This window comes from Syngnathus scovelli, chromosome 8 (genome assembly GCF_024217435.2).
Source record: "Syngnathus scovelli strain Florida chromosome 8, RoL_Ssco_1.2, whole genome shotgun sequence".
Taxonomy (NCBI): Eukaryota; Metazoa; Chordata; class Actinopteri; order Syngnathiformes; family Syngnathidae; genus Syngnathus; species Syngnathus scovelli.
The window spans coordinates 10155870-10267952 of record NC_090854.1 but is presented as its reverse complement, the minus strand read 5'-3'; the positions used below and the strand labels follow the sequence as shown (position 1 = coordinate 10267952).

The 112083-nt window shown below is 39.7% G+C and overlaps 5 protein-coding genes across 7 annotated transcripts; 1 reads left to right on the top strand and 4 right to left on the bottom strand.

Moving 5' to 3' along the window:
• Positions 1 to 9914: 9914 nt before the first annotated feature.
• LOC125973663 (high-affinity choline transporter 1) lies at positions 9915 to 16120 on the bottom strand. Its single transcript, XM_049728100.2, has 9 exons — positions 15345 to 16120; positions 14308 to 14533; positions 14117 to 14230; positions 13841 to 13996; positions 13526 to 13674; positions 13285 to 13428; positions 12986 to 13139; positions 12592 to 12809; positions 9915 to 12352 (listed from the first exon to the last, which is right to left on the bottom strand). Exons 2-9 carry the CDS (start codon positions 14489 to 14491, stop codon positions 11702 to 11704), a joined length of 1770 nt encoding a protein of 589 aa, XP_049584057.1. The 5' UTR covers positions 14492 to 14533; positions 15345 to 16120; the 3' UTR covers positions 9915 to 11701.
• Positions 16121 to 16581: 461 nt separating this feature from the next.
• LOC125973688 (claudin-14-like) lies at positions 16582 to 19192 on the bottom strand. Of its 2 annotated transcripts, none has more exons than XM_049728147.2 (4): positions 19013 to 19192; positions 17959 to 18149; positions 17577 to 17838; positions 16582 to 17481 (listed from the first exon to the last, which is right to left on the bottom strand). In XM_049728147.2, the coding sequence occupies exons 3-4, from the start codon at positions 17808 to 17810 to the stop codon at positions 16972 to 16974; spliced, it is 744 nt and encodes a 247-aa protein (XP_049584104.1). In that variant the 5' UTR covers positions 17811 to 17838; positions 17959 to 18149; positions 19013 to 19192; the 3' UTR covers positions 16582 to 16971. The 2 variants fall into 2 exon arrangements, with proteins under 2 accessions (XP_049584104.1, XP_049584105.1); XM_049728148.2 differs by lacking the exon at positions 19013 to 19192 and adding an exon at positions 18398 to 18600.
• Positions 19193 to 19636: 444 nt separating this feature from the next.
• On the top strand, positions 19637 to 22948 carry LOC125973673 (F-box only protein 47-like). Its single transcript, XM_049728115.2, has 11 exons — positions 19637 to 19774; positions 19989 to 20145; positions 20345 to 20506; positions 20732 to 20808; positions 20871 to 20945; positions 21015 to 21126; positions 21462 to 21635; positions 21699 to 21848; positions 21931 to 22073; positions 22165 to 22324; positions 22400 to 22948. Exons 2-11 carry the CDS (start codon positions 19995 to 19997, stop codon positions 22498 to 22500), a joined length of 1305 nt encoding a protein of 434 aa, XP_049584072.1. The 5' UTR covers positions 19637 to 19774; positions 19989 to 19994; the 3' UTR covers positions 22501 to 22948.
• On the bottom strand, positions 22844 to 25475 carry LOC125973693 (ADP-ribosylation factor-like protein 6). Its single transcript, XM_049728155.2, has 9 exons — positions 24752 to 25475; positions 24591 to 24641; positions 24448 to 24509; positions 24262 to 24330; positions 24092 to 24186; positions 23898 to 24027; positions 23568 to 23623; positions 23464 to 23476; positions 22844 to 23255 (listed from the first exon to the last, which is right to left on the bottom strand). Exons 1-9 carry the CDS (start codon positions 24872 to 24874, stop codon positions 23222 to 23224), a joined length of 633 nt encoding a protein of 210 aa, XP_049584112.1. The 5' UTR covers positions 24875 to 25475; the 3' UTR covers positions 22844 to 23221.
• Positions 25476 to 25698: 223 nt separating this feature from the next.
• On the bottom strand, positions 25699 to 94234 carry epha6 (eph receptor A6). Of its 2 annotated transcripts, XM_049728080.2 has the most exons (17): positions 90268 to 90441; positions 87208 to 87272; positions 78391 to 79054; positions 58452 to 58607; positions 55959 to 56294; positions 38530 to 38654; positions 37930 to 38092; positions 35255 to 35363; positions 33147 to 33217; positions 32186 to 32311; positions 31455 to 31640; positions 30512 to 30573; positions 29802 to 30011; positions 29578 to 29727; positions 28344 to 28537; positions 27691 to 27840; positions 25699 to 27577 (listed from the first exon to the last, which is right to left on the bottom strand). In XM_049728080.2, the coding sequence occupies exons 1-17, from the start codon at positions 90281 to 90283 to the stop codon at positions 27463 to 27465; spliced, it is 2898 nt and encodes a 965-aa protein (XP_049584037.1). In that variant the 5' UTR covers positions 90284 to 90441; the 3' UTR covers positions 25699 to 27462. The 2 variants fall into 2 exon arrangements, with proteins under 2 accessions (XP_049584037.1, XP_049584038.1); XM_049728081.2 differs by lacking the exons at positions 25699 to 27577; positions 27691 to 27840; positions 28344 to 28537; ... (3 more) ...; positions 31455 to 31640; positions 90268 to 90441 and adding an exon at positions 93666 to 94234 and having other exon boundaries at positions 32187 to 32311; positions 35255 to 35454.
• Positions 94235 to 112083: the final 17849 nt, after the last annotated feature.

The following is a 112083-nucleotide window of genomic DNA, read 5'->3' as shown; positions in this document are numbered from 1 at the left end:
TACTTGAACACATCATTCAAACAGTGGGTCTTAATGAATTAAAAGGGCACACTATTAGGAACTGTAGCAAAACACCTCACTAAAATGTCACTTTTTGTGTATGCAATTACACTCAAGAACAAGAAAGATGTTGTTAGAGTCATTAACAGGACTGAAAGGAAGGAGTGTTTACATGCCCTAATGCTACAAACCTGGTGGATGCTGTGTAGCTGCGCCTCAATATTCCTATCACGTAAGAGCCAATTTCATCTACTGAATATGGAGACTGTTTTGACATGAATGATAGAACTGACAGGGGGAGCTTAGCAAGATGCCTCTCATCCTGACAACTATTGGATGCATTGGGCAGAGGGGCAGGCGCTCTGCTGACTCCCTGTCTCTTCAGGAAGCGACCGTTTCTGTATCTACCCGGGTCAGACCCATCAATCACAAGCCCGCTGTGCTTCCTCCCTGGGCATCGAGCAGTATTTTGCTGTCGCGTCTTCCCCTCTACTCCATCCAAAGTTGTCAGTCAGCGATGGCTTTGTGGTAATATCCAGCGCTGGCAATGAATGGCCTGGTCAAGTTTATGTGGAGAAGGAGCAGTTATTTTATTATTTTCTGTTTTGCTCGAAACAGTGAAATGGTGTAAAACTTGCATTGCGTCATACTAATTTGTTGATGAAAAAAAATCAAGAAGATAAAAACTCATGTTACCCTTAGATGCTCACTCAATAAGGCTGTTGAGCAGAATAGTTTGTGTCCCTCAAGATAAATCCCAGTTTGGAGGAACCTCCCCAAATTCCACTCTATTTGTAAAAAAAAAAAAACAGCTCGTTATCAACCCACTCAAAGGTGAATTTGTCATCCCCTCTTGACCTCCTTTTGCCCTGACACTCTAGTGCCCTCCACTTCTTTCTAATCAGTGAAAGGTGACTTTGGGGTGGGGGTGTTTGTTTATGTCACTGACCCCATCGAGTGTGATTGAAGCCCCTTCCGAAAGACTCTTTAGCCCAACTACGATGGATGTAAACAGCAAAGCTACACAATGTACAAAGCCATCCAAGTTTAAAGAAATGACTGCTCGCAAGTTGAAAGTGAAGGATCACGAGACTATTGTGCTCAGTATTTGCATGTTTCAATGACTTCACATTTTCCTTCACTGCAGCCTGCTTTCGTTTTCTCTCTGACATTTTTCTCTCGTAGACTGGCAGCACCATTAATGGAGCTGACATTTTAACATATAGCTTTGACATTTCACTGTGTTATTGTCGGAATGGAACCCTTGATTGTTCTTTTCAGTTTAGACCTCGAGAGAGTGTGTTTCCTAAAGAGCGACGCTTAAACTCCCCAAAGATGAATGACTCCTGGGCTGTTTGTTAATTATATGTTGGCTTGTTACGTAATAGGCTAATGGGTAATAAAGCCTCTACAGTATCAATAAGTACAAAAGAAAATACGTATTATTACCGAGCTTATTTTTTATCCTATAAGCATGCAATATGAATAGCAGACCGTGATATAATGCAGTCAACTCGACACAACACATGTGAAAAAAAAAAGACAGACTTTCTCAGTCCGGCTCCTCACATTGAAAAAAAATTAACGTTGAATTGATTTTAATATGTGAAAAAAAAAACGAAATTTAACATTCTTATGTTACAAAATGGCCAACAATAAAGTGGGCGTGGGAATATTTGTGTAACCATATCTCTGAATACCAAAAATTTAACTAAAATCTGTAATCATCCAACAATCGGTGAAATACTGGGATGTCTAATCGCAAGAATTTCCCAGTGCAGGCCTGAAGTCTGTCTATTATTGATGATGCATGCCAGCATGTGAGCTGTGCATCTGATCCAGCAACTCCAAAGAGTGGAGCTGACATTTATGTCCATGGTCACTCACTACAGACAAGGTGATGTTTTAAAACTTCACGTCACACTAATAAAATCATTTTTCGTTTCACCCTGCCGAACAGACGCGAGGAATAAGTGGAAAAGAAAAGGAAGAGCACGGGCAGCAGTTTTCTCTTCCTTGCCTGTAGCTTGCCAGTGTGTTGATTATAAATAGTTTGGTGGCTCAGCAGGAGAGTAACAATTCATCAAGACCAACCAGCGCAACCGGCATCCGTCTTTAAACAAACGGCTCAGTCTTGATTACCGGTGCTCTCACCCAGTCAGCGCCCTTGTGTCTACCTGTTTGCACAACACTTTACACATCCTGCACAAATGATTGATGAACTGTTTTATGTTTCCCGTACAATAGCCACATATTTACACATAAGGCTTATTCCTGGAAGTTTGCAAAAATATTGAGTAAGGCCATGATGTTGAACTGCTACAAATTCTTATGATGTAATAGTACTTAAGCATAGTTTTTAACATGAAGTGTGATCTCATTTTTAGTCAACAGCAAGTTGCAAAATGGCCGCCCCCTGAGATGGATAAGTTTGCTGCTCAACACGCAATATTCATGAAAATACTGTGTTTAGACCATTTTCTGTAGTTAAACATTACAGTCTTTCATTCCATATACAAACATATTTCCAGTGTTTAGGTGACTTATTAATAAAACATCAGGATCAGGAGTGTCTGTCATTCATCAGTGTCATTGTGTCACCATTAAAGCTAATGGGAATGTATTATTCACTCAGCTTACCAGGGGCATCCTTGAAGTGACAACCTGGTTGAATACATGGACCTCTTACAACGCATACACACATTTAAACACCAACACAAACACTCCAGTAACCCCGTGCTGGGGTTATTAACAATTATAGATGCTATACAGTGATTGGATTTACTGAACAAATCCTTCACTATGTCACTATTTCTTTCTGTCCATTTTCTATCTCTCCATCTGTCAGCCTAGTTGACAATCTAAACATTGGTCTGAGGCGGTGTGTATGTGCGTGAGCAGTTTGTGCCCATCGTGTCTGCATCGTAACGAGAATGAATTTCACGTGCGCTGTCTCACTTTCAATCTGAGCTAATGGAAGTGTTGGCTTAAAAAGCCCATCACTCAGCACGAATACCGTATCGCAACAAACACTGGGCCAACCACTACATATTAAATACAACTACATTGTGACTACACTGAATTTCAAAATACGTTTGGCTCGTTTTTATTTTACAATACAGGTTCACAAAGGTCAGAAGGTCACACGGAAGATTTTGTTAATCATAGAATGGAAAAACTGTATCCCCTGTGCATCTATCGTCTTTTTAATTTCTGCCTCCTTTGGACCAGCAGAAATTAAAAAGACCCGATTCAGCACAAATGTGCAAAACCTATCGTTATGACTCCCTCATGACACCGAACAGGATGTGCTTAAACATACCATGGGTGATTATTATTATGATCTTCAGTAGCAAGAGCTCCAATTATGCTGTATAAGGCAATAGATGGGGAACCACCGTTGTTTCAGCAATTAAGCCACATTAGTCATTGTCAGAATATCCGGGCTTAACGGGATATAGGCACTCCATTAGTGGAATTACAGCAGCCTCATAGTACTCTAAGGAGAGACTGGAAATCTAGGGAAGTTAATGATCCCCCAAATGCTAATTTAGCACTTATGTCAGCCAAGAAATGCACAAATGGTGCAGTGAGGTATGTGAATGCTGAGAGACAAGCCTTCCCACTAATTATACGTAAGTATAAATGTAGATATAATTTGCTTTGTTACAGCTGCAGCTGTTTTGAAAGTACTATATAAATAAAAATGAGTTGCGTTATTTATTGTCTTTTGTGAGCGAGTTATTTTTCTACCTTGACTCTTCAAAGAATCTCTTTGTGACATCAAGGCTGCACTTCTGAATCATGAGTTACAATTTCATTTCTCTTTCATCCAACATCACAAGCTGGGAATTGGTTAAATATGCACAAAGTCTGTGAACTTGTAACAGTTTTAAGTCCAAATAATAAGGATGACATTTCAGGATTTGGCATTTTCCACACATGCGCCTGACCTGACATGGACAATGTCAGCACAACAAGCGAGGTAAGATTTTATTTACTTTCAATTAGTTTAGTTGGGGTTCAAGGGCAGTTGTTCCAAAAGAAAATGGAAATTTGATTTTTGTGTTTCATTTCTTTCACCAATGAGGCTCAAAAAAGGTATTTAGAAGTGAACAGCCAGTCAGTCTCAAGTTTTCTCAGACGTGTTAGTATGTAGCAAAATCTACAGTCTATGATCAAGGTGCTGCTGAAACATTAAGGTCATTTCGATGAAGTAAAAAAAGTGCAAGTTCCCGTGTTAATGATGTCAAAGGTCAAGTGGCTGCTTAGTGATAAACGACAGTTCACCATAAGTCTGCGTATAATCATTCAAACTGAACTCCATAGTCTACAGCTCAGCTCTCTGGTGCAGTCAGCGTCTATAACTGTAATCATTACTCAACTTGAATGTTCCTCATACTTTTAATACCTTTTTGTTTTCTCTGCTGCATTGTACCAATTGTTTGTATCATTTTTTTTTTCCATCTACGTGACCGCACGCTCATCAAGATGAGCAACTATGTGCTGGCCAAATTCAATCTCCTGAGACCCAGACATCGATAATATATTAGTGGTGCAGTTAGAAGCCTAAAGATATCAGTATTGATCTCCTAGTTAGGTTGGGCTTGTTTGAGGTTGGAGACAAATAGCCTCTTTGTCTCTCTCAAGGAACCCAATTCATTTGAACGAATCACTTCTTCAACATCTGCTGATGCTGCTGTAATTCCTAAGATTCCTTAAATGACAATATGAGGCTAATATAGAAAAAAAAATAAGACCCCCCCCCCCCCCACACCTGTATTCATGCCATTATTCTGTATGAATGCTAAAGGACTTGACAGGCCAAAGGGATTCATACCTCTGATTTGGGTATGTGTCAAAATCCCACAAGTGGTGTATCCATCACACTGATGAAAAACTATTTTTCCCAATATGTGGGAATGGCTTCCTTCCCATTTCGAGAGCAGGGCGATCAATTCTATTTTATCTTTTTGTAATACTTGCTCTGTCATTTTGTTTCCAGCACAGGATCATTTGAGTGCCACGATTAGATGCTGAGCTCGGAAGGTTGCATGCTAATTGTGGCATTTAGTACATATTCTCTCTGAATCGTGCATCTTGGTTTGACAGAGCAATTTTTGGAATCTTCAGTTTTCATATGTTGGATATGACAAAAAGTCTAAATACTTTTTTTGGGGTTGGAAAAAAATCTATGCCTTTTACTTATGAGAACAGTTTGCTAAATGCTTTTTTTTTGTTGATGCATTTCAAAACTAAAAAGCTTATTATGCAAACTTGGATGTATCCATCTTGGCATCGCTGTACTCTTCCCAAAATGATTTTAATAACCACTGTATGTCCCATAAAAGTCTCAAAACAGGTACATCAGTATGACACCCAGCCCTATTGTTGCTAATATGGGTCAGCTTTTGTATTTAAAGCAGACTATCCTTAAAAAACCAGCCTGTCTCAGTGAGCTTGGTGTTTTTCTTGTGTGTTTGTGGTTTTTCAAGCTCCAAAGCTTTCAGTCTTCAGGGCTTTATGCTAATGAGCAAAATGCACTCTATACTGTTATTGCCCCTAACCAAAAAGCCATTTTAAATGGTGACATAGATTATGCACTTTGTTGAAAGTTCAACATGAGCTGTGGCTTATCTGGCGTAAAAAATATGGGATAGTAAAAAAAATAATATTTGTCTCCAGTAAATAAAGCTCAAACAATTAAAAAAAAACAGATATGCATGCAAACACCTGCAGTTATCTTTCCTGACAGAAAGGAACACAAATAGTCTATAGACGTATTGATCAGCCTTTCTCCTCGAGTCTTTTTCAATGTGTTATTCATTGAATGCCAACAAAGGACATAAAGAATAACACAACTGCGTTTAAATAATGACACTATAAGAATATAAATAATGAGAGTGATCCTAATGTAACGACCATTCCTCTGCATTTAAATGGGGTGTTCCAACCCACAGGACCAATCAATTGGTAAGTGGATTAGCTCATTTTTAAATTCAATTAGCAGTCCCCATTCAGAACAGGTAATGCGATTAGCGTTTGCTGTTTCCTGTGCAGAAGGAGAACTGGAATTGCAAATAGCAATCTGTAGCTTTTTATATTTTACGGCATTGTGAAAATACACGCTGATGTGTATTCATTTTAATGGGGAAACATGAATGACCTCATAAATTCTGTGCTTTTGATGGCTGCTTGTCTAAAAATTATTTGATTACGAACAGGATTCTATTTTTTTTTTAAAATACAGGTAATTTTATTGAAACAATTCAACAGCAACTTTCATCCCAGTCACTGTGCGGTGTTACACTAATGAATTGATACTCACATAAATACCTTTGATTGCAAATAGACAAAAAATAAAGGCAGTAATTAGCTCACTCTGGTCTCACGTTCCCTCGTTAATGAATCAATTATTAACCTCAATTGTCAATAAGTAATGTGTACGTCCAATTAGTGAGACGTTATTAGGCCACGACATTCACCAGACATTACTACACTGTCTGTTCTTTCTTCTTGCGTTTGAGTAATCACACTGCAGAGCTACACACAAATACACAAAGTCATAACTGATAGGTGAGCTCGCAGCGTCATACATTTAAAAAAATAAAAGAGCATCGATGAAGAAGCGTCTGGACTTGGTCAATGTTATTTTCACAATTTTTGTCAGGCTGCCTCGTACAGCCTTGCTATGTGTGTGTGTGTCAGTTTGATTAAGGAGCATATTGGCAAGCGAACTCTTCTCCTGTAATAAGTCATCCTTAAATGACAGCATTGTAAAGCATTAGGAGAGCCGAGTGGAGGAGCCCTGCCAGGGCTGTTTGCCAGATAAATGTTTCTGCCCTGTTAACCTGCCGCTGGTGTCACTTCTAATCAACAACAGTGGCTGCTTGCTGTAACAGGTGCTGCCACACCTCGGCAGAATAATAAACGAATAAAACCAAAACCAGTGGAAGACAGAGTGAGTAAGGAAAAAAAAATCAATTATATAAAACCTTTTTTTTTTTTAAAGTTCATTACAGCATTTATAGTGTAACCCCTTCCTTTGGGCTTAACAAGTCTTAAATAGAGCCAAATAATTTACTACTACTGACAGGATCAATATGGAAAACCAAAGGCAGAAAAAACATTTTCATTACTTACCACAGTTCACTCGAGGAAGCTTTTGCATTGATCAGTTATTTTAAGGTAAGCTAAGAACGGCTTTTTCCAATCATTTGTCAAAGTAGATTGGTGATTATAATTTGAAATAAGTGAGCCAATGGGTCAATAATGATTATCAATAATGCTTTCACTGATATTGCACCATTAAAAGCATTAATTCAAGAGCACATGTAAGTTTATAATGCATGTACGTAAGACAAGTGATTTGGATCTTTGCAATATTGCATTCATCCATCAGTCTATTTTCTGTTAAAGTTTGTGGAGAGTTGGAAGCTCTCCTCCATGAAGAAATAATAAAAAAAATAAATGAGAAATAATGAATTCCCAATTAATCTGTGGATTAAACAGAAATATTCCATCGTCAAATTATTCATAGACATGTTGTGGAATATATGTGGGATAATCAGTTTGACTCATGTATTTGTAGAATACACACACACACACACACACACAAACATCATTATTATGTTTACACACTGAAACGTGTGTTTTTCCAGGCAGTGTCTGTTACCGAGCTTCTCTCCAGAACCCTTTCGGCTATAAATCCTTGCAAAATTTACGTGCCTGTTGACAGAAAATTAATACAATGTGCTATGGTAACTCTTTGGTGTGTGTGTGTGCGTGAGTGTGTTTATACGCCATCTGCTGTAAAGTATATTTGCATATTCTCAGCAGCCAACCAATCACTGCCACTGCAATGAGCTTGATTTACAGATGTAGACTATTAGACTCTGTTGGCATCTTTCTATTAAAGCTATACTCACAGGAAGGTTGTCTTTTTAACTTTTATGAAAGCTCTCCAAGATTTAAGGATTTGTCTGTGGGAATTTCTTTCCAGCAGGCCAGTAAAATATTCCCACCCCAAAATCAAACATCCGTGCCTTTATGGACCTTCCTGAAGTCAAACCTTTGTAATGTTAACATTTGGTATCTACACATGGTGTCCTAAAATCCTCCTTTGCAGTCAATTTGCTATTAAATTAAGTGAGAGTGAATTGATGACTGCCACTTTTATTGCTAAGAAACATTATTGATATTCCAGAAGAAATGTGTTTTGCTCCCATTTCAGTTATTTGCGCTTGGTTGGTGAAGGACTGAAGCAAGGACGTGAACTAGCTGCTTTGAGGACACTCGGTTTTGATTGCTACTATCTCTTTGGGCTTAATAAAAAACCTGGAAAAATCTGTTATGTTCTTTAGCAATGGAAGCTAAAGTAGTTTTGTTGTTATACTAAAACAAATTTGGCATACGACTTTTTGTTATTAATTCATTATCAGGCCACCGGCTTCCTCTCACATGCCAAATAAATCCACGTTATCATCATGGCAGGCTAAAAAGTCGCTATAAACGCGAGTGTGAATAGTTACACAGATTGGCCAGGGTTTCAATTGCTTCTCATCCAAAGTCAACCAGACAAGGCCACAGCATCTTCTCCCTTGACCCTGAACTGGACATGTGGCATAAAATTGATTGTTGGATAGAATGGTCAGACAAGTTTAATCATGAAATCCCACCCAGCAACCTTCACTACCAGTGTTAGCATACATTCAAGAAGTGAGATTGATAGATTGATAGAAAGATGGACAGATTGATACATAGACAGATGGACAGATCACTAGATATAGATAGATAAGTTATATATTAAAGGTTGAGGACAGGGAAATCAATTAAAAATGAAAGCATTGCATAATGCAGGCTCACAGTGAATGTAATTAAAAGATAAAAGATCTGATTATACATAATATAGAGTATTCTCTGCCTTTAAATGAGAATAAGTCATGAGCAGTGCTGCGGGGATGAATGCACGCATGTTTGTGCACACGACTAATGATGTTCAGGGAATGAACTGTCATTAAAAACACACAGAAAGCAGCAAGAAGGACAGTTACAGTGGTAGAGCCCGGGGCTTCGCTTTGAGTGTGAAGAATGGATATATTTTTGACACACTAAGAGTTCAGATAAAGGATTGTGGTGATAAACCTATGGAATATGTAAGCACACACAATTTATGTACATATTACTTTGCAACAGAGTCTCTTCATAAAAAGAGAGAAAGTGGTTGGCAAAATAATATTCAATTGAATTCCTGCCGTGGGAGCTATTACGAAGAAGAATTTTCCCGTGCCCTCATTTACCAGTTGCACCCCGATCCATTTTGTCTGTGCTAGCTGCAACATTTAACATGCTTTTTTCACATTATTACAGTAATTTCATGTCCGTCACCTGCAGGCAAAAATCAATTGGTGCTGTGTCAGGTTTTGTTGACAGTTACACTAATGGCTATTCTCTACCTCTGCCTTTCTCTGCCGCTCGCTGTGTGGATGTGTGTGCATGCACTTCCAATTGAACCACTTATAGTAGAAAAATTGGATATTGCTTGAATTGCAAGATGAAACTGTACATAGGATCAATGAAATCTGTAAAACGTACATACAGTATAGACATTTTCAGTCTGCAAAATAATTTATTAAACCTACAACATATGATCACAGCTTTACATTTATACACAGAGTACGGATAAATATTCATCTGTAATCCCTAATTTTTGAATGCAGTGCTTAAAAATGGTCATTTTTCTGTTAACAGTACATTTATCACACAAAAATACAACATCATTTACACAGTTGTAACTTTTTCTTTGAGTTTGACATTCTCAGGCTTATTAAATGAATAATAGTTATTTTAGGGTGCCACATCGTTTTCAGAAATGTGCATGGCTCTAGCATTTATCCATTTTTAACCCCCAATTTTTGGTGGTGTTTTGCTTTAGTCCCATAAATTTTAGCGACATTGTGAGAACGTGCCAACACTAAGTACGATTTCATATAGCTGCACTGGACCAGCAATTGAAGTGACAACAACTTTTGACTAACAGACTTTTTTTTATAAATCAATTTCCCAACAACTGGCAGCATTTCTAACCCAGTCATTCCCATCGCCTGATTATAGTGGGTCCACTGAAGACACCAGCAAAGTACAACATAAGAGACAAAAAGCGATGTACTCCAACAACAGGAACAATTGCAAAGAAATAACAATAATACAGCGATAACAACTTCTCGATTCTTCAAACAGGACAAGGAATGATGTTTAACTAAAAATACACATGTACAGAAATAGAGGCGCTCAATAATGGAAAAATAAATACAGCATGTTTTTGTAACTCATCCTTTTTTCCACATCATTAAACAAGTGTCCGGATGACTAATTGATTGCCTGTTTGGATCAATAATGACCAGTGCTGACAAACAATCCTGCAGGGGAAACAATCTTTTCCTGTCTCAGCTAACCTGCAGTGGCAGACTTGTCGAAGGAAAGCAAAGTGTCAGTGGCAAACAGTAATAAAAAGTGTCCGTCTGGTCCAAAATAGCCATGATGATAGATTTGAAAATGCTATCAATAATATTACTAGCGAAGAGGTTCCCTGTGTCATCCCACCAAATTTCGACGGCACTAGTCTTTGATCCCATTAATTTGCTTGATATAATTTTCAGCCTAACCTTTGATGCTGCTTCCGTCCTTTTCAAAAACTACTTTGTCAGTCCCTGTAATTAGAAACAAAATGTCCGCCTGTCTGCTTCATCCACCAATGCTGGTGGGCAGAGACTGCAGTGGTGCATTACTGCTGTACAGTATTTTACTGAGCAGTAGTAGTCTCATTTGTTTTATATGGATTCATTAGGTTACACTTACAAAATACTGCAATGTTTAAAAAAAATAAAAAATATTGGAATACATCTCAGACATATTTCTTTCACAAAATAATTTAACACCAGACATTTATTTGGTGACGAAATGTAATCTCATATCTAACCGTCTACTTTGGTTACGAGTTTGTTTATGAGGTCTGGATGAGGCTTTGCTGCAAATGTGATGTGTTTTAAGACACAAGTAAAATCCGCCAGCTATAACTAATTGTACGTTCCGCATTACATTTATCTGTACAACATGGATACCGGTACTAAAAATATTATTGCTCTATTCATAAACTTACTCTATGCAAATAGAACTTCAGACAAGCTGATATACATTGTAGCGAGAATATTCCTTTAACACATAACACTATGCTTGACTCAACTGGTCAACAGTCGAATCTCAGCTTCTAAACAAGGAATATCCAAAACAAAGGAGGCGTCAGATATTCCGAAGTCAAGTAAGGATCCGTCATGATTGATGGCCACCACACGAGAAGCTTGAGCTCATGAAGAGAAAACCAACCATTCGGTTTGGAAAATACGTTTTGGTTCATGGAATATTCTCGACTACACACAAAAGATTACACTGAAATTGGCCATTTGAACATTGGAATTGTAGACCCAGAAGATTGCACCAATCTCCAATTCCTAAAGCTCAAGCTTTGAAGCATCCAACCTGGCATGACCAGTCTTGGAAACATTCTTGACTTTGGGAACCTCCTTCAACATTATTAGCATCAAATAAAACATGTAGGATCACATGGAAGCCAGTGCAGATCTCCACTGCTTTGACTCCTTGTGTGGCAGTAGTGAGTTTTCTTTCCCGCTGTGCCTTTAAACATTTAATTTTCATCTTGAAACTCCTCAGGACTTGACACTTCGTCATTGCTCAGGACCTCTCTGTTGGTGAAGGTGGCTGCGAGGGAGGCACCCAGTGCTCCTTTGACGGGCGTCATCTCCGATAGGATGATATTATCATGGCTCACCAGTGTGGCTTTGTCCATGATCTCCTTGCTGTGTTTGGAGACCACAGCATCGAAGAAGTCGTACTTATGTGACAGCGTACCACTTTCGAAGATGTACTTTGTCAGGTAGGAAAATGCCACGTTTGCTAAAAAGGATGCCAACATGGATACTGTCTTGAAGGGGAATCTCTGCTGGACAAAATACTCGACATCACCGGTGAGGTGGTGTATCTTCTCCTGGATCACCCATCCAGGGTAATAGATGAAGGGAGGAAGTTTTAAATATGGTTCGCCTCCGCCGATTCGTAGCAAAAGACCAAAGACATAGGCGGCCACTGAGCCGTACGTATTCGTTCCTTTGACAAAAAGGACACTAAGAAGTTGAGGAAAGACGATGACATAGACCAAGTCCGAGCTCAGGTACCACAAGCCGTATACTGTTCCGGTTAACAAAGCCATGGCTGTGGCGAGGGCTCCGAAAACGAAGATAGTCAGACGCATCACCCAGACAATCTCACGATCCGAAGCCTAGAGGATCATTAAAAAAGCATCATTGGAATTTGCATCCATCAAGTACCGGATGAGAGATTTGTTTGCCTTGGTTGATTGTTTTGATTGATGACACCATTAAACATTATGACTGCATTGTCTTAATAATTTAAAGACAAAACATTTCAGCTAGAACTGCTTTAGGAATGCTGACATATGCAAACGACTTACTTGGTTCAAAATGCCTCCATTTTATAATCAACAGGTTGCAATCTTACCGACTGTCGAAAAGCAAGTTGATAGATGTTCCTAGCAAACATGGAGCTGGCAGATAGAATGGAGGAATCGGCGGATGACATGACGGCAGCCGACACCGCTCCCAGGCCAAAGAAGGAGATGTAAGGCGGGCAGAGGTGCTGAAGCACAATCGGAAGGATCATGTCGGATTCGTCTCTGTCTTTTGGAGGTAGGGCCCCATAGGAAGTCTGATTCCAGTCTAGAGATGATAATGGAACTTTAAAACGCATTTCTGACCATATATTCAGGATTCATCAAATTAGTGACCTTATGGAGTCATTTAGCCCAACGACCATTCCATCCTTTGAGAATCATGATTTTTAGTGTGCATGAAAGCAAACCAAAGCCCCAGCACATCTGGCAATGAGTATTTACCAGTGGATGCCCCGATAGCTCCTATGAGGATCGAGGGAACTGCCATGATCAAACAGCCGAAGGCAGCGAGGAAGGAAAGGACCTGGGCGTAGGTAGCTGAAGAAGCAGAAAGAACCCGTTGAAAATAGACTTGCCAGGGGATCCCACCCAACATCTGGAAACAGAAAAATAATCATATTTACATCTTATGGAGCTTCATCACACAATTGCCCTCGCCCCAAAATAAACATCAACCCTATAAAAACTGACGGATTTACTGGTTTGCATGATGGATCTTCCTGAAGACGGGTATAACTTACCAGCAAACAGAAATTATCTGCCCAGAGCCATTTGTCTGCTGGGTCAATTTTCCCCAGCCAGGGTGACTGGTGGATGGCCTCCTTGGCTGTCACACTGATGTCTGACACAGCAGGATTGGACAACGCAAAAGGCACACTGATCCACTGATGGTCAGATGACATAGAATGACAACATTGCAAGTATTTATTGATAATCAATATCTGATATGTTTCTGGCACTTGGTTTGATTGTGAGACTCACCAAACCCACAAAGATGCAGAAGAGTTGCACTACATCTGTGTAAGCAACAGAGTAGAGTCCTCCCACAAGAGTGTAGAAGATAGCAATCAGGGCTGAGATCACCACGGACATGTTGATGTTTATGTCCACGATCACACTCAGAGTGGCACCTGTGGGACAATAGTAGGAAGAGAACTTCCACAAATGCCAAACAAAAAAGCCACACAAAGTATGAAAAGAAAATACAGATCTGGTAAGTCCCTTTAATTTGTGTGTACAGTGCACAGCGGTTGGGACTGGTCAAATCTGGACTGATAGTATTTCAGAATCACCTACCCAAGGCAGATAAAATGGCTGCAGACCAGAAGATTTCACCCATGACAGCGGGGATGAAAAGCAGACCCCCCATCCTTTTCCCGTAGAGCTGTTGGAAAGGATCCAACATTGTGACATAGCCACGGGATCGCATCGGTTTGGCAAAAAAAAGGCCACCTGGAAGACATTAGAAATGATGTCACTAGAAATCCACTCAGATGTGTAGTATTTTATAGGAGTTGACACAACAAAGGTAATGAGTGAGCCAAACTCCACACAACAAGTAATTCTTCTAACCTAGTACCAGGCTGAGAGCATAGCCAAATGGTGCTTGGGCCCAAGCCAAGCCATAGTCGGGTAAGTAGACATATTCAGCTGTCCCGTTGATGTAGCCTCCCCCTACCCAAGTCGCTGAAGAAAAAAAAAAAAGAGACGGTCCATATCAGCCAATTACTTTGTTGCTATGGTAACTAAACGAGACTACTCACCGGTCATAGTGAACACACCCACAAATAAGCCAATGTCCCGGCCACCGACCATGATGGTCTCGCTCCGGTCCCTGCCATCACCCACGCCGGAATTCTTGTTCTTCCACGCCGCCCAAATGCCCACGAAGAGAATCACCAGATAAAAAAGTACAATAGCCACGATACCCTCGACGTGGATGGTCATCTTGTTCAGTGTCTTCAATTGCTCATTGAGAAAACGGCAACACTAGAGAGAAACATGGCTTGGCAGTTTAATAAAAAAAAATCAATCAATAAATAAATAATTTGTATTGATTTATTTACATAAACAAATGTACAAAATGTAATCGGTCCAACAGACTATGTAATATATATAATCACTAAATACAAATTGCAAAAAAAATACTCAACAGACTAAAAGGCATTCTTTAAATAGTTTGTTTTATTTCACTATAACAAGAAAATTCAAATATCTAATAGATGAGATTACAAAATATGATAAACATCATTTTTAACCTCTTGTAGTGCAAATTTCCCTTCTCTCTAACATATTTATTTACTCTTACAACCTTTAAAGTTCAAATTAAACATGTTTTTCTCAACGAAATAAACACACACACACACACATTAAATAACCCCCATATGCTGCACATGAGGCTAAAAAAAAATAATAATACATATTTTGCCTTTGAATTCTGCTCATGCCTGTTTTTTTCACCCATTAAGTTTATGACCGAAATCTAAACCGGACGTTGTAGGTTTCAGAATTGATTAAATATTCACCTTTTAAAGGAAAGTCCCACATAGTTATCTTTCACTGTGTACAGGTTAGTTTAGTAATATCTAACAGAGAAGTTAATCTGGAGTTATTATTTGAACTCCGATGTGCCGCATCCTAAGAGCCAGACCTTGAGTCTCAGCACCTTGTTGACCTCATCATTTCTCAGTGGCGACTAAACATTATTGATCCGTATTTAAATGATCAATATCCACTATGGCCGCAGGTAGGCCAAAACATAACAGCTCAGTAAGTGGAAAATATGACAAAATCATCTCACCTTTTTCTTTGGAGGAATATGAATGAGTTGACAACTACAGCCAAAAGCAGGAATAAGAAGGTTCCAAAATTGAATCAAAGAAGATGCCTGTTGGGTAGCAGTTATGTTTCACCATGTAGTGATGTTCAAAGTCCAAACACGATTATATTACGGTGTTTTTAAGTCTTCAAATCCCTGGCACATCTGCGGGACGTACGTGTGTGTGTGTGCGTGAGAGAAAGAGAGAGAAAGATGGGGAGGGAGCGAGAGAGTGGAAAAAGGTGGGTGGGGGTGGTTTGTCGTGGGTGTGGAGATGAATGGGAGTGGTGGGTTTATTGGATGCTGTCAGGGTGGATAGATGCTGGATGAATGTCTTCCAGGGCAGGACCAAAATAGCATCTAATAGAGAGTGGCAAGTGACGCACAGCCTCAGTTGCAAACCTTTCCAATATGTGAATATCATATTTGAAATGTTAACTTGGTTACTTTTTGGACTGCCTTTGCTTGCTTAACTATTTTAAAACAGTCGCGATCTTTTGGTTATAAGATGGTTAAGTTGAATGATTTATGTGTCAGTGTTCCCAAGTTTATGGGCCACTTTAGATCTGCAACTGCGAATCAATCGGGAGAGCTCCGCATCACTAAATCTCTGGTTCAACACTCGAGTTCGGAGTACCAAATGTCACGTCAAAGTGAATTTATGAGGTGGTAGAGATGGGAAAAAACAATGGCTTGACTCTTATTTAGTGTGTCGTTTTTGCTACAGGTGGTGTTGACATATTGCATTATGTTGTTGTTCCTTTAAGTTACCACTTGCAAATAATGAAGTCGTTTTTTTACTATTAAGTGTGAAGGTTAAAAATAGGCACCCAATGTGCTAAAGACTGATCATTAATTAAAAGAAAAATTACAAGGAGTCGTGAAATACTTTTTTTGCCATACTGTTAATGAATACCTACTCCTTAATGTAAATATTCTTCTAAGTGTGACAGCTGTTAGCGACAGTGTTACCGTTGACAGTCTGCAATGCACACAGTGAGGCTAATTGGAAGCGTTACACACACACACACACACACACACACACACACACACACACACACACACACACACGCACACGCACACACATACGTATATGTATATATATATATATATATATATATATATATATATATATATATATATATATATATATATATATATATATATATATATATATATATATATAAATAAATAGATATCATTATGCAAATGATACAAATGATATGCAGTCACTTTATTGTCCATTGACGTGGTGCCACCCAAACAAATCATACTTGATTGATTTTCTTGATTTTACCGAGGTACAAAGTATTTCTAAAACTAACACTATTATCAAGTATGTAGTTGCATTGTCATTCGGATAGTATTCCAATATAAATATGACAAAAAATGATCTGTTCTAACAGTACTGTACTGTGAAAGCGGCCTTAGCTGTTGCCACTGTTTCCATCTACTAATAAATGTCGCCCTCTTGTGGTACTTTACCCACATTGCAGTGTGACGATTCCTTTGCTGTGTGAGGTCAGAAAAGTTCACTTAACTGTCTTGGCATATGGTATTTCAGTTCCACGCACCGCTCAGGTGTTAAGAGAACATTTCCGCACAGACTTTACACATAATTATTCAGTCTGTAGCCACTGCTGGAGGCCGAGCAAAGTGAGGATGCGCGATTGCCCTTCAAGGCCTCTGGAGGATTATACGGAGGAGCCGGCGGGTAGCTGTTGTTGATGTACGGAGGAGGAGGAGCTGAAGACCGACTCCTGTGCATTTGGGGACGTCTCTGCGACCGCTCACCTCTGCTGCTCCAACACAGTACCAGTCCTCCGCACAAACTGAGGCAGCTCGACGCGTAACCAAGGTACACCGCCAGGCCGATCTCGTACTTCATGCCGTTGTGAGGGAAGGGCTCATAGAAATCGATGATGATGTCATTGGTGGTCCAGGACACTGTGGTCAAGCAGAGTAAACCGGCACAGAGAAAACATATCCCTCCGCTCATGACCAGGGGGGACTTGATTAATGAGCCGTGGGCAAAGTAGGTGCACTTCATCCCCATCACAGAAACCACAATTGCCAGGATGGAGGTGACACAGGAGAGCACCATGAGTGCACGGGCAGCCTAATGATGAGGAGGAAAGACATTTTACGCACCATGATTCTTTTCACCTCGCTTCTAATGAAGAAATATACAAGTTTGCGTATGCACCACAGTACCTGCATGTCCTGCGGCAGCGCCAATAAAGATCTGTACAGCTCACACTGATAAATGCCCGTGCTGTGCCAGACACATTCCATCCACAGGCCTTTCATGTAAGCGGTGGCCGTAATGATGTTCGAACCGACGTAGGCTGAGCTGCGCCAGTGTGGGAGCACAGTGGCGGCTACAGTTCCCACGAACCCCAGCAGGCTCAAGAAGAAACCGAGGAGCTGAACTGCAGTGCTGGCCATGTTCGACTCACTTGGCAAGATTCCCAAGCTGCAAAAGTTCCACACGTAGTTTCAAATCCAAAGTACATAGTAAATATTCAATCTTAAATTGTTACATTCATCAGATCTAAAATACATAAGCACAAAAGCTGTACGGACTTTGAGGTACCTTCAATAACAAACGCATTCTTGAGTCCCATAGGCAGCAGATGTGGTTGACTCTTCCAGTTAAGGGCACTGCGAATTCCAGCGAGCTTACATTTTGTCACGGACTCTGAGCAATTCCTCAAGTGCGAAGCGAAGAAGCCGAAACTATTCCGACATCAGTCTCTGCTGAGTGGCAGGTGTCTGCATCTGTAACTAATGAGAGCAGCGTTCAGTTTAAAGTTTCTCCCAGGAGGGCACGCCGTGCTGGTCTATTTGCCGACATCCTCGCCGCCCCTCAGGAGGGAAGAAATTAAACATTGACAGAAACCAGCCAAGCTTGGAGTACTGTACTGATATAAACCACTAACTTTGAAAATGCTCACACTATAAAATCTCTCTTATGACCTCTGCAATAAACTGACCAAGAGCAGAATTTCTGATGTGCTGTGACATGAGCTCACCTTGCACGCACTTGCTTTGGGTATTTAACAGCAGCTCAACTCTTTTGATTTAGTTAAGCATTTCTTTTGATTTAGTTAAGCATTTACTTTGTCTCTTTTGTGCTGCGTGTTTTGAATAAAAGGCCAAGGGAAATAAAGGCCTTGAAAAATGACTCGGCTGTTTCACAACAATGGCGATCTCTGTTTAGCCCTTGCCAGCTTTTTGTTAGCGATTTTATTACCCAAATACCAAATGTGTTGCTTTGGTTGCAATTTTTTATCTGTCGTAATTAAATCATAACTTGGATAGAAATGGCACCAGCTTGAAGAGTTCAACTGAACAGCTATAGGAAAGGTTTTTGGGGAATCTGAACAAATTAGATGTCGACCAACATTCTCGAACAGGCTAAGTTCAACCGTGAACGTTGATTTACTATCATGAGTGAAATTACACAAGATGGTACAAAGGGCTGTGAATGAATGACTGCTGGAAAAACACACCTGAATATTCACCACATGGCAAAAACTGCATGAGAGGTCTACCCATGGTCACAGGGGCACAGATTTAGCTGAGAAGCCAAATATGTGACTATTAAAAACACAGGTGAGCTTGACACATGTCAATCTGGTACATACGTAGAGCTTGGCCTCCATCAGAAGCTGTTCTCTCATCTCCTGTTAAGAACATCGCTGCCCTTTGTGGTCCACCTGCAACCAAAGGACACAACAACAACGAGGCATGATTTTCCCAGCTTTTCCCACTGCAAATGCTCAATTCTGATGTGATGATCCTCTGCAAAGCGTGCCTGTGGCATGGGAGACGCCATTTAAATGTGGAACACCTAATAGTCTTAGTTGGACGGAATAATCCCGTGATTAGCAGCTGAGTGTGGCTGTGCAATGTGCTCCACGATAACAATACATTTGGGTGTCCATTTATACTTTGTCTTGCGTGACACAAATCTTTGCAGACTTGCTGTGTAACAAACTCAAGGACATCTCTTCTTACAGAAATTGTGTTGGGTTGACTCTTAATTCACATTTTTGGTTCCAGTAACTGTACAGTAACATTTGTCCAACCAAAATGTATCACACTTAAAACATGTAATATGGAATATAGTAATAAACATTATTATTATTAATTATTTATTATTATTATTATTATTATTATTATTATTATTATTATTATATTATATAATATATAACATTTAGTGGAACTTAGAGAGTAAAGTGTTTACTTGTTTTTATTTTTATTTATTTATACCAAAGTAATTTAATAGGCGTCATTTCTACAGGCAAATCAACTTTGTGTAATGTGTACAACAATAAATTAGGACATTGAACGTCTCGCGCTACTGCCGACTACACTAAAAGCTCTCGTTCAAGTTCAATAAATTGGTGAGTTTACTTTTTTTATGTATAAAAATTACTTTGGCGTATTTGTATTACAGGTGTGTAATGTATGTACTGTATTTATTTACAGTGTATACAAAAGAGTGGACATATAGCGCATTTACTTATAGCTAGCCAACTAGCTAGCAAGCTACTATTTCCAGTGTATTTACAGACCAGAAAATAATGGCAGATTGTGTACATGTTTGACATTTTACAGGCAATAATGCCGAGAGGAAAAGCAAGAAAGTACAGTAGGCCGAGTTGGAATTACCGTCAGGTCGCCGTCAAGACTCGCAGTCAGATGATGGACAGCAGAAACTTCTTCCAAAAACTTCCAATAGAAGTTTTTCATCTGATTCTGGACAAGCTCTCTGGTAAGGTATAGCAGTGAGCTCCGAGTCAAACTCAGAATATCTCCCATTTAAATGTATTGCTTGATTAAAATACACTACTTGTAATGTATGACAAAATATAACACATTGTATTGCTCGTGTATTGAATGCAAACAATAAATCGTTTGGATTTGTTATTGCTTTTCACTCACTAACAAACTTTTTGACAAACATTTTCCAGTGCTGGAGTTGAGTGTGTTCAGCTTAGCTTCCAAAAACATGAATGGATATGTGATGGACTACATAAGCACCATGACATTGAGGGGCAAAACCATGCACCAAAACCTTCATAAGACCGATTGCCCTGAGCAGGAATGTTTCGGTAAACATTTCAGAGACCTAGGTAAGCAGTTGTATGGACTTCAATTCATGTGATGTTTGTTTTAACATTAGCTTCATGATAGAGAACGGCTAACAGTACTGAAACAGTTGGACAAATTTAAAAAGGGAACGTTCACTTGTGTAGGTAATATTGTACTTAAAGGTCGTACTGAAATAAATTTTTATTTGAAACCCGATATCCCCAACTATTTGTAACTATATTAGTATTGTTATCTTGTTTTCTTAGGTATATTGTTCAAACGATGCACCATGTTACTACCTACAAAGGAGAGGCTGAAATGTATCCTGCAAAAATTTTCACAGGTAAAAAATTAGGTAAAAAAACTTGATAATGTATAATGTGCACAGATTTACATGGTTTTCAGGTTCCTTGTTTCTTGTGGGAGACTTGCTCAGCACCGAATTGCATTGGTTTATCCAGATATGGAACCTTTCTGCAGGTGAATTGTCAAATGATGAATGCAAATGGAAAAAAAATGCTACACATTTTCTATTGATTTCTTTCACAGACCATAATTGCAGGGTGGGATGAGATTGAGTGCCAAAGAGTGTTCCACTTCCTGTGTGAAGTCACCAATTTGCTGAATAAAATCGAGACAGTCACTACTATCAGGAAACCTGGTAAGGGTCTCTAAGAGAAGTCTTGTAGAAAATCTTCCAGTAAAATGCTTGGAGGCTTTTACAGCTTCAATGGGGTGAGTCACTCTATAATTTCTTCTAAGAGTCGAGTAATTGCGATCTGGGATCTAATTCGCTGAGAAGATATTGTAAGTTTCGTGTAGAGTTCATCTTGAACTCCAAATAGCACTTGTACAAACAAATATACTCTTTCAATTTAACCTTAGTGGGAATCAATTTGAGTTAAGGCCTTTATTTGTTCAAAAGCGTTCCAATATTGTTGAATTGCTTCTTTGTTCCACCAACTTCGCCCATTCCCATTTTCTCTGTGTATGCAGGCCTGAAATGCTATGAAGAGCTGGAGCTCCGCTACTTCTGTCGCAAGGTTTTGTTAGACTTGTCGATGAACCAGTCAGACTGTCAATTTTGGCTCCTGCAACTCCTGAAGCCCTGGCCCATGGTCAGCCAGGCACACTTACTCTTAATCCTCTATGGGCCACAGCTGTCTGAAGGTGAGTTAACTCTCATTTTGCTGGTAAGACAGTCGGTGGGCAGCGTTTCACTGTTCCTTGCAGGCCCCATCATTTGGCAGGATCTGGTGGAACGGGAGCTGCCTCAGGATGCTCTGTGGGAGCTGGCCAGCAGCCTTCTTTTGCTCTTCAACAAACCCAAACTGAAAGACTGGACTATGCAAACAACTCTATCAATCTTTGAGGAGATTGTTGGTAACAACATCCGAGTGCCATGAATGACGTGTCCACGTACACTGAATAAATAGAATGAGTTGATTTAGTTCTCCATTTGCAGCCATTCCTCAGCCATGGCACGTGGAGAACGTTGCCCGTCTCTTGGTTGTGTGTGGCAATAACTTCTGCTACACCGTCTTGGCAAGCAGGGTCCAATCTGGATTTATCAGAGACATTGCCAAACTGATTGTCTACATTATTCTGGTAGGTACTGCTGTAACTTCTGACATCTAGTGGGAAAATCTCACAGCTCTTAACATGCAATATATATATTTTTTGCATTTGTAATATGTAGGTGTGTGAAAAGGATGGCTATGAAATAGGCTGGGTGGTACATTTGGTACAGCAGCTTCACAAAAGCCTCGGCTCAGAAGTCCAAAGGTTCGCCTTCGTCCACCATCTCGAGAACACGTTCTCAGAGATTATCGTTGATTTACTTTACATGTATGATGAGGGTAAGTTAAGACAGCGTGAACTTTCTTTAAATGACACCCCATCAAAAATCCATTCACGCTTTCTTGTGTTTCCAGGAAACCGTCTGGACAACGGCAACTTTTTCACAGCTACGTTTCTCCTTCTGGAAGCCAGTGCTCGATTCCATGCAAAATTCCTCCATTTGTTGCTTAAATAGGAATGATGCAAACTGAGTATTACACAAAGCCAGAGATTTTGTGTAGGTTACATTCCAAGGGTGAATTTGTTTCTTGGCTTAAAGGTTATATTTAAAAAGTATTTAATATTTAATATTAAAAAAACTATTTATTGACACTGTTATTTATTTGCATTGACTCGCTATTTAATTGAGGTCGTTATGCAGTTTGTTCATGTGTTGAACAATATATGAGGTTCATATTGGACTATTGTTCCCAGAGTCCTTGTTTGCCACACAGATGTGGTCTGAAAGTTTGAAATTCAAAGCTGTTTTGTTAAACTACCTAGTACATGGGGAAAAAAAATGAATGTAATCTTAAAAATACATTAGCAAGCTTTTATTTTTTTTTCCTTCATCAACAATACTGTGCGTGAGGAAAAATATGTAAAAATGCATGAATTAAAAAGGTTATTTTTGTAAATACTAAGATGGTACTGATATTGTTGTATTATTATAAGAGTCTTTGGTGTCATTTTTTTATTTGACACACACTATAACATGTTTACGTTTGACAAGCAGTACAGAAAATTGATGGATGGATTTAAAAAAAGGCTGACGTCAGCCTAAGCAAAATTGTTTTATACAAATTATACTGTTCACTGAAAATTGTCATGGCATGAATTAAAAACGTTGCAAGAGCTGCATCAATATAATTCCAAATTAAAGGTCGAGTATCCAACTGTCCGTCTCCATAGGTATTTCATTCATTCACTTGGTCATGGTTTTGATATGACCTAGTTAAAGATAAAAAAAAAAAAAAAAAAGCCACGTTAAGCTTTTTGAAGACCTTCATTCTAATTAAAATGTACAAATTGAATGGGAATGTTAAACAAATAATATCCCACTATGGTATATATAGTTATTTTTGTCTTTACTGTCAAAGCACACAACACAAAACTATCAAAACAATCACATAACATCCAAAATTGTGATTATACTTACTGTGCAATTTGTTCTACGAGTATGGAAAAAAAAATACAAGTCTAAGTAAGAATAGTTGCCAGGACACACTGTAATGAACAAACATAATTGTGCACACGCGTTACCTTGGAGCCAGTCCATCCCCTCCTGCAGGCCATCTCCTTCGATAGCATTGCTAGCACTGAGGGGAAAAAAAGAACAGGTTGAGGATTTAATCACCTCATAGTGCACGTTAACATTCACAACTTGACCATTTAAACCAAGCTCTTCATCCATCTGCCTTCCATCTGTCTAATGAGTAAACAAGGTGACAAACTAACATGTAGAAAAGAGTCACCCGGGTTCAAGTCTATGCTGCTGCCGCTGCCACTTAAATTTAACCAGATTGCTCAATTACGTTTCCTTTAAAAACATGAATTTAATAATCACCAGCGGTGTTAAAAGTGAAGTATTACCAGATGTGCCAAGGTTTGTCTTTGATATTCTCCAAACACAACATCTGGGAAACCTTGACGGACGACATGGCGTCACGGAGATCCATCTTGTTTGCGAAGAACAACACGGGTACTTTTTTGCTGCAAATATCTGCGTGGTAAGATGGTGAAAATTAGTTAAAGTAAAGCACACAGGTGGGACTTTTTAACCATACCTCCGTGGTTGAGAAGGGTATCGAGCTCCTCTTTGGCAACAACCATTCTCAATTTGTCACTGCTATCTATAACAAAAATGATGGCGTGGCTTTCTCTGAAAAAGAAATGAGTACAGACTTTATCAATACTTTGTCATGATTCTAAGAAATTAACAAGGCTGTGTGCGTACTTGTAATAGTGCTCCCACAGATTTCTGTATTTGCTTTGGCCAGACATGTCGAATACTGTGAAGGAAAGGCTGCTCGTGCAAAGAAAGACAGCACAAGAGAGAGAAAAGATACAATCGAAATCATACAGAAATTATAGTTATAAAATAGTTAAAAAAAAAGGAATTCTTATGCATTCAAAACTGTACCTTGAACTTTTGAACTTTTCAATGTTGAAGCCAATTGTTGGAACTATGTCTTGTCCCGGTGTCTGTATTCACACGCAAAGCAGAAAAGTAATGACAAGTATGTCAACATGGAAATATAATTTTCCAAGTATGAAGGGCTTTACCTGACTAACATGTTTCCACTCCTCTGAAAATGGGCCTAAGCAATTCGAACGCTGAAAACAAGCAATCAATGAACAACTGCAAAAAAATTGCACTATAGAGCTAACTTTTGCCCCTGCCCTTTTAGTTCCCCCAAAAATTCCAATCAGTAACGAGTACTTACGTTAGCTGGTTTCAATTGGTTGATGATGGTAGTTTTGCCGCTGTTGTCCAGTCCCAAACATAAAACATTGACTTCCTTCTTCTTCAGGCCCAGCCAGCCTGACAGTTTATCCAGCAGCCCCATTTAACCCAATTGAAGCTACACTTTTGAAATACTACGCATCACCCCATTAATGATCTGATTATTCTGGAAAAAATAATAATCGCAACCTGAGGCGAACAAACACGTTTTGGAGTGAATACTACAACATGCTGAGATGCTGCCTGTGCATCCCAGCTTGCAAGAGCTAATCCTATTAGAACGAATTAAGATCTGCAAACCACTCGGTGACCTGATCATGGTGGTGCGCATCCTCACAGGCCTTTCTTCCTGATGAATTTGATTCATTAGTGTAATGCGATGGCCTGCTTGACAACAGCCACAACAACAACAGCTGCCGCTGTTGATCTTTAGCCTGGTTCGCTCTGAATCAAGACCTCTTTGTGTTCTTGACCGTCCTGTTTAATTTATATATAAATAGTATTGCCAACCCAAGGCTAGGATTTGTTATGAAGGATTTTAACTTTTCAAGGGATCAACTTTGGAGATGATTGGTGGTGTAACAGCTCCATCTCTTGGCTGACTGGCACTTGGGTATTCTTTTTAATCACCGAAGTAAATAAACAGTAGTGATGGACAAATAAGTCTGATTGAATCACTTGAGAGATTTTCTGACTCCTCTAGAAGGCACTTGTGGTTTTAAGATGGAGTGGGAATGAAATAAATGGAATAAATTTCCATTGCACTGGCCAAGACTACCACAAATGCTTCATGAAGCTTCATTTGTCCATCACTAATTTACAGTACCGACAACAATATATACGTATATATAATTAAAAAAAATACTTTTCTTCAAACTGTTTTCATCTGCCATAAAAAACAAAACAACAACAAAAAAACAGCCAAACTGCAGAGCTTTTCAGATTTATTCTGCAAATAAATATCCGCAGTTAACTGCCTCTTACAGTGTGCAAGATCTACAACATCTCTTTGGAAATTATAAAAAAATAAAATACAAGAATTGTAATCATTAGTATACTTGTACTTTGTACAAAAGAACGTTCTAACATTGCTCAGCAGTAGAACATGCTTAACAAACAGCATCTGATATTTTCCGTTTGACTGTCGAAGGGTTTGTCCCAGTGAGAGTGCGTGTCATGTACTGTGTAACTGAAGCTCACTCTTATCTATAATCTATAACTTCATTGAAGGGATAAGTCCTTGGATGCCACTGAAACATATTTGCTAAAATGTGAAGAGACTGTAAGGCATACATGTGTGCGCATGGGACCGTTGCTAGTCAGACAAGATAAATGAAGATGCTGCTGTTAACGTTCGTGCGCTCTCGGCTAACTTAATTTTGAAAAGCTGCCAGTCTCTCTGACTTTCGTGATCCCCACCAAAAAGGCTTCTTTATATTCATATTTAATAGTTATATTCTATACCACCGCCTGTTTACCGGAATGAAGATAAATAATTTCAATGGTAAACATCTGACGACATGACATCAACTACTGCGGATCCAAAAGTTTTCATTTCAGACCACTTTTATGTACACTTGGTTACCCTACTGCCACAAATTCCACAACCTTTACATGATCACAAAATAAGCACACAGTGGCTGCCATTAATCCCGTGTGTGCAAATAAATATCTTTAACTAAAAGTATTTCTCATAATTCTGAAGAACCATAAAAGTCTATGTTGTGTATATATATATATATATATATATATATATATTTGTTAATAGGAAATAATATACTTTATTTATGAGTTATGTGAACATTCTTTTGTTAAGACAGCGGTGAGCCACATTGCAAATAATTTTGACTTTTTTCATGCGAAGGCAACCGGTCCAGTTTAGCGAGCCGGATACGTGGCACTAAAATCGGTCTGGAGGCTCTGTGTTTGTTCGTCTCCCATTGCACAATTTATCATCTCTTTTGCGAGACACTGAGGTGATTATTGCTAATCTAATATAAATAAATACCATTTGAAATAAGATTCAGATTCGCTTTGACATATAGATCTGCACACATATATAATATAAGGTCATGATAATAATTACTGATTAGCTTTCTATACATTTTAACATTCAAGAAATCTCCTTGACTTGCTTCTCACCACTTCAAGTATTAGTGTACTCGACTCTCTGGAGAGAAAGTCAAGTAATGCACATTACTTTGTGATAACTGATCATATTACAAAATGAAAAGTGGTGAGGGTATTTTTTTTTTCTTATGCTGAGGGTAGAAACATATTTTGCACACCGAGGAGCAGCTACATGACCAAGAAAAGAAAAATCCAAAGATTCAGTAGATTATGTTCATAAATCTACATATCTAAGATTATTTACCTCCACACAGAAAATACCGCAGCTGTAACAAGGCATTACATTCCCCGAAGTGACGGCTCGGGCCAAACTACTGGGCGGTCAACAAATAGTCTGGCCAGACCAGGTATACCGGGTAAGGGGTGTGTAGTAGAAAAAGAGTCCGGTCCATAACTACCAGCCTGGGAGGGCGGTCTGACAAGTCCAATGACGTCCTTCCTACAGAGCGTCTAAGGGAATAAGACTCAGGCACAGGCTGTGAAGTGTCTCTCTGACAGTCTAGACTTCCCTGCCATCTGCTCCGTCCATGTGTCCGTCCCAGGCCGTGTGAAAGGACGACCTCATACGTGGAAGCCTTTCTCCTGTTCGTGTAGTAGCTGCAAATGGAGGGTCTGTACGCTGCTGATGATCCGCCGCTGGTGGCCGATCAGATCCACCCCGATGCGCCTCACATCTCTAGGGGTAGAAGTAACGAGGCACCGTCATAGGCCCATTTTTGAGAAACCTTTTTATAATTAACTACAGTTGAAGCACAGCTAACAATTCCCGTCTTTGTCTTGGTTACTCACTCGATATTCATCCTGGCTACAGAATCCAACGTGTTGTAGCCCGCTGCCATGAAGTTGCTTTTGTACTGACTCATTTTGATGGAGTCCAGCCAGTCACCAATAGAGATGAACAGTGGGTAGTCCATTTCCTCCACGGGAGACTCCGGTAGACTGACATAATCAGAAACATACTGCGATCAGATACAGACAGCCTTTTTATCAGTATCTTGGATTTGGAACATAATTAATTTCCCAGCGTGACAGATTTCATCGCTCAGAAACGTGCTCTGGGAGTCTCACTGTTAGGATTCTTGGAATCATATTATCATCATAGTCCATCCACAAGGTAAAATCTCAACTAATGTATCAAACTAATTATTGGACTCTTTGGTAACCGTTTGCCCCTTTCCCAGTACTCAATGTAAACAAAATGCTCTAAGTCAGTTGCCAAGGTTACACAATAATAATAATAATAATAATAATAATAATAATAATAATAATAATAATAATAATAATAATAATAATATATAATAATAATAATAACACATTTTATTTATGACGCCTTTCAAGGCACTCAAGGTCATCGTACAGACATAAAATAGCATAAAAAATGACCGGAGAGCAACAATTCACACAGGTACTTCCCTACTCTCAAGTCATTTTAGAGTGCCTACCTCTGAAAGTCTTCCACCAGCGGCAATAAACTACTGGGATTGCGGATGAGTTTATCCAAGAAGGAGACGACGTCTGCAAATCTGGGCCGATGACTTCTTTCTGTTTGCCAGCAGTGCAGCATCAGTTGGTGGAGTGCCACAGGGCAGCCCATTGGTGCAGGAAGCCGATAGCCCTCCTCGATAGACAGAATCACCTGGGCAGAGGCAAAGGATTACATATATTGTAATAAAATTAAACTTAAACAGTTACAATATAAAGACTATGTGCCAGTGAGGATTTTCAAACTGTCTGTCTACATGTGTTGCTGCACAGTGTGCGTTCAAATATCCGTTGCTTAAAGTGCGTAACTCTTGCTACGTAGTGAATTTTGCAATTCAGCTTGGTTTTAGAGAAAAGCTAGTAGTGTATGTACATAATGTATATGTACCCAAAAAATTGATTTTCAGACTATATTTGCAGTGTATAAGAGGAGATTTGATAAGAGCATGACCTGGAGAAGATGGACAAGTTGATTCTGCAGGTTGCACTTTGAAGCAATTCTCAAACAACACAAATCCTCCCTGAACCCTACGGCCAGTAAGACGTGTGTGTGTGTATACTGTAAGTGAATGTATGTGTGTGTGTGTGAGAGAGAGGGACTACGGGGATTATGTGTGGAGCTTTCACATTCATCTGCGTGAGTGATGGATATGCTTCCAAGGCCTTTCCGATCCCTCACCACAGCTCCCGCATCAGCGGGTCACTCAGGCACACTGAAGCCACAGCTTTAAACTTCCCCTCAACTGGATCAAAGTCTGACATATCTTTGACCTTTACACTTTCTCTTCAGCTGACAGTTCACGACAGACGCTTGGTGAATATCTCATGGTCCATTTTTTGCCGCCCACCTTCCTCAAGCTGTGCCAGCAATATTTAATGAGAGAGAACTAATGGAAAATTTGTGGAAAATTGCTCTCTGAAGACACACACACATACAATCTTAAACGGTCATCAAGTGAAGTGTCAGCATATTTTTAACTTCTATCCATCCATTTTCTAGACCATTCGTCCTCTTTAGGGTCGAATGAGAGGCACGGTACACCTTAGACTGATCCTGCCAATTGCACTCGACACAAAAAGGCCACAATATGAACCCAGAACTAAATTTGACGTCAACCTGAGTCCCGGAATGGGCCTTTCATACAATAATTATCTCGTGTTTTTAGTAAGAACCACAAACGAGAGGCTACTTACGTCCTGATTAGACATCTCCCAATATGGCCGCTCCCCATAGGACATCACTTCCCACATGACAATGCCATAACTCCACGCATCACTGGCTGAGGAGAACTTTCGGTATGAGATAGCTTCGGGAGCGGTCCATCGGATTGGGATCTTTCCACCCTGCTTCCAAAAACAAATATAAATGAAGGAACACTCAAACCAATTCACTTGTGCATACGACAGTTTTGGTGTACCGTGGTCGTGTACGCAGCCTCGGGATCGTCCTCCAGGATTCGGGACAGACCAAAATCTGACACTTTACACACCAGGTTGCTGTTGACCAAGATGTTTCGAGCTGCCAGGTCTCGATGAACGTAGCCCATGTCTGACAGGTACATCATTCCTGAGGCGATGCCACGCAACATGCCAACCAACTGGATGACAGTGAAGTGACCATCGTGTTGCTGACAGGGAAAGGAGAGAACACACAGAAATGAACAAATGGCAAATGAGAAAAAAATACATTACTTAATGTAGAGTAATATTAGACTATTTGCCACATTGTGCTTCATTTTAGCTACGTTGGCTTAATACAGAGATGAACAAGAGTGGCACTCAACAGACATCTGCCAGGATAGAAATCTACATAACATTAGCATAGTAGCATAATGGGCATGTCACTTTTGGACATTTTTGCAAAACAAAAAAACAACAACCTGGTTCTCTCATTGGGACAGGATTGGCAATATTTACTTATTAAAAAAAAAAAAAAGGCACATTTTGGAGTGGGGGGAACATATCCATTGTGAACAAACAAATAAAATAATTTTACTTGCAAATAAACCAGTCTGCTAACTGTTAAAAGCAATAAATATGAAATATTAAATCTTTTGATTGACAAAATGCATTAGTGTGACATTAGGAGTACACACACAGCTTGTGTTGTTCTCAATAAAACACTTACCCTCAAAAATGAGTCCAATGATCCATTTTCCATATACTCCACCACAATCATCACAGGCCTGCCTGCAAACGCACAAGCGCAAAATACTCTTCATCTTTGATTTTGCAAAGTTCCAAAAATAAGTTAAGAGTCCACCTGTGAAGGAATAGCAAACATTGAATCTGTGTTGTCAACTTTGGCTCAGCAGGACTAATTAGCAGGATCTGGACCATAGAAGTTCTGCAATATAGTTCATGAGCGCAAAAAAAAAAAAAAAAAGACAACAAATGCACCTGTTTACTGCCGTGTAGTGTGTCACCCGTTATTTCAGTGCAGGTATGTCTGTCAGTCACAGCACAATACTCGCCATAATTAGTCTCCAAAGAACAACACCAGATGGAGGGACTGAACGATGGAGGGAGGACGTGAGACAGACAGATGGAAAAAGGGATACTTTCATAAAAGGCTTTGGCAGATGAATCATACAGCCAAGCACAAATTGCGCCTGAGTGTAAGACATTTTTAATGGTGAGGGTCAAAAGGTCTCCAAGGCAGGAACATATTTATATTCAGAAAGTGGTCTCAGTTTATACAGCCTGTGTAAAAACAACCATATGTTGTGCTGGGTGAGCCCCGTAAAACAGAGGTCCTTAACAAGTCAACGCTTCTTGCATACACACACTCACTTTGCATGCATAAAACTTGCCCCTCTGTAAAAATGACACTTGGCCGAACACACTCGCGCGCGCATCAGGGGATCATCAAGGTATAATGTTCACATTACATTAACAGACTTGCAGACAACACATGGATATAAATGTCAGGACCAGAACAAAACAACATACAGATGATTTAACTGTCGTGTAAAAATAGTCTGCACAGAATTCAGTGATTCATTGTCTTCACAACTGATGATTTTGAGCTGGTAACAGAAGATGAAATGATGATATCATAAATGTCTTACTTTTTGTGACGACACCCTCCAGCCTGATGATGTTGGGGTGATCAAACTGCCCCATGATGGAAGCCTCGCGTAGGAAATCCCGCCTCTGACGCTCCACATAACCACCTTTCAGTGTCTTTATTGCCACAGCAATCTCCTTCTTGCCTGGTGTTCTCAGACGGCCGCTGCACACTTCTCCAAACTCACCTGGAGTAATAGAATTGAACTTAATTCTTATGAAAATTATCCTTCATTAATACAGCTGTAGATTGGTTTATCTATTGACATATAGGCAGAACAATATAAATTCTCTTTCATTAAATGAAAGAGGGGAACTTAATTTAGCTTTGTATTCACTTGTGGTGTTTCATGTGTTTTTTTCCTCCAATATAAAAATGTGTGACTTGTCTCGGTAAAGGTGGGGAAAAAAATGCAGGCGTTAATCACGTTCCAGTACCAAAAGATACATTTTAGCTCCACCTGGGGGCAGTGTTGCAGTTTCCACTCAGTTAAATGATTGCCTCACAGTAGCTCAAGTTATGTCTCTTTCCCCAAAAATAAAGACATACTTTATTTTTCTCTGTAAATCTTGAATGCCACATTTACTTGTGTGCACAAAAAAAGATAGTATTGCAAATCTTATGGGCCATGTGGGGATTCTTAATAATTATGTGTACTATAAGATCATCACTGACAGACCAAATGTGATTCAAGAATTAGATACGAGTGCAAGAGTGTGCATGTTTGCATACCGGCTCCGATCACTCTCTCGATACGGATCCGACATGGGTCGATCTCCTTGGTAAACTCATGGACGGCTTGCGCGGGGTCTTCGTAAGTGTCGGGATCCACATAGGTCTTAATCCCAGGGTAAGGAACTGCAGAGTTTGAATGACAAAAAGTAGTATGAAACTCTTTAATATGTTGATCAAGTTGAAGGGTGAAATTAATTAAACAGAGATGATCATCATTCAAAAAATTGTAATTAAACTCCTGAGTGCCTTTAATTAAAAATAGAAACTACTACTCCATAGTGGGGGGGAAAAAAAATTAATCATATTGAAAATCTCTCCAGGAAAGCAGACAGATGATCCTTGCTAAATTATCATCTGATAAAATCTAGAAACATCTTGAGTGCATTACTGAACTTTAATAACCCGTTAAGCCTTGTTTAATACAAGCCTCCATGCTGTATGAGTGTCCTTGAGCAAGTCACTAAATCTTTAGCAGAGCCTGACTGCCTGCAGGAGGGAAGCCAGACACAAGCTGCGCTGCGCCTCAGGTGATCGATACAGTATCACAAAAAACAATAGCTATCAGTTGTCTCTGATGCATGAAGCAACAACCGTAAACCCCTTGGGACGTCATCCTCCTCTCACAAAGCTACACTCCATTTCGAGTACTGATAATAGACAAAGGTTCATGACTATACCTTCACTGGTCGCTTTATTAGGTACAACTTCAGCACCATTTAGTTTGAATGAAAGACATGCACTAGGATATCTCATTTTTGCTGCAAAAGCGTTGTGGTGTCAGGGACTCTCAACGCTTCACTTTTTTTGTTCAAAGCATTTGTCATTGACCTTCACTTCATCACTTTTGTGATGCGATTCACTAGTGATTAAAAAAAAAGCTCACAATAACATTGCCAAGACATAGTTCTATATACATTATGAAGACTGTCCAACTAAATGAGTTTGTTGATTTATCTACCGTGTCCAGTCTGATAATCAGTCCTCCTCTTATCCTCGGAGGTCATCTTGGCCTTGATGTACCACTGACACCTGCGAAACACAAACATGAAATGAAGTTCAAGAGTTCCAATTTAGCTTTTTGCTCACAGTGTAAGATTAAAGATAAAAACTAGCAAGCTAAAGTCACAGTGACAGAACAACTCCATTGAGAAATGGATGAATATGTCCCAAAAAGTAGAAATCCATTTGTGATTGGTTACTTTTATCACGTGAAGGAGTGACGACGCAGTGTGAAGGGTGTAAGATGACCGCTTTAAGCATTCTTGGTGAAGAGCTACAGCGTCACAGCTGCGATCAAGTGTGTCCGTGCATTTTTTACATAATCCGGGTGACCAGATTAGAAGCGGTGTCAGGAGTGCTCGGAGCCACAGGTTGCCAGCGTGTGCTTTGACTGAGTTAAGTCTGTGGGGTCCCGGACACTGATGGACAGCGGCGATAACATGGCAGGTGACACAGACAAGAAGAATAAGAAGGCGATTTGGAAAGTCGTCGTTGACCTCTGTTGATGGGGTCAAGCTGTTCATTAAAGAAATGGCGGCATACACCGTTATCAGTGCTTTCCAGTCCTTTCCTCTGATCCCCTTTATCCGCCTGCTCCGCTCTCTCCCTGACTGGCTTTCATGTCCGGGCCGCACACGCCGCCACGGACATGAATACTTGTTATGAGAAGAGATTTTTTTTTGTGGGACACACTCACATTTGCATAAGCACTTGAAAACAGGAACTTCAATTAAAGCACTTTGCCCAGAGCGCTAATCAAAGCATAACAGCGAATCAAACCACTCCTCTCTTGCCTCAACATCCCAAACAGTCACGTCATCAGAGCAGAGGTCACCCAAGAATTTAAGACGGAAATGACGTCCTGGTATCAATTCAAGGACAGTGTACAGAAAAAGCTTCCGCCCGCTCGTTGTATCACGCACAGCAGCAAATTCAAATTTCAGGAAGCTTTTAGAACAGTAAGGTCCACCTCCTCTCATGTCAGTTCCTCTTATGTCCTCCCTTGCAAAGCCTGCCTTCCACAAGAGCCTCATGAAAGCTCTAATGGTTCGCAAGCTGCTCAAGTACATTAAAAAAACACCCAAAGTCCGTCCTAGTCAGGGCGAGAGGACTACATATTGTGATCAAGTGGTTTGTTGCTCAGTATGTGTTTGTGTAATGAGGAGGAAAAAGACAAGCCGGCAAAGCATGAAAAAAACGGCTTCCAGAAAATCCCTCATCAAGCCTAAAACATCTCTTTTGTGAAGTGATGGACTGATTTCACCCTTTGCAGTTGCCAAGTAGAGAATATTAAGAATCTAGAAAGAAATTGTTTTAGGTCATAGTGACAGTGGGCTATGAAGTAAATCTCCTTGCATATGACACTAGTAAAGACTGTGCAGTCAACCATGGTTATGCAATCTGTTCATGTCAATAAAGAAATCATCTGCCACACATTAAAGAGTCAGAGTTCACCCTTGCAATAAAAAAGTGCACCTCAGACAGGATACACGGCTAGGTGGGAATTTTTGACACATAAATTTGTATGTGTGGTGAGTCACTGCGCACAGCTAGAATAAACAGTTATTGTCATTGAAGATGATGTCATCATTTTCATAAAAGTGCCACAAAAATATTTATAGTTGTTAAAGCAGAAAGGTCAAGGGCTATCAAAAAATGGAAATTTGACAGAAAAAAAGTCATGGTTTTATTTTCAACCATTAAAATTTGCATAAATTCAAAAGTTATTTGTATGTTAGCCTCTGCCAACAACCAAGGCATATATACATATTTTAAATTTTCTTAGGTTAGCATTACCATGACCCTATTCAAGTGGATAACAATGTGTATGTATGATTTGTGCAAAAAGACACTCTTATGAAACTCATTTTAGATTCTCATGTGGAGCAAAGACATTCTAATGTTGACATAAAATTAGTATGCATCAGTTTTTACCAGAGCTCATGTTTTGGGACGTTAGCATTTTGATGCAAAAGAAAGGATTTATCACAATTGCCTAGTCTTAAAAAAAAAAGCACTGCCGATATGGTGCACAAATAGAAGTCAGGGGCAGTAAAGTCATCTTACCTTCCCGTAATGAGGAGGAAGAGGGTGAGGATGACGAGAAGGGTAAAGCCACCCACCGCCGCCGTAACGATGACCAAAACCTGACCTTGGTCGGAGGCCAGATCTGATGCTAGAGATGACATATTTTAGGTTAGGAAGGAAAGTAGGAAATATATACGACAGGTAAAATAAAGATGCAGGTGAATAGAGGAAATGGAATGCTGGGCAGGATGACAGGGAGGGAGAGAGAGAAAAAAAATACATCATCAAAACTACGGCAATGAAAATGAATCATAGATCTTTTCCCTGAAGGTGCCATAAATAGATCACGGCGTTTCTCCATATAGAGACGTTTGAACAGTTCTTTGTGATGCAAAAAGCTTTCCATCAGCCTTGTTACAGCAATGATTCGTAGGCCTGCCTGATTCTGGTTAATTAATATTATTCATTCATTAAATTGTGATTTAGTCCATAATCATTTGGTTAAATTGGAGCCATTTGATATTCATGATTTTCCCCAATTTCTGTGTCTTGTCACGCGGCTGACATAGGCCAGATAATTGAAAGATGATTGGTATTACCCAACTTATTTCGATCATATTTCATGCTTAATGAATATGAATTGCAGATCGGGGTGCTTGGTCACACACCACTTGAGAGAAGTCCATGTGAATTTTTTTTAAACAGTATCTGTGTGAGTGCATGTTAAGCAAAGATATTTAGCACTTCAAGATTGATGTTGATGACAACTATTTAAGTTTTAAATCGCGTATTAGTCTCACAGTGGGGAAAATAAATTTCCGTAATTTTTTGTGCGTGTGCATAATACAATGCTCTGATTTGCTGGTATCTTATTTTTAGAATGAATACACCAGAGACAGACTTTTTTTTTTTTTAATATACATCATATACATTTTAAACATTAGATATTAAATATCATGTTGGGATGAAAGTTTGCTTTTTTTTTTACAACGTGAACATTTTTCTATATTTATGTATTTTCTATATTTTCTATATTTCACTGCATCAATGTTCCCTCTATATTTTTCTTTTTAAATATGCATAATTTGTTAATCATAGCACAACAGTATCATGATTTTTCTATCTTTCACTGCATCAATGTTCCCTCTATATATATATATATTTTTTTTAAATCTGCATAATTTCTGAAATCATAGTACAACAGTATCATGAGTAAGTGTAACAGGTGTGTCAGGTAAACCTGGAGTCAAAACGGCAATCTTTTCATTACCTGACAGCCACTCTCCCTCCCCTACTCAGCCAGGCTGCCCTATTACAGCCATTACTGACCACTCCGAGGGAGACTAAGTGCCCACGCCACGCTACTGTCACCGCTTCACATATTCTTCACACCAGAAATGACGTGCCGGACGGATGCAGCTATAATGAGGTGTGCGTGAGAAGACAATGACATTGAGGTGAGGACACAATGAAGGATGCGGTGTGAGGGATGAGGAAACAGGATGACAGCGGCGCGATAAAGACAAATACGGCTGAAAGGGAGAGGTAGATGTGACAAAGACTGATGGAAAAACAAAAGTATGAGTCGCTGACTGACAGACGGGCTGACAGAGACAGAGAGAGCGGCGGGGGGCAAATCTGCTTTCGCTCTCAGATAAAAGGCCAGGAAGTACAAAGGCTTGGCCAAGCGCTGTATGATCCACAGATAAAACCCCACGCTGCAGCTTTGGATGGGCGAGAAAGCCACGGTGAGAGAGCTCTTGTGCCAAATCACCCCTCAACAATACCTGACCTCGCACAAAAGGGCAGCTGGACCCTTTGTGTTTTATGATTAGAACTGCAATAAAGCTGTTGCGTTGTCTCAAAAAGACACAAACAAATATCGATTTCAAATACACTAAACATAAAGGCTGGATTGTCAGACACCTTTGGCCACTGTATTCAATTTGTCGATCGATGGAACGGCGCATATCTTGACATTAACAAGCCTTTTTTTTTGTCTTCATGAGTAACTCCACAATGTAATCTTATAAATGGAAGTCAATATTAATATTGTTTGTCGTTTCTGTGATTTAAAAGCATACAACTGATTGTTTATTATCGCTAGTTTTAACAACTGCATTGATGCAGCAGTGGAAGCAAAACTATTTTTTTAATTAAACTTGAACAGACCACAATAGGCAGAGGAACTAAACACTAAACTACAAGTCGGCCGGTAAACGTCTTTTCTTGTTAAAAATCCAACAAAAACACATTAACGGTTGTCGAAATACACTTGAACCAATCACAAAGACATCTTAGCTGAACAAAAAGGAGAGGTTACGAGCTTATTGGCTGAGACGCAAAAGGCCACCGGGGACACTAACGAGGCAAAAAGGTACACAGACACTGGAGAAGCACAAACACAAATTTGGCATTACGACTCGAGATGTAAAGTACGAGTCCCTGTAGAGGTGCACTAACGGTGTACATTTTCAGCGCAACAATAACAGTGTCACACTTTGAGACCTGAATTATCTTTGAGGCAAAAAATAGCCAAAACAAACAAACTTGAAAACTGTACTTCCCAAAGAACATATCAGCTTTACGGATTTATTAAATAAAAAATAGGATGTGTCATGTTTGATGAATGCTACCAAGGTGAGAAGCGCACAAACAAATATCGAGCAATTCGCCCGAAATGTTAGAACGGTGGTAACAATATGATAACTTACAATCTCCGGTAGTTTTGTATTCATATCTGGTGGCGTGGGCGCTGTATCCAGATGGCGTGCGGGTGCGGACACTGAAGACGTACCAGGTGGCTGGTTTCAAGCCTGTGATGATCACACTGGGATCCTTGGTGCTTGTTGAAGAATAACTCTGCTGCTCTCGTTCCTAAGTTGGAAAGAAGGTAAAGAGGTTTTAAGTAAAGGATGCATATCCATTGATGTGTCACTGCTGTATGTCTATTAATATCTTATGGGCAACGTTGCAGGCACACGAAAAAAAAGAGAGAAAATATTTTTCCATTTAACATAATGAGCTCATTGAAATTCAAAACAGCTTCTGTATCAGCTGTGTCGAGTCCTTTATGAATACTCACTTAAGATATGGCATATGCTTATTCTCTAGACACGGTATGAAAAAAAAAATAAAAAATAAAATATCGGAGCCCTTTTATTTGACTGAAAACAATATTTCGATCGACAAACAAGATAGAAAAATAGGACAAAACTAAACTTTCTTAATAGCTAGCCAAGACAATTTGTCTGATCCTGGTTATTAAGCATTTATATTTATTTATTTTCACTGGACCTGGATCAACACGTTACCTTCTCATAGTATTTGATCTCATAGTCGAGAATGGGCAACGTTGTTTCTTTGGGTTGCTGCCAGGAAAGAGCGATGCTGTTGGGAGACGCCCAGTCTTTCTTCAGAGAGCCCACCAGCGAGGGACCTGGTTCAAAAAAAAAAATCATTCAAATTCAACTGACATCCTTTGTCTTCCTCTTCTAGTTGTGTGCTATTCTTTTGGCGGCATTAAGCAAGCACCACATATTACTCGCACACAACTAATTCAAACCCAACAACTCCCTCTCACTTTTTTGCACTTTTTCTAAATGTTGGCCGTAATAACACGCCTCGCCACCTCATTTTTTTTTTAATTGTTAACACCGTCTGAGCAGGCTCATATCTTGAGCTGAGAGAATTTTACAATTTCTTGTTGACCTGATGAATTGACCCCAGTCAGTGTAATTAGTATGCGCCTCACATACAAAGTGAGTAGTGATTACAAATGATGACTTATTAGGACCAGATAAAAAAAAAAAAAAACGTGTCTGACGTAAGTGTAGGGCCATGATATGCAAATGTTTGATTATTGTTCAATCAGTGTCACATAGCCATGCACACACTTAACGAGAATACATCATAATAAACGCGAGTCCCCCGAATCTACTGGGGAAACTGTATACACAACATTCCTTAACAATCCGGTTAGATCATTTAGCTATAATTGAAAACAAGGCAGAGGAAGCTGCATCTTATTTTCCTGTACTAAATTGCATTTGCTCTGTGAATGATTTTTTTTTTTTTTTTGGGCTGGGTAAATAATTGTACTCAGCTCCCCAGAGAGGTCAGCAGATGTAGCTGTCCTGAGAGTCATTATTATATATTACACATGGTGTTACACAGCCGACTCATTATGTGGATATAAAAGGTGGGCCTGCTTTCCTCAAGGGTATTCCGAGTGAAGGATGACATGCTACATAGGGAAATTTTTCTTTCTTGGATTTTTTTTTAGGTGAGGAACACTAGAATGTCTCCATTCCATAGTGTTGTTGATTGTAAGGAAGAGGGAAATGAGGGATCATTACTGAATGTTTGAGGTTTTGATCAAGAGCTTGAGACCTGGGGTTTTGGAAACAGGGTAAGACCTGATGAGAACCGCAGGGCTTTGAGCTTGTTAAACAGATGCCCAGAGAGCCACTGCTGGTGAGCCGAGCTCTAAGTGACCACCTCGGATTCTTTCATCCATCCATCTTTTCCTGCCTTTTACTCGCTTCTCCCAGCAATTTTATAAAAGAGGTGCTGAGCACTGTAGATGGTTTTAATTTCAAATACTTATCGTAATGGCATATTTACTGGCGAGATGGTGATAAAAATAAATAAACAGGATGGACACTCCATGAATCTAGGTTTATGAAATCTACCAGAAAGAAAAAAAAAATCCCAGACATGACTATAACACTGATCACCGGCATAAGATTAATGGGTGTAGCTATTTGATGGTCAATAACATTCCCGCCAGCACAATCAAAGCGTACCATGTGTGAGAATAAGAAATGACAGTGCATCTTGATGCATTTACATCCTTCTAGATGTTATCACTTTATAGAGCCGCTCTCATATTGCATTTATTCCTCCGTGGGAAAATAAAACTCATCAAATCTGGTGTGGGTGCATCTGGTGAATAACAGGGTTTAAGGCGGCAGGATGTTTGGCATCTCAGGCTGGTATATTGGCCCTGACAGAAAGCAATAAACAAACTCAACACAATATTCCTCCCTGGCTCCAAGATTCCAATTAGCTCGCAAGTGCTAATGCACACTTGGACTCAGACATACTTCTCAGCCAAATTCACTCTTACTGAATGAACTAAGTTCCTATTGATTGTTTAGATGCCACTAAATGCCCTCCGTCTGAAACTAAGCTCTCTTAATTGGCGCCAATAACCTCTGAATTGGTGGCCAACTTCACTTAACCATGAACTTTGCATCTAGACACCTTGATAAAATGGTGTCTCTTAAGATCTCCAACAGTAGGTGATTTGCTACCAACTGATACTTTTCAGGGGTTTTCAACTGGTTTTGTCCAAAGGACCACCATTGCACCGAGGGAGGATAAACTTATACAGTCTATTTATTTGCATCTGTATGTCTATTTTGGGAATCTCAGCTACATTTGACATCATTTGGATGGGTAAATGATTCACATAATTATAAACCAAGTCTAAACAATGAATCAATTTATTTTTTAAAAAAACAATTATTTTCTATTTCCAATTTCGCGGACCACCTGCAATACCGCCAAGGACCACGAGTGGGCCGCGGACCACTGATTGACAGTTGACAATCATTGCTTTGCATGTTTATTGGAAAATGCAGACATGTCAAAGTTTCACTTTGAGGAACGGGACACAAGGCAGGTGTCTCTAATGATTGTGTATTATTAGAGCTGCGGCACGAAACCTGCCAGAGGACATCACTCCCTCTATGAGAGGCAGGAGCATCGGAAAGCCATTAGAAACAGCAGTCAATTACAATGCCCAATGGATAGATTTTGCAGTCGAGCGTGGTTAAGCTCAACATAAACTAATGGGGAGTCTTTAAATGAGCTTGACCTGCATATGATTTTAATTAGCTTTCCTGCCCCAAAGGCTTCCATTAACGGTTTAAGAAAAAAAAAAAAAATCAATAGAGCCGCTATTGATGCAGTGTGAGAGTTTTAAACGATGTCCGAACACTTCACTGATTCACTGTGTGTGTGAACAAAAATCAGCACATTATAGATATTGTTGTTTACATCGGCCATATTGATAATATTTGTCTTTATTCAGGTTTGCCTTTGGGCTGTCCCAAATGATACTTTCATAGTGACTCACCACTGGTGAAAAAATTATGTGTGTGCGTGCTTGCTAAGATATCTGACAATAATATTACATTCACGTCACTTCTGTTTGATTGAATACAAATGAGTTAAAATCAATATTTTCCCCTGCTTTAGAGGCACTTGATCAGATCAGCTTTTGAGCGCAAGAATGTTCAAATACATGACATGAATAACCCAAGATTTGGTAGTAAAGCAGAAAAGAAGATAAAAAAATGCTTTGGTTTGGTTAGTTGGTAAATAATTCTATAATATCCTCACAGGTCAAGCAAAGTTTTCCTTTTCCTTGATTCATCCATGAAGGTCAAGCGTGTGCAAGCATTTCTGTTGACTGTGGCTAAGCAGTTCTCTCTATAAAAAGTTCCTCTCCCTCTTCTAGATCTCATCATAAACCTCAAACCTCTCCAAAACCTGTCATATTGTGATTACATTTTGCAGTGTGAAAATTGCAAGCTAAAAACTTTCCCCGTGTCCTTCTCCTCCATTCTGGGCATCAATAACTTTCATTTTCGGACTGCTGCCCAATCGCTGTGTGCTAGCACAATGTCTAAAGAGGATTTATAAAGTTCCAGAAATGACATCACCCTGAACTTAGTGATGGAAACAAATTGAACTAAAAGTGCAATTCTAAGAATCTATTGAAGAACATGTCTGAACGATTTGATCAATCCTCCCGACATGAATGTTCCAAGAATACACTTATTGTTCCATTAAACAACAAAATATGTACCAAATGCGTTTGCCGTTGAATGCGATCCACAAAAGAATATTTGCCTGTGACCCCGGCGACACAACCGAGATGTCAAGTGGATGGAAACCGGGACAGTTTCATGCACACCTGCAGTCCCCCTCCTGCTGTGGTGGCTGTCTCAAAGATGATGGTGAAAGGGAAGCTCCTTATATTAGTTTGACCTAGCAGATGGTCACCAACAATTGATTATACAGTATATTCACAGATAATTCAAATCAAGTTACACAATAAGAAAAGCGGGAATAGGATTTTTGTCTTGAGGGTAACAACATAGCCAGCACAAGATGTGAGAACTGTCCAAAAGATAATAAGGCAACTTTGGAAGACCTTTGATTTGAACGTCCTGAGCGCAGCAAACCCCTGTCGGCTCGCCAGCCTCTCACACACCAAGGTCTCTCCCGCCTTTAATAAAGTCCCAGTTTGCCGCTGATCTTTCTTGTTCCCACTTAATGGGGATGTGGAGAAGAGATGACATGCGAGGAAAGGCCAGTAAAGCGGGCCAATAGTAGCCCTCTATGATCAATAGTCATTTGTCCTCCACCATGCTTTTGCCCAAAAGGTAATTAATGAAAAGAAGGCACGTATTTAGCTACTGACAGCTGACTTTCTGCTGGTTGCTCACACAGACTTTACCTTGCGACTTCAAATACGTGCACTCTTTTGGTCTTCATGCTCTTCTAAATGGAGGAAATTAAAACAAATAAAACCACGAGTCATTCTCAAACAAAAGCATCGGCTTTTGAAAGAATATTCGTTTCAAGTGCTCATTAGCGACTGAAGTATTTCACTTTAAAAAAACAAACAAAAAAAAACGGTTCAATTTGTGTAATTAGTCCAGGGAGTTTGTAGAATTGAAGATGAAAGAAAACCACATTGGTGTTTGGACACTATGTTTGTGATGGAACCTAAAATAGTTTGTATAACTTGGACCATCATAAAAATCAAGGCATAGCCTAAAAACTGCAAAGACGTGAAATGTGGAAAGCCATAATCCACTCATCCCCTCACATCAAGTAAGGAATGGTTAAAATGTCTTCATTATGTTTGACGTTCCCTCTGATGTCATCTAAATCAAATATTTCAAAGTACCCTTCTCATAAAAAAAGACTCCAAAGTCAATGCGGCGAAGACACACGCTTTATAATAAGAGGAGGCTCCTATGGAAGCCATTGCAGACTTGCTGCAGCAGAACACGCAGCAGGCAGAGAGGCAATGCATTCCTGTGGAGCTTATTTCCAACAGGGCAAACTGCACACAGCCCTGCTGTCAAAGACTTCCTTCCCTGGTTGAAATAGTACCTGCTATATACAGTACATACAGTATAATAACATGAATTCAAGTACCTTTTTTAAAGGGGGATCATGCTGTGGCAGCTTCCGGCCTTTTGCCGAGCAGAAAAAAGCCTTTTCAGAGTTTCTAAAGTAAGTTATTAGGATGATTATATATTATTTACTGTCCTCATGCTCAGTTCCATCAAGCAGTTTTTAGTCTTTCTGCAACTCTCTCGCATAAGTTTGGCCACGTTTATTCACTTTCCTGGTATAACCAGACTTTTTTTTTTTTTTTAAATCCAGAATTGGGTCTAAGTGCTATTGGGGCACTGCATGAAAGACAGCACCAAATTATTTCCACCACGCAGTATATCCAACTCAGTTTTGACGGTTTATAATGTCAAACTTTGAGTATCCATAGCGATATATCGACCACCATAAACAATTGATTGGTTGACTGAAATAGGCGGAGCATAACGATTGATTAAAACCAATGCTAAATCATTCACTGCCATTGACGAGAATAGATGTCAAACATAACTTTGTACTGGAATGAGTTAAGTGTCTTCTCATGCTCTCATCTTCATCTTCATCATTGTTGTCATGACACTGTCCCACCAGTATGTCATCACTGCGAAACTGAATTTTACGCTTCATGAAAACGTTCTGTACAAAACACAAACGAGACTAAGCCTTTTAAAAGGAGGCTGAATATAATATAATGTTGAAATATGAGTGCAATCTAAAAATCCATGAGATTGCGTCTTCAAAAGCTACGGAAATGTAAGCAAGCCAAGGTGCATTCAACATTTGAGCGACAGCCATTACGAATGGTGAGATAACGAGAGGCTAATGCAGCTTCAATTAGAAGCGACAAAAGCTCCGCCGCAGTTGATTCATCCAACTTTCACAAGACAAAGCCTTCCATTCTTGGGAGGAAATTCAAGCCCAAAGATTGAATAGAGGATTGAGGTGGGGGTTGAGACAGTGAAACTTCAGAGAACATCCGTCAGCCGTGCAGAACAATGAATCCAATCACTCTGCATTAATGAGCCAATGCTTAAAATAGTTCCTGCTGTGAGGTGAAGTCAGGGGAAATTATCTTTGCAGGGGGAAGCCTACTGATAAAAGTCTGGGCATAAATCATTTTGTGGGGTAGAAACAGCTAATCTCGTTTCTTTCAAAACTCTCCACCTGTTCTGAGCACTGCTGAATAGCAATCCTGGGGGGCAGGTACTCTTTTTGCTGACTGGAGAAACCGTGTAGGTGCAACGAGCTCAGAGGACTGGACTCAAGATATATAAGACCACACAGAGACTTGAGGGGAGTCCACCGTTGCTGCCCTCATGTAATGCTTAACACATACAGGAAAAAAAAAAAAAAATCAATTTCAGAAAAGAGGTCAGCGCTAACTGTCCTTTGTCTTGTACAAAATGCCTTGTAATAGATTTGCCTCTGTTGATAATCAGATAAACCCTTTTTTTATCCCTAAAAGTTTGGGCCAACGGTTTGACTTTGCTCACCTAATCTGATGGGATGGTAATCAGTTGCGTATTTGTGTGCTGCAACCTGAATTTTAATAAACAGTAACAAGAGCAGCATAGATAAGGACCTTCCTCCCGACCACAATTGCGCTAAATTAAACCCCTCTCACATCACATTTCGTCCAGACTTCCTTGCCTTTTAAAATCTACAAAATAAAAATAAAAAAATGCTAACACACAATACAGTAAAATACCAAAATCCAAATGACTCATTCCATAGCATTTATTTGTTTTAACTAAAAGTGTGTGTGCATTAAGGCGTACTATCAACAGGTCATTACCACATGAGAAAAGGTGCTGAAGGGCAACAGATGCCCCGGGTCAAATATGTTCCCGCGGGACGAGCCCCTAAACGGACCTGCCAACATGTACAGCGAGCCAACACCTGCTAACATACCACAGTTGCATAAATTCATTACGTTTGCACAAACACGCCCACACATACACAAACCACTCTTGGCACAGCAGGCCTTGTTGCATGGACTACCACTTTTCTGTTGTTGTTTGCATCATAATAAAAAAGGCAAGATATTAAGACTTAAAAATGAATTGAACTTCCCTCCGAAACCAAATATAACTTTAGCAATTATGCTAGTAGGCTAACAAAATGGTGGTCAATTATACAATACTTATGTTGTGATAACAGCAACTTGCGAAAAGTTACTCAGCTTCATTTATTAATTGCATCGAAATTCTCAAACACTTGCCCTGCCTCTAAAAATCTTAATTCCTGATTGACAGGTGGAAATTCTACACCTTGAGGATGGGAAAGGTCACATGTGTTTCCCCATTCCTGATGTGACAGTTTTTGAGGTGGCCACAGTCAAATGAGATATGAACAAGAAAGACATGGAAGGACAGCAACTGACTGATTAGAGTTGTCACAGACCACCTCCGCTTTTGAGTGATGCCTCCTCAACTCGACCTCCCTCACCCCTCAGTGAAAGCACCTATCTTTTCTGTCCAGAAAATTCTGTCCTTAAGATGATTCTCTTGACTCCTCTCAAACTGAGAGCTTTGGTTCAGAAGGTTCATGCGCCGTGGTCATTTCTTCCCGCACTTTTGAAATCTTGTTTTGAGTGTGAGGGTTATCTTATCAGCGAGCTCGGCAGAGGCCTGATAACAATGTGGAGGAGGAGGAGGGTAATATCTAAAACATTCAGGTTAGTCACAATGGGTCTGTGACCCACTTTTGGAAAAATAACACTAATAAAATATGTCTGCAAATTGAGGCTGATGAGAAAATTCTTGATCTCTTGTTATGTCTGTGTCTGGTCTTCGCTTCTATTAAACTTTTACATTCCGGGGTTATCAAGATTTTTTTTTTCCTTCCCTGCACCTTTTCTCTCTCACTCCTTAAGGTGCTGTCGGCAGAAACCGGGTTGTGATCCAATCGCAGCCTCGCTGCAGCAATCACTGCCTGCTGATTGGTTTTATAATCCTCACTCGGGATCTCAGATGGGTGAGAATCAGCTGGCTGAGAAGCGCGGCGGCGAAAACAGTCATATTGATGCCTTCACTCCCACTCCCTCACACAAAGCCTTTTTTTAATTTTTTTTTTACAATATTATATATCGTAGCTTTCATTCTCTATCCAAAGCCACTTGATCAAAGTGTTTGTGTGACAAAAAATGATTTGGAGTGGAAAAAGAGAGGGGAAAAGATGACATCCAAGCGAAGGTTTGGTGTCTAAAATGAATTCTATATCAGGATCTATATATAGGTTATATATATCTGTGCATTGAAGCAGGTAGCTTGGAAGTAGGAAAAAAAAATGGAGTGCATCTCACAAGTTTTGCCCATTTCCACAGTACATTTGCAAGGTAAGTGATCACGATGTTCGATGGCTCACAATGTGTTGTAGCGCCTTCTTTCGTAAGAACTAATTAGCCACCAGCACACTTTACATTTGGCAACAATTCAGCGCCTCACACAATAACTTCAACAATGTCATATCAACAGTGTGCTGTACATACAAAAGTGCAGATTTTCAGATTATGTACCTTATAACCTTAAACTGAAATCCTATTCCATGGTCTGTCAATTCTTTTTTGGAAAATGCACGATTTACCCCATGCACAAAATCCATGTACCTTTATGTGGATAAATAATACCGTGACTTTGTTTTATTTCGGTCAAAAGATGCAGTAGAATGCTGATGTCCACCTTCATGAAAGTGCATTGCATTGTGGGATTTGTATGCAGTCAATGTCCCTGGTGCTTTTATGGCTGGCTGAAACATTTCCTCTTAAATCATGAACACTTTGTGGATCATTAGCTTCGCTAAGGTCGAGGACATGTTTTTACCGTGTAGTTTATTAGATTATTAGCCTGGGTCCTGGAACCAATATCTTTCATACTGCCTCTTGCATTATTGAATCCTAATTTCTGAATGCAGTATTGCGAGGTCTTTGGGTGTCGCGTTATGCCTCACACAGAGCGTTTCATCAGGGTCCTTATTGTGTGTCCTATTTACTGTGTCCTTGTCTAACATCTGTTAAGTTGTTCAAGGACAAACAACTTCCTAAGCATGTGTGCCTTTCTGGTTGAATGTGAAAATTAACTAAACAGCTTTTTGGAAGTATTCCAACAGTGATTGGAAGCTACATAATTTCAAGCCATAATAGTTTTGGGCCTGGAATAAATTTAACAAAAAATTACAGATGTTACAGAGTTATATTATTAAATGTTACAATGTATCCAGAGGCGGGTTTACAGGGTGGCAAGGGGTGGCAACTGACACCTTTACCAAATGCCTTGCCACTCAAGTTGTCTTTCATTTTTAAGCAGTACAGTTGATAACAAAAGGATCAGAATTACAATATTTCTATGAGGGATGGGCATGAGCATTATTCTACTCAACAGGCATGGAAATAAGAGTTCACAACATTTAGAGAGGATTTTCCCATCTCATTGATTATATTACTGAAAATAATTATTAAAAAGAGCAACAATAAATGTCAATTTCTAAAGAAAAATAGTTTGTTTTCAGTTAAATTGCCAATATCAACAGCATATTCCCAAGACTACTTCCTCATTCAGTCCAAATAAAAACCAACAATGCAATGTTAATTATATTGCTATTAACTTTATGGCTATTGCAATGTGAGTTGCATTAGCAAAGTATTTCCACCGGCACAAGCTGCTCCATTATCTCATGAAGTAGCCACAGTGTCTAGTAAAAGGAGCTTAGCCACTTATTCGCTGTAATATGTGTCTAAAGTCATTAAAATACAAAAATTAAGTAATACACAATTTACTGCTTCTGAAAAGCAGCCAATAATGTTTGGATAAATATTTCAGAAAGTCTTGTGCTGTAGCTCGCGATGACAGAATCGGCAGAGGTTGACTGTCAAACTCAAGGACACATTGACTGTGAAACCGTCTGCTAACAAGACTGTGTAGTCTGTCGGGATTTACTGCCCACAAAGCACGAGGCGTGTGTTTGTGTGACTTATGTGTGTCATCCATCTGTTGCACAAGCACACACCGCCGAATGGATGGCCATTTAATGTCTAAAACACACATGCAAGAACAAAGTAATGCGTTTTCTCCGTGAGAATGTATTCAGATACGCGACCACCGGCCAGTTCTAATGCTTTAATCCTGTGAGGATAAATAATGTATAAGTTGTCTAAATGGAAATAAATACACACAAGTGAAAACTGTGTGCACCCCCACAAAAGTCTAAGTGTCATTTGACAAAAGTTCCTCCACAAACCAAGGGCTCCAAACGGTAAACAAATGTTTTAATGACCATTTCTTTCCCTACAAGCAAGAACATAGCAGCTTTTATCTTTTAGCTCCAAACGCCCTGATTATGCCGAGAGAGTGTTAAAAAACAAAAGGCCAAAGTAGAACAAAATAAAGTAATATAATTCACAGTTAGATTCTCGCCTTTCAAATTGTGCAGAAAAAGCCTCAGATTCTAAGAGTGTGAGCAACTTTATTGCGCTAATTTTGTCTTTTCACACCTCCTATGTGTAAGGTACAGATGTGTGAACTGGAACTTTCTGATCTTGTATAAGAACCCGAAGCGAAGTTTAACAACGTATAACCCGCCGTGCCAGACGCTTGCGCCGGGGTCACCACATGTCTAATTATTTGCATTCGACGGCATCAGCCATGTGGAAACTTTGTGGATACAGCAATGTCCCGCTTCTGCGAGTTCTGTCTGAAAGGCACAGGTGATTAAATGCGTTTCTTCCGATACACCGCTGATGTGCCCATTTGCCAGGAAGGCAGCGGGAAATAGGATTAGTAAGTCTCTTGTACCGGTTCTAATACATTACATTATTGTTTGCCATTTTTTTATTGGACTTAATGTCATTACTGTAGGGTGAAAAACATTTATGTCCAAATTTTGGTCAAGTTAGCATTTTTCTTTCACAAATTGATACAATTGACCTTTCTCCACATTGTTTATCATCTTAAAATGCTTTTCCATATATCTCGTGCAGAGAATAGTTTGAAAATAAATCTACAGTATTCACTCCTAGACGCTTCAATTGTTTGAGAAGAATTATACGACCATCATTTTTGTGATCTATGGAAAAAAAAATCATATGAATCTACAAAAACTGTTAAATGACACATTGTGGTGTATTTTTTTATTTTTTTACACTTCTTATCTTAGCTTACACAGTACGTAAGTTTCTGGTGCCCTTCAGCACAAGCCTACATTACAACTGCTGACTGGACCAGTTCACAATGGCAATGACATCAGTTATGGCGGCACAACTTCTGTTCTAAAGGTCATGTGGCCATATGTGAGAAGTGTTGCTGTCATCACTACGTGAGTGCCACTCGCTTGGAAAATACACTTCAGGAACTGTTGGTTTTATCTAAGCGACTGGAAAGAACATAAAATCCATTTTATCATTTTATATTTATCATTTGAACAAATGCCCTGCATGTTCTACCATTGATGCATTATTGCCCAGTAGCCTGATGCTTTGGGTTGTAAAATAGATGGACGGTGACAGGGAATTCCATTTTATGCCTTTCATTATTTGGGCACTTTATATAAACCACTTGTGAAGCAATTCTTGAAATGGTGTAATAGTGTAGTAAGTTTCAGGTTAAATAGTGACATTGGGGCTTTATGATGTCGGTTTGTGTACTCGGTGCGCTGAATGATGGATGTATATGGTGTCGGATTGCCAAGCTTTTACTTTCTTGCAGCTTCGTGCAGTAGAGTGCCGTCCTGCGGTGTTTTTATAGCTGCTATATATCAACTGACTTTCAATGCTAATCACCAATGATGCCGCTATGCCAAAAACGATTTAGGTTATTATTCAACGGTCCATATTTGTTTGCTGCATATATTAGGGGTGCACGGAAATTTCTATCATCGGAAAAGTGCAATTTGGGTTTTGGTGCAAAAAGAAGAGTACGACAAAACAAAATTATCATCATTACTTTTCCATCACGGGGTTTTCATTACTTGCTCCAACTGTAAACATCCCTCATTTTTCAAAATACCAGAATTTTTGCACAGACTTGATGAGTCTAATTTTCTTTTTTCCTCCCTCACTACCTGTGTGGTATTGTAGCCCTCCCCCCACTTTCTCGCTCACATTTTTGCTTTCGCTTTCATGTGTTTGTGTCCAGCTTCAAAGGTGGCTGCCATGATTGCAGGTGCACAGAGATGTACAGTGCAGCAGGGAGACAGCACCCTAGAGATAAAGCGAGAAAGGGCTCCCGCCGAAGACCAAGGTCACATTGAGGGTGAGCACCTTCAAAGAATCATAGATCTTTATTTCATTTATTGATTTTTTTTTTTACACCAAAGCGAGGGTCCATCTTTGGTTCTCTGACAGCTTGCAAGTATGTGGTGAGCGTCATTGGTTGTCCCAGACAGCCACAAGCTAAGGTGCGGACATATTAGAGCAGGACCCAGCACCAGTCCAAGCTAAGAAAAAAAAATCACTTTCCGCTAAAAACATTCGTCGCTTGTTGCCTAGTGGGGACTTTCCCAAATGAGTCATCTTGCAAGTACATGAGATTTATTTAGCCTTTGCTGGCGTCACTGAATTTGCAGGTTGCTGACAAAGTGACACATGCAGGTTTCAATTAGGCCTAAAAGAACATAAGTGTTTAATCCCTCCATCCATTTTCTAGACATTTCATTTTGTTTAAGATCACAAAGAGCTGGAGCTGACAAGATTACACCAAAAACACGACAATATATCTGAGATAAGCCATTCAACCTTTAGCCCTTAAGTCATTGCCACATGTTGTGGTAAAATATATCAGGAGTATATACTTAGACTACTTAAATGACTCAAACTGGCTTCATCATAAATGTATGTGGGAGAAAATGAAGGATTGGACAGAGAAAGAAGGAATACGAGATAAGGCAAATTACCAGGATAAATACTCTGATAAATCACTACGGAGGTAGAAAACTGTCGAACACATTCATCCTGCCCAATTGTTTGTCCCTCTATCTGCTTTAACAGAAGGCAAACGGGGTGTGTGTGTTTGTGTGAGTGAGAAAGCGAGAGAAAGCGCATGTGTTTTGTGCGTGTGCGTAGGAGAGACGTGACAACGATGACTTGGGCCTGATAAGTTGTGTCCACACCAACATAGAGGGGAGACGTGACATTCATGGCTCGACACTAAATATTCCCTGTTTATTTCCATATGCTGCATGGTGATTGGAACTTCCTGGGGGGTGGACTTCCTCACTTGTGATTCCAAGGGCGTGTATTCCTTACAGAGGAGCTGATAAATCAACTTCTAATAAGCTAGCTACCATGGAGGTTATATTTATGGCCCGCCCACTCCCCAAGGCTAGCGCTTCGGGTCCAGCTCTTGTCTCATGTGCTTGTGAGAGGTGAACTGGAATACATCGACATAGATGTAGAATATGTATTGGGAATTGTATTGATCATTGTTAATGGATATGGAGTAGCACTCCACAGTTACACGATTAGCCAACCTGTGTTAATCTTGAAATGTTAAAGGTATGCTACGATTCTGAATTTGGTAGAGGAAATTGCTTGCAATCACCACTGACTGGTATAATTTGTAGTTCCTGGTAGGAATTTCTAGTTCTTTAAGCCCTGCAGTGGAAAAGACTTGACTCCTCTATAATGTCACACCATATATGGCAGACATCTCCTTCCCATCTACCAATGGTGGAGACACGGGCCTGATAAGACTTGAGTGTTTCAGATTTAGGCGGAAAACTAAACTGATGTACCACTGGGTGGACGTGTGGCTAAAGGGAAGTGGAGCTCGGCAGCAAAGTGGTGATCGCTATCGATTCATTCAAAGACTGTCGCCACACCGCGACCAGTTCATCAAGCCCCGCGGTCTTTCAGCTCATCTAATTTGTACGGCTCTTGTTGTTATTAGTGTTTCGGCAGCACGGCGCTTTGCTCTCAAGGCCATGGACAGACCGCTTTATGATTCCGCGCCTAATAAACATCATTGAGATTTTCCCTGGCTGGTAATTAAGTGTGAGGATAATTTGTCATAGTTAGTTAGAGCATGTTGCAATGCCGGGAGAGGTGCTGCCGTATGGTGGCTGAGAAGCCCGGCGGTTTCATGCAATCAAATCGTTCATAACTTCGGCTGCAAATTGATCCTGGCGCCTGCGGGGCTACAAGGCAAAAGGCCATCACAGGTCAACAAAGACAAGACGTAATCTTTAATAGAGTTTGACTTTAACAATCAAGTCAAAGTTGACACTAATATTTTTGGAGTTCTAATTACCGATTCAATTTGCATACATGACAACAGCTTAAAAAATATATTTAAAAACTAAAAGGGGGAATTAGGATCACTTGTCATTGTTAGCAACTATATTTTTTAAATTATTTTTCCAGCACTGCATGGCCGCCATTTGGGATCTTAGTAAATCAGACACTCAAGAGTTTGCCTGAGGTTAATGAATGACACTCCAAAAAGCAGCTCCTCCCATCTGCATTTCATATGCACTTTATCCACCAACTTTTTCTTTCCTTGCATCTACAAAAGACTGTCTGATTGGAGTCTCAAGTTGCCGTTCAGGTATGACACAGCATCCAAGAGCCTGACCCGTCTCTGATTGCTTTCGTTGACATACACAATTACCAAGCTGCTTCCTGTGATGAAAGACTCTCATGTTTCTAGGACATCTCTCTCTGCTTCCGCTGCTTCTTTCAAAATTCACCCACCTGGCCACTTTCCTTCGTTCAGTTAGCTTTATGAGCTACGCAATACACCCCTCCACCTCCAAAGGACTGCTTTGCCTTAACCCTCTGTTCAACTTTTAACTAAGATTATTACATTGACTGTTGGAAATAGTTCTGAGATTATGATGGTCAAATGTTCATTTAGCTTTATTTTTCTGTATGTTATCTATGAATTCATTTTTTATTAATGGAATAGACCACAATTTAGATTTTATTTTGAATCCCAAAGATAGGAAATGTGGACATAGACTGTACAATTTTTAAGCCTTGATCTCCAGTAATTGACTCGCATTATATGAGAAGCATCTGCTGCACTTCAATGCCTCACTCTTTGTCAGGTAATTTACTCCCTATTCATCCTGCCATCCTTTTTTTTTTGTCTTCAATTCACATCCCCAAGCAATCATCTTTCCATTCTCCCACTTCTCATTTTATATTCCCTTTCACCTTCTTCTTTTTCTATCTTTTCATTTGTCTCTGTCGGGCTTCTCTCTGCTTACATTCATATCATCGCTTTTTTTTCTTTTTCTTTTTTTAAAGCCTCTCCTATTTGGAGGATCTACGTTTCGTCAGCATATCTGTGTATGACCAACCGACTAATTGTAGTCATGTGGCAGAGTACTTTGTCATGCATTGAAATATATTATCCTCTAAGTACTTGGATGATTTGGATGGATGATGTATTTTTTTTTACCTTTCTCTGCCAGTTTGTGCGTATAAAGTACGCATGCCATTGAGATTGATGTTTGTGCATATATAGTTATATTAATCACCGAATACAGAAAAGGTTATACGTGACAGGAAATGATCACAGGCCATATCGTTCCTGATGTATGTGGAGAGTACTAAAGAATGTCGTGTGTATTTGCGAAGAAACCCATTGCAGCCATAACAAATCTTATATGGTAACCTCACTGGCATTAAGCATTTACCAAAAGCTCCATCTGCATTTTAATAGCTAAAACTAATTCATCTTTGGCTGCAGTGCATTATTACAGGATTGTTGCTAACCCTCCCAACATGCAGGAATTCACATGCTGGCCTCTTTTCTGCTGATGGCAACTCTATGCTAATGGTGTTTTCTGTTCACCTTTTCACCCTAAAGTGTCCATAGGTGCGAGTGTAAGAAAGTGTTTTAAGCTGTATAGTTACCAGACATGCAAAAAAATAGATACATATTCTAGTAAATGCATACTGCTAAAAACAACTATGCTGTAAAAATAAAAAACAGTCCCATGGCACAGCCTGGAAGGAGCCTCAACCACATTTGGGATCAGGCCCCTTTTCTGTCTTTCGGAAAGCTATTCAATCAAGTCAAAATCAAAACAAAGATGTCCATAAAAATTACACACACAAAAACTTATCGACTTGACTCCAGCTCCCTAAAGCACTTTAAAAAGCTGTAGCTGAGTATATTAGCCTAGTGTATATTAGCACAGTCCTGTCGTCCGGGGACTTGCTGTGTGTCTATGCATTGAACTCGGGGAATCTTAATGAAATAAAAAGGCTAGGTGTGACATTGTGTTTACCTGCAAAGACTGCCGGAGCTGTCCCTGGACACTTTGAGAATAACGCATTTAATGTGTTGTGGCTGTATGAGAAAATGTGTTTTCCCCCAAACTCCCTTAACAACAGAGGAGCAGAGGGTGGGATGGAGCCAGAGAACAAAGACGCCAGAAAAATGTACACTGGAGAACACCACGAGGCGGGAGAACACAAAAAAACTGTGTTTGCAAATTACAAATTAAAAGCCTGTACATTCTCCATGCCATACCATGTCCCACAGGAAACACGGTCCTTGCAACATAAAATCTCTTATAAAGAGAATTCAGGTAGGGAGAAAACCCTCATTAATTTTTTGCCATTATTTACAGCACTGAGTTGGAAAAAAATAAATTGTCCTGCTCAACAAATTGGATTGCCATTTTGAATCAACTATAATGAAACTTGTGTTAGCGTGAAACTGCAATCAACATCAGAAATAATTATGCCATTAAAAATGAACAAAATTAAATATTGAAGAGTACATCCAAACATAGTTGCCAACTTTTTGCATGAATAACATCACTGGCTTTTCTCTTATGACTTCACAGATCCGATCAATGATGCAATTGATCAATCGACAAATTATGACATCACTAATCTAAAATTTTCTATAAAAAAGCACAATATCTGCCAATCAAATTTAGCCCAATAGATTGGTGTACAATCAAGCATTTTAGCAACCACAGCAAAAGAAAAAATCCTACCTTAAACACATCAAGACAAAACACTCAATGTCTCTTTTGTCCATATAAAATAAAGACTGGATCAAATCTTGCAAGATTATTCAACCCAACAAACCACAACAGGTGAATGGGACAGAAAATAAAGTCGGACATTCACCTGCAGAGAAACGAGCCAACCAATCAAACGGCCTTGAAGTGGCAATATCCCCATTAAAAGCTAATGAGGTGTTTCCCTGGATCAAGGTCTGAGCAATCCATCAAATGCCCGAGCAAGATTTATGTTGGAGTTTTCCTTAAAACTAACAAACAGTGTGGACCAAAAAAAATGGGCCTCCTGGTTTGAGACAAACGCTTATCTGTAGACAAAGCCACGAGTCAGCCCCATTATTGATTGCCCATCAAGCAATGGACTCATTTGTTTCTGTTGTTAAAGACATGGAACTTGCTTGCAATATCAGAAGAAACTATTAAAGGTACATAAAAATTGCATTAGTCAAAATTAATTAAGTTACTATCTCATTAAGAGCTTGTTAGAATAAGATCTGACTGAAGTTGTAAAAGTTATAGAGCACACTAATACTGGGAAAAAAAAGTTTTTAAATGATTCACTCACCGCCTTGATCGGTGGTGACGGTAATGATGGCGACCTGTCGTGGAAATGAGCTCATGTCTGAAACGCCGTTGAGTGACTCAATCTCAAAGGTGTAATTAGCGTGCGCTGAGAAGTCCACGACGGTGACAGAGGCGGTAGTCAGGCCTAACGGTTGGGGTAGGAAACGCAGCTCCTCCTCACAAAGCTGGCACTGGCCCGGCTCTGGACCGCAGCGTTTGCATTGGACGTTATAGGTCAGGTCTCGGCGACCCCCGGTGTCACTGGGGGGTGACCACTCGAGCATCAGACATGTGTCATTGAGATTGAAAAGTAAGTTACGAGGAGGGGATGGAGGACCTGTTGAAAGACGCAAAGAGAACAGATCATTTAGGACTGGCTCATCTACACAAAGGAAGAATTTCTTGATTTTTTTTTCCAAAGTTGAATGAGTCCGAATCGTATACACCTTGTCCAAAATAAAGCTCCACTTCTCACTGTTATTCATCATAGTGAATTTACTGTAGATTCTGTGACTTGTCTAAAAAAAAAACTTGAATGTCATACTGTCAGTGGAACACACCTGAAAAAAGAAGAGGACCTAGACTTGACCCTAAAGGCACAGTGCAACAGTGCAGCTCAGCCCAATTATAGACAAGTCTTCCCCAAAACACAATGTTAAAAGGTTAACAAGTTGTTTTACTGCACGACTCCATTTATTACAGCCTTTCGCCCTCTCTTTCATTTATGGTATTTTTATGCTCCCTGGATGCATCAGAGTAAGCATTGTGCTGTAGCAGGCAGTCAGCCGTCAACAGGCTGGAGTTAAAAGGCCTGCGAGATTTGAAAATTCCTTTTCTGCCAAGCTCACTGTCTGCCAAGACAATGCAATGCTTCCCTGTCCCTCAGCAACCCTCCATCCTGCTCTACCTTTGCTGGAAATCTCAGCAGACAGCAATGCTCCTCCTCCGCTTCTGTCAGCGTATGTCCATTCTTTCCCCTCGCTTTATCTGGGCCGGCCTTTATCGGCCATCATCGCACCTCCTCTATACTCGCCGTTGAGCAGAATCCACCCACCTTGCCCTCCTGTGGATCAACCCCACTGCCATCAATCAGCCTCTATTCTCCTCTAGAGGGAGATTGGGATCAGTATCCTCCTCCTTTTCTTCCTTCAATGTCTACTCCGCCCATGTTTCCTCCACCTTTATCTCTTCTCTTGTGAGATCCTTGCTTTTTTCCTTCCTTTATACAGCATTTCTTTTTCATGTGTTCATCGGCCTTATTTCTAAGAATAATAATAACGGCAAAGAACTGTAAACCGTCACCCCCGATGACACGAGAGGTCTTCTGGCTGATCCATCTTTAATGTGGACTACTAACAAAGACGATTCAGTTTTGGACAATCACATAATTCTTTCCTTATCCAGCATGTACAATATACTATAGCCTGGAGATGGGATTTATTTTAGAGTTGCGATATTAATATACAAGCCATGAATTTCTGCTCATTTCCTCTCCAAGCATCGCACCTTGCAGATTAAACTCCCAGAATCCTTTCTCCACAATGCACAGTACAAATAGCACGCTCCCCATCCATACAAAGATTACAGTGATGCTCCGTAAATCTAAATGACAGCTAAATGGCGTTTTAATTAAAGGGGAATAAGTCAAATTAAACTTTAATTTAATGCAAATATTACTTTGTAATTACTGTCCGTGAATCAGCGGTAAAGATGAAGCAGATGATCCACGAGCTATTCATTTGATTATCTATTGTACACTTTGACTCTGAACAGATACATATTAAATACCGCGAGGATCCTCCAGAGTCAGGTATTAACAAGTTTTGGCATTGCACGTCAATCACAGTAATGTTGCACACACAGACAGTAGATGTTGGGAAAGCTACTTGGGAAATGTGGTGAGCTAAGCTTTTGGGCAAACACGGATATGTCCTGTATGTCTGTTTGGTGAGATCTTATAGTAAGTAGTAATATTGCCTCCAGCTGTTCTTCAGTCTATTCTGTATTCTTCTACATCAGGGGTGTCAAACTCATTTTTGTCGCGGGCCGCATTGTAGTCATAGTTTCCCTCGGAGGGCCGTTATGACTGCCAACGTCTTCTATATACATATATATATATAAACAGTTTAAAAAGATGAATGGCAGTAAAAACTTGCTAGCAATATCTCTTAAAAAAAAAGTGAAGACAGTTTGTAATTTTAGTACTGACACAAAATTTGTCTTCGCGGGCCACATAAAATGATCTTGCGGGCCATATCTGGCCCCCTGGCCTTGAGTTTGACAAAAATGTTCTACATACTCATTGCATTTGAGGATTAGAAATGCCGGTAGCTTGTGTGGACACGACCACGCATTCACTAAATTAACTTCCCAACTCAAAATCTATTTGATTTTGGAAACGGCGACGAAATGACAACACTTACGATACTGACGAATGTCGTTCAACTACTTACGTTGACACTTTGCAGGTATTAGGATGTTACAGCATACTTACGCGTGCAAGCCATAGTTGGGGGATCTTTTCCAGCCCTGAAGTACCCCACTTCACATCGGCAGACTGCGGCACCTTCTCCATAGCTGAAACTATTAAGTGGGCACTTTGAACACTTGATGTTTCCAGCAAAAGCCTTGTAGAAGCCTGGTTGGCATGCTGAGTGGGACAAAAACAAACAAAAAAATACAAGGTGGTCAGTGAAATCTGACAAAAAGCCAAAACAACTTGCTCAATCCAACAAGCTGGCAAATCACAACTTCAGCTGAACATTCACTTAAGTTATTTTCAACATTGTCTTTTGAAGGGCAGTTAATTACTGTAACAAAAACGCACACACATGATTGTACCACAATGATTAGTGTCATGGCGTACGCATGCCAAGGTTGCTGACATCATTAACCTCTTACACCACTGTGTACTTGAGTCACAATCTGTCCGTCAAGCCCGACCTCCTCCATCCTTTTGACTCTGTCAGCCTAATGGGACACCTCGTGTCGACCTTTTCTTTTAAACCCTTGTAACAACATTCTGCCTCAATTTGTCTGGTCAGAGTCAGACTCTACTCCAGGGCCAAAGTGGTGCTACGCTAGGGCGGACAATGCATCAAGTAAGAACTCACACAAACATGCTTTCATGAATACGTACACCCACATACCACGCTGCAATTGCACACAAAACTCAGATTGCAAAACGAGAACTGCATACATTGAAAACGAAGAAAAAAAAAAAAGGCTCCAAGGATGATAAAATAATTGCAGCACAGTAACAATGGTACAATGCTCGACTGGGGTCTATCAAGGACCGAAAGGGTCAACGGTTCAAATCCCAGTTCTGACTCTCGGCTGTCAAAGTGTCCTTGGGGGAAAACATTGAGCCTTAAATTGCTGCCAGGTTGTCATTGTCAATGACAACCTGCTCTCAAGAGCCTTACCTGGTTGAATGAAAAATAAATAAATAACAATAACACTAAGAGACAGGCCCTGCATTTAACTGTGTGAAAGGAGACTTACTATCACATACAAAAACTTAGTCTGTGCCATCAATATGGAGAGACTATGCTACAAACTAAAAATATCTCATGATTTTTGTTTTATGAAATATTACTTTTCATTCCTCTCGAGACTTCAATATAACTTTTGTTTGCTCATGGCAAACCATAATGCTTTAAGATTAATGTTTTTTTTATCACCTGTGCATTGTCATAAAATCTGAAATTCTAATTACCGTAGTCACTCTTGATACGTCTTGGTGCCCATAAAACAAATTTGAGAGTAAAGGCACACCTCAGTTGTTTTTTTTCAGTGCCCGCAGCAGGGTTGGAGCAGCACGGCGCAAAGGAAGGTTTGAGTTCATTTTCTCCTTGCTGTTTTAAAATGTATAACATTGCCATCTCTTGTTGTTGTCATTCAGAAATCACTCCGTCGCTCTCTCAAATTGTATGCGCCAAGATCATCTCCTGCCTGAATTGAAAATTTGTCATCCCCAAAAAAATAATCAAATCATAAACACTTTTCAATATGACTGCGCCAGCCACACAGGTCCAAACAGATTGTCTTATCTGTGTGGGAACAGATCGGACCGTCAGGTTACAAAACGAGGCTCTTGACAGATGAATGAAATAACTTTTAAATTTTAGAGGGCAGCTTCACACATCTTGGAAGTGGGCACAGTCGAACTGGGTTCAAGAAAATAGATTTCTGACTCACTGGACTTTGGGGCCATAGTCAACCGTTGGCCCTCGGCTCAAGGTTAATGGGATCTGGAAGTCATCCAGAACATCCTCACAGCACTAAGTCGTGGACCGTAAGAGTTGCGAGTTATTCCATTTGGTGTCGGGTAGAAACACAGGAGCATGAGTAAGGCCATCACTTAATTACTTATTTGGAAATTGTAGCCAAATTAATGGCAAATATTTGACATGGAAATTGTTTAAACCCATAAAAGCATTAATACATTTGGAATCCAGGACAGTTTATTTATTTACCACCCAGTTCAGTGAAAAAAACAAACCTCATTATTCCTTTTTTTGACATGCACGTAGGTGGCATTGATTTTCTTGGCAGAAACAAGAAGAAGCATTCTTCCCACGTTGTGAAACTGATGATTTTATTGTTTCTAGAAAGTCACATTTTTATACATTTGAACAAAATCACTTCCAACCAAGTCTTGTATGATGCCAGGTAAATTGCATGCATAATATGCAGCTTTGCCGTTAGCATGAACAGTCTTTGCAGCCGATGGGAGGTGAATTCTTCTCCCGGGTGGTCGGTGAAGGAGAACAATTCCAAGAGGAGCACAATTCTGCAGCATTTACTTGCAGAACCACATCAACAAATGTTGCAGAATAGTTCAGCTCTTGAAATCAAAAGCAGTGTGGTGACGAGGCGATGCAAATGATGATATAACTCAACTCAAAAGTATACAAAACTAATATGAAATGTCATTTTCATTTGTCCATTTTGACTTCAGGTAATAATTAGGCACACCAGATACAGTACCCCACCGGTATCTAGCAATCGGGCTATTCTGATTTTGCAAAACACGATTCTATTTAAACAAGAGCAAATCCCCTTTAATTATCTCTAAGCTAGAGCAAAATGATTTTTGGTTGAATCTGTTTTGGTATGCTTCCAGGGGCTTTTGCGGTATCAAGCCTATAAACCCACAAGATGATGAAATATCTCTCATATTCTAAAGAATCTCTTGAGGAGTGGCACTCCAACCAACCCTTTAATAGTTTTTCATGCAATCAGGACCGATGCCCTCATCACTCCAATGACTGGGCCTCCCTGCTACTCCCCCCCCCCCCCCCCCCCCCCATCTTCATTAACCGATGAGAGTGCAAGCTCTGATTTGCACTTGAGGATTACTTTGCCTCCCAACACATCTCGACTGAGGTGTTGGGAATGGTGTTATTCAATTTGTGGAAAAAAAAAGTTGCCCAACTTCAACTCTGTATGAATATTAATGTCATTTGTTAGCTGTAATAATACAGCTTAAAAAGTGACATCCAGAATTGTCTTTTCATCCCACATAACGTGATCATGTGAATGAAAAACTAATTTGTGCATCACTTCAAATATTTGTGCTTGTTTTTGGTTGCTGCCTTCATACCTCACCGTTTTCCCCGGCTCGTTCATTCAAGTGTCTATCATGACTTACTCTGCAAAGTGCCTGGTGATCACAAGGCAAGTAAATGAGTATTGAACCAGTGTCTTGGTTTGTTGGGATGGATGAGGACGGGCAAAGGACACAAACAGCAGCCACAAGCCGAAAGCACAATCTGGTCGATATTCAATTGGACAGTGACACAATTTGGGATAATTTTGGATCTTTGCACACCCACGATGGGTTTGAAAGTAAAACAAAAGGACGTAATTAAAATCATCAAATCGGTTCAGAAAATTTATTCTACCGCACAAAAATTATGATTATCGTAATCATAGTTTCCCTCGGAGGACAGTTATGATTTTTAACGTCCTCTACATACGGTGTAGGCTACAAAACAAACTAATGAATAACGAGTTTTTTTTTAATTTTTTTAAAGTGAAGACAATTTGTAATTTTAGTAATCATACAAAGTCCATGCACAATGTGTCTTCGCGGGCCACACAACATGATGTGGCGGGCCGTATCTGGCCCCGGGCCTCGAGTTTGACACAAATGGTCTAAAGTATCATGTTCAGATGTGACAGGGCAATGTGTTTAAAACACAAACAAAAAGAAGATACCAACAATATGAATTATTTGTGGTACAGCATGTCAACTGCATTAACATTAATTAACAACTGATTATAGCATTAATAAATGAAGCAATTTAATACACCAATATCAACTGCTCAATAGGCTACCTTTACGTCACACTTAAACATTTTGACTAAAAATAATAGAAATGTCATGCAGCACTCATTACATTACATTAAAGTTTGCTGATTTAGTATATTCATGGCATGTTGGTTTAGTTTCACACTTGTTTTTAGTGCGAAAACAATTGCGTCATAAACCATAAAACACTGTGTGTTCGTATCCAACAGCGCAATAGTCACACGGCTCATCCACATCATTGGACAAATTAACACATCCTCTTCCTGAGAACTTCTACTCCACTGTTAATGATTTCAACAACAGTTTGACATACCGGAAGGCGATGTGAATTTACAACTTTGGTTTAAAATGCAAGGGCGGTTCGGTCCCTGTATCACCGATGCCAGAGTCTGGTCCGCATTTCCGGCAGTAAGTCGGATTCGTTCCCAGTGAGGGTTGGACTCCGCCAAGGCTGCCCTTTGTCACCGATTCTGTTCATAATTTTTATGGACAGAATTTCTAGGCGCAGCCGAGGCGTTGAGGGGGTCCGGTTTGGGGACCTCAGCATCGCGTCTCTGCTTTTTGCAGATGACGTGGTGCTGTTGGCTTCTTCAGGCCGTGATCTCCAGCTCTCGCTGGAACGGTTCGCAGCCGAGTGTGAAGCGGTCGGGATGAGGGTCAGCACCTCCAAATCCGAGTCCATGGTCCTCAATCGGAAAAGGGTGGAATGCCCTCTCCGGATCGGGGATGAGATCCTGCCCCAAGTGGAGGAGTTCAAGTATCTTGGAGTCTTGTTCACGAGTGAGGGGAGGATGGAGCGTGAGATCGACAGGCGGATCGGTGCAGCGTCGGCAGTAATGCGGACCCTGTACCGGTCCGTTGTGGTGAAGAGAGAGCTGAGCCAAAAGGCAAAGCTCTCAATTTACCGGTCGATTTACGCTCCTACCCTCACCTATGGTCACGAGCTATGGGTCGTGACCGAAAGAACGAGATCTCGGATACAAGCGGCCGAAATGAGTTTTCTCCGCAGGATGTCCGGGCTCTCCCTTAGAGATAGGGTGAGAAGCTCGGTCATCCGGGAGAGACTCGGAGTAGAGTCGCTACTCCTCCACGTTGAGAGGAGCCAGATGAGGTGGCTCGGGCATCTTATCAGGATGCCTCCTGGACGCCTCCCTGGAGAGGTGTTCCGGGCATGTCCCACCGGTAGGAGACCCCGGGGACGACCCAGGACGCGCTGGAGAGACTATGTCTCTCAGCTGGCCTGGGAACGCCTTGGGATCCCCCGGGATGAGCTGGATGAAGTGGCTGGGGAGAGGGAAGTCTGGGAGTCCCTCCTGAAGCTGTTGCCCCCGCGACCCGACCCCGGATAAGCGGAAGAAGATGGATGGATGGATGGATGGATGGTTTAAAATGCGCCCCAGTTTCATCTGGCCATAGTTATGTAATCTTGATTCATACTGCTAATTTTCACCGGTTTAATAAGGCTACAATCTTGTTGTATGGTGGTTTGTTGAATTTAATCGCGCTTGGCTAAGGTATAATGGTTGCAGGCTCATTATTGGAAAGGTAAGCGAGGCAATAAGCTATTTTAATTCTGCTTATTTAAAAAAAGAGACAGTGTTCACAAGGCTAATCACAGCTAATTATCTCTGCCATTGACTTCTCTGAGAGTGTAAGCGACTCTATAAAAAATTCAAGTAGTCACATATAGAGCTCCAGCCACCAGAATATAACAGTTTAATACACGTGTAGTCTCACTAAATAAATTGATAACTTAATACTACAAAGTGAGATATTACAAGTAAATCATTAATACAACCAATTTTAGTATTTTTTTATGCATCCAAATAACCCTTTGCTAAATCAACACACCCACAAGCACATTCGCAAACGTGTGCCTATCTGCAGAAGAGTCAACGCCGCCTGACGATCGCTTTGGGATGGATCGTAAGAAGGAGTTTTTACAACACTGTCTGGGTGTTTGAAAGCCCTGACCTGTGGCTCAAATGTATGACTAAAAGCCCAAATTGAAAAATGCTATAAATCTACTGCTAATTGTTGGAGGTGGATGACACAACTAATGCGCCATTGTGATCAAGGGAATCCCAGAATAAGAATCAAAGTAAGAAACAAATTCACACAAATCTCTACTCCTGGTCCTGAAGATGTGAATAATATTTTATGAAAAAAAAACTTGAATATAATCCCATAAGTATATTTTATGTAACTGAGCCAATTAGTGTTATGTAACGAAATTAGAGCTTGAATGAATGAATTTACGATAAAGGGAAAATTATAATGCAATATCATTTTTTTTTATGTTCTACGTGGAGTTATCATTTTCTGTATTTTTTTTACTTTTTTCTTGTATTTCTTTAATGTTCAAAATAAACAACAAGAACTTGTCAACTATACAATGGCCTCCACTCAGTTGGGATATTTGGAATCTGAAAAAACATTTGAACAGTGAAACAATTAACCTTGACGCCATTTTTTTCATGATTCAAAACTTAAAACCACATAACACATTCAGTCATTAGATGCACGACCTCGAAAAAAACTCTACCAGTCGCCATTGGAAACGGCATCACTTTAACTATAACAACACGTGTACAAAATAACATAATAGAAGCATAACAACAGTCACATGTATTAATTGTGCTGGGGAACACCTCCAACTCGCTAACACATCACTGCAGCAAAATCCAAAAGCGCCATAGTGTTATTGGACCCAGAAGCTGAACCAAACCAAATGAAATATCATCGAGAGCCGAGCTCCCAATGTCATACGCTAACAATGACATTGACTACATCTTCTCATTTATCTTCGGACTTATTGGATTCTATTAGAGGTAGGCCGACTCATTCGCTTGATCTAAATATAAAATTTAATGTGGCTCCTCTCTCATTTAACGTCACGTAAGCGTACACCTTTACACACAGATGAGTAGTCGGTATATTATTTTCCCCTCTGCTTCTTGTCTGATCTATAGAGTTTAATAGTGTTTAATAAGGCTGACATTACATTGGTATAATCCTACTCTGTCATGCACCGACACACAACCAATTCCATTTCCATCGGCTCAGCTGTTTTCTCCGCGCTCTAAAAGCTTATTTCAATGAACAAAACGAAGCTTCAAATATCAATTATGAATGAGTTGATGAATACTTCGTTTCCTTGAATCTTTTGGTCGTTGTTCAATATGCTTTTTTTTTTTTATTACTAAAAAGCAATAGAAACCCTACACAGACGAAAACAATCAGGTGCTGGCTGCTGAATTGGATTTGAAATATATCTTGTGTGACACCAGACCTGGACCTTTCATTTTTTGGTCTAGTATTTGCTGTTTAGAGCTACTTTAATCTGAGAGAGGGCACTGTAATGTGTCAAATGAAAAAATAACAGGGTCATGAAAACAATCCTCAAACATTCTTTGTTGGTCTGGAGGTACAAAAGCAAGCACACTGTACTGTGTCTGTATGTGGAGTAAAAACAAACAATGGGAGTGGGAAGAATGTATGTCCAGGTTAAGACTTTTTCTTTTTTTTTTTTAAAACAATATTGTAAGTCAATTTTTTTATGCTTCTTGTGTAGTTTATTATGCAGCAAAACTTCTTGCTAGAGGGAGGTTTCTGTTTTTTGCTACAGTTGAGCTTCCTGCAGTTATTAGAGGATTTATTATGTTTAGGTTGCCATCATGCTTTAATTATTAAATAATTAATGACCACCTTCACACTGTTATTTTGTGCAAAACTCTCATACCTTACCAAATGAGCGTGTGATCATTAATGCAATTCAGAGATTAACAATTTATGTGTGGAGAGAACACTTTGGTTTAGGACACCTTTTGAGTGTGGCTTTATCCTGGAGTGTCCGTTGCTGACTGCAAGGGAGACTAATTTACGATGATGTCATCCCTCTTAGCGCTCTGGCCTCCTACTATAAGGTGCCTTATTACAAGGTGTTGCTTATTTTAAACGGACCTCTGTGGTACATATTGTTAAAAATGGGAAACACTGCCTAGCGCCGGATCCAAATTTATGGGATTGCGGAGAAAACTGGAGTATCAAGAGAAATCCAACGCAAGCACAGGGAGAACATGCAATAAATATGAGCAGACTGAGCTAACCACTTTGAAAATTGACATTTAACCGTAATTGCACTTTACCGGCTGACAGTGGCCCGACAGTCGTTCGTGTAAACATATCATCGTTGGAAAATCTGCTGCAGTCGTCTGCTCCGCTATTGCTTGATTGTTTGTTATGATTTGCGGATTTTCACGTGAACCTGTTGACCGCCGCACTTTTCTCATATCAAGTAAGGTGTGTCGAAATCAATGCAATTTTGTGCTTTTGTGGGTTACTCTCAATAATCTTTTGGGCTTAGTCGACAAGCAGCTGTAGCTTTTACAAATCACACTGTTGTCTCCGATTTGTGTAATTAGTTTAGTGTTATTGCGTTCACGTGGAACGGAGGGTGTAAAACGTGTTATTGCTTTTTAACTGAACACGCTAGGGAGACAAATGTGTGCAACAAGATCAATAAATCATATCTGAATACATCAGCGTTCCTCCAACTGGAAAATGAACTAGTGGCTGGTCCTCTGGTTATAATTGAGATTAAAATTGTATTAATATGTGCAGAATCATTTCCATTGTATAACATGTAATGAAGTGTTGTAGTTAATGCATAATTGTATGGATTAAATAAAGTGCTAAGTTACTTGGTACGCAAATGTAAGTACTTGCATTTGTGATATTGTGCATGCTTAAAAATACACCGCCTCAGCATTCACCCCCCCCCCCCCCCCCACCCTCTCAATTCCAACTGCCTTCTTTTCTAATTGTTCATTCATCGGTCCTCATCTTCCAGGATAGTTGATCTACTTGAAAAGCCTCCTGCAGTTCTTTAATCACATTGACCACCAGCATTCAAATTAAAGCCGTCACCGCCACTGCTGGATACAAATGGTCAGGGCAATGTGTCTTTTATGCGCGTCGACATCAGATAACACGTCGGGCCCTACTTGTGTAATTATTTTGACAGCGTTAGCACCCGTACGTGAAAGTTTTCCAAAACTAGAAGGCTTTTCTTTTATAAGCAACCATAACGTCACACCGGAGGGCGTGAAGTTTTATTTGAGCTGAGCGCATTTGTCATATTGCGGCTATGATGTTGTTCAAAGCCTGCATAATACAATGCCGGGATTCCCGAGGGGCTAGAGCTCGCACAGACACTACATCAACAAAAATATATTGAAATCAGTTTAACTTGTTCAATGTGCTACTCTCAAATAATTTCACCGAGCCAAAAGCTCCCTCAAGCCAGCCTGTCTCTCCTTTATATAAACGAGAAAAAAAAGCATATATATTCTGATCTCGAACAAGAGTTCTTCTGTATATCACAGCATCATTAATGATGTTGCTCCGCCTCTAAATAAAATGCAAATAAAGCCCAGTAAAGGGATTTAATTAAGTACATATCTTTGTGTTTCCCTTGCAATTAAACCCCAGCGGAGTCTTCCAGCAGTTCAAACATATTAAAAAAAATGCCTGATGTGAGTGGATGATGTTAAAAGCCGTTAGCTTAACCACATGCACATGCATTTAAATGCAGTGCAGCAGGAAGCTTATGTGCTCTTTCAAGTTTTTTTTTTCTCAAGTGTTTTTGGTATTACACTTAAATCAAGGAGAATATGTGAATACTTAACTGCTAAATTGGATGAAAGACATTTAATGAAATTTATTCTTAAATGTAATACATAGAACTGAAAATATCTAATTATATTATGGCAGTGTTAAATCTGAAATGAATGTTAAAATAAAAATATATCTCAGTAAAGTGAGAGAAAAATGTCTGATGCCACAGCCTGCAAGTAGGATTAAGCTGCCAATAAAATAAAATAAAAAATTAGTAATAACTGCCTCCATATCATTTGGTAAAGCTTTGGCAATCCGGCACTGAAATGCTGAACTAAAAAGCTGTTAGCAGGTCCTAAAAGCTGTACAATAGATTACAGCTAAAGAGTTAGGTCATAAACCTTTAACATTCTTGTGTTCACAGTTCCTCAAAGTTCTGTGGAAAGAAAAGAAAAAAAAGTTCAAGCAGTTTAATATTCCGCCACTTGTGTGGAAGCAATCCATTTGAGCCTCTCCTTTGGAGAGATTGCTGGAGAGGTGTGTTGGAAGCCCACATAATGCCTGTGATTATAACAGGAAATGATCTGACTCTATAGGCAACCTTGAGCATCTGTCACAAAGTCTGTATTTATTTTCAACGAAAGCCATTTGCAAAAAGCAATCCCAATAGGAGCTGTGCTATCAAGTCTCATTTTCACTGAGGCAATTAGTGCGCTAGCTGCAATACTGTGTGGTGAAAAGAAGAAATATCAGCTAATATGATAAATGCACAGAAAGATGAGTTTCCTTCTTATTGTAATCCATGGATACTACTGAGCAGCATTTTCCAAATATTGCACCCTCGTTCAAAACTTCTTGACAGAGCTGTCAAATTATTCCACCTCTGCAACTGAGAAAAACAATATAAAGAGCAAAAAGAATCACTTTAGCAGTTAATTGCATGGCCAGATGGATCTAACAGATTAATTCTCTTGAGCATCCAGTGACACTGACAGCACTATCAGACAGACCAATCGGAACACTGTGTGCGTTTTTGTGAGTGTGCGCACACTTGTGTTGGCTGTTGAATCTTCAACTTGGCATATTCTGAATACTCAGACATCAATATGATTGCTTAGAAATGAGATAAGAGACGGTTTCATTTTTGCAATGCACAATCCAGTTACTACCGGTTTCGTTCGTGTTGATATTGTGTTGAAGTTAGTCGCAAATATGTAATGGCACTAAAACACTGATGGGGTGTGGTAAAATGTCAAGAGGCTCGTTGTTACTCTATCACATGGGCTTATTTCAAAATAAAAGTATCAGAGGGTATTACATGGGCATCACTGTTTAAGTTGGGGAAGTTTTAATTTTTTTAAGTTAGCTTTTGCACCAAATAAATTGTCACCAAATTTGATTTACAAGTTGGTAAGCTTTTATATTTTCCAAGTTAGCTTTTGCACCAAATACTTTTTTTTTACAAAATTTGACTTACAAGTTGGTAAGCTTTTATTTTCACAAGTTATTTTTTGCACCAAATACGTTGTCTCCAAATTTAATTTGAAAATATTATCTATTTTTTTTCTGAGTATAGTGTCACAATAGATGCATTTTAACAAATGTGTTATTTGTAAATAAGTGATTGGCACTGTCAGACTTTTTACTGTAAAAAAACCCAAAACCCATTCAGCCATATAACCTGGCAAAATATGCGAGGTGTGGATCATTATTTTGTAACAGGTTTTTTTGGGGGGCGCGTAAAATATTCCTTTAGAATTCACATAGTAAATAAATACGTAACTGCACTAGTAAAGCTGAGGCTGTGAATGTTCAGCCTGTTGTCAAGCACATTAAAAAGCACAGCAGTAGCACATTTTTTCCACTCACAGTGCCATTTTTGTTATCACTCTCTGACTGAAAGGAGGTAAAAGAAAAACTGCGATAGACCCACAGTGGCCAGTTAAGTGGCCTTTCCAGTGAGTCTGCAACTGCATGTGCGACCGTGTGTATCAGAGACATCAAACAGGCAGCGCTTGGGGTACAGAGATTTTAGTCTGCCACCCTGGGGTCTTCTGGTGGCCTGCAGCTCACATAATGTTAATCGCTGCCCATGATCCTGTCCTGCTACTGTTAACACTCACAAGGAAGGAGCATTGTGACTAGCGTGTTTGAAGCTATGCAGTCATGCACAACTGTCTCAGGGGCTGTATAAATTTGCAGTCGACAGACTACACATAGCATGTTAAATGTCATGACTGTTTTGCATGGGCTAAAAAAGTGATTTTAGTGGGGAAGGTAGAGAAGAAGCAATACTAATTGATATAAAATTTTACCTATGTGACAGACAATAAGGACACATCGCTCAGTCACATAATAATAAATATATGAGTCTTCTTTTGGTCTGAGTGACTATTGGCAGTTTCGCTGTCAAAAAAGGAGCCACTCAAGCATTATTACTTGTAATGAAACATTTCAGATTATTTGAGTAAGGGTGACATTACAAAGAGTAATGACCACCCATTCAGGTTCATCGCATCAGCTGATTTGTGACAAAGCACCGCTGCCACAAACTGTAAAAACCTTACGACGTTTCATAATAGCAACGATATAGGGAATTCATATAAATTATTCTGTGTTAGGAACATAAATGCACTGTACATACAACCACTATAAATATATTTACTCTCCAATGTTTCCATTACTATGCTGCCCCTTGCTGAACGGCTGAACACAATCTGAATACATAAATGGATTGAGTTGTTTACACTAGTGAGATTAGGTCTATCTGTATCTCACTGTTATCCAACTGCCTTGTAAAGAAACGTACACGGTATAAATATTACAGTTTGTGTGCCAATGTTCAAGCCTTACAGAAAAATGGAATTCATTTTTTTTTTTTTTTTACTACGTTCATGTCCCTAGATGTATACTTGTTGGATCTAAAAGTGGAACGTCAACTCTCAAACAGCTTTAAGATCAAAATATGGACTTCAACCAATATTTTGGAGCCAATATATGCTGTAAACACAAACGGTCACAAATGTGCGACATTGGCATAGCAGGCTAGGAGTCAGCACACCTCACCAAAATTTATTTAAGGCAGCAGCACCTTTGGCTTTGCCATTTTTTTCTGAAAACAAGACAGCGGTAAGCAGATTTCTATTTCTTAAGCAGTTAACGGACATCAAGGACATTACTTAACAACTATTGTGCAGTATCCATTCATAATTACGTGATCCATGCAGTCTCTCTACATTTTCCAGTTTGTCTTTTAACCTCCCATCCTTTCTTCCATCTGACATCAACACTGTTACTTGATCAAGGAAGCTGCCAGGATTAATTCATACAGATATCATCACGTCAATTCTGAGCGTCATTGTTGTGTTTCTACTTGTGGGGGTTCAGCCAAAGTTCAGGCCTCAATCCAATCCGAGGGGAACGGATTGCCACCGCAGTCTTCTCTAAACCTGACCCACTTTTTTGCTATCGCTGTTTGCCGCTTTCAATAGCTGGATTAAGTCCATCCACAGTGCGTGTGTATGTGTGTCCTCGTATGTGCAAGTGTGCGCCCCGCAATTCTACCAGTGTGACTAACAAGCTTGGCAGTTTCATTCCGACAGACTGAGACACCTACAGCTAGTTAAAGCCTTTTGTGCCCTAGGGTCATTTGCTCCATCCCTTCACTGCTTGCTGTTCAAATACGGACGGATCGGGTGAGGAAGAGTCCGGACGAGTCCACATATACGTAGGCCAAAATCCCATTTTTATTCACAAAGCTCTTAACAAATTGAATGCATTTAAATAGACTTATTAATAAATAAAAACACGAGGGAAACTATTTTGTACATTGTTTTGTGACCTTAACTAACCAACATATCAACAAAATATAAATTACATTTGGTATTTCAATTTACTGTTTATTTTGTCAAGGGACAAAATACATTGCTCAGCTTTGAGCTATTATACAGATGATATTTGAAAATGCTACATTTCTGTCCATGGCTTTACCTACTTTTTAATTCCATTAAGTGTCCTTGGTTAGAGAAAACTCAAAAACTCAAAAGATCTAATAAAATACAGGTGATGATAGTGTTTGTCTAAATCATCTCTGAAACTGTTGATATGTGCAATTTTTTTATTCTTCAAATTGTTCCCCAGTGTAACAGTGACATTTTCTGAGCAAGTGAGCTTTTTATTTATTGGCTGTAAAAACAAATAGTAAATTTTGGCTTTTGCGAGAAAGCACTTTGTCATTATCGTGGTAATGTGTTTATTAAAGTTAAATGTCATCTTTTACAATTTTATAGCTGCTCTAGTAAAAGTAACTCAAATTAAATGCAGCAGTCACTGACATATCACAAGTCAGAAACAGTCGTCTCATAATGTATAAATGTCAGTAACATGTGAAAGACAAAAATAATTATTTTTATTAGTAACTTGCTCAATACCGCTGTGCATGCATGACAGATTTTGCGGGAGCAGCAAAAAAATAAAAAGCAGCCTTTGGCTACTGTAGTCTTGTGCTGTTTCATCCAAAATGGAGTCCTGAAATAGCACTATATGGTCCACTTTGTGGAGGCGAAAAAAAAAACAAAAAACACTTCATTTTGTCACTGCACTCACCTTTCCAATGTCGAGGTTTTGTTTTGCGGCAAAACTAGAGTGGCATTACTCCAAAGCCACCCGGCATGTTGCAGCATGTAAATATTTAATACAGGAGGACTGGCCAAATAAAAAAAAAAAAAAAAATGGATTCAATACAAGCTTGTGCCTGTGAAGTGCAAGATGCTGGATAATAAAGTGATGACTGAAATAAGCCGTGTGGAGTACAAATGATTAAGATTAAATAGACAATTCAATAGAATGTTAATAGTTATGGCAAGTAATTATTTAAATCATAATAATAAACATCATAAAATAATTATGATATTCGAATTTAAAATATTTGAAAGTATGATGTACAACAATATACTATACTTTCAATTCATGTGCAATAAAATGTTATGGTCTGACAATTTAAGAAAAAAAAGCTGAAAATAATAAAAGAGGGAGTAACCGAGTAGGGCCGTGTAATCAATGAAAGAGTGTCCTTAAAGGTCATAACGCCATTTGGTCGCAATGATAGGACCTTCCGAGACGCCGCTGCTAACCTCTGACTAATGAGGGCTGACCATAAATCATTCATCTCGACATGGCCGAGCAAACATGCTCAAGAACGTGTCAATTATTGGACACGAGTAAGTCTAGGCTATATCTGCCGGCTAAGCAAACTACCACAGAGACAAATCCCAGTCATCAATGATGCTGACCCCTAAATAACCCCTGTTTTTCTCCGCTTCCTTTTTAATCAGTGTAGCAGCTTTCTCAGCTCCCAAAGTGGGCTTTCATTTATGACAAGTCTTCTCCTCATTTCAGGCCTATGATATTCTATCTGGGCCACGAGGAGCTACACATATACTTTAATGACTAATTCAGTCCTTTGGCTGATGTTCTAAAATAGAACACACACACATACAAGCGCATGCGGCAGAGAAGATGGAAATCAGTTGCAGCATCTGACAGGACTATCCTTGAGGAGAGAAAAAAAAAGGCAAACATCAGAAGGTGTCACATGCTTTTGTTTCGAGAGTGAGAGAGTACGCCATGTCGAGACAGGCAGAAGCTGTATAAATGTATGTATGCAGGGTGCTGCTACGCTGGGGAATATTTTCCCACTGTCTTTGATCACTTTTCAGCTTTGAAGTAACTCTCAGTGAAGGCAGAAATAAGCCAAGCAGAAGTCACGGAAAGTTCACGCCGCAACTAGGGCTCGTAAAAAAAAAAAAAAAAAATCATCAATTTGCATAATTTATTCTTTAAACAATTAAAATGCAAAAAGATGAAGCGATCTCGAGGTGCCCAACAAACCCGCCTCCCTGCTTGACAAGCCCAATTAAATGCTCGTCACATTTGTTCTCAATTACAGCTTGAAGAGCGACAACACGAGAGCGCCTAATGCTTATCAAGTGACTGATTTAAAGATAGACGGGGCTGCTCGTGCACCACAAAGCTAAAATTAGGGAACTTTTTAAAGTCTCACCAGCCGTGTTATCCGGTCCGCAATCCCGTCTTGATGTAAGAATTTAATGTTTTATAATCCGTAGTTTTGATTGACACTGTCAGTAGTAATTAATTATAAAGTAATTGTAAGTAATTATAAATAATTACCATTATTAGTTAAAAATTAATCAACACATTATGTACCATTATTAGTTAAAAATTAATCAACACATTATGTATATTATTCTATCAAATTGTAAATCTCAGAAGTAATCACTTTGTATAGTAATATTCATTTTGATCTAACAGCCCTAATTAAAAAAAAAATGTGTCCCAAAACACTGTACAATTTTTACCTGACCTCTGTTTGAACCTGAAGCTTATTAGTACAAATTCCACATTCATCTTTTTTTTATTTTCTGCCTGTGGCACAAGCAGACATCATAGAAACGCCGGCAATTTGCATTCAAAAGAAACTGGATTGACGGTCGTTGCATCATATAGAATAAAAGAGTTGAAGGTATATAGCCGCACTTGAAAAACAGTTCAATGAAAACTTTTGTAAGACACTGCTGGATTTTATTCACGTTCCTTGTAGCAAACTCGAACGCTGCTTACAACAATAAATGTTATTTATGTGGCACGATGGCCGCTAGCTAATTTGCATATGCTTTTAAAGCAGAACAAAGGCAGAATACAGGACAGCTGCCCAGGAGAAGATATTTATTGTGCTGCTGCTTGTTTTTGTACATTGTTGACAAATTACGCAATACCAGAAATGCCAGTTTAATGCTTAGTTGTCATGAGTACATCAAGTTGAAAAACCATTTGACGCAATTTATGCATTTGAACACTGGGTGTGCTGTGAATTTTTTATTTTTTTTTATTGCTGCATTTGGTTTCAAAGCCTTTATGATGCAAACTTTGCACTTCTTTTCATTGAGCCAAATGTTAGGTAAAAAGACACTTTTCCACCGCTCCTCTCCAAAAAAAAAAAAAAAAGCATCTGGCTGGGATTTTAATTCAGCTGGCATTTTATGACCTCATTTGGCATGCATTCCTCTATTGCACTGTGACTCACGTTTCACTTTAGTCCCCATCTACTTGCATGATCCATGTACGGACTTTATAGCATCAATCCATCATCTGTATGCAGTAATGACCTGCAGCAAATAGGATTACTTCACTCAGACGCAAGTTTAAATTCATCGGAACACAAACATTGCATTTACCTACTGGCTAATCCCATATCATATTATCTTTTTTTTTTTTTTTTTACATATGTTTGAGGTTTGATTTTGATCTGAGGATACCGTATGCAATATGCATTACATTTTTCCTCCTTAGTATGATCCTAATCTGACCAGAGTCACATGGGAGGAAAATAATATGGAATAAATATAAAGTTGATTTTGGTGTCTCGAACCAAAGAGGGGAAAAAAAACTACAGTATATTTTTTGAATTGTGATTTTTGAGGCCAAATAACTTAAATACCTTCTAATAGGACGCAGCATCCCTTTTCAATAAAAACATATAATTAGTTGTTTTAACATTGGTGCCTTATTAAAAGTCTTGCCATTCTCATCATCTGAATACTTAACCACCAGCACGTAACACGTGGATGCCGTCTCCAACTACAGTTTGGCTGGCGACGCTTTTGTCCAACATGAACATGTAGAGCGGCTTAACGATGTTGGCTTTTAACGGCGCTACTCTCTCTCGTCTTCGGCAGATACGCTGCCAGCTATTTACACGGGCCATTACTGAAGCCGCATCACAGTACCCGGCCGGGTTGCTACGCCGAGCTGAATGACAGGTCGGGGGAACTACTGTACACACAATAAAAAGAGCTCTCAATTCCATTCTTTGTCATCAGCGCAGAAGCAAATGCTAATGCAGTCACTGCAGAGACAACAAACAAAAAGCCGTGTATTCAAATTCTGTCATACTGTATGATTTGCATTCATGAAAGTAGGAGGGTAATTTCTAAAGCGCCATCAAATGACTGGTAATTTACAAATGTGCCCATGTGTGATGACAAATATTCCCATTTAATAATGTTTGGAATGGAATGAATGGACAGACAGAGAACATTGTAAGTGGGAATGAAAGCGTCGGGATCAAGCAAATAAATGCAAAACTGAGTGTATTTCATGAAGAGGGTGGCTTGTCTGCTACCTGATAATACACAATCATCATCTCCTCTCGCTTCCTCGCTGCTAATTAAGTCTGAAGGGCCACGCTTGTTAAATTGAAGATGTTGCTTTGGAAAATGTCAGCGTGAGTGCCCCTGCAGTGTGACCTGTGAGTAAACATCTCCTCTGCCCCCTCCCACTCTTTGTTTCCCAGAATGCTTATGACAGTTTTTAAAGGTTTACGTTGATGAATTTTGAACTGTTTTTTTTTTCCTGTTCAATTTGATGAAGGTTGATGGACCTTTGCGTTACTCTTTACTTGAATGTGCGTGTGAATCACTCTTTTGCACACAGACTGGCACTGTATATCATGATACACTCATGTTATCTTATGATATATGAAGCTAATCCGTCAAAATACTGTATAATGTTTTCCCGATGTCGTAATGCTTGCATTAAAAATGTCATTAAAACGACAAAGCTAGTGGTGGCCTAAGATTTATGCATCATGGCATATAAAAAAATCTGTAACCTTGATTACAGCAGTCGAGATTAGCTGATAATGTGTAAACAACAATTCTCTGTCGTTTAGTTCAATACTATAAATTGACGAGCCTGTAATTTTGCCTTTTAACGATTGACATGAAAAGAACGAGGTAGCATAGTTTGCAACATAGCTTAAAAATATGGACATTGGTCCTGTCAGCCCTTCTTAAAAATGCAGCAATGAGCGTGGCTTTCCATTCAGTTGCTGAGCTTGTGGAAAAATGCCATCAGCTAACTGAGCTTCCCAAATGCGTCGCTCATTGACTGACAGGAGATGGATAGAAGCCATAGAACAGGGTATAGCAATTGAGGTATCTGCTTCGTATACCTATTCATGTTGCCATGACTCATAAAGTCAATATTTATTTCTGCAGATATGCATTTTAAAAATAAGTAGGTTATTTGATTGTTTAACTAAATATTGTGTTCATATAAAACGTCGAGTGATAAAAAGCAGATGGTGGCGATACACCACATTACATTATCGTCTGTAGAATCAACAACACGCTTGAAAACACAAATCAAACAAACGCCATCTGCTTTACTCTCAATAGAGTGCTCGGACTTAACATTTTCTGACATGCGGCTATTGTATACATGTGCAAATTTTCCACATCTAGTCCCGCTTTTAACCCTTGTCTGTATGTGTTGATTGCAATGATGCTTTATGAAAATCTAATCCAGTGCCTCGTGATTAATCCTGTAGAAGCACATCTGGTTAAATGCATTTTACAAATGAGCACAGAACATATTCCTATAGTGGCACTGGCTTGTAATTTGTTTTACATTTGGGCCAACAAATTGGATAGTCCATGATGGCATACAATGTAAACAATGGGCTATGCAATACAAAAGCCGGGGTACGAACAAATGAGTTCATTCGATATGATCCAAAAACAAATCAGGTCATTTATTTGACCGTGGTCCAGATCTGGACAAAGGTTTATGTCCTGAATACAACTCTAGTTATTTGTAATGACGTGCAACTACACCGCATCAAATGCGAGGTCATGAAAATAAAATTCTGGCATCTTTAACGCAAAACTCTCCATAGACCTTGATGAATGAGTCTCTTTTGTGCCATTGCATTGTGCCAGGGATAATCCAAAAATCATATCAGACAGCTGGCGTTCAAATTGCTACCAAGTCAGTGTGAGTAATTTGAAACACAAAAGTAGCCCCAGCGATAGCAGGTGGCATACCCGATCACGCCCACACGTGATTGCCCATTCAACCCGAGAGAAAACAAATAAACTGCAAATCCACAGTCGCTTTGCAGACAATATTTAAAAGTATAGTTATTCCAAAGACATACAGACAGAGAAAACTAGATAGAACGAGCGATAGATGCAGAAAAGATCTTCGTCGCATACAACCCTGCACAGAGCCAAAATGACTTTAGCGCTCATCTTAATCTCTAGAGGCTGAGCAGCAAGCAATAAGAGGGAGGCAGAAAAAAAATTAAAGGAGGCCATTATGAAGCTGCAGAAGCCGACGAGTGCTTACACAAAAAAACACAAATCTGGAGGATCGTTTACCCTATAGAGTACATTTATACAAATCCATCCAATACAATGACCGTGATAGCTTAGCTACTCTGGTTGTATCGTTGAGCCACACCTTTCATCTAAATTGGCGATTCCCCAAAGAATTAATTGTCTGACCAGTTTATATTATACATCCATTCATTCGTATTCCATATTTTATCGTCCTTAATTCATTTGAATACTGTGAGTTGTGTTGAGTAGCAATGCATGTTTTTTTTTTTTTATGACAAGAAGGTTTAACTCACCAATGCAGGTTCCATCGACCTCCTCATAGCCAACACTGCAGACACATCTTCCCAGGGGCACCAACCAGTCGCCATCAGCTCCGCAGAAGAGCTTGGGTGTGTCCCTTTCTTCCGCATGGTCAATACATGCCCCCCTCACCTCCACCAATGAAGATGAGTCCACACGAGGCACCGTGTCTGGAAACGAGGCCAGGTTTCTCAGTGTGAACGGGCATTTCTTGTAGTAGACTCTCACGGAGACTAAAGCAATGCAGGCCCCGATGTCCTGGAATGCCAGATAGAAGCCACTCTTGGTCATGGGTCCCACCTCACGAACCTCAGTGTTGAGCTTCAGAATGCGGTCTCCGAGATCCATCTGGGTGAAGCTCTCGTCCGCGGCGATGGTGTCTATCTTGGTGTACTGAGCCGGTTTGAATTTTACCACGTGTGCCTCGTCAGTCTCATAATAGAAGAGGTTGAAGGTCTCCTTGCACGTGCCAGACACCCAAGGGATGGAGTTGCAGTCACGCAAGGTGAAGCGAAGCTCCACATAGATTTTTTGGGCCGCTTGTCGAGAGATCCAATTGGATCGAAGCCAGTTGTTCTGGTTGGGCTCCATCACGTTGCACACTTGAAAGGTATGAATGGGACGGTTGTGCTCGTCCATCTCCGTGATGGCATCCCACTGTGGGGAAAATATGAGTTATGCAATTGAAAACAGATAGAGGAGCAATGTCACATTATATAACACAACAAGCAGCTGATCCTTTAGCTCACTTGTGCAATAATTCATACGTTTTCACTTGGTGTCTTTTTTTTTTTCCAAATAAATGCAGGTCCTTGGCATAGTAATAACAGCTATGCTAAGTGTGGAAATAAAAATGGTGTTCTCCAGCGGTTGCTGAAGGACAACTGAGCAAGCCTCCACCCTCCCACCCCTGAAACCAAAAAGCAATGTAGCAATGTCAGACAGGGCCCTTAGCGACTCTCCCTTAGAATAGTTTATTATAGCGCATCACGGCTATGTCAGAGGGGGATTGAGGATATCATTGGCTATTTTATGAAACTCAAGTCATTCTTCTTATTAAACTGCAGTCTTGAATAAAAAAGTAATTTGTTCGAAAGTATGGTTTTCTGCCCTCTTTACCCTTTTTCATCTGGTGGCTACTTCACATAAATGTTCTCCTAAGAGGCCTTACCAAATAGGCATGTCCTTAAAAGCTTTAGAACATGTATCCTTACAAAAATATATTACCTTGGATTTTTAAAGTCATTGCAAATTGTGGCTTATTATTATCATTGTTAAATGGCTTCGGTTGGGAAAAAAAGCAGTATCTAACAATAGTTGAATTATAGAAATATAATTGCAGGCGTATTTTTTTCTTTTCTAATCCATTACTTTCTCTTGTCTACATCATCCCTCCTTTCCCATAAGTCATGTGTCGACCTGAAGCTTTCTTCACTCAGTCTTTGTCTTTGCCATACACTGATGCGCTTGTGTGTGCGTGTTACTGTCACTGCGATTGAGATATTTTTATTCACAGCTAGTCTCCCTCTGTGATGGATGAAAAACTTTCACCTTTAGAACACATACCCATTGAAACGCCCACTCACACATACTGGTAGATATAAAGCAGATGGATGAACAAAGAGCGTGCACTCATTGGGGAACTTCATGTCAGCTCTGTGACTCAATTGGCAGCATTGGCACAGAGAGGCCCAAAGTAAAATTTTCATCACGGGGGTCCCAAGACCTTGTTGACACTCACATGTTGAAATAGGATTGATGACCTGATCTGGTTATACCCGCCTCTCAATCACAAATACCCTGCAAATCAATAAAAACTTAACGATGCTATGAAACAAACATCCGCAATGGCAATAAAATGATTATCTCTGTCATTATATAAATGTGATGATGATATGGCATTTAGGGATAGCGCTTATCAATTCATCACTTTCTCTTTAGAACACCCACACGTACACACAAGCGCCCACCCGCACACACAAGCAGCGTCCCGCTACCTATTACCAGTACACCCCTAAATCAATAATGGCAAGTGAACAGCGGCGAGCAAATGAAATCCAAAAGACCCTGCACTCCTCTCATTCCAACATCCATCACGGTAAATGGCTAGCCAGCAGGGTGGAGCCACAGCAGCCATCAGTCATCGCCACGGTGATCTCAAGAGTGTTCTCGCAAACGTGACACCTGGTTGGTCAAGGCCTCAGCTATCCTCCAAAGGGCACTGAAGATGGAGTTCGGCCCATATGACCCTTTAAGAGCTGCTGAGATTGAACTTATATTTGAAGATGATATTTCTTCGGAGGGGTGTTTTTGGCACCTAGAGTATTCCACATGAATATAATCAACGGAAATTATTTCCAAAGTATTATTTGCAATTTTTTCAAATATTAGGCCTCGTAGGAGATATCAGACATGCAATAAATCCTCACATTTTATGTGACCCATTTTTCATTTTAGTGATTGGAATCCACTCTGCCTTGTGTTTATCTCAATGTAGTCAAGATTGTTGGTCTGATACCAACCGAATGTTTTCTCAGTTTCTATGTCAATAAATATAAAATACAACAACAAAGCAGTTCAAAACAAGAGCAACACAAACAACTCAGGTGAAATAGCCAACGGTGCTCAGATATGAGACGAAAAGAAAAAACAAAGTACTGTAGATGTCTTAAGGGCGCCGACTTCTTTATCCATTTTTGGGGGCGCATTTCTTTGTCTGTCCTTTTATGTTTTGGCTCGTTCCTGCCAACGGCCTTCCAGTGTATGACTCTTGAGTAAAGACTTATTTGAACCGTGTCCCGCGGGTGTCTCTTTGTCGAAGTCTCGGTTTCATGCGGAGACAACAGAGACAAGAAAAGAAAGCACAAGTCTGGCCGCTGCGGACTGCGTCGCCAGCCGAGGGCAATGAGCAAGACCACCTATCAAGATGATATTGATTCCCACAAAGCAAAACTATACCGCTCAATATTAATTGGCCTTGTGTGTTACTATTATTGAATTCATTTCAATCTTCCAGGAAAGCTCACCACTGGTTAATTCTAATTCTTGTCACCGCTTTTGATCTCATTTGCCTAAACGGTGATGAGTCCTTCATCTCCACTCCAACTGAGCGACTCGTCATCCGTGGGTACAGACAAGAGAGCTTTTTGCTCGGCCCACTGCCCGCCCACCAGCAACTTTGACGAAATATGCGTGGGAAAACAGGAAGGAAGAGCTCGTTGTTTTACATATCTATTTTCGCCAGAGATGCAGAGGCAAGCGTGTCGATGCGTGCTCAGCATCCACTGACTGATACGAGATCAAAGACGTGGATGCACACAGTGGTGCAACACACACACACACACACACACACATATATACACTTTTTGAACGAGTGCAGTTTAGATAAGACTAAGCCTCCTAGGTAGACGAAAGCATGCAGCACAAATACACACAGTCAGACAGACAGAACATTAATTAAAAGTTGAATTATCCTTTTTTTATATTCCAAACAAAAAGGGATCCATGTATCTTATTAAAAGGTTCCTTGGGGCTTTTTGTGAATGTTAATGGCGTTGGCATTTAAAAAAAAAAAAGAAAATAAGAAAAACTGATAGGAGACTACTTGCCGTAGCGACTCTACCCTGCAGCAGACCTTTAAAAAGCGTTTATGTACAGTAGATCTTCAAATCAGCACTTGGAAGTCTCAAATGTAGTCAAACACTGGAGTCAATGATAAAGACAACTTGGGCTTCCTAAAGTGTTGAAAAGGTCACTGCTTTCTCATTCTCTCGTTTCCTCTACAACCTTAATCATTTCAATTTAATTGGACACAAAATTATATGAAGTGTTCTGCTGATTGCGCAACGCACTTTCTAAAATAATACAATAAAATGACCTTCAGAAGAAAAATGAACATACTAGCCCAAATTCACTGTCACCATTTTTGCACTCAAATATTTTTTTATTTTACCTTTTGGCTCAACATTCTATCGTTAAAGATACATAGCGGAGTGTGTATCCTTTCTTAAGGGTCAGCTCATTACGGACGATATCTTTGAATGTGCACCTGACTACAGCATTTCTCTGAAAGGAAAACACAAACAAATCCACAGCGTACTGCTTTTGTGTTTTTACCACCCGCCACTCACCGCTGAGAAGAGGCTGTCAGACAGAAGGCGAGCGATGGAATGAAAACCAAAAAAAATATGTGGTTGTGACAGACAAACAGGACAGAGTCAAAGATAAACAGGCACCGAAAAAAAAAATCTAAGACTGCAAGGCTGTTCGTGTGTGAAAAGCCCAAGTGTTGCTTGCAGGAAATGATTACACAAGAAAAAAGAAACACCTTTAGAGGTTGATATAATTGTAAAAAAGCTGTGAAGCTCTAAGAAAGGACTACTTAAAGTAACAATAGCCCACTTGGAATTTACTGTTGGGGGGAAGGTAAAAAAAATCCATATTGAAGAACATATACGCCCAAAATTTCAAACATAGGACTGTTAAAAAATATGAAGCAATTTTATATATATATATATATATATATATATATATATATATATATATTTTTTTTTGCAGAACAGTCAGGCAGAAGACTAAGCCCTTGCTTCTTCCAAGCTGCTTTGGAAATAACTGTCCCGTTGGTGCTTCAGTAAGTGTTTCAAACCAAGTTGATAGATTTTACAAGCGCACACTGTCTTTAAAGCACGCTCAAGTGGATGGAGGGGATTTATTAAATCAAATACATCTGGTTCTAGGGATTCAAATAGCAATAAAAGCATAACGTTGATATTATCCCAGTGTGAGAAAATTCGCATTGGGAATTAAACCTTCCTCAAGGATTTTTCAGTGAGTCTGAGTTAACAGAGATTGACACTATTAACACCTAATGTTGACTTTGAGCCTAATGGCAAAACATTTCATAATAATTGGTCAGATCAATTTGCAGAGCTGATTAAATAATCTTCTTCTGGTCCCTAAATCAGTGATGTATCAGTCAGTGGTTCATATCAGCCTGTCTGTCTTTCTGTCCAAAGCCACCTGACTCCAGCGTGCATTGCCTAAACTAGCTTGACTGGAAATGAGTGCAGACAATATGGGATTGTCTGGTCTGTTGGATCAATTAGGCCAGAGAGAGCACAAGACACATAGCCAGAGAGAGCAAGCGGTGAAGCGCAGCTTTCAGCATCTTCTGACTATATAATATGTTAAGTGCATTTTAGAAAGCTAGCCAGACTAATCGTTCGACCCCAGTGAAATCGTATCCCTCTAACAGGAACTAGGCTCTGACCCCAAATACCCAAGGCCACTTTCTGGTGTCGGGCGGGATCCAAAAGAAGTTAGATCAGAGAGCCGAGAAGGAACAAGATGTTTCTCTTTCCCATCACTACACATTAAATAAGTAGATGGAGGGCATAATGCAAACGTGGCAGTCCTCTGCGAGCAGCTTCACATTGATTGGAAAAAGGAATCCATCTTCCTATGACCTATATATATATATATACATATATATATACACATATATATATATATATATATATATATATATATATATATACATATATATATATATAAAAAAAAAAAAAACCAAAAAATATATATATATATATATATATATATATATATATATATATATATATATATATATATATATATATATATATATATATATATATATATCTTCCTATGACCTATATATATATATATATATATATATATATATATATATATATATATATATATATATATATATATATATATATATTGGTAGTGATGGCAGATTAGCAGAATAATAGTGACTGCACATGATAATGTATTTTTCACATGTCCACAAGCTTGCTTTTTATTGATCACATTGATCAGCGGGTATAAAATGTCAACATTGCATCGATCCATCTTGCTTTGCAGTATTTCCATTTTTCCTCTCCCATTTGAAAATGTCAGGCTGCATTTTTATCAAACTCCTCAGTGGTGATGGCCTGACATGTGTGCGTTAAAACAACACAACAGGTGAAGATTGAGCATTTTGTCCTCTTAAGAAATCAAAATACAATAAAAGTCACGGCGTGCCAGTCTCTTCCTTTGGTTTTCTCTCGGACCACAAAGAGTGAGACAAATGGATGTGTCAGAGCTTGATGGAGCGCTGTGATTGCTCTGCTAGGTGCAAGGCTATTATCCGACAATATAGGCAGCGGCAAAGACAAATCCTGTTTGAATCAACCACACTTAATCTGTGAAACATGACAAGATGTTTTAGACAGCAAAGATAGCAACTGAAAGAAGACTGTGACTTCACAGAGAATTAAAAAATTAGAAACTATTCAGAGCTTGATTTTTTTTTTTGTGGGGCACCTCCATTGTACTGCTTGCATGGTGAGGGTTAGCCCCAAAAAGCTGTCAGTGTACGTTCTGCTGTCAGCAAGATGGCGAATGGGAGCACATTAGCCATCGGCCCCGGCGTGTCCCTGAAAAGGAACAAGCCAATTAAGGAATCCCCCGCTACTGCTTAAGCCCAGTTATGGCAGAGGTCACTGGGATGAGCGCTGCTATGCTAAATCATCCTACCTTTTTCAAAGCCTCCATTGGGGGAAGCTGAGTATTTCCAGATTATTCCTCTTTTCTTTCCTACGACTGCCCATCAAGCAATATGCGGTTGAAAAAATACGTCAGTCTCCTTCAAAGAAATACACTCTCACTCGGTAATCCGATCAGGTGTGCGAAAAGCGCTTTGAGATAAACATTGCGATAAAAAGTCGTTCTTGAGAAACCGCCTTTGGAGAAATAATATGACCTACTGTTTACCCTGAACTGGCCTTGTTGAACTTTTTTTTTTCAGGACCACTTTTCTGCCTTGCCCCCAAATTCTCACAATTCACCCACCAAGCACATGGGGACAAACAAACTCATGCATATTTTAGCAAAGCGTTTGCCCATTTGTACCGGGACTTATTATGCACACACCAGATCAGACCGTCACCTCACTCAGTTCTTCTTTGATTCACCTCGAGCTTTTTCACTACTCATCATAGCTCTGACTATACCGAGAAAGCCCGCAATTTGAGTCATATGCCTTACCTTCCTAAAAAATATTATTACCTTTCATACTTCCACTGATAAACATGCCAACAGGGCTTTGCTTGTGGTTTTTACCTGACACTGAATTAAAATAGGATGGTATCAGCAAAAAATAACCACACAGAATGTTAAATTGCAAGTCAAAAAATCCCTGGAAGTTTGTAAACATTTGCTACAGAGCTCTGGAGATAGCTATGAACCTACGGGGCAATACACTGATACGAGAAAGGACTGAGGACATGCAATCAATCGATTGTTGATACATTTGAAATGGCGAGCCGCAGTTTATGTGTCAAGCTACTACCGCGACACGCCCGGCAGGCAGCTACAAGGTGGCTTACTCAACTGGCCTGATACCAGGCTGTGTGTAATATGCTGGGGATTGACTTCCTCTTGCCAGGTCCCAGGAAGAGAAGAGGATTTAAACTATTTTACCTCCCAAGATCTTCACACCTTCCCTCAGGCCTTCTCACCTTGATGCCTTAAATATTAATGCTAAATCCGTGGATAGTGGATGAGTGAGGAGGGGAGAGGGCTGACAGCTTAATCATGGAGGCGGTGGCCTCCCCTTGCCTTTTCCTCAATACTCTGTCTGGCTGTCACCACCACCTACATGATGTAATCACCCCCATAACCCTGATATGGGTTGCTGCGGACCTTGCATGGAGAGAGAAGAGCACACAGAGGAAAAGGGGGACCTCGGGGATTTTGCTGAAGAGGATCATTTAAGTCGATATACTCAGAGTAAGAGAGTCTCGGGTCTTAGGGATGTGGGAGAAGTGCCTGCAAGTGTGTCGTATATAGTATCAGTATATAAAGACATCGTGCAGGAATAAGCAACTGCAAGAACTGCTCACATCACTCTGACAACTTTACCTAATCTGCAAGTGAAGCACTTCTTTTAGTTTCTTAAAAATATGCTTCCACCATGTAGACCACAAGCCTCACCGGTAGTCAAGAAAATGAGAGCTGCTGCTACGATTGACTGGCAATCACTGCAACTGTGTTCACTCCCACAACGACGCAAATACCCCTTTCTAACTTGCACTAGATTAAAAATAGAATTTATCATGGAAAAATTAACGTTCTATATTGTTGAATGGATGTAGTATAATTTCCACATCACTGTCATTTTTAGTTTGATAAAGAAGATAGCATGACATGTTCATATTTTCAGTCAGGTAGAATTCTCTGCTGTGCTTGAGCCACCTTGTCTGAGCAAAAATGGAAATATCATTTTTGAGTCATAAATATAGCGTTAGGCACAGAGCATGCAATCATTTTTCTCTTGTATTGAAGCACTGGCAAGCAAAGGTGAAATGAGTTCCAACTGCACAGTGAAATTTTATTCACTCAGCATTGCTACGCTCTCCTGTAGATACTGTATGTTTTTATACTTATTATAGCTGCTACTGGACATTTGGACACACAATGTCCATCTAATTTGCTTGCCACAGAATCACATTTAAGTGAGCGAAATATTTGTGAGGCTTGGCTGTGACGTGAACGGAAAAGAATTGACAAGGAAAGATTGAACCACATTAAGAAAAGCCTCCTAAGAGATGTTATCTCATTATTTGTTTCCAAGTTACCTTATTTCCCTTGAGGCCAGAGAGGCGTCTGACCCAAAACAAAGACTTACACATCACTATAATCGATCTGGTCGACGCAAGAAAGAACACCCCCCCTCCCACCCGAAAAAAAAAAAAGTACAGAGTAAATACAGAAACTGTAATAGTTGGCCGCAGAGTGCTTACCCCATTTATAGGATATGTCTTCCATCCAAGCTCTCCAAGCACAGACGTTGTATCCAGCAGCACAACTGAAATGAAAAAGAGAGAGGAAATCCACCCATTATCCATCTGTCAGCGCACAAAAGTTCCATTTTCACACTGGAAATTGAAATATCAGTCATAAACATGTTCATTTGGGCATTTTATCATAACAGGAATGAGTTTTCTTGGATGAATATTTATCAGTATGGCAACACAAACACTAGGAACAACAAGGCTGCCACTTGCCACACAATTTTGCGACTGATAGATTGCCCTCAAATTGCTGTCAACAGACCATTCCCTTGCCTGCCATCCACAGTTTTTAGTCATTTTCAGCCACAATATCTGCTTCCTTTGCTGTACGACCGAGATATAAAAACACAAATGCAGAACGAGTATTTGAAGAAATACATTGTTCCTAGATTTAAAAATGCATTGTGCATAAAAGTTAAAGGACATTAGTACCATAATAAAAGTTTGAAAAAAATGTCAGTGAGCTAACTGAAATTTTATATATGAAAAGAACTATAGTGGTATCGGTGCTTGGTATCAGACTACTCGTATCACTGGAAAAATTATGAAAATTCGATCCTCCCTAGTTTTATCAAGCAATTGATTGAGATTAAGAAATAGCAGAGATGGTACTGCACACTCGACTTGAAGTGGCATGAACCGCATAACAAATTTCTCTGCTCGGAGTAATCAAAGTAGAATCTGATGATAAGCAACAAACCGCTTAGTTCCTAAATCTGTCTTTGAGCGACCGTCGGCTGACAATTTTACACAGTGCATCGCACACAAACACACAAGCCTTGCACACTTCTAGCAAATCAAAGCATGATCAGTGTTTCATAACAACGTCCGTGTAGAGCTGTGAAACTGGCCTTTAGGGCTGCGGATGGGCGGGGGGTTGTAATACAGGCTGATTAGATACAATTTTTTCTAAGTAACCATATTTCCTGTATAAATCACCAGTCATATAATCATTACATAGCTACAGAATTGCAACTGACAGCGCTTCAAGTAACGGCTCAGCGCTGTATACATCATTATCAATTACAAACTGGGTAAAAAGGAAGTGACATTTACATCTCTGCGGAGGTTCTCTGACAAGACGGAGGCAAGGGTAGAAGAAAATGGGACATTTTTTGGCATCAGCCAATCCAGTTCTGAAGGAGCTTCTATGATATAGTGGCGGTGCAACTGCATCATGGGATTTGTTTGGCACATGGTCATTGCTCACCTTCTTGAAAGATGATCTGGCGAACACACACACACACACACACATTGTGTCTCATCATGCTTTTACTTTAGAAGGCCATAATAACCATCTTGTATGAGTTTCTAAGGTTGAAAATTGTTCACTCTCGTTTTTGTGGCCAATTTGTCGTGTCGCCGACTGTCATGCAGCCCGCATCTCTCAATTTGACAAACAACACAGAAAATAGACTCGTCTTTTTTGTCTGCCTTGCAATGTTCTGTTTTGTTTATTTATTTAAACTTGGGTTTTCAGTTTTTGTGTTGTTGTGACATGAATAGCAAGCACTCGGCTTTTAATTTGTCCTATAAATGTTTAATTTGAAAACATGTGTTCTCTCAGAATATAATAGAATCGTTATAGCATCGAGACTAGCAGGCGAGGCTTTATTGTTGAATTTGTTTTACTTTGGTCCCCGCTGTTCTTTGAGCCCGGTTTAATATTTGCTTCACGGTGGCTGGATTTTTCTCTGTTTTCCTATGCCTGTGAATGTCACGTCAGAGCCACTGCCAGGTTGAACAGACGAGCTGGCAAAAGCCACTGGTTTAATTGGGCATCATTAGGCCACTTTGTGCTGCTTACCTGCCCAGTACCTTCCCTGGGGGAGGGCCTGATTACTGAGGGTTGGCTCACATGCTACGATGAGCGCCTTCGATTTCATTGAATTGATAAAAATTGAGGGAAGCGACGATTTATGATATGTTTATTTCACTGAAAACTTAGTGTTGAAAATGGGCAAAATATTAATTATTTTGAGTCTAAATCTGTTCTGTGAGTGCAGATTCATATTTTGCCTTGTATTTCATGCTTCCACTCTTGCAGTATGACTACAAGAGGGTGCACTAGATTTGCCTCGATATACAATACATATCTATCAATCCCTTGCCCTACCCTCCAAAGAGTTAGCTTTCAGGAGGGCACCCACAGACTCTGCCTGAAGCAGGCGGTCCGCCGGGACTTCAGCTGGTTTGATATAAATAGAACATGAGCCGGCCAACTCACAAATAAATGGAGCTCTAGCGGAATGATGACATCTCCTGTCTGTCCTAGAGCCCTGGCACGCCTTACAAACACCCTGAAATAGCAACATATCCGTCGGCAGTCTTGTACAGCTCTTATTTCATGTAAATTTGCATTCTCCCAAAAAACTGTCATGCTGGCTGCGGGTCAGTTCCTTCGGCAGTACATTTAGCACATCAACCAACATGTAATAGTGATATTTTCTGGAAGAAAGTACATCTGTCCTAAATGGAAATAAATGACAAACTTACACGACTTAACAGCTTCTAAGCCTCAAATGAACTTTTACAGAGTTGCTTTAATCTTCGCTCAAGTCCTCAAACCCAAACCTGCAGACGAGGCACTTACTCAAAACGTTTGACATGATGCAGGAGGAGGCTACCACCCCTAGAGAATAGCCATGTTTCTTTCCATTGATCATCAAAAGGAATGTGAGGTTATTCGCCAACGGAAAAAAAACGTTTGAATGAAAGGAACTTGTTTTGGCTTCCTCCTCTAGGGGATGGAAGATGGTACATTTTTTAAATTTAATACAAAAAAATAAATAAAATTTCACAAATACACAATCAAATTGGATGGACACCAATTTGAACAAGCAAGTGGTTCATTTCCACCACAAATTAATCCTAAACACATTAAATGAATGAACCATTACATGAATGAGGTTAAATTTTGATGTCCTGATTCCACTCATTATTTTTTGACAGACATGTTACAAGACTGCAAAAAAAAAAAAAAAAAAGCTGTCACACAGCTCAACTCACCAATGCACATGGACATGATAACTAACGGCAGAAACAATGATCCAACAAAGACAGAAACGAAGCAATGAGCTCAACGCAAACAAATTGACAAGAACAAGGAACACTTGGACATGACAAAGTGGTTGAGGAAGCTGATTGGTAGATGAGCACAGGTAGAAAAAAAACAAAAAACAAAAAGGACAACCCATGAACCACAAGACAGAAAACTCCAAATACAAAGTCCAAATACAAATCAAAATCAGTCATGATAGTTAGAAAATTAAGATTACTTAAATCCTCTCTGAAAGAAAACTAAAATTTTTTTTTTTTTTTTAAAGCTCACCGTGGTACTTGGGAAGTGTGGTCTTTAGGTATTTGCTTTGATCACTGCTGTGTTTATATATATACACATTAAAAAAAAAAAACTTGCACCACACATAGCACAATGTTGGAAATTTAATCACTTAACACCACATGACACTGTTTCCTGTCTGCCGTGGCGCAAATGAAGCAGCTACGTTAATGAAGCAGCGACGTTCATAGCCTTCCGTCAGTAAACTCACAAGAAACGCAAAGTGAAGCGTCGTGTCACCGTAGACATGGTGTGCATGGGCCATGACATTCAATAATATTTAATATAAGCTAAAGCAGGGATCACCAAGATCATCATAAGGTTATCCTGCCACGTAAGGTTTGATCCTTTTCTAAAAATAGCTCATCAGTGAGTGGAAAATGTTATTTTCCAGATGATATGACGATTTTAAAAAGTAAACACTAGAAGAATTCTATAGAAATGAAGTGTTGTAAAATGTAGTTTTAAGTTGTAATACCACTAGTTACCACAAGATGGCAGACATGGGTTACACTGGGTCTTATTATACAAAGATAAATATCAGAGGTTGTTAGAAATAAATTCAGAGGTGTCAAACTAGAAGCAGTAACCAAGAAGAATCTCAAAAAAGTGTTGCATTACTAATATAATATTTTGAATATATTTTAAAATTAAATTTAAAACGCGATGTTTTGGTCAAAAGATATACAGTACTTAGAATTGATCTTGAAAATAAACGCAAGGTCATTCTCCCTGCATTAAGAATTCAAACACTCACATGCGCTCTCATTGCATGCAAGTCAACGTTCTGATGCCTTTGATTGGCGAATTGATTTTTCCTTACAAAGTAGCTACCTCAGAATGGAATCAAAGGTTTTGAACTTGATCTAAATAGATATGGCAGCACTACAATGAAAAAACCTTCAATAATTAAAAACGTGCTTTGTATTTTATTGCACTGTATTCATACCCTCTTGAAATTACTTAGTGTATTGCTCGCATGATTTTGTGGCTGCCTTCAGACTTTCTCACCGAGCTTCTTAGATCTTCCCCATGACTCACACGTTAGCCAAGGATGGATTACATCCTTCATTTGTAATTCCTGAAACTCTGCCTCGCGAAGAACAATCACATTCTCAGCAATGTCAGAAATAAGCAACAAAGTCCTCATCTTCAGATAACCATTGCACCGTCCCTAAAAGGCTCTCACGGAATCAAGTTAGTGAATTGGATTCTTGAATTTTCATTATTGAAGAAATTGTTGCTGTCGTCTTTAGGGGGCAGAAAAAAAAATGGAGACAAATTAATGATGTCTACGCTGTTCAAACCTACAGATGGCATTGCTATTTTTTTTTTTCATTGCAATCTCAACAGCCAGAAAAGGGTCCCATTTTTTTTTTTTCTCTTTGAAATCTTAGGCCTCTGGAGTTCTTCGTGCCTGATTTCAAAAGCATCAATTTATTCGTGCGTACCCTGAGTAGAATCATGTTAGATTCTGTTTCCCTTCAGCGTATAAGCACACAAAATATCACTATAGCCAATGAAAGGAAAGCATGATTTAAGGAAATATTCTTTTCATGATCCTGCCAATTTTTAAAACATTGTGTTCAATTAAACAGGCCTAGATTTCACTCAATTTGTGGTCTAAATAAAGATAAGAGCCTAATTATTTCTTTTTGGTGGTGGTGTACCATGAAATCTTTTGAATGTAAAATGAGTGCTTTGGCGCAGTAACGATTGAGGAAAACAATGCTTCATCTGATGTCATGCCGACTAATTAAGACTGAATCAACAGTGCTGACAGTGCAGACAAGCAGTGCACTTGTCACTTTTGCCTCAAGATGCAATTAATCAACATTAATTTCCACGTAATCAGCAAAATTAATAACAAAGATGCAAAGTCACAGACCAACAAATGTAGCCAATGAAAACACACCTTCTTAGTAGAGATATGAAGGAATTGTTTTCAAGCAACCACTTGACTATAGTGAGCACAATCGCACACTTCAACTTAAATTGGGCAAAGTAATAACAAAATCGATACCAGGACAGATTTCCACCTGAGTTCATAATGAAACTTTTAACAAATCTTCCCACTGAGCCGCACCACTCGGTGGAAGACGACGGCAATTGTGCCAGGAGACCTCAACGCATGCGGTCAATACAAAAGGGTGAAAGACAGAATCCAATCTTTCAGTCTGTGCAGAGATCTAAAACAAACCATCTTATTTTATTGAAGCTAGATAAAGTAGTGGGATCCCTAAAAGGACAATACATAATAGTTTCCTGTCAATACTTTCGCACACGTAAACGACAATAGAGATGCACAGAGGAAAGTGTGGGAGTATGAACACAATCACAAACACACATTCTAATTTACACCATCCGCCTGCTACCATAAACACTTGGAAGCATCATGTGACCCATCAAAGTGCACAGAACAATTTTACCTGTTGGTAGCTCTCAACCACTGACTGTATGGAGTATTTTTACCCACCCACCATAAAATAGATTTGTAAGACGACTCACATTCTCTCACTCACTTATCATTCAGTCTATGCTTGTCCTGTTGTGTGTATGCGTGTACAGAAGCGTAATTAAATCAAGCTGTCAACACCGAGCTTACATTTGATCATCTTGTATTATCACCTACATGGAGATTATTTCCTTGCTTTTCATTTGTCATTATGCCGTCAGATTTTTGGATATGTGCGTGGCTACCAATAAATCATGGAAGTTTGGAATATTTTGCAGGTAGTCATGTACTTGATGGCGCTCTGCAAAACTACAGGACATTTCTGTTACATGACATCTCAGTATTTGAATGTGGACTGTCAGCTTATCGCTTTTATAAAACAAGTTGTTATTTATGTAAAGTTTTAATGACAATATTTAATACAAGTACTGATGGATGTTTAGGTAAAAATATTTAATTTAATCTTTTTTTTTTACATATAAAAACAACAACACCGTTTTCTATGCATTTCCAAGCAGACAGTACAAAAGTTAGATCATTTTTTTAAACATGCATGTACCGCGGGTGTCTCCAATAAATATGTCACAAACTGCATGTGTAAAAGTGTCTCACCTTGGTTGCAATGGCCACGGCGAGTGAGGACAATTCCAAGAAAAAGTGCAACGGGGACAAATCTTGGTCCAACACTCATATCTGCTGCAACATCGGCCACCGGCTGCAGCGGAGCCGAGAGCGAGCGTGGCCGGTGAGAAAAAGCGCGGCAGGGTCGTCCAAAATGCACCACTGGCTCTGCTCCTGAATTACATTTGGTCCTGTTTGTTGCTCATCATGAGATCCATCCCTTCGCCCTGTAGCAGCAGAAAAAGGTGCCAAGGGGGAAGTTGGGGAGAAAAAAAAAAAATCAATTATCAGTCAAGAACCACTAAGCTGATAGAAACTTCGCACATTCCCCGTCAGCTCTTAAGTTACTGCATCACTTCAAGCATTGCGCAATTTTTTTTTTTTTTTTTTGGACTGAGGCTACATCGCGCGCGCGGTGGTGGTGTCCCTATCGTATTTCGTTGTGCCTCCGGTCCGAACCGCTGCAGTAGCAGCAGCAGCGGCAGCAAGCGAGGTTCTGAAAGGATGACGATGAGGAGCTCAGGAGGAGGAGATGAAGCGCGCGGCGACGTGTGCGCGTCTGTACAGGAGGCTCGGCACTAGAGGGGGTTCGCTGACAAGGCAATGTGTGTGTGTGCGTGTGCGTCAGGAGCCCATTAAGGGACACATTTATGTCATGGGCTTCCATAAGTAGCATCATATAATGTGGCCGAATAACTAAGTTAATTCTAATCGCATACGGAATCATGAATAACCAAGGTGATGGGTGAGGTAGTGGTTTGCACATCTGGCTCACATTTCTGATGTTGGGGTTTCGAAACCCCTCTCAGGCCGGTGTGGTGTGTAAAACCCCTTTTTTTGATTCTCATTTTAATTGAATTTCACAAATATGAATATTTCTAATATAGTCAGTCTCAAGTTATACCTACCTAACTTTAAATAGACAAAATGTATTTTTAGAGTAATTTTTTCCCCTTAGAAGCATGTGAATAATTTCATACAGTTTGATATATTGTGCCCAATTACAGCGATGCAGATCGCATCAGAATTTATAAATTCTGTCTCCGAACAACGATCCCTATCCAAATGTAGTGCATCAGTGAACTGCTTCGACTGCCAAGCCAGCAATGTCAGCCAAGATCGAAGGTCTTCCCCTCATCTTCATGGACGGCTCATGAGTGAATAAGCAAACCGTCCGCTGTCTCACCGGGTTAAACAAAGCTATGCTGGCTGCTGCGATGATACCCAGTCAATCAGGCCGTATAGGAACAGGTCGCTGTCAGCACGGTGAAAGTAAATACATCAACATCACAATCCATCTCCCGTGCTTAGCTGCCAGCCAATGATTGCAAGTTGACAGGATCTATGCAACACGTGCAACCACAAAAGAACAATTTCATGGAATTTATGAAACAGTCGTGTCTCTCCATGATTTACAATAACTTTTTCTTTTCCCATTCTAGACTTGCTTTGTTACTTCCTTAAAATGCTATTCCCTCCACCACGTCATCATTGTTTGGTCAATTCAAAAACAACAAAAAAAGAAAGACATGTCAATAAAAAGAAGATTATGTCCCTCTGGAAGGTGAAACTGGTGACAAGACTCCAGACTCACAAGAATGATGATTGAAGGAGATAACCCACTTACAAGAGGTCCTCTCTCGCTGTGCCCCGCAATGATTTGGTTTCCGTTGCAGTAATGGTTTCCAGTGAGGTGTGACTGTTGTGTATAGAGCCTAACTGTGAGCTATTATTCCCCCATGTGCCGATAGAACAAGCTTCGTACATTTGTACTCATCACTGGCATAAAGCTGGAACAAAACCGCATCAGCAAAACCGACAGAGAATGAAACTTTATAACGTTAACAGGTTCACTAATGTTCTCTTCATAGTAAGGAACCAGAATGTACACATTACTTTTTTCTTGACCATGACATAGTAAATTGACTTCCCAAATTGTTTTTAAATCCCTGAGTTTGACTTCCGAAAGGTTCAAAGTTTCAACAAGTGAATCAAGGAGGCATTCAAAAAAGTTTCACCCTCAATTGATTGGTCAAGCCAGAAGTCTCTAAGAAAGAAAAAACAAAGTTGTCAAACTCAAGGTGCGAGGGCCAGGTCGGGCCCACCACATCATTTTATTTGGTCCACCAAGGCAAATAATCTACATTGACTTCATTTTAAAATACCACAAATTGCAAATTATCTTTTCAACCTACAACACCTGTCAAAGGTATAAGTCAGAGACACATTACTCTTCCAAAAAAAAAGTTAATGATAAATATGGGCAATTTCTATATTAATACAGAAAACTTCACAAACCTTACAACATGAGCTTTGCAGCTGAGCTACATGTCTGTGTCTATTCACCTCCCCAGCTACCTAATGGGCCGTAGGCTTTGATCTGGATGGCCATGGTGTTTAGGAGAGTGAGCAGAGGAAATAGCGAGTGGAGCTCATCAGAGCCGAAAACCGGTATGCCAGTAACCCCTGACTGCTAAAGAGATATCTGACCGTCATTCAGAAGCACAGGAAGGAAATGGGATGACTATGCGGTCATATTTGAAGACTGACAGCAGATAGGTCATCATAAACCTTTTATAAACCTCCTTCAAATCATCCCGTTTCTCTTTCTTGACCTAATTTTATTTTAACCTATGGTACTACCATTTTAACATTTGACGTTGTGGAAAAACAAAAGTAAACAAGAGAGCTTTGAAATGGTTCTCTCTCACTAATTAACTCTCCAAAGACTCAATTGAAAAGAAATCACTGTCTATACAATTATACTTTTATTTGGTAGAATCTCCCAAAATGTCTAGCAATTCATGTCATTATGAGTTTAAAACTTGTCTGGGAACAAATCCATCTCTATTATCTTTTGATTATAATGTTCCGTGTCATCAACAATGCACTTGTTAAGAAGTGGATGCTCATTAAGCAACAAAACAATGCGTGGCGCTCATTCAATGCCGTTCACAATAAAAAAAGAAAACAACACACACACAAAATGAATCACCATGAGAAATGACAGCATTGATAATAAGCATGAAGGGTAATAAACATCATTATCACCCATTGCACCTTTTCTGGAGCGTTTCAGTTACTGTGCAGAGTGCAGACACACTGTAATCACAATGAGCGACTCAGCGGCCATGCAAGGTGGCACACGGCTACTTGACAGCTCCTGAATCCCACCTTGCCATTCTTAACCCCCCAATTTCCATTAGTAATTGACAAATGGATGGATTAATGGTGTATAAAATGACCCATCCATCAGAGAGGCTAAATTTGGCGAGAGAACACCGGTGAGTCTGACAACCCTTTTTTTTTATACTGCTTGGCTCTTCATGGATTTCTTTGCAAGCTCTCGTAAATCTCTTTTCAAGTAGATAGTTGACCTCAACTGCTCATAAAATGTGTGTTTAGGCATTGCTTGAGAGGCGCACTTGGGCGGTGAAGTCAATATGACCAGAATAGTGAAGAGAATGTCACGTATTGAGTCGAGTGGTGGATGCGTCATACAAACATATACATAAAAGAAACACGGCATAGCAAAGTTACAAGCCTCTGAATTGCTCTTGTTTTTGTTCAGCAAAAAAAAAAAAAAAAAGCATTTCAGAATGGATAGATTGTAATTTTTGTCCTCACAATAACCATTACAATATTAGCTATGCTACATTGAAATAACCCAGAGGATTAAGGGAATCCATCCAATTCAATTAAATTCATTAATATTTTAAAAAACAATACACAATGAGATGGCAATATTCACACCCAGTTGCAGACAGGCGGCAGATTAAAAGTTAATCAAGAACAACCTCGGTTTGTGTGAAATTCACAAACTAGACTTGCCCGGGCACGAATATGAAGATGCACCAGTTTTAACACAGAGCACATGTGCGCCCGTCTATAAAAATAGAGCCCTCAACGTGATGATTACAAAAGTAACACATTTCTTACAGCCGGAAAAACTCGAATCATAATAACCAACAGTATTTTTTGAAGCACCATGGTCCTTTTTTTTTTTTGATTTCACAGTTTCCTCAACCATTTTACTGATTGAACAAGCAAGTGAATAATTAGCTCGGGTAGTTTCCTCCATGTTAGCATTACCGCAGCTGACATGATAAGTGCAGCTTTTCACAGGAAGAGAATGTGTACGCCGGCCCGGAGTACTCCTGCCTTATTTACGACCTCTTCGCACGCCTCAAGTTGGACTGTCAGCAGCTGTCACGTCATTATTAGCCTCACACAGTTGCACACACACGTGGAAACACTTGCACACACATGGATGTACATGCAATTAAAATACCAGGCATGATTTCTCCTCCTCTATTTTAAAATCTGCGTAGACTAATACAGACCATCAATTTCTCTTTCAGACAACATCAAGTCAACTTTTGTGTTAATAGTAGTCTTGATATATTTTTCTTAGATTTTCCATCATAAAGGTTAATTGTATTTGGGAAACGCTTGTGGTAAAGTGACATTCATCTAAGGGAGGATTTTGAGGTCTAGAATGAGGTCGCTCTACTTTTATGAGGAAGCGCAGCATATAAAAGTGATTTGTTCCACAGAGGCTTGCTTTTCTTCACAACTACATTTTGAGATTAAACCGTAGGGATGACCTCCTATATACACACATAATATACATAAATATGCATACCTGACCTTTTCACATGACAAAACAGATTAACTTTAGATATGCATGGCTGGGTCTGATGGTCACAGTGAAAACATTGGATGGATGATATGTGATGGAGGGTGGCCAACACAAAACACTTGAATGGCACCCAGGAGAGCGTCAAGGCCCTCCGGGTCCTTATTTGGATTACCGTTATAACTCATGAAGGCAGAAAATATTTCATAGTAATGGGCATTGCTGTAACTAATTAATATAAATAACAATACTACACCGTACAATACATAAAATGAACATAAAAAGTATATGCACTTTTTAAATGCCATGTTTATGTGACATAATAAAATAAGAACACGATATATCATATCAAAAAGATTCATGATTGACGTGGTTTATAACCTGCACGATTCAATTGAGGAAAGAATATTTTACACCATGGTGGAAAAAAACATTTTGGAATGTTTTTTCATGGTCTTATTTTTTATACCACAAAAAACCTGGCCTTTAAATTGGGGTACTTTTTAAAAATAGTGAAAAAAAAAAATACAGCACTTGCTCTGAATAGAAAATTATTGATGCTGGAACCGAAAATATAAATCTGGAGAATTTTCCATACATATTTTATGAATTTATGCATTCATAGCTGTATATATATGAATTGCACGTAATAAGTTCTGTGTCAGGCCCTTAATTCAGTCTTGTTAAGTTGAATGATCTCTCACTGGCACATTGTAAGAATATGTGTGTGTGCTCTTTATTGTGTTTGTGTGAATCCAAAGGCCAAATCGACAATGTTGGACTCAGTTGACAATCATGTGGTGCAGCGAACCGAAAGGCAGGTGTTGAGAATGACCTTGGCCATCCGTGTGTCAGCAGATATGTGAGGCACAGCGGCTCTACGTCGCTGTTCGGAGTGCTTGATATGTGCTTGTTTTGGAAGAACATACTACACAAAGGATTGTGCTTTCAAAAATTAATGATTTGGAAAAAAAAATCCATAATTAGACATAACATGATTACCTAATTATATGACATAATTTGTTGATTTAATTAGTTTTGAATTCTAAACAAATAATTAAAGTGAAATTATTATTTGGATTATTAATTAAAATGCAATGTTTTCATGTTGTTGTAAGGTACATTAAGACTTGTCTTTCAAAATGATGGGGGAAAAAAAGTTGTATTTTGTATTTTTCCCTATTTATTTTTTGCACAAATGACAACTTTCAGTTAAATTCCCAACTGAGTGACTTACTCGCATGGCTGGCCCTAACTCTGAAATGGTGTAATATAACACAGAATAAAGCCTGGAAGATTATTATTATTATTTTTAAATTCGAGTACGGTGTAAATGATTTCCTCACCCGGGAATACGTTAGTAAAAACATCTGTTATCAAAACACTAAACTGATCATTTTTATTGAGACTTGACATCAAAACACAAAAAAATGGTTATGGCTGATGAACTTCATCATCAGATTAATAAACAACTCTGTTTGTCAATACTCGGACATCATCTTTTTAATTTACGACGTTGTTTTGATATAAGGCGTTTAGTCATTTCAAGGTGCCAAAAAGAGATCTGGTTCTGCTTCACGGACATCACATCAAATGGATCCCATTTTTTATGGAGCATAAAATCATCACATGGTGGAAACACAAGATTGTTAACTTCCTTGAACACAGCCTGGGTGTGGTAGCATGACTGATTTTACCATTAGAGGCCCCCCCTAATGATCATTTTACGCTTATAAGACCATGACTATCTGAGGCACCACTGTTAAATACTTCATTATGTCTTACGTGCTTTCGCCTGCTCTCATCCTCTGCTACTCCCACAGCTTTCTGTATCCATGCACGCAATGCTTCCAAAGACACTTTGACTTGCTGTATGTTTCAAAACAAATCAGAAGTTCATATCATCCAAAAAGTTTTTTCCACCGCATAAACTTGACAGTGATTAGAATTACCCTTTAAAATAAATAGTACACATGCTGCAGTTTAGCAAGTTGAATTATTTGCTGTAATGTCTTCAAAGTGTGAATTCACAAATATAAAAATTATTTCTTCTCTATTTCACCAAATGTCTATCAGAAAATTGGAACGTGACAAATGTAATAGTTGTGTCATTTCTTTCACTAATAACTTTGTTGACTACAAGCCACAGTTAGTTTTCTATTCTGATATTTCTCGTAGAAACCGGATGTCAAACTGTGGCATTGCTTAGTAACATGAACACATTGACGTGCATCTTGTTTGTTCTAAACGAAGTAGTTATTTTCTTGAGCCTCAAGATAGAGAAGCCCCAGCTCCTCCTTCACTCTGGTTTCCGTGACTATCACAAGAATTCAAAGCTGACTCTAATTCAACAGGACTGTCATAGCTCATGAAAAAATCATGCCGTATAATCAAATCGGAGTAAAAACCCTGCGCTGGGCCTCACGGGAGTCTCCATGCGTCCTGAATATTTCATGTAATGGAGGCTCTCACCACCATGGAAACTCAACAGTTCAGGATTGCGTGCAAATATTGACTGTAGTGTGCAAGGCCGAGGGCCGGGTGAAGCCAACAACGCCAGTGAGCCTGAGAGAGTTTTATAAATAATGGTAATAGCATGTGACACCACTCGCAGCAGGGGGCGGGCCTCTTGGTCACTCGCGTGCACACATTGGATTCATGTTACTGGGCGCAGTGGTGGAGATAAAACTAGGGGAAGACGCAGTACGGGGCGAGAAAGTGGGAGTGGATGTGAGGGAGCGGGGAAACTGTGCTCTGATGCATATGAATTGACAAATGTCTGTTTTGGCTGCTCGGAATAGGGCTCAATTGTAGGTCTGTGCAAACATCAAAACACAATTCAAGACTGGCGTCCAGCGGGTGGATGAAAAGAAAGGGGAGGGGACTCGCAGAAGACCCAGCCTACAAGCTCTGCACGGGGCAAAACTGCTGGCTTGGAAAGGCCTGGAGCTCAATAATGAGTGCTTGTAGGCGTCCTTGGAAAGAAAAGACAAAGATTTTCCAGAGAGGCGGTGTATAAAAGTCGTTCTTCTAACTTTGCTATTTTGCATTTAATCTAAATGCAATTCAAATTTTTGGAGTGTTTGAAAACCTAGATTCAAGTGAGGCGCTAAAAAAATCATGGAGGTTCAGTGAAATATTTTGTATTGTTTCTTTTACCACTTTTGTAGTCTTTTAGAATAAAAAGTGTACTGGTTTATTTCTTATTTTGGCACAAACGGTATCGACCAATCACGTGTCAGCTTTGACAAACTCAGAAACCAGATGAGCCGTGATTGGTTGTTGCCCGATAGGTCATCCTCGACCCATTGAGAATGACTGCCATAGAAAATGGATGGGTGGATGAGTCATGCTCAGTGACGTGCGGCGAGGGTTGGGGTTGGTGAGGCTCACTATCGCCCCATCTTTGAGGCAAAGGTACTGGCTGCCTCAAGGCCCGTATTTTCCCGCTGACTGCAAGCACGCACCGTTTGCATGCGCTCAGTACAGTGTGTGAGTGGTGCACACTCTCACACGCACGCCCTGAGAGGCATTACCTGTCGCTGCCTCAGCCTCCATGATTCTCATCTCCCGTTGTTATTTGAACAAGAAATACAGTTATTTTGACTATGAAAATGATTCAAACGTATAGGAAACACACCAAAATTGCATTAGAAGCATAGACCACAGTACAGATATTATATTATGTTTTATTATACTATTCATATTTTTAACAACTTATGGTGACAGCTGAGGAAACCATGTTGAGCCCTTTACCGCCCTTGGTGGCAAGGTGAGGCACTGCCTCACCTGCCTCCTATGAGTGCACGTGCCTGGTCATGCTAATTCGTTCATTCTCTCCATGTGGAAGGACACTTAACCTTGATTGCTAATATAATTACTTGATTCTCAAAAGAAGAGGCAGATTTCCTTTGTTTTGTCTTGTTTTTCTGAAAGAACCCCTCCAGCTCTTTTACAAATGAAAAAAAATATCAGTAAACTTCAATAAACACCGCCAGGCTGAGATCAAAATGTGACATTAAAAAAAAAAAATCTTTGCCGCCGCTTCACGCAGACACTGGACGGATGGTAATGGTTGAGAGTGGTGCCGATTGCTTGTATTATCTACACCTCTCAGACATGGTAATTGAGGTCCGGCACTGTTATGAGCCTGGCTGAGCGGCGAATAAATGCATCTCCTCGCTGCTAATGTCGAAATCTGATCCTGTCTGCACATATTTACTGTGGGCTGCATGCTGTCTATGCCAGTAAGCCTGTGCATTACGGCTGATTCATCAATCGCTTGTTTATCTCACAAGTGAGCAACGGGGTAGGCGGTCCAGAGGTCCTGCAGTAAATTCCCATTAACAGTGTTTCAGTTCTAGAGGAGGGGGGGGGGCGGCAATGGAGCAGCAGGCAGCGTGTGTTCTCGGCTGCAACGTGCATTCGTGTGTCACATCATCAGAGGCATCAATCTGAGATGTTCTACACTCTGGCCTGAGTTTATTCACTCACATCATTGAAGGCCTTGAACTCTGGCCACTGTTAAGACAGTCAACTTTCACAAGGATTGTGTTTGCTCAGAGTTACAATAAGATGACTTCCATTAATATCCCTGGAAATTGAAAATAAATGTCTCGTAAACTTGACAACACAGAAGAGCTTTCGAATCCGAAAACAAATTTGTATGGAGGTATTTGAAATGTGGCCTAAAAATGGTTCCACCTCATTGCCACCAAAACAGAAACACCTGCACACAATATTGACACTAAAACAAACAACGCCTGACTAGCCCACCGGTTCGTTTTTCCACACTGACAATGAGGCGCTCTAAACCAGCAATAAAATCTTAAATAAAATATTATATAAATATAATATAACACTATAAAATATACATATTTTTTCTCCCTTCCTCTTTTACCTTTTCTTCATGATCTGCGTGCACTCATGGTGGACAACGAGGCACAGCCAACCATCTAAACATGTAGCTGCGGCAAGATGCAATTTCCTGCAAAGGTTTAATGAAATATCAATGATGACTATATAATGCGTGAGCAGCAACATCATAATATTAAAATAACAATTCTCTAATGTGAGTAGATGTTTTTAACTTACATAGAGTGAGAGAAGAGAAAACCTCAGGAGACGTTAGGCTTAAGCCTGGTGATGCAATGTATAATATCTTTACAGAGTTGTGAAGAAACAAACATTCCGTATTCAGACTCTCTTGTGGGAGTTTGTGAAGTAAACGTCTCTCAGCCTCAATTCAGATGAAAGTCCCCAGCGGAGGCCTGAGTTGCTTACTGCTCCTCTGTAGATTTTCTTCAGTTTTCCTCCAGGGAGCCTGCATTTACATTATGTACTTTAGTATTTCCATCTTGACAAGGATTTTCAGCCCTAAATGTTTCTGGAATTTAATGACATTCCGGTCAACTGAATATGGAGCAAGGCGAGTTTAATAGACAGTTATTCTGACTTTTGATTCCTGAACTGTTTTGTCTGGACAAGCCCATGTAATTGAATTTAAAGTTTGCCCCGTCTCCTGGCATTTAAAGGCTGTCCCAAGAGATTTCCCTCACTCTTCCTTCTCGCTCTCTTTCACTGTCTGTCTCGTTCTCGCTCTCCTCGGAGTGCAGAGTGCTGCTTCTGTGGCATCGCTTGCCTTCCCCTGATGTCACATTTGACCTCTTTCTGCTGCCTCTCCTAAAAGGAGGCAAGCACGCGATCCTGCGACAGTCAGGACAAACCCTGTTATGTTATTTATAATGCATGCATTATGGCATCCGAGTTCACGAGGGCTAGTGTAATTCAAAAGCATAGTTTCGACTATAGTAGGAGATCACGGCAAGAGGTTATGGGGTGAAAATGTTAAAGCAGATTTACTCACAGTAGCTTTAAAATTAATACTTGTAAATGAACCTATGTGTCACATATTTTTAACCTTGTTTACTTCACCTGTTTACAATGGCATAGTCCAAAGTTGTATATGAAATGAGCTCTGGGAGAGATGCTGTTTAGACAAGGAAAGCACACAAATAGCTTTGCTGACACAATTCTGTATGTAATTACTTTTAGAGGTTGTGCAAATAAGAGATGGAAGGTGACCTTTTCACAATATTTATTTATGCTTGAAATTTAATCTGGCCTTTCTGAAAAGGAATGAGCAGAAATGCTCAAATATCAAAAGGTGTGATTAACTGAACAATCATTTTTGTATTTTTCTTCAGATTGGAATAAAAAAAAAAACAGGCTTAGTTTGAGTTCTGTGTTTATGTTTTCGTCAATGTGGGCTTAAAAGAAATTATTGTTGACAGAGCAATGAACAACTATTTAATCGTACAGTCAGACATAGCTGCTCAGTAATTTGTAATTCTTCAATAATTCCTCAACACACACAAAATGGAAATGGTTACTAGTGATAATAAAACTGAGAAAACCAAAAGCCCTTGTCGAAACTGCGTGAGTGAGGTCTAATTCCGACATTTCCATCAGTTTATATCTCCTCCGCCTTCGAATCCTGTCTCCTCCCATCTCAACGAGAGCTAACTCAAAGCTAATTTGCAATTCTCACAGGCAGAGTAATGCTTGTCTCATTTTGATGCTAGCTAACTAAATTATAGGAAGAATTGGAAACAGAAGAAGGTACAAAAAAAAAAAAAGCTGAAATAATTTCAAGAATTTGTCAGACGTTACAATCAGTCATCCTTGTCTTTTTGCAAAAAAGGTTTAGCAGTTCACATGGATGGGAGTGTAATTTTTTTTGTCCATCTGCTGCCATGTAAAAATATTGTCCTCGTCCTAGGAGTGTATAACGCTATTAGAATGTGAGTCAGGACATCCCCATGGGCGTAAGCGTGTATTGGACTCTTGTACCCTGCTGTGTAGGCATCTGTCTACATAACAGCCTTCGGGTAATAGCAGCAAAAGCCACCACCTGCTGAGCGACACGTGCACACGCAAACACCCACACTTGTGGTTTTTGTTGCAGATCACGCCAAAAGCTTTCCATGTAGGCTCAAGTTTCTTATTCAAACCTTGAGGCATTGGCCGTGAGTGAGAGATCAGTGAGAATTTGGTTCATCCGGTATACCGAGGGTGTTTACTTTGTCAGGTGCCCGACAGAAAAGGTGTGCCAGGGAAGTTCCAGGAGTAATGTCACAAAAGCCAGACAGAGAGAAATTTGAATGTAAATGACTGTGCCAACTGGATTACAAAAATTAGATTCTAAAAAAAATGTTACAGGCTCGGTTGGAAATGGGCATTTGCGCCGTTGTGGGAGTGAGCCAATTAGATTCTTTGTTGTCCCTTTTAAATTCGGTCTATCTGGTTTCTTGTTTCCTTTCCCTCACCAAATTATCATGTGCGATGCGTAGTAGAAAACAAGCGAGACTACCAAATCTACCAATTTTTACACCCGCCGTACAACAATAGTTGTTAAAGTTGCTATCAGTAAATGTGCCCTCTCTTCTCACTTAGAGGCCTCTGGCTTCAGATGTCTGAGTGCGCAGTCAATAAGCTGCTCTAGTGCAGACGGAGTCAATAAATGTCAGTGAATAATTTTCTTAACGCTTAGATGCCTTACAAAGTATGAAATTACGCTATTGAATTCAAACACGCTGCAGACAATTAAATATGTTTCTATAAATCATTATTACATTAAACATTCTAATTATTCTGTTTTTCTGTGGTTTGTTGATAGCTGGTCAAAACATTCTTTTAGCACGTTTCAATGTAGTGCAATCATCAATATTGGCTTTCCACATGCTTCACCTTGCCAAACTATTTAGGGCGATTCAGTTCTGCCTTTGGGGAGGAAACGTTTTGTTTTTTTGAGCAAGCTTCATAAAAAGCTATGCTTGAAAGCGTCTGCTGCCAAAGAACTTGAGAGCCTCTGACCTTAAACTGTTGAGATGAACTCAGAGTTTGTAAACCACTCCCTCTTTCAAAATCATTCGGGATGAATAGACAAAATCCCAAAGACTTCACCAACGAGTGAAAGCTCTTATAGCTGTCAAGGCCGCGGAAACTCTATTTTGCTCCACTTGACAGCTGTATACTGTAGCTGCCCATTTAATACATATTCTGTGTTGATGAAGTTAGGTATGAGTGTGCATGCTTATGTGCTTGCCTGTCTTCTCCTCCTCCACCTTTTCACCCTTGTTCTTCTGGCACTTCTTGGTCACGCTACAGGCTGACCGGGTCAAAGCACGCAGTACATGCCAAAGGGCTCTTGAAGCCAAGCATTATTTAGGCCTACACTACATTATTCCTTCACCGATAGCTTGAACAAGATGCTATTTAACCTCGATGTTCTACACCTACAAGTGAGTAAGGCAAACATAGTCATCGGGACAAAATTAGTCAGTGAAATGGATTCAGCACCATGGACAGCTACAACGCCCTCAGCACAGTGAAATCACAGTGATGAAAATAAAACTATACACACAATGTTGTTGTTTTTCTGACATGGTAGCATCTTAACAGGCTTTTGCATCTATTTAGTTGTTGATTAAATTTGTCATTTCAACAAAAGATTGTTTTACTGATCTTAGCACCGTCCTTTCTGTCCCTGTAAAGAAGTCATGCGTGGGTGTCAGGAAGAGGGGAGGGACACTGTGCTTCCAGGGTTATTGAAGAAAGCTTTTAAATATAAATATACTATAAAATATTATTAAGCTCCACTGCATTTAACTGAGCCATCCTAAATACACAATTACCTGAGTGAAGATTTATCACAGTGCAACAAATTAAAGGAGTATTTATTATTTCTGAACAGAACTGCGAGGTAGACATCGATGATTAAAAGTATATTAAAAAATATACAAACCAACAAAATAAATCTCAGCAAGGTAGATTATTTTAAAATCTAGCAGTAAAAGGTTTGGACCCATTCTCGCATTGAATAGCACAAGAAAGTGTGTTTAAATCTTTGATTGATAAATGAAAAAATACATATAGTACTGTCAAGTGGTAGCAAACACTCAAGCTCATTCTTTGTATATATCAGTTCTTCTTGCTTCAGACAGTAATTTATTAATGAAATGAATGAGTTATTCATTTGAAGGCCTATTCAGCTCTCTCAGCTCTAACAAAAGGTTGATGATTAAGTATTGAATCCCAGGAGCCAGATTGTAAAAAGGCCTTGTAGGTGATGATGAGGTGCATCAAATGGGATTGGTGTTTTAGCTGCGAGCTTGTAAAGATTATTGAGACCTGGAGTGAAATAGTCTCAACTCAGGGTCAGCGACCTTTTGGAAACTGAAAGGAATTTAAAACGTAAATAGTAATTTTTTTTGTTAAGATACTTTAATAATATTAACGTATGTAAAGACAGTGATCATGTTAACTATAATTGACAAAAATGATTTAACATTGTAAAAAAAACCTAAAAAATAGAAATAATACACTATTTCGATTAATCTATCTCACATGTTCAAAAGATCACGTCTACAACTTTTATGGGAAATCACAATGTCCCAACATTGGGAAGAACTATAGTTAATCAAAATGACAACTTTAGTCACACGTTACTCAGACAATGTTAGAGAAAGACTGAAATGACAAACATGTTTTTTTTTTTGCCAATATCTAAATTATTCTAAGTAGCACTGCTGACCCAGATAGTCTCCGTCTTACCAATATGAAGATATTTTGTTTGCTTTTCATGGCTCCAGTGGTAGAGCAGGATGAAGATTCAGCCGCTCCACCACCACTCTGCTGTGTCTGAGGCCCCTCCCTCAACCCCCCCGCATGTATTCAGTGTGTCTGGTGTGTGTTTGTTTGGCGTTGTTTTGATTGCCAGTGCTTGTGTGTTTGGGCTGTGCTGGCTGAGCGAGTGTGCCCGGTGCAGAGCTGATGGCGTGCCAAGTGCTCCCTGCGGGCTGGCTGTGCCTTCCACTCTGCTCAGCCACCGTGAACGCCAAGCCGACAGACTGCTGCAGGGGGAGAACCACTTCCTTTCTCCCTCCCTGTCTCCCCTACATTCACACAAGGCTGCATAATCATCCACATCATTTTTTTTCTTCACTTACTGACCATCCCAATTTTATATTTATTTTTGCCATAGATCATTTGTAGTATCCTCTTAACCTACTGCGTTCAATAATGTTGAGTACAGTTTAATCATTCTAAAGGTTGGATACAGTATTCATTGTTAATTGGCCCCACAATACAATTAGCATTTACAACAATGATCTGTGAAGGCTATTTGATCTGAATGAATACAAAATCCTACATCCTGGATTGCACAAAGAAAATAAATGTAATATTGAAACAAGCTTGATTGGACACACAATGTATGCTAACAACCAAATCAGTTCTACAACCTTTGCCTCCACTACTCAATTAACTTATAACGAAAATACTATAGTGACGGATTTCAAGCAGTGAGGTAGTATTTGTCATTCATCGCACAGGATGCAATGTTTAGTAACATTTGTCCTTTAAAATTAGCAGGAAAATTCAGCTCGGACAAGGAATTGGGTTCGCTAGTGTTCATTAACATTTAACTCTAATTACCAGGCTCATTAAAGCGTTGAATTAGTTGCAACATTCATTCAGCCTCCTCTCTGTTTAATCGTGAAGCAAATGGAGCGTCACAAGTTTGAAGTGATTACTATTGAGATGGAAGTGCCATGCACGGCCCCATGAAATGTCACTCAGCTGCCCTAAAAAGAGAACGGAGGAAGCTCTGGGAGCGCTTTACTTCCACATGGTAGGAAAGCTGTCGTGTGTGCACACGGACACACAAAGAATGGCGACAAGATGATCATTCCAAGCATGACCCCGTAGCCTTTGAAATGGTTCATAACATCTTTTGTCGTATTTTTTTTGTTTTGATCACACGCTGAATCAATGAACAATTTGAGTATTTTACTCATTTAACTTTACAGGCGATAATTAAGGCCTTTAGGCTCATTATTCACTTGTATCGCCCAAGTACTAGCCTCTGGGTGCAGCGCTGAGCTTTATACAAATTAAGACAGGAAACCCAATTTAAGAAAAAGCTGGGAAGAGAAAATATCACTGCATGAAGAAAAACAAAAGAGCATAAAGTGATGCTTGCTATTAAGAAGGTGAAGATTAAACAACTCTCATGGTGTTGTGCTTTCAGGTCATAACCTTGAATAGGTAAAGTCTTATTAAGTAATTGATTGGTGATTAAGGAGTATTTTAAGCAAATTAACCGAGTGGCCGGAGGGCGTTTTCATTTACATGCCCCCGGTGCACCTGAAATGTTGATATCTGAAAGTCGACTAAATGTTAGAGCAGCTAAAAGCAGGTCTAATTTGCGGCGCAGAGGGGTGTCAAGCAATTTTGGTGGATTTTGGTTGAGGTGCTGGCAGACAGATTCTGATTTTGTGGATATGTATGGCTTTCCTAAATGCGATCTCTTATCATCAGGGCCAACTTTACATAATCCTAAAGTGCCAAACATGCAGAACAGTCAGGTTCAAGAAAAACTTTACCTATTGCATGTGACAAAAAACAAACAAACAAACAAACAAACAAAAACTATAAACAAAGCTTTGCGTCTCGCTGCCTGAGGTTGAACTCATTCATTTTTAATTGGCTTTCAAATTTAGCTGTAAACACTATACATATTAATAAAGCTAATTAATTGGCAGACTAAAAAAACGAAGTGGAAAATAAATTTTTAATTGTGCTGACAAGTTCAGGGAGAGGCCACGATTGTTCATACTGAAAATGTGCAAGGGAGGCAATGTAACGCTGATGCAACAACACCTCAAAAACATTCTTCCATCTAGAACAAACTATTCTTGGTTTTACTCCATCAACGCATACCCCTTGACTGTTCACCTTCTCCATTTCATGGTTGTTTTCATCATCTCATTGCTTGACAAGACAATGGATAATAACCCGGTGATATCACAGACACCAGCAAATGAGAGTAATCAAGCTGTCTTGTCCTGGTGCCGTTCAAGTTCACTCATCAAACCCTAATTATCACCCAGGAAACCAATGTTCCGCTTTAATTATTCTGATGAATGAAATAGTACAGAGAGGAATCAGTCTGCAGCCAAGTGGAATAACAGCTTTTAGTCATAAAACACAGCAGAGTAGGAGGATGAAGAAGAAGAGGAGGAAAGGTGACTTCAGGGAGAGGCTCTATGAGGGATGTGACAAAGGTAATGGATAAATTGGTTTCAGCATGGATGAGGAGGAACAAAAAAATAGTCATACGAAGAATGCCGTGACAGGAGCAATCCTCAAGGCCAACAACGGACTTTTAAGTTGTGCTCAATATTGATGCAGTCATACCTTTTGACTTTTAATGATTGTTTGCTTTCCCTCAGGACTTGGCCTTTTAAAGGGAGTCATTATGTTTTTCATTGGAAGTCCGGGAGATGATTCAAACATCTATTGGGCGGACGTCTTGTGCAATCTGCTTTTCAGGCTTATCTAAAGACTGAATATTAGTTCCTTCTATTTAAAATTCTATGTGGATAATTATCCACAAACTATAGCAGATGTCTTCATTATCATTTATAAACACATTTCAATCTCGGACTAAGTCAGAAACTAGCCGACTAAACGAAAAGTGTTAAGTTTGAATCGTTGCCCCATCGCGTGACTCACCTCCCTGAAGCCTTGGCACTACCTTAAATAATAAATCAGATGTAACAGGTACTGCCAAACTATTCTTTGGAATACATAATTCATCAATGATGAATACAAAATTAAGTGAACTATGCAGATGTGTATGCTCAAGACACGCTCACAAATATATTTCTGAATTTATTCCATCATCTCTACTTTCTGGCCACAATTCTGACTCACCTTTCTATTTGACAAAATACACAGTAATAATCCATAGTGTTAAATTGGTAACATTTAAAACAAACATAATGTTGGCACTGCAGAACATTTTCAAAAAAAATAGAAACTAAAAAGTCTTGTTCTGGTTGAGGGCAACAAGTCCTTGCTCCTTATCTGCAGCCCAGCTGAGTTGCTTCATGCTATCGGCAGGCTGTTATCTCGGTCCCCCCTTAAACCTCAGCATGGTGTGAGCTACCCGCACCCTATCAGTGACTGTCCTCACAGAGAAACATCCATGGCCGCCAGGTCTTCCGAGACCCCGCTTTGACCTCTCCTTGGTTTTCCTTAGTCGACCTTGTTGGCCTGTTTTCCTCACCTACTGTCATTTTTCTTCGCATCTTTCGCTTTCCCCTTGCTGTCAATGTTAATGGAATACCGGTTGTATGTTTCAAAACAAGCCCCCAAAAATGTAAATTCAAAGTGCTGTTGTAATATAACGCATCCATCTTTTTATGGTCAGGTGGTAAATATGTCAAAGCACGGGATGAGGCTTTTGCCTTTGTTACGTCTGAATTAATATGTAATAGTTGCTTCAAAAGCTTTGTATTTTTTATGTTAGTATATAGTGGATGGACAACAAGTTAGAATCTAATAGTCACTTGATGGATGGATTTAAAGTATATAATGGATGTAAATTGTATTTTTTAGTATTCCACACTAGTCCATAAAGAACGTTAGTACATTGCCGCCCCAATTGCATGTTTTCTCATGCTACAAATGCCACATTGGTATTCATCGGTGGATGTATTTAGAGCAGACTGCACATCAGGGCCAACCAATTATCCCATAACAATTGAGAACACGCATATTAGAAATGTCGGATTACAAAAACTAAGAATGCACATTGCATGCCTTGCAAAACAATAACTGGAGGAGGGAGGAAAAAAAAAGGCCACACAGCTATGGGCAAATCAAATGGTGACACTTTTTCAAGAGGATATACTACTGTAT

What these genes read in the sequence shown, in the direction of transcription:
- LOC125973663 (XM_049728100.2), bottom strand. Translation starts at nt 14,491, where the DNA reads ATGACCATCCACGTCGAGGGTATCGTGGCTATTGTACTTTTTTATCTG. An exon ending in AGCCATTTTATCTGCCTTGG is followed by an intron (nt 13,675 to 13,840) that starts GTAGGTGATTCT and finishes ATTGTCCCACAG; the next exon opens with GTGCCACTCTGAGTGTGATC. An exon ending in CAGATAATTTCTGTTTGCTG is followed by an intron (nt 13,140 to 13,284) that starts GTAAGTTATACC and finishes TTCTGTTTCCAG; the next exon opens with ATGTTGGGTGGGATCCCCTG.
- LOC125973688 (XM_049728147.2), bottom strand. Translation starts at nt 17,810, where the DNA reads ATGGCCAGCACTGCAGTTCAGCTCCTCGGTTTCTTCTTGAGCCTGCTG. An exon ending in CGCTGCCGCAGGACATGCAG is followed by an intron (nt 17,482 to 17,576) that starts GTACTGTGGTGC and finishes CCTCATCATTAG; the next exon opens with GCTGCCCGTGCACTCATGGT.
- LOC125973673 (XM_049728115.2), top strand. Translation starts at nt 19,995, where the DNA reads ATGCCGAGAGGAAAAGCAAGAAAGTACAGTAGGCCGAGTTGGAATTAC. An exon ending in TCCTGCAAAAATTTTCACAG is followed by an intron (nt 20,809 to 20,870) that starts GTAAAAAATTAG and finishes CATGGTTTTCAG; the next exon opens with GTTCCTTGTTTCTTGTGGGA. An exon ending in ACTTTACATGTATGATGAGG is followed by an intron (nt 22,325 to 22,399) that starts GTAAGTTAAGAC and finishes TTGTGTTTCCAG; the next exon opens with GAAACCGTCTGGACAACGGC.
- LOC125973693 (XM_049728155.2), bottom strand. Translation starts at nt 24,874, where the DNA reads ATGGGGCTGCTGGATAAACTGTCAGGCTGGCTGGGCCTGAAGAAGAAG. An exon ending in GAAAAGTTCAAAAGTTCAAG is followed by an intron (nt 24,331 to 24,447) that starts GTACAGTTTTGA and finishes TTGCACGAGCAG; the next exon opens with CCTTTCCTTCACAGTATTCG. An exon ending in GACAAACCTTGGCACATCTG is followed by an intron (nt 23,624 to 23,897) that starts GTAATACTTCAC and finishes TTTTCCCCTCAG; the next exon opens with TGCTAGCAATGCTATCGAAG.
- epha6 (XM_049728080.2), bottom strand. An exon ending in AGACATATCCTATAAATGGG is followed by an intron (nt 79,055 to 87,207) that starts GTAAGCACTCTG and finishes TTTTCCCCACAG; the next exon opens with TGGGATGCCATCACGGAGAT. An exon ending in ATACAAAACTACCGGAGATT is followed by an intron (nt 35,364 to 37,929) that starts GTAAGTTATCAT and finishes TGTCATCTCTAG; the next exon opens with CATCAGATCTGGCCTCCGAC.